Here is a 144,179-nt window from a genome sequence, read left to right as displayed (position 1 = left end):
CGGTCGCATCTAAAATCACCTGCATCCGATAGTGCCGTTTTGGCAGCGTACATTGTAATTCTTTTGTTGTTATTGCTATTGTTTTGCCCGCGATGACTCGGATATTTCGTTCCATAATCGATATTCCTAGATAAGCCTTATTGAGAGGTACGTTTATTATTATAATTCTCAAGACGTGAGTCATCAATAGATTTAGCATTGTGGAAGTATAGGATACTATCATTAGCAGTATCGTAATTTATAACCTGTACACCTAACACCTACGTATTTCATTGCTAAAATAATGGATTACTTTACTGTTCTTATAATTAAAATGCAAATATATTATCATTACAGTTCAGGGTTACTAGAAATATTTAACAGATACGAAATTAGATTCTATAACAAGTTTTAGATATGGTCAAAATTACTGATTAACAAAAAATAAATAACATTTGACTAAAAATGTTTTATTTTGTTGTGCTACAAATAAATCCCGAGTGTTCTTAGTTTATCATGGACTTTTAATAATTAACGCGTGCTTCTCTCCAAACTTATGGGTCACGCACAAGTCCCTTCTTATAAATTGAAAATATTTTAAAAGCTCATGATTGGACCGTGATCGATCGATCACCTTGATGCCAATTAAACCTTAAATTACCTACTCTGCGCAGTCCGCAGTTTAATTTCGTTTATGAATAGCTTGTTATAAATTGTTCGTCTGCTATATAAACATCTGCAAGGTAATTATATTTTTCCACTAATCGATATCAAATAACAAACAGCCTAAAACAAAAATGACATGTTCTCATTTGGTTTCCGATCGTTAATCGTGAACCGCTTTGTAGTCGCCGAAGCGACCGGGCAGGATCGCGATGCAAAGGGCGACGTTGAAAAATTCTGTGCTCGTGATTTTCGTTCGTGTACTTCATTTATTTGCCGGGACCGTGAATATTGTTTACGGGAGATATTAGACACAGTTTCCTGCTATCCGCTGAACTGACGTTATACAAACTGCTATTAATATTTTGCAAAATAACGGGCTAAGTTTGCTCCATTCTGTTTGACAAGATCTTAGTGTAATGTATGTTATACGCTTTGTCTTGGTAGCATTAAAGATTAAACTAAAACAAGATAACTTTAAAAACCCTTGAGGTATTGTCATTTGAACTGTACATTATAAGGTACATCAGAATGAGTGTTATTGGTGTTATTGGTATCTACCTGTATGAATCTTTTTCGTAAGGTTATTTTTTATTCGTTTATTTCATGAATTTTACGAATATAACTAACTAGCTGTTGCCCGCGACTTCGCCTCCGTTTGATTTTGTTTTTAAAGAATTTAGTATCGCTAAGCCTTAAATGAGGGGTTTGCTACTGTCCGGTGATGAGTTCTGACCTGTCTCTCCAACCACATTCATCAGATCTACACAAAGTTTGGGCAAAATTAAACACATATTATAACCTCTATAGTACAAAAATAATTATTTAAATCGGTTATAATTTGTCGGAGTTATGGTATAAAATCGTCAAACACTTTCATCCCCTCTTCCAAAGGAACCGTAACCGTAATGTCGGAATAAAAAGTATCCTATATTACTTCTAACGCTTCCAAGAATATGTGTACAAAGTTTCATGAGGATCGGTTTAGTAGTTTCTGCGTGAAAGCGTAACAAACAAACTTACATTGGCATTTATAATATTAGTGGAGATAGGGTTATACAATATGTCAATGATAATAACTTATAAACTATATCAAAATAGAACTCAACTACAATTAATGCCCGTACGGAATTATGCCAAGAATGCATGCTGCATTTAAAAGTTTAATTTCCTCGATTAACAAATTAAGCTTGTTTTTCGAGCAGCGAGGTTACGTTTCCTAAAATATCACAAACATTTAAGACATTCTCGAAAATTTGTACAATACTCGTGGTTATAGCAAAATTATACTATCGATCAAACAGTAATACGAAGATAATGCCCTCGGGATGCGAATTTAGGAGAAATTGAGGGTCCTTGCGTGCCTACCTCGGGGGCATGATGTTTACATGCATACTGATAAACATTATTATATCCTGAGTCATATACCACAGGAAGGACAGTTTCGACCGAAGGAAAATGTAATAAAATTACATGTATTGAGATAAATATCGTTATGTGGACCACAGTTTTGATGGTCGGTTGAATTATGAATACATTATGATGGGAAAGGTAATTTGGAGATTTTTAAAACGTTTGCAAGTGCGTTACTTACCTTATTTTTATCTTTTTTAACTTTACTTGAACAGAGAAAAGGATGAAAGAAAACACAATGGTCCATAGTCTTAAGGGAAAAAAAAATTCCTAAGTTTAAAAAATATTTTCCGGTTTTCTGGGCAGTCTTTGAAATTATTGACACATTAAATATTTATTTTAATAATAACATCAGATCAGTTTTAAATGATGTGCTTACCATCAAAGCACATCTTTTAAAAATGCAGCATTTTTTTCAGATTCATTGTTGGTGATATATTCATACTTTTTAAATTTATCTAATATAATATAATCTAATATAACAGTCTTAAATAGTGAATATTTAGGTACATAATATAGTATAGGTACATAATAAAGTATATATATATCTTATAAAAATATTTATATACAACTTTTCGTAATTTTCGAGCAATCTGCGAAGTGATGTCGCGTTCCCGAGTTTTTGGTTATAGGGCCAAACGACCGATAAATGCGCTCAAGGCGATGCAAATTGCGTCGCCTCTTATCGATGCACTTTATCCGGGACTTTTGTGCATATTTTACATATATTTGTGGGGATACCGATAGACTGTGTGGGCGGACTCCGCGCCGGCATACTAATGCATGCGAGCCATTGCACGCGGATACGCAGTTTGGTGAAATTAAAGGGTGCAGTTTTACAAAAATGCAGGTTTTCTTGTTCGTGTACTGGTTATAATATTATGTCACTTGAAAATACGTGATACATTATAATGTACCTGTCTACTTATCGTGGTTATTTATAAGAGGTAATTATTTATATTAACAAAATCTTTAATTTCTGCATAAATTACATATTTGTATAGTAAAACTATTGATCATCATAGGGCAGTTTTCAAAATTAGTCATCATGCAGATTCCTCCACGATTTCTTCGGATTTTTTAAAATTAAATCAATACTCACATTGGGAAATTCAGCCACTTGTTGATTGGTATCAGCTCATCGTAAAGCAATGTAATCAGTTTTACTTGCATTCAACATCTGCCGTGTATCCTTAGCTAAAAACTCATGTGCCACAGAATTAACTCCAATAAGTTTCCAAAACAAACAGTCTTGAGACTTTGAGAAGAGATAACAATGGTATAGAGTTCCTAAATATCCTAACTAGTAGGTACTTTAATTTTTTTGGTTAGCTTTCCTTCCTTTACGCCCTAACTAAAGAATCAATCTATTTGTTTTTTTGGCGTAGAGTTAGTTGAAACGACAGAGAGTAGGACAAAGGCTATCTCAGACAAAAAAATTCTTTGACTGGATTTGAAAAACCCGTAATAAACTTGGGCGGAGACCACGGGCAACGGCTAGTATATATCATCTGCTTCGAGTCTTTAACAATTTCATAGTAAGGCAGATGTGGAAGAAGTAAATGACGTGTCTGGTTTGTTATAAACTTTGAGAAGGTAACATAATTGTGTTTAGTCCTGAGGGTATAGCGGTAGGTCTGCGGTCACGACGCGCTCTAACCATAGAGGCTAACCCTAAACGATGCCACCATATCTGTAGGCTGCTCACGGCCATATGCCTGTCGACAGATACATATTGCAGTCTGGGGGCTAACCTTTACTAAGAATAACTAACAATAATATTAAGTACATACGCAATGAGATTCGATTATACAAGAGGTTAAAAAAGTTACACATGAAATATTGCGCTTTAAAAAAACATATTTTTTATTGATTTAGGTGATGTTCTCTATTGCCCTCCTCAAGCTATAAACTCGTGAACCAACATTTGGCCAAATCTGATATTTTAACGCTATCTTTCTTAGATTTTTTTTTCTATCCATCAATCTAACCGGTATTTTCCTATTTGCTGTAGTTTTCGATAAAGCAGAACGTCTTTACATAATTACCTATTTATATGACAACAATACTGAAACGTCTGAAATGCCCCAAAGCCGCGTTAATTTTCATTGCTACAAGGTTACTTTCTTCAATTCCTTAACTATAATGTCGTTTCTAGATTTTACTTAACTTTAATGTGTTTAAAGTAACTTTGTTCATCTTTAAAGAAAGGCATTTGTTATTATTATTCTTGGCCAAAGTGTACCAAATTAGTCGCATGTGATCCAACGCAACAATCAATTTTGGCAAATGATAAATTGCTTTACGATCACCGTAGTATCTAAAAATATTCCCTTTTGAAAGAGGTGCAAGGTGAAATTATATAAAAATGGGAAGAGGCAATCAAGGCGTGACGTCAAAAATTTGGAGGTAAATGAGTAGAATGATTGATGTTGTGAATTTACATTGCGTTGTGCCAAAACGACAAAATTGTAAGGTCATTTTTTAACTTCAAAGCGATCGCCAGCAGCTTGATCAGTAACAAGCAATAAAACAAAATAAAAGGACTCACAACACGGTGTACGTCATTAAGAATTTTTAATTATAAGGACAGTCAGATTAAGGGTTAGGTACGATGAATATTGTGCTAATCTTCAATCCAGGAAATCCAGGCAAATTTGCACAGTGCATAATTGTACAGTGCAGAATTGCACATAAGTTTTTACAACTAAAATTTGTAATGAGTGAAAAGGGAGAAACCCGAAAATATTTAATAAAATTAAATACAACCGAAAACCTGAAAATATTTAGAAATTTTTATAATGTGTTAATATATGATTTACATTAATATAAAATTACATTTACATTTATAATATTTAGATTAAATAGCTGATTATTCATAAAGATATATACTTGCGAACCCGCCATCCTCACCATAAACACATAGTTTCTAAGGGGATGGCTAATTATGTTGGAAAATGTTTGTTACAATTTATTTTGAACAATAAATAAATAAAATAATAAAATATCAACCAGAAAATATTATTATGGATAAGTTATAGAAGAGCGGATTTAGCAGTGTTTTAAAAAATAGAACCTCTACTCAGGAATATAATAAAAATACGCTATTTTGTTTATTCTTGTGTTTCTTCTTATTATTAGTAACGTATTTAGAATAGCATTTTCAAAACTGAGCTACTTGCAACAGTTCTGCCAACTTATCTGAAAACTACTGCTAATGCATACAGCGTTAACTCCTTGTACAAAATCATTCGATATTGAACTTTGGATAATATAAAAGTTGGATAAATTACTTATTTGCCTGTATTGTTTGTCTTGAAACATCAATCTTAGCAATGACCATTAGCTTAAGTTGATTTTTAGCATGCAAGTATTGTTAGTTTCGAATAAATGGATAATTTATTAAATCGTGAACAACAAACTCACGATATTTTGTATTAATCTAGTAGCGAACCTCTATCAATTATCGAAACTTGATTAATTGATGTTCCGGCTAAACCAACGTCTTGTCATTTCTCTTCCCTTAATCGATTATTTCAAACATGAACTCTAGGGGGTCCAACATGTAAGCATTTTTCATAATAAATCTTTTGAGTTTTTTTACAAGCATATTCTAACCGACTGAACTTTTCCCCTTACAAACGTTGGTTCCCTTACCTTTAACAATACACGATTCGTTAATACAATTAGTGTAACATCATTTCCGTATTCTATTACCGTTCACAAATTAATACATGCGCTGAGAATTTGTACAGTAATACCAATAAAGCGCCTTATGTTTACAATCGGTCTCAAATTCTCTCAAGCTTTCTCATTTCTTGAACAATAAATTTTATTAACACATTTCAATTTATTTCCTTGACTGACATGGTCGTGCAATCAACGTTAATTGCTGCTTCTCTTACGTAAAATATTGTAGGCGTTAGGAGAGGTTTTTCTACGCGCGGTTAACTCGGCACCCTCGATCCCAACACAAAGAAAAGATTGAGTCATCATAACAAATGCACAGCTTCTCCTCGTGGAGGGCAGAGAACTCTTGACAATCGGCCTCTTCTTATCTGTGACGGCTCCGATCATTGTGCCCCGAATTCTTCGTGCTTCAGCATTCGAATGACGAAACTATGGTGGTTTAAGTCTTTCGCTCCCCCGTGCCTTTGTTGACTTGTCGAGTTTTGTTCGGACGGCTTTTTGTTAACGTCCACCGGCTGCATTTGTAAAGCTCGCCTCTGACTTCATAAATCTTATCTAATACATCTCATCAAGCGAGAATTAAACTGTATGCCGTTGCTTAAGGTCAACGATTATTATTAGTCTCTGACAGAATTAGCGTGAACTTATTTTTTGATATTGTGATATTTTTTTATGCATAAATAAATCAGAACCGTTGGGATTTTAATATATAAAAATCATTTAAAGATAATATTTTTGATATTTCCTTGAAGTGTTGCTTCTAAAACTTTAATCAAGATATGAAGTTATAATATATAGTGCATTGATAAACTAGAAACCTTATTGTACTTGTACCAAAATTCCTTATAACAAAGTGAATTTCACCTAATCACAAAATAAAATGGAATAATTTCTATTCACACAATTCGTTTTAGTTAGACGACATTGTTAAAACTTGTACTTATAAACCTTTAACTAACAGACACCTAGGTACTATTTGAAGTATTAATCCGTCACACGAAACACACAGCATATTTTATCGTGTTGTCAGTCAGAAGAGGCACATTTGTCGAGGGAACCGCTCGCAGGCTGCATTTTTAGAATTATTAATTTTGTTCGTGTTCTTATACTTTGTTAAAGTGGCCGATTTTCTGCCGGTGTTATAAATAAAACATCAGCCGTCCGACTCGAGACTGTTTTGCCAAAGTCGATGTCTGCTTAAATACGTTACTGTTGCAATAGTTTCCTTTGTTTTGCTCTTGAAAACTTGTTTGACAAATAATTATATTTGCTGAAATGTAATCTTTACTTATATCGCAAGTTTCACAGGCTTTATTTTCTTGCAGGTCGAAGTCGTGATTCTCGACAAAAACGACAGTCCGCCTGAATTCAAAAATATTCCGACGGCGTATTTTGCATCAGAAGATTTAGCGCCAGGTCAGCTCATCGCCACGATTACTGCAGAGGATCCTGATACTATAGGAACGATAACCTACAGCATAGAGACAGAGGAAGCGACGCCCTTTGTGTTAAATGGACAAAGCGGACAGTTAACATTGAAAGAACCACTTGACCGGGAAACGATATCAGAATACCAGGTGGTAATACGAGCCAACGATGGAATGCAGTTTACAGATGCTACATTCGTTATTCAGGTTAGTTACAGAACATAATATAAATTATTATTAAATCTATGAAATCATTTTCTGCTTAAGTGATATGTTATTCTTATTCTTAATCATATTTATATACATAGTTATTCTCTGTCAACGATTAAGTATAATTTGACTAAAAGAAAAAAATATAAGTTACCTCTAACGCGAATTTGTAAAAAAATGGGTTAAAATCAAAGGCACAATATATTATGTAGGGATAACTGGTAACTTATATTTTGTCATACTTAATTTAAAAATAACTTAAATCATTACTGCCGTTGTTTCTATCTAATTTGTCACAAAGCCTTGTTTGCAAACGTTGTTCGTCGAGGTATTTCAAATTTACTTAACTGTTTAGCCTTGCAGCGCTAACTTGGTGCTTTTTCTCGTAAGAGGTTTGACACCCTACTCCAATTATAGCCTTCGATATGAAAGAAATAAAGTCAAAACATTCCAATACAGCTGCGTGGGAATGCCATAAGTAGTGTCAGATAAATTTAACATCTCATACATACAACGGAAAATATAAGTCTATAGAATCTAAAGTGTAAAGAAATAGTTGAATCTCATTCGGGACTACTATTACAGAGACGTTTGAAAGTCATTTTGTCACTATATTAGGTTTGAAATTATCTTATATGACATGTGGTAACGCACAAAAATTAAAACATTTATTATAATTACTAATGAAATCAAGACGCTTTTGTAGTGGGATAATAGATCAGACTAATTTATTTATGGTTTTTGTTTCACGAAGTTGTTTACCCCCAACCCTTTCGAACCGCACCATGCAAACTTGAATCTACGGAATTTTGTATCAATGATCTCATACTCTTGATTGATTGTAAACAGCTTGTGCAGAATAGTTTTTCGGCAGTGACGTTTTAATTCTTATAATGAATAAATAGCGCGGTTTTTGCTCGATTTTAAAGGCTGATTCAGTTTAAACGGTTGTGGTTTTTGGTATGAAAAGTAACGATTAAAGTAATTTTATTAACTATCAGCTGTGTGCAGGATGTAGCAATGACGCCTAGTAACTTTCATGGGACAGCACAACTCGTAACCTGCTGAGTGCGAGATTTTTTATTTATTCGATCGCGAAAAAGTTAACTACGAATTGTATGGCGTCTAAAGAGTGCCATCTCTGGTCCCTAGATGGCGTTCTTTGGCGATGTAGACGGAATGTATGCACCGTATCGTATTCGTAGTTCGCAAAAATTTGTAACACGTGACTCGATTCCCGTGTTAAACGCCTTATCTGGACAAGTTCTAAGGCCATTTATAATTTTATGTCATGACTGTTAATTTTTCAAATATTTTTCAAGGTTACCGATACAAACGACAACCCACCGATCTTCAAAGAGAGTGCCTACTCCTTTGACATACCAGAGAACGCGGCAAGAGGTTCCGTAGTAGGAACCGTGGCGGCCATTGACCTCGACTCCGGACCTAACGCTCAGCTCACCTATACTGTCATATCGGATTGGGCTAACGACGTCTTCACACTCAACCCGCAGACTGGCATCTTCACATTGACAGCAAGACTCGACTATGAGGAGGTAAGGACATTTTGAATGTATTACTGAACTTATTATAAAAAAAACAACAAAACATATTATACGAGTAACTTTTACTTTTTTTTTACGAAGTGTGAAATTACCGATTTTGTTGCTGATAACAAAACACGTTCAATAGAAATGGCTGATATTTTGTTACTGCCTAGTTTTTTTAATATTCATGTACGGACCTGGAGGTCCTGAGTTCGATTCCCGCCGCGGTCAAAACCAGCCTGGAATTAGGAAATTGACGAACCCGTCGCTGCCGATTGTTATAACTAACATTTGATAATAGCAAACTACCAGTATACATGAGTAAAATGAATTAAAAACTGTGTCATAAAAATAGCGCAGAATATATTACCGCTCATTATACTATAAACTATTACTCTAGTTAACTGAAACCCCAATCAATAAGATTAAGATTATAAGAATATATTCAACAATAGGTACAACATAGGTACTAGGTATAAAAAGCTACTCAATGTAGAGTTTCAACCAGAACATAAAAATAAAGTTGTACCCTTGTTGCTGTAGTATACTTTACGATGTGCGTATTCCATCTGTACACACAAATAAAAACACGAGAAAAGGTTAAGTGATTAAAATCATTCGTATAAATATTCTGAGGGGTAAAATAATAGCCAATTATTGTCGCGCTCTCGACAAAGTAATTTGTATAATGAGGGGCCCTTTTGCTAATCGTCATGCGTTATGATACTAAATTTTGAGTTTATCCTAGGAGTATTGATTTACCTCTGATAAGAGAGCTAGTGACATCACGTCATTTCAATATTTTGATTTTGACGATGTAATAAGCTAATTATTTCCTAAAAACAACGCTGCGTTTTTTCGATTGTTTTTATTTTAATAGAGCAAGCGGTTGACGTATTTTTTGTTTTGCTATCCCCTGATTTATGTATTAAGCTATTTCTTCGCACCATATGGTGCTTATATCTCAAAAAAGTAGTAGGTAAGTATATATTATTAGGTATAAATGCGAATGGGAGTTTGTTAGTTTTCCCTCTTTCACGGGCAGTTATATTTACATTTAGATACAACTCTACTATTAGAATTGTATCTTAATGTACACTGTTTCTTAAACTATACTTTACCGAGCTTAGCAAAGTATTGTTTAAGTAAAATGCCTCAAATAGGTATATCGAATCTCTCTAAAAGCCAGATCAAGTTTCGTAACTCACTAAGTTACGGGCACAACGGATCAATAAGTACCTACTAAGGTTTATTTATTGGTTAACGTCAGGCGCTAGTATAGCTAGATTTATTAATATAATAGATTATATGGCTCTACAGTAACGGAATATTTTTATAGTTTATAAAACTTTTATAATTATGACTGTATGTAGTTTCTAGAATAAGTAAGAACAAGTCACTTTATAACACACTTTAATATAAATTAACGTGCCGGTTAATACGGGAATATTAAATAATAATAATAATGTTATTTCGGATAAAATTCCAAAGCTTGTCATCGCTGCAAGATTATAAAACCATTTATTGTTAATAACAATCATATAATGAACAATTTTACTACTTAAAATTGGCCAAAGATCTCCTAATTAAACTAAGTAACCTCTTGAGCACTTGGTGTGTACCAACGCAGTTCTCCATAAATGGATTATCCCATTTATTGCTTAATGCTTTCAAAATACTGTTGGAGCTTCCAAGCATCCTGCTCATTGTTGGTGCAGATATTTTTTTCATGATTGCGTAAAAGTAATCAACGTGATTCTCCGCAAACATTTTTGACGCACCCCAGAAGCGCGGCAGCCCCATCAATACTCTGAAGCCACTATTGTACTGTATACGTAGGTCGTTATAGGCCCTCTGCGTATATGAAACCCACAAGCTGTACTTATAAAATGTTTGGAAATATGCTCTGAGCAAGCTTCACTTACCTAAATACTTGTCGAAACTAAAACTGAATGCGTTTAACTACATGCGTGTATCCATATGTAGAAACGAGAAATTCAACTTCTTTTGTTTGTTTGTATTGTATATAAAACTCAGAGTCAATGGTTGCTTCGGGGCCAGGTTAGGAATGGTGGTTTGCTTTAGATGTTTTCCTCTACATTTTTTTTCTAGATATCACTGTTCTTTGATATCACATTCAAAGCGTTATATTCTGAATTTACATACAACTTCGTAAAAATTTAAAATATATGTATGTATTTTTTTAGGAATACACTTACAAGAAATAAGCATTACGGTGAAAACCCTATAGATAATAAAAGAACTATGAGTGGGAAGAAATAGGTATTCCGTAAGAGGCCGTAAATGAAATAAAGTCATGTCTTAACATCTGAAAGTATCTTTAAGATACAAATACCTGCAGCTATCAGATACCTATTACAGAAATTCATTCAAAATAAATAATAAATATGTAACCACCATACAAAAACTAAACAAAAAGACTCCATCCAGTTAATGTATTCATAAATCAAATAGCTCAGGTTTTAGGGATATTTATCATGGCATAGTCCGCATAGTTTTTTTTGTAAAAATCTTGTAGATATATAGAAAACATATACAGTAAAACTCTTCTAATTAAAACGCTCTAAAGACAAAAGCACCTATTACAGCGTACCCACTGCTTGAATAATTATATTAGTATTCTTGTTCAAATCTTAAAATTTCAACACATTATTGTAAATCTTATTGTGTTCACTAAGATCGATTAATTATTTTTAACATTTAATGGTATCGTATCTGGTACTCGTTTTTTATTGATGCCAGTTCTCTGTAATTAAACACTTCAGTCAGCGAGTTGTTATCAGATCTAAAAATAGCGAAAATGTTAATTGAAACATAAAACTGCTAGCAGAGGCCTTTTTCTCATGGCTTTAGGAAAAACATAATACTACTGCTATACAAAACGTTTAACTTTTTCTACACCTACTGGATGGAGCATTAAAAATCCAATCAGATAAGTTAAACCGCATGTAGTTATGTTAGTTGATCAATAATTAATTGGAAAAGGTTAGCATAAAACATATACTTTAACAAACTTACCGTCGTGTTTTCTTTTAACGTACTTGAATGTTTGATGATCAAATCAGAATGTATACCCTTTGTTCAGGAATCTTCTCGTGCCACTTTTCGCGGGAGAAACGTGCATCTAACGTTATTATGGTGCGCCTAGAGGTTATGAATTTTCCGCCACAAAATTCATGTCAGGGCATTGACCAGTGTACGAATCATTTGTATTTGTTCATATAAGGCTTTAAGCATTTGTTTCCCATATTGTCCATTAAATTTAAAATTACCTGGTTGCTCTAGACCATAAATAATAACTTTAAACTTCACTAGACTTGATATCTGTGTGTATTATTACTGGTCTAGTAATATACATCTATAATTAAAAAAATATATAAATAATTATGCTACGCCAATGCACACACCCATCTAGCCCCATAGTAAGCGTAGCCTGTGTTTGGGTACTAAGATGACTGTTGAATATTTTTAGGAATAATATACATACAAATTTATAATATACACATAAAGACCCAGCCACTGAAGAACTATCATGTTCATCACACAAACATTTCCAGTTTCCAGTTGTGGGAATCGAACCCACGGCCTTGGACTCAGAAAGCAGAGTCGCTGCCCACTGCGCCATTCGGCCGTCAATTAGGCCGTCGGCAGTAAGCAGTATGTCATGGGGTAAATTATATAAATATACAAATAAAAAAAAAATTGGAATTGCGTTAATTAAGTAACTGTTAGATTTTTTTTAATTAATATAAATATAAAGTTTAAAAACTACAGAACCGATTGTTTTGCGTCGCCGTTACAAAAGATGTACTTTTCTTTACCGTAATTAATAATCGCTGATTAAAGTTACAAGCTAATTGTTCTTTGGTGCCTTCGGAGAACCATGGGCCAGTTGATGGCACTTCGTGTACTTGTACTCGGTTGATACAATTATCTTAGCATAGATCTAAAGGGGCGTTGACCGTTCAAGTGGTTCTATTGCACGACGAAGTTACGTAGGTACCTACCCACCAAAAGTTGTTTGGATTTGAACACAAATATTTGCTTTCGATGTTTATAAAAAATGTAGTGAACCTCCATTTGAGAGTTCATTACAAACTTCTAAAGAATAATTAACTTGCTATTTTTATTGAGATACCTATACCAAACTGTGAATTCGATCAAAAACATGATCGTTAAATATTTCTGCTATTTCAGGGATCTTGATAAGTTGCGTGATCGTTTGCTATGCTTATTTTATTTTGTTAAAGGGACACAAAAAAATACTCGTCTATTATAATTATGTTTACTCAGAAATCATTGATAAGAGATATTCTTTATATGATTCTTACGGCCTCAATTTTGAAAATGACAGTTTTGCTCTTAGTGTATTTTAGTGAACTGATAACATCCTCTCGAAGAAAACAATATATATAATAATATGTTGTATATTTATATAACGATTATTTTAGCTGACAAACATATTTGATAGTGTTGTTTAGGATTGAATATATCACGTAGGTATATCATATGTCAAATTCATACTTGTTACATGTTATCCATTTATTTTAATTAAGTATTAATACAAATGGATACTATAAAACACCCTTGTTTGTACCTATGAAACACGACAAACGCAGATCTCATGCTGACGGTAAGCTGGTGGATATGCCATACGCATCTGTGTTAGTAGTGTCTTCCCCTTTTATAACACTTGCAACTTCACTGTACACTTGCACAGTTATTTATAGTATCAAACTATGAAAAGTTAACTGTAATTTGTAACAACAAAACAGATTATACTAATTTACAAAGATGTTAAGGACATCAAATTTACCGCTCTTATAAAACATTTTGAGTCACTTACCTGAATGCCTTTTGGGCATAAAAATAAGATACGGATAAGTAAAATTTATTACGAACCGTGTAAAATATTGCATGTTGTAGGTAAGATGTGCAATTCAGCGACCAAGGGCGATGATGCCCTTGAGCGGGTTTTTAATACAAGCCCGGTAAAACGACCGCTGCGTAAGAGCTTGCTTTTTATATACTACTCGATATGAAGGTCGGTTCATCTATTAAAAAGTGAAATGTTAAAAAAGCTATTATAGTGTCGCTGAACTTGGTTGGTACCGTACAAAATAACAAAAAATCTACCTACCCTAGCTTTTATGATATTTTGTAGCTTAGATTTTAGGGTAACAATATATAAGCTCTACGGTTATTCAACACAACAAAGAAAGCAATTCACATCTATGAATAAGCATACCTTTAAGAAAGCCTTTATGATTTTTAATTCTCATTAGAGTGGCACTGGAAAGTAAATAAAATAGTTAATTGATTCAAACAACAAACATAAAATTACTTGTTACAAATATTTGTTATATTTTGATTAGATGTCGACGATTTTCTTTAGGGACAATAACCTAATTAAAAAACGGCTTGATCCGTCTGTAAATCGGCCCTCTACCATAAAATAGAGCCACCTACGGTATAGACAAAAAGTAGATACAGTAAAGGCGTCAAGAGGACACAAAGTATCCAACTTGTTTTTGCTACGATATTTATCATAAGATGCAATATCTATGAAGTACATGGCAAGTACGCAATAAAGTAAGATAGGCGAGTACTTACCTACATGTTGTTACTTTTTTATACTCATAAATCATCCAGTCAATATAGTACTAAGATTTTTACCGTGGTGTCCAAAGTTCGAATGTCTATGAAACTTCTATCATATAGACATTCTATTTTTTACTGATACTTCAATTCTCAAACGGTCAATATTATTGACAATATGCATATTGTAAATAATATTGACGCGTGTGCGCGCAGCCCAAGACATTGGCGTCAATTATATACTGAAAACCTTATTATTTAATATTTCCCATGAAATTAAGGTCATTTCACAATATAATAATGTGTAATCCTACTAAGTTCTATTCCTTTACTCCTGAATCTTGAACCTATAAACGTCTAGAACAGGCTAAACATCTGAAAATATCCACATTTTGTCTGTCCACATCAGTTTGAAAGGAGATTTTTCTGCATTTTTTTCCAGTTACCTTAGTACCCATAACATAAGCTACGCTTACTTTGGGGCTAGATGGCGATGGGTGTATTGTGATTATATATTTACTCGTATTTATTTTATTTATTCATTATAAGTGTTGTTTGGGCTCAAAGTATGCAAATATACATTTAACTTACTTTTTAAGTCTAAAACATGAGTATTACTTCATTACTACAGAATACAATATAGTATATACGCTACGGTATCCTGTTATTAGTAGGTCTATGTGAGGTATTATTTGATCCCGCTATTCATGCAAACCACTCTGCCCGGGACTTAGAGCGTGGTAAACATCGCTAAACTTCGTTGTTAAGAAAATACTTTTATTTCAATATTAAACCCATAAAGCACTGACGACATGAACCGTTAAACCTATAATCTTTCATAATTATTTTTTTATTCAGTCCCTAAAAAGTCTTAAAATAAACAAAAAGAGGTTCTATTATTAAACTAACTAAAAAAAAAAAAATCTTCATTTTGTTTATCAGTTTTTTGCGAAAAGTAATAGATTTTTTAGCGATTACAATAACATACGCCATTTTTAAGTTAATTAGCTTAAAATAATTGCACATCTCTACCATAGTTCCTCTATGATAAATGGTGAAAACTACCGAGTATCCAAACGCTAAACCATTTCTCATCAAGACAACCGGTCCGCTAATTAGTAAAAACAACAATTCGCTGTACATTCGTTTTCTCGACCGCCCGCCATTTCCTCGTACCCCACTAGAGAGCTGCTAATTTCATCCCGGTACAGTTTTTTCGCGTCGCGCATCATATTCGGCATTTGCCCACTCGATCCGCCATCGAAATTAAGGTCCGAACAATGTCTGACAAAGCGACCGTCGGCAAAACATTCAAGAGCCGGATTCCGAGACCGCTGCCTGTTTTTTTAAATCGCCATCTCGCTTCACGATCCGAGAACGGAGGAGCTTGTCATAGTTGGGAAGCTTTGCTGACCTATTATATGGAAAATCTGAATGCCAGGGCCGATTCCTTAAATATTGCTTTTATAATTTGCACTCCAAAAATACCTAATGGTACAATGTAGAAACCCATTTAATATTAATTTAACACTCGCGAGAAAAATAAATGAAGGTAATGTACAACAGAAATGTAAATTATACTTACGAGGTAAAATGCTGAGTGGTGGCAAACGGTTCCTAGAAGTAAACACATTCTCTTCTATGGCCTGACAAAAAACGTGGTATATATATATATATAATAACAAAACACAGTTCTGACGTTATGCCACCTCTATTTGTAATTCCTCAAGCTACACTTAGTAAGAGATAGGTCAATCAAAACAATCTTATCAAGACAATCTTATTTTCGATTACAAGTATCGTAACAGTTGAGCGTAAGGATAAAAAATTATTTCACCCTTCTCGTTTTAAAGCTTAAATTCGTTCTTCGTTCTATAGCTAGTACTTTTGGCGGCACTTTTGTTAAATTGAAATCAGTAGTAGAGAATCTGTGAATCACCGCAAATCTTATACTTATGCCCGTTTTCAGTAAACCTAAGAATCGCCTGATTATTTAGGCGAAGTCTTCGGTGATAACTATTGTTGATTTATGCCTAGGAATCTTCTTAGATTAAACGTTGCTTATTTAGAAATTGCTTTTTTCGTCCTCAATGAAAACGTTAGGCTACATTAATTATTCATAAATTGGCACCGGCTTGACGTAAAACTGAAAGCAGACTCAAAGTTATTGATTATGAAGTACTCGTATTACAAGCGCGAAACGAACAAACGAACGAAATAATAATTAAATGTTAATAGAAATTATTTTCACTTTTCAGACGCAACACTACATACTGGTGGCCCAAGCACAAGACAACGGGCATCCGTCTTTGTCCGGAACTGTTACAGTGTATATCAATGTCATTGATCTGAATGACAACGCACCAATTTTCGATCCTATGAGTTTCTCTAACGAGATTTTAGAAGATGTTCCTATCGGATCTTCAGTTGTCACTGTTAGCGCCACTGACATGGATTCAGGTATTTATAACAAAATACCTAAAATTTATGATAAACCTAATCTAGCACAAAAAGGATACATTGAACATAAAGGCAATTTCAATACAAAAACCAATGACATTATTGCCGCCGGGGAGTTCGGTCCTTTAACACTAAAGGTTTTTATTAGATCCTCATAAAAACTGAATGAGAACAACGGAATAGTATTTTTTTTTTAAATAAAAGTAAATTTTTAAATCAGTTGATGGAGATACGGATTAGCATCACAATAAAAAAAAAATTGGGAAAAAGAGGGACGTTTTCGATGTTGATAACTATGATCTTATAAAAAACGCAAAAACGTCAAACTTTTAATTTCTCTTACAGGACTTAACGGCAAATTAACGTACAGCATAACATCTGGAGACGAAAGCAAAGATTTGATAATGAGTGCAAACGGGACAATTATGACTGCAAAAATACTGGACAGAGAAACGTTACAGATTTATAATTTAATTGTCACAGCCAGAGATTTGGCTAAGCCACCTGAACCACAATTATCGGCCACTGTACAGGTAAAAGTCAAATTGACTTCACAAAATTTGTTCCCTAATCTTGGAAACCATAATATTTTTAGTTCTTTAGTTTGTCGATTGTGTTTACTTTCACATACTAGTGTCACTTTTCACAACATCATACAAGTTACGGCAAGGTATTGATTTTGGTACGCTGAGGTTATTTACTGTTTTGTCACATCTTTACAGGAATGAATATTTTATAAAAATACTTTCTTTAAATTCCAGGTTACAATTCAATTAAAAGATGTTAATGACATGTCTCCTGAGTTTGTTTCTACTAATACGACTGCAATTTTTGAAAATATTCCTCTCAACACTGTCGTAATGACTGTAAAAGCTATTGATAAAGATGAAGGTCGGAATGGATATGTTGAGTATTTTATGTCACCAAATCCAGAAAGTAATGGTTACTTTACTTTGGGCAATGTTGATGGGATCCTACGAGCAACTGGAAAATTGGATAGAGAACAGAAATCAAATTTTACTATATTTTTAACTGCAAAGGATAGAGGTGATCCTCCGAATATGACGAAAACTAAAATACATATCAAAATATTAGATGAAAACGATAATAGTCCTGTTTTCGACCCAAAGCAATACAGCGCTTCTGTTCCTGAGAATGCTAGCATAGGTGCTAGCGTACTACAAGTAAGTATTCTGTAGCTGGTTTAAATATTTAATATTCCATAAGTCACTCTTTCGCTCTCGTTCCAAAAAAAAAAAATCGTAATTGTATCAAGACAATGGCAATGGTTAGGATGTTAATGGTTACTAAGGTAGACCAGTAGAAGTGAATTCTGCTATTGTAATGAAGAAGAACAATGTTGCTTTGAAGTGATCCTTTTTATCTGACCTCCCTATACTTTCCGAATAACTAAAATCACCCAATAAAAATTATTAAAGTTATCATCAACATTTCAAGGTTTTACTTCTGCATATTTTAGTAAAAAAAATTAATCAATATATTTGATATATTTTTTTAGGTTTCTGCAACAGATGTTGATGAGAGTGCTAATGGAAGAGTAAGATATTCAATAGCATCTGGAGATGAAAATCGAGACTTTAGTATAAGCGAAGATACTGGAATTGTTAGAGTTGCAAAAAATCTTAATTTTGAAAGAAAGTCTCGTTACATATTATCAGTAAGAGCAGAAGATTGTGCTAAAGATGACGTCAGATTTGATACAGCTGAACTATCGATTTCAATTCAAGATATAAATGATAATCCTCCAACTTTCTTGGACTCACCATACCTTGCATACGTTATGGAAAATGTAATTCCCCCTAATGGTGGATACATATTAACAGTGCACGCCTATGATGCAGACTCGCCTCCATTCAACAACCAAGTCCGGTATTTTATCAAAGAAGGTGATGCAGATCTTTTTAAAATTAATGCTTCGTCTGGTCAAATTTCTTTGTTAAGGACATTAGATCGTGAAGCTCAAGATGAATATACGCTCTCGCTTGTTGCCATGGATACAGGTAAAGATATATATTAATTTATATTATAACAATTATTGTTTCCATAGAAGCCTACTTATTATTAGAAGTATACTTATTATTGGCAAAATTCGTTTTAATGACTAAAAGTTCAATATTTTCTGTTTGGGAAACCATAGTTTGCCATTAAAGTTTGTCTAGGGACAGGGGTCCAACATATATAATTTGTAACAAAATTCATCTAAACATTGTTATGGATGAAACATCACCAACATATCATCGCATTAACCCATTACCTTCCCACTACAGGGCATGGGTCTTCCTCCACAATGGGGTTCGAAAATTTTTCGGGGTTAAGGCCGTTGTCTACAAAGCTGGCCCAGTGCAGATTGGTTGGTCTCCGCACACCTTTGAAAATATCATAGAGAACTCTGAGGTTTCCTCACGATGTTTTCTTTCACTTCGAAGCAAGTGATAATTTAATTGATTAAAACGCCCATAACTTAGAACATGAAAATGTTAGTGTTTATTCCTTGTACAAGTAATGTTTTCATTGGATCATCATAATCATTAATTGCAGCTAATTGATGTAACTACCAAAGGATAAATCCAGTGGTTGCTTCCCATATTCACTTCATGTTCTAAGTATATATTAACTTGTTAAACTTTTTTAACCATATCTATATTGTTTTAAAGGTTCTCCGCCATTGACGGGATCTGGAACCGTAAAAATTATAGTTCAAGATGTTAATGACAACAGTCCGGATTTCCAACGACAAAGTTATAAAACGATTGTTAAGGAAAACTTACCACTGGAAACATTTATATTGCATCCCAAAGCAATAGATAAAGATATCGGAAATAATGCAAAAATAAAGTACAGTCTTCTTGGAGACAAAGCAGAGCGTTTTCAAATAGATTCTGTTACAGGTATAATTTTAACTAATGCTACTTTGGATAGAGAAGAATGGGATAGATATTATTTAATTATTATGGCTCAAGATTCCTCGACTACAGATCCACGCACTGTTACTGCAAATCTTACTATAATAGTAGAAGACGAAAATGATAACACGCCAACGTTTGCACAAACCGTATATGAAGTCTATATTTCCGAGCGTACTGTTCCAGAAGATTTTATTTTTGGAGTGAAAGCAACTGATAATGACGTCGGACTGAATAAGAAAATTTTTTATGATTTAAAAGGTGAACATTCAAATCTTTTTACTGTAAATAGAGATTCTGGAGTTATAAAGGCAAAAGAAAATTTGGTGAAATATAAAGACAAGCAAAAATCTATATTTAATCTCATTATATTAGCAACTGATGGCGGAAAAATTCCGAGACAAAGTTCTGCTGAATTGATACTTATACCTAAATCAGGAAAAAACTTTCCAAAATTTACAGTTAATAATAAACTTACATTTACCTTTTCGGAAGATACGCCTGAAGGAGTTATTGTTACTAGATTATCTGCAACTTCGCCAAAGAATGGACCAATTAGATTATTACAATATTCCGTAGCAGGGGGTAATGTTGGTGATGCATTGAGGGTAGAACCAATGACTGGTGAAATTTTTATAACTGGCAAAGGTTTGGATTATGAAACTATGCCCCTTTATGAAGTTTGGTTTGAAGTTAAGGATTCTGATAATCCACCCCTAAAATCTTTTATTGAAATCGAAATTAAAGTAACCGACGCAAATGACAATGCACCAGTAATTGAAAATGCTTTGTATAATGCAACAGTGTCAGAAGAGGAGTCTCCACCACAAATGGTAATAAAAATTGAAGCTCATGATGACGACTCTAATGAAAATGGAAGAATTGATTTTAGACTTATCAACGATTATGATGAAACATTTGTAATCGATTCTGAAAGTGGAGAAATTTACACCAATATTGCTTTAGATAGGGAATCAATTCCTTTTTATGAAATATTAGTAGAAGCTGTTGATCATGGTATACCACAACTAATAGGAACTTCGACAGTCCTTGTATCTGTTTTAGATAAAAACGATAACCCTCCCAGATTTACTCGCCTATTTAGCGTAAATGTAACCGAAAATGCGGAAATTGGATCATTTGTTATAAGAGTAACTAGTTCTGACTTAGATATAGGTGCAAACGCTAACGCCTCATATAGTTTTGTTGACAATCCTGGTGAAAAATTTATAATAGATCCTATAAGTGGAAATGTTACAGTCGCTCGATCACTGGATCGAGAATTGCAAGATGAATATGTTTTAAAGGTAGCAGCAATTGATGGTGCCTGGCGATCAGAAACTCCATTGACAATTACTATACAAGATCAAAACGACAACGCTCCTGAATTTGAATATTCATATTACAGTTTTAACTTTCCCGAATTGCAGAATAAAAATAGTTTTGTCGGACAAGTCATAGCTACAGATAAGGATAAACAAGGACCAAATTCTATAATTTCATATTCTTTACAACAAACATCCGATCTGTTCACTATTGATCCTGCTACAGGTGAAATATTAAGCAAGTTTAAAATGAATTATAAAAGAACATCAGTTAACACATCTCCAGAAAATACATATTCTGTTATTGTTGTAGCAACCGATAATGGTAAACCGCCAATGTCATCAGAATGTTTGGTTACAATAAACGTTGTAGATGCTAATAACAACAAACCAATATTTAAAGGTCACGAAAATTTAGTTCCGGTTCCACATGATGCTACAATTGGAGAAAAAATTATAAAAGTCATCGCTGAGGATGCTTTTGACTTTGGTATAAATGCTCAGATAGAATACATGGTTTCTGGAGGTAATGGGACGACGTACTTTACCATTGATAAAGTCTCAGGTTGGATTATTGTAAGCAAACAATTTTATTATACAGGACAATACTATGAATTAAAAGTTAAAGCAGTTGATCGTGGTGTTCCACCGCAAATGGACGAAACAAGAATAACATTTGTGGTTACAGGAGAAAATATTTATAGCCCTAGATTTACCGCCCTGAGTTATCAAGTTATAGTACCAGAAAATGAACCAGTGGGCTCATCTATTCTTTCTTTAAACGCTAATGATGAAGACGAAGGCCCTAATGGTATTGTAAGATATACCATAAGTTCTGGAAATGAAGATAAAGAGTTTCAAGTAGATTCTATATCTGGTACAATCAGTATATCACGCCCACTGGACTACGATGAAATTCAAGAATATCGGTTAAATATAACTGCGAAAGATCTAGGCTTCAAACCGAAAGAAGCTACTGCAACTGTGACTATAATTTTAACAGATATTAATGATAATGCACCGCTATTCAATCAATCAAAGTATATTGCATACTTACCAGAAAATTCTCCGGTTAATAGTTTTATATTCAAAGTACAAGCTATTGACATTGACTCACCTAAGAATTCAATTGTTAAATATCGTATAAACAATGAAATGGCGTCAATGTTTTACATAGATGAAAATACAGGAAAAGTTTTTTCCAAGGAAATATTCGACTATGAAGATAAAACAATTTATCACTTAGAAATACTAGCTGAAAATCCGGATTCAATAATGAGAAGTACCACTGAAGTCGTTGTTCATATCACGGGGGCTAACGAATACTATCCAAAGTTCACTCAACCAGTTTTTCACTTTGATGTTTCTGAGTCTGCTGAAGTTGGAGCTCATGTTGGTGTTATACAAGCAACTGATCAAGATAGCGGTGACGATGGAATAATATACTATTACTTTGTTGGTTCTAGTAATGATAAGGGTTTTGGTATCAATTCACAAACGGGTGTTATAAGAGTTGCCAGATATTTAGATAGAGAGACTCAAAATAGGGTTGTCTTGACAGTATTGGCAAAAAACTCAGGTGGCATACATGGTAATGATACTGACGAAGCTCAAGTTATTATATCAATTCAAGACGGAAATGATCCTCCAGAATTTTTAAGGCATTACTATGAATCCACAATTTCAGAAGGAGCAAGTATTGGCGAAGAAGTCATTAAAGTTAAAGCCATTGATAAAGACGTGCGACCACAAAATAATCAATTTAGTTTCTCCATTATAGATGGTAACACGAATCAAAATTTCAAAATTGATCCTCAAAATGGTGAAATTGAAGTAGCACGAAATCTTGACCGAGAAACCATTCCAACTTATTCATTAATAATAGGAGCAATTGATACAGGTACACCTCCACAAACAGGCACAACTACAGTTAAAATAACTTTGACTGATATAAATGACAACGGTCCAGTTTTTGATGTTAACAATTTTGATGGCTCTGTTTATGAAAACGAACCACCTAATACAAGTATAACTACGCTTTCCGCTAAAGATCCAGATTTGCCGCCGAACGGAGCTCCATTTTCATATGCTATTATTGGTGGTAGACATCAAAGCTATGTAAAAGTACAAAAACATACGGGTATTTTATTAACTACCAAAAAAATTGACAGAGAAGTCACGCCATATTTAGATGTTACTATACAAATTGAAGATAGTGGTACACCGGTGATGCATTCTAATTATACGATAAAGATAAGAATATTAGATAGAAATGATAATTCACCCAGTCCAAGATCAGCTCATGTTTTAGTACACGCATTCAATAATAAAATACCTCCTGGAAAAATAGCCGATGTTAAACCTAATGACCCTGATATAGTCGGAGACTATAAATGCAAAATTGTTAAAGACTCTACATCTGAGAACTCACTATCTCTATTTAGTATAAGAAAAGGTTGTGATCTCTATACGAATACTGTGATGCCAGGTCAAGGTTATTCGTTTTCTGTATCGGGCAATGATGGAATTCATAAAGATGTTATATCATCCATAAGTGTAGAATATTTTACTTTTAATAATAACACAGTGGAACAATCCGTAACTATAAGAATAATGAATATGACTGCATCTGACTTTTTAACACATTATTATAGAATATTATTAGAAATAATAAAAATTGGTTTAAAAAATACGGAAAGCATATATTTATACAGCTTAAATGAAGAAAAAGAAAATATAGATTTAACTTTAGCAATTAAAGATCACAATTCTTTTTTGAAAAAAGATAAAAGTGAAAAGCATTTAAAAACAAAAGAATCCGAAATACGAAAAGTTTTGAAGAGACAAGTCATTGTTCCATATTATCCCTGTTCTACTCATAGATGCCAAAATGATGGAATATGTACAGATGAAATAAAAGTAATGGATGTGACAAAAATTACTGAAAGTTCAACTTTGATACTCACTTCTCCTTTAGTACGCCATGATTATGTTTGCCACTGCTCTGACAGATTTATGGGAAGTAATTGTGAAAAACGACAAGATCCTTGTTCCCCCAATCCTTGTAAATTTGGAGGACAATGTCGTAAGCAAGGGCATGATTACATCTGCACTTGCCCACTAAGACGCGAAGGCAAATCTTGTGAATTGGAGAGAGATGATGTTTGTAGCAGCAATCCGTGTAAAAATGGCGGGTCTTGTAAAGAAAGTACTGATCGAAACTCTTTCTTCTGCTTATGCCGTCCTGGATATCGGGGTAATCAATGTGAGGCTCTCGTGGATTCTTGTAGACCAAACCCATGTATGCATGGAGGAATTTGCATTAGTCTTAAACCTGGATATAGATGCAGCTGTACGAATGGTCGTTATGGTATTCATTGTGAAAGTTCCACGTTTGGTTTTAATGAATTATCTTATATACAGTTTCCTGCCCTAGATGCCTCAACAAATGATATAACAATTATATTTGCAACAACGAAATCAGATGCATTGTTATTATACAATTATGGTGCTCAAACTGGTGGTCGATCTGACTTTATTGCGATAGAAATACTAGGAGGGAAACCAGTTTTCTCGTTTGGCGGTGCTAGAACTTCAATTACTTCTGTAGCTCTAATAAACACTGATAAAAATCTGGCTGATGGAAAATGGTACAAGTTAACAGCTACACGAAATGGTAGAGTAATATCACTAAGTATTGCTACATGTACCGATCACGGTGATATTTGTACCGAATGTGAACCTGGCGATGATTCATGTTATGATGACGATACTGGACAAGCAGGGTAAGTAAACACTTTGATAATATACGAACGTTCCGTAATATTATTAATGGTATAGTAAAAGGCTATTCGGACCGATCACGAACGTTTTATCTTCTGGCTTGGTTTTCCGAAACCAGTGTTTTAGACGGAAATCTTATTTTCAATCAATTGAAATATAGCCACCGTTACTTTTGAAGTTTGATCCAACATCAAAAGAAGAGTTACAAATACAGAAACTTTATAATATTTCCCAGGACACAATCTTTCTCATTGCTTTATATAGAAGAATGATAGTGTTTTTACTTGCAAGGGTAACGCAGAATTACTTTCTTATTTATTAACGGAAGGAAGTTATTGTTGAATACTATGAACCCATTACTGGACCACTTCAGGGCACAAGTCTCCTTTCAGAATGAGAAAGGGTTTGGCCATAAATGTAATCCATCACGCTAGCCAATTGTGGATTAACAGACTTAATACGCCATTGACAACATTACGATGAACTCTCAGGCGTGTAGATTTCCTCACAATGTTTTTATTTACTGTTAAAGCCATTGATACGAAATTGCTACAACGACTAATAAATCCGAAAAGTGAGATTTTACGTGCTATCGATCGAACTCGATTCACTGGAAGAGTGAGCCCAAGTTTACTAATCTATCACCACGTTATAATAACTTTTAATTTTTTTTTCTTACAGAACTTTGAACTTCAATAATGAACCTCTTCTTATTGGTGGATTACACAAAGCTGATCCAGTTTTAGAACGTCCTGGACAAATTCATTCTGATGACTTTGTTGGATGTATGCACAGCATTACCATAAATGGGCGTGTATTAAATTTAACAAAACCGTTGCAAGCTCGCGGAGTCGAACCAAATTGTGAAAGAAAAGAAAATGGAGCCTGTTACAAAGAAGATATCTGTGGAATGGGAGAATGCTTTGATACGTGGAGAACACACTATTGTAAATGTGATGGTAATTTTATTTCGCCGGACTGCTTGAATTCTCTGCAAAGTATTTCAATTGGTGAAAATGGTTTTATAACATATGTAATATCAGAAAAGCATAGAAGAATGCAATTACTTGAAACATTTTACGGAGGTAATACAATATGGGAAAGAAAAAATGGTAAAAACGCTGGGAAAAATGGTGTAAAAGTAAATATGCCTGCAAAGTATTTGTCATTTTTCTTTAGAACTCACAGAAAAGATGGTGTGCTATTTTACTCTGCTACCGATAAATACTACACTCTCATAGAATTATTGGGAGGTAAAATTTGTTATACTTCAAAACAAAATAGTATTGTTAGCATGAACCAAACTGAGCAGCACGATGTGTCTGATGGAAATTGGCACAATATTACCCTATCATCTCACGGACGAAGTATAAGATTAATTGTAGACAATAAAAATATAGGAGAAGAGCTAGACGCTGCTGGTGTTCATGATTTTTTGGATCCATACTTAACTACTATTTCACTAGGAGGAACTAAGGCTGACTGGGTATCAACTTATAATAAGTTTGAAGGTTGTCTGGCTAACTTTACAATAAATAATGAAGTGCAACCATTTACTGGAAACGGTAGTATTTTTAATGATGTTACCAGAACAGGAAAGATTCTTAATGGATGTCACAATGCATTTGGCATAGGATTAGCACAAAATCCAGATCCGCTAAGTATAGGGTTGACACTGGTAATAGTATTTTTTATAATCCTAATAGTCGCCATATTTGCTTCATTCATAGTATTTCGTCTTCGTAAACAAAAAAAAGAAAAAGGGAGTGTACCGGCGGGTAAAAGTAATATTGTTCATACTAAGCAAAATGGAGGCCCTGCTATGCTTAATGCACCTAATCTTATAGCTGGTACAAATGATAGTCTTATGAACAGGAATATGCATAATAATGAAACTAGTCTCAATAGTTATATGTCTGACAATGCAGATATTATGCGAAATGTTGGCCACATTGTTGGACCAGAACTATTATCGAAAAAATATAAAGATCGTGAGATAATGAATTTGGATGCCCCAAGGCCACAGCGTCCTGATATAATAGAACGTGAAGTAGTTGGCAAAAGCCCAGCACTTCGAGAAGATCATCATCCACCACCACCTCTTTCTACAAACACGTCGCATCACACTCATGATCATCCAAGTGGAATTGACATCAATTCCGAAATACCTGAACATTATGATCTTGAGAATGCAAGTTCAATAGCACCGTCTGATATAGATATAGTTTACCATTATAAAGGATTCCGCGAAGCTGCTGGCATACGCAAATACAAAGCAACACCACCACCGATAACAGGTTATCATCATAAACATCAAACTCCACAACACCGACATTCTCCACATCATCCTAGTGGATACCCACCAAGAGTACTTTCACAATCTTCACAACCACCGCCACAACCTAGACAACATCAGACTACTCCTCTTGCACGATTATCACCAAGCAGTGAACTAAGTCAGCAACCAAGAATACTTACTCTTCATGACATATCAGGAAAACCACTTCAAAGCGCGTTATTGGCTACCACTTCAAGTTCAGGAGGAGTTGGCAAAGATGCCTTACATAGCAATAGCGAACGAAGCTTAAATAGCCCCGTGATGTCTCAACTAAGTGGTCAAAGCTCTTCGGCTGGCAGAAAAACTCCAAGCGCTACGGCTCAAGTCTCTCAAGTTGTCTCAGTAGGCACTGGTGCAGTTGGCCTTACTGCAGAAGAAATAGAAAGAATGAATGCTAGGCAACGGACTTCAAGCCTAGTATCAACGCTTGATGCCGTATCTAGTTCTAGTGAAGCACCACGCAGTGGAGGTGTGGGTCACCATATCATGTCACATAGACATCATTCACAACCAGTAGACAATAGGAGCTCTACTGGCTCAGATGACGAAAGTGGAAATGACAGCTTTACTTGTTCTGAAATAGAATATGACAATAACAGCATAAGTGCTGATAAAACAGATGATGTACGAAGGCCAAATGTAAATAGTGGTAATAATAACAAAAAGCCAATCTTACCGCCCCCATATGAAAGTTTTGATTCTTCATTTCGAGGATCTTTGAGTACGTTGGTTGCATCAGATGATGACTTAGCTCCACACGTAGGTTCGGCTCTCTATAGACAAGCAAACGGTTCACCAGCACCAGCTACTCTCGGCTGGGATTATTTACTAAATTGGGGTCCTAATTTTGAAAGTATGATTGGCGTTTTTAAAGATATTGCTGAGCTGCCGGACTCAGTTAATGGCCGAATGTCTTCCTCATTAAGACTGCCAAATGGAACACCAAAACCGTCCGAGGAATATGTATGAATCTATAAAATCAATTAGGCTCATTTAAACTTTGTAAATATTATTTAAATGTAAGTAGGTTTACAAATTATTGTTGTACAAAATTGTTGGGATCTTGTATCAAGGTCTTTTAGTTTCATTTTTCTTGCCATATCTTGTTGAAATGTAAGTAATTAAATATAAATCTGTGTTAGATGAGTTAATATGATGAACCTCATTGTACATAAATAACAAATAATCTGTAGATATATTTTATAAAGTTTTAGAATATTGTTTTTGTATAAATAATGCGTTGAGGAAGACTTATTTTTCGAAATGATTATTTTGACTAAATTGAATGTAACTTGAATGACTGTGCTTTAATTAAGATCAGAAAAAATGTAGTACATGTGTATATGAAATTAAAGTCAAAAAGGAGTATCTATTCAAAAGCTTTAAATGTAGTTTTACATTTTTACCTAAACAGAGCTCTATTTTATTGTAGTTGCTATAATGCAGTTTTGTAATGAGCCATATTAATTAGTGAACAACGTGCCAAATGCGTCTTCTCATCAAACGAACTGACTGATTTACTTATACTTACTGAAACTTTGTGAATAATAAATAATTAATTAAATTTTATTGTGTTATTTATTTTATACATGATATTCCTAATTGAGTGCCACAAAACAAAGACATTTATTGGTATCTTTGTACTCAGCGAGCACGTGTACCTAAACCTTTGTAAAAGCCTTATATAAACATATAGGTTTATATTTATATTGATTTAAAAGATTACAGGATAGCTGTAAGGGCATATTATAAAGGACACGATAAGAAAGATAAATATTTAGTTACTTACTTACTTAGTTATTACAAGGAATAGTTCCGCGCTTGGCTTAAAATGACGGATAGTTATCAAAGCCACCTATCCAGGTAGAAAGATTATAATCGAAATCGGACCTGTACTTAAGATTTACTTAAATACTTTTAAGTTTTGACTGGCTCGTTGGTCTATTGGTTAGTATGTCAAACTACAGATTACAAGATCCCGGATCGAATTCGCTAGTTTAGATTTTTCAATTATGAAATTCTTAGTACCTAGGTAGTATTTTTGGTATGTTTTCATGCCTCCGAGATTACCGTCTCAGTAATTATCACTTTCGTGTAATAATAAAAACAATGAAGGACACAAACTCGCATCGGAACAAAGTGATGGGTTATCGTCTATAACTGTCCTCTGCCCTGAGAAAGGAGGCCCAGACAGATATAAGGCTATTAAGACCTTATAAAGTTTCGACTTAATCGGCGTTTATACTTTTTTGCGTGATACTCACAGAAAGGATTACATTTATCGGTCCCCCGCAACTTAATTCACGTATTATAAATTTTAATAAGATTCCCAAACACACTTTCCGTGGCTAGTAAGCATTTCCGAAAATAATAATAAAGTAATTTAAGTACTTTCTTCGGAAAGCGTATTAGTTCATTAAATTTCCATAGTGAACAATTGCTTTATCATCGATCTCGTAGTACTTAGTTCTATGGTTCTATGAATGTAGATCACGCGTTATATTCCCGGGTTGGGCCAAAGATCTCACTATCTATTGTGTTAAGGAAAAGGGGCCGTGATTCGAATTTCGAAGAGCAAATTAGGTGATCTACCCCAAGCCTATAACGTAATAATTGCCCAATCCCCGCAACCGCTATTTGAGCAGCGGTAAGAATATAAGCTCTAACTAAATCCATCTCGCTTAATACGTGAGAACCTTTACGAGGCAGTGTCATTAAAAGGCTGAAGTAATAACCGACTAATCAAGCAAATGGCTGACCTGAGATTGGAAAACGATCGCCTATAAACACAGCAACACATCGTAGAGCATGCAAAGAACACGTCTACAAAGTCCCGTCCTGTAGCCATCAATCCTAAGTTTTAAGCCTCATGCGCCTATAATTAAACCGGCAACCACGCTCTTTACACCGGAACACAACAATGCTTCTAGCCGGCAGAAATAAGCACCCAAGCAAGGGTGGGCTAACTAAAAACTTTACTACGAACACTAAAAAAGTTACAACTAGTAAAATTTGTGGATAACGGGACACCAGATTGGAGGTCGTCAAACTCCCTGGCGCACCGTTAAATAATAATAAATAAATAAATATACTACGATAATACATACATCGCCATCTAGTCCCAAAGTAAGCGTAGCTTGTGTTATGGATACTAAGATGACTGATGAATAATTTTTATGAATAATATACATAAATACTTATAATATATAGATAAACACCTAGACACTGAATAACATTCATGTTCATCACACAAATATTGTCCAGTTGTGGGAATCGAACCCACTGCCATGGACTCAGAAAGCAGGGTCGCTGCCCACTGCGCCAATCGGCCGTCGTCGTCGTCGAGCGCGGTAAATAATGATTTTATTTCCCTTTTAAATTTAAAATAACAGCTAAAATGAAAACAAAAAAATTGACTATTTTCTGTTTTCAGTTTGTAACAATTTTCTTATCAATTGAAGCCCTTATTAATATTCAAATTATGAGGCGATAAGCGCTCGGAAGTACGGCGATAAGGTCGCGAGGCAATAAAGAAATACCTGTAAGTTTGACAAATAATTGACATCGTTTACATATTTTAGAACAGTGAAACTGTAGAGCATGTTACATTTAAAAGTATATTTAAATATTTTATTGTTACTTATCTTATAATTTCTTAAAAAGTGTTCATTAACAACTGAAACAACGAAACCATAAGATATATGTTAATATTATATATATAAACAAGATAGCCTAAAATAAACTGTGTAAAAAAATAAAACCAAATCAAATCTAAGTCTTCGAAACCACCGCAGCTAGGTATAGTCCCTAAGATGATCGTAGCATTGCCCCTTTGAATGACATTCCCAAAACCCTTTTTGACAATTCTTTAAAGAGAGCTCGAGCCCCACGTCCCCATTGTCCAAATTTACTCAAAAGGCACCAAAATGAACCTGCTACCAGGGTTTCACATTTGCGCTTCTTGGCCTGCTCGGCACCGGTAGCAGCTGCACCAAGCATTGACTAGGTTACCTGGATGTGTGATGCAGCTAAGATAAAGACACACGTCCCACACAATCGACCTTCCCAGCCACTACGAAACGAGCGTAACACCGTCAGGTATCTCGCCATCACTCCGTGCCAAATCAATGGGTTCTAATATATCTGGCACGTCAGCGGTAGCAGGAGATCGTGGGATGATGTCGTTGATATGGCGAGAAAAGCGACCACCTACGGTCACCATGGTCTCTGCTGTCTCCTGCTGTCTCGGTAGTGGCATGGATTAGGCTGAAAATAGATGCGACAAACCCAAAACCAACTACCACAGAAAGAGTGTCTAACATAATTAGTTAGCCCAACCTGGGCAGAAGGGAGAGCATGTAGCCAGTAACCCTACAGCAGAAACAGCGGTCTTTTTTTTTTCTCAAAGGTTTTTTTACATGGAAAATTTACGTCCTAATGTCTCTGTGAAGTAAAATTAACTGGCAATTTTTTTTATATTTTTTGAGTTATTGAAAAAAAATGTAATGATATTAAAATAAATTTCAGTTTTTGGTCAAACAATGTAAATGTGTCCAGTTATGTCTTCCGAATTATCGCATATTGCTTATAACCAAACTTGTCAACAAAGAATGTCATACAGTAGGTAGTTGCATTAGTAAGGCAGTTAAAGATAGGATATTTTTTACTGATTTGAGCTGAAGTAATAAAACGCTTTTGTAAATTGAAATAAAAACTACAGACATATGGTACTTCCTTCAATGTGATCATTAATGATACGAACCGATATTCTAATGAATTCGCTACTCCAGTCACTCTAATTACTTGATACAAGAGACCATGTCATGGCTAAAACTACGGGTATCATACTTGGAAAATTATATTAATTGGTGTTATTAGAGCGTTAAGAATCATTAGTTTATCAACAGAATAAGATCAAAACTTCGAAATTTAGAACTTGTTAATTGTGAAGTTCAGTGCTCATCAGGTAGCGTGTCCTTACAATATTGGGCATTTCCAAAGAAACCAATAGTATTAATAAAGTTTTATTTTATTTCAATATTATTATTAGCCAATTCAACTTTAATGATGAAAGTGTGGATATTAATATTATTCTTCTTGAGTATATTTTGTAAGTCATATTTTTGTTGCTAAGATAATGTTTTAGGTGTGTAGTAACTAAATTTTATAATTTTAAACAAATAATTGATTTTCAGCAAAAGAAAATACAGCGTTTTTTTCTGAGTGCGTAATTCCACCTTTAGAATGTCCTAATAAAAATGTTACGTTTTGGTTATACACTCGGTGAGTAGATTTTGTATATTAAGACATTTCTGCATACTGTAGTGATTGCATTTTTATGCGACATAGCTATAGAATTTTATCATCATCATCATCAAACCATTGCTGGCCCAGTAGGTATAGTAGGCCAAATGCGGTAGATTTCGCACGCCTTTGGGTACGCAAAGGAGAACTCTCAGGCATGCAGGTTTCCAACGTCGAAGCAATAGATATTGAATAGTTAGAGGTGTTTGCCGGTTAAAAGGAAGTCGGTGACCTTACCACTAAGCTATAATCGCTATAACTGAAGAATTATGTTTTTAAATTGAATTATAGAGAATGAATGAAATCCATTATAGCGAATGACTAAACATTTACAATAATTTTCAAACAGGGCCAATGTGAATAAACCAGTTGAATTAAAAATATCTGACCCAAAATCTATTACTTCAGCACCATGGGTCAAAGATGCTCCAATAAAAATATTAATACACGGATATACCGGGTACAGGGACTTTTCACCAAATACGGAACTAAGGCCAGGTAGATAATAAATTATTACATAAAATACTCAATTTTCCAACGCTTTGAAACAGCAGGTTTCTGTTTGCAAAATGAAAGATTCAAATGTTTAGGACAATTAAACTAAGTTAATTCATTGATAATATTTTGAAATTGTTGAAAGTCTTTAGAATTAATGTACGTAATAAAGTTAACATTCCTGAAGTCGATCTGTAATCTCCGAATCTGTGATTTATGTCTTAGAAGATGCATAGAAGCGCCTGGTAGCAGTATTGTAATGTGCCTAATGTGCACACCTCGTCGTCACCTACGTCTCTATTTTATTTTCTCCGATATATATATCGGAGAAAATAAAATATATTATAAATATATACACAAAAAATATAATATTAAAAAATTCAATTTAGTGTAGCGTACATTGTAGTTATATTGTAAATTGCAGCTATATATCTAAAATTTAAAGTTTCTTAAGCGTTTTATGTTTTGGGTTATATTTCAGTATACATGGATTGTTGCAATTACAATGTTATAAGTGTTGATTATAACAATTTAGTATTAGAACCTTGCTATATGCAAGCAGCGAAGAATACTGAATTAACCGGATTGTGTACGGCGCAGCTCATTGACGAGTTGGTGCAGAAATATGGTTTCTCGCTTCCTGATTTCCACGTCATTGGATTTAGCCTTGGGGGACAAACAGCCGGCTTCATAGCTAACTATTTAAAGTCAGGAAAACTTGACAGAATAACAGGTAAAAGGTATTAATGTTTTAAAGAATTACTTTATCTGGCATACTATGAAAATAAAATAAGAGTGAATTTTTCCGCATTAAATCTCTAACAAACAAATGGTATAGAATAATCATTAAAACCGCATCAGGCCAACAATCATAACATGATATTATGAGTTTACAAAGAATATTTTGTAGTGTTTGTAAAACTCATAGTTAACGAACATATTCTTAATATACCAGTTTCTAGATCTAAGAGAGTCAAATGCACGTAATTTTAATATATAAGGGATTTGTTAATAATTACAGCGCTAGATCCAGCGCTACCTTTGTTCGCAACAGCGGATGCAAGGGAAAAAGTTGATTCCAGTGATGCACATTTTGTTGATATTTTACACACAAACGCCTTGCAGAAAGGAAAACTAGAGGATAGTGGGCACGTTGATTGCTATGCAAATGGTGGTGTGTTCCAACCTGGTTGTGTCGCAACAGAAAATAAAAGTAAGTGCAATATTAATGTTGTAAAGCGTGCAAATAATTACAACTTTTGATAACTAAAACTTGATATGTGCCAAAGGGTAGGGTATTAAATTTATAAGCATGTTTACAAAGGTGCTTATAATTTTTGTTAAATAATTAAAATTATATTTTATTCATCAATGTTAATTCCATTGAGTCTGTGGGTATTCTCATATACTTAAATATCTCACTGAAGATAGTCTTCAGTCAGTATTGAGACTGAGACAGTGCAAATATACCGTCTGATATCTTAGTCGTTATCATAAGCTTATGGAAAAACAACGACTATGGGAACAGATAATAAAGAACAGACAGCAAAGCGTCTTTTGTGCTGCTGGTATAATCAACTGAGATCACCAACCCGTCTGCCAGCGTGGTGTTATGGGCCCTCCCCTTGGCATTGGCCTTTATATTAACTGTTGTAGGCTATTTATGACGATGATGATGACTTTGTTTTCCTACTATTAAATTAAGTTAATATATTCAACTTTTGTAAGTAAAAGACCATAATTTGATATGATTAGAATATTCATGATCATCCTCATTTCAACTAATAGACGTCCACTGCTGGACATAGGTCATTTGTAGGTAGTTCCACAATCCACGGTCCTGGGCCGCTTGCCTCCAACGGCTCCCAGTGACTCTCCTGATGTCATCTGTCCACTGCGTTGGGGGCTGACCTACGCTGCGTTTACCGATTTTACCGGTGCGGGGTCGCCATTCCAGCATCTTAAGACCCCAACGTCCATCGGTTCTCCAAGATACATATCAAGTTCAAGTAGTTCAAGTCATATCAAGTTTTAGTACCCTAATCCGAGCTAATTAATAAGTCGGCTTAGAATATGCTAATTAACAGCTCGGATTAGACTAACCTATGAAAATAAACTAAAAGAAATTGAGTACAGTAATGTTATCAAGGTACAAGTTTATAAGCATGTATGGATGAGAGTTTATTCCAACCTAACTTTTAAACGCTCGTACATATTTTGAATTTATGTGGCAAAAATTCTTAAACGATAATAAAAACCTTTTTTTCAAAAATATAAATATGTCGGCTTCTTCTTGATCTTGGCGCTAATTTCAAATAAGACTTCGTGCAGTGTTGAGCTGTCGTGTATTGTAATTTCGCTATTACTTGTCTATAGTAAATACTATAAATTTCGTTTATAGCTAAATCTTCTTGTGAGCATGATAGAGCTGTACATTATTATGCTGAATCAATAACTACCACGAAAGGGTTCTACGCAACTAAGTGTCACTCCTGGATGGCATACATTTTAGGCTGGTGTGAAATGGTAAATTCACATGAAGATATTATCTGTGGCGAGCACGCTCCAAGAGAGTAAGTTATTACCAGACCTATCTTGTCTTAGACTTGAGAAATACTTAAAATTATTTTAAGTGCTCGGAGGTTATCATTTCTAAGAGCGGTAGGTAATGTCCTTTTCATAATGCTTCATGTGGAAAAGACAAAACTACTTTCAGACCTGTAAATTTAGTTTAGAGATTTGTGTACAACAGAATTGTCACAATTAACATTTACATTGCTAACTTCGGTCAACAAACAATTTGTTGACCGAAGTTAGCTACAATGGAATATCCGACACATATCCAATTCGAATAAATATTTCAAGAGAAGTCTTTATTCATAGATTCGAAACTCGTGACTGATATTAATAATATTGAAGTTTTTAACTCACGTAGATTTTACTACTATCTAACCCAGCTAGCTCCAAACCCGTTTGGGGGTTCTTTTTTATGAACTTCTTCGCGCGACACAAACTTCGACAAAAACTGTGTTCATTTAGGCGTTTATATATTATAATTCCTGTATAGATTGGTGCCAATTTTGTTGTACATAAATCTTGAAACTAAACTAAATTAAAAATTTAAAAAAGTACCTGCCTATTAGATCGAAGAAGGCTTTATTTTGTAAAATTCAATGATATACATAAAATTAACATGTAGCTTAATTTGCTGTAAACCTCAAAATGCAGGCAAATATTTGCGGTGCAATTTATTATTTCTTTAATATTTATACACCACACCACGCAGATATTCCAATATGCACTCGCTGATCCTAGGAAATTAAACTAAATTAAAGAGCTATCCTAGTTCAAGTTTTTTTAGGTAAGGCAATCATATCAATCATAAACAATCTACCATCTTCATTAAAAAAAAAAGCGACATTTATATACTTACCTAACGATTTTTAAATGTACATATAATATTTCGATTTTTATTTAAATTTCAGCGCATCGGGTTCGTATTTCTTTAAAACTAACTCCAAACCTCCATATGCTCTTGGTTCAAGAAATAATTTTAAAGGAAAAGAGTAATTCAAATCCACTCCACACAATCCACAAAGAGTAATTCAAAGGGTATATTTTTGGTATGGTCAGGCCATGCTCCGCCCTCTATATGTTTTAAATGTTGTTATTGTACTTTTGTATTGATTAGTCTCTATAGGTTAGATACTAGGGTATAACTTTAATGTAAGTTTGTCTGTCCATCCGTCCGTGTATCAAGACCCAGTTTGTCACAAAAAGTTTATAGTTGACTTAGGCTCACCGCACGCACACAATTTTAATGACAATAATTTTAATCTAAATATTGTCAATAATATTGCCTTTTTGCGGGCGTAAGGAAGGATTGTCACTGACAGTCGATCTGATCCACAAATTTAAAGTCGCGCAACGCGCTATGGAGCGAGCTATGTGTCTCTCTGGGAGTCTCTCTTCGGAATAGAATTCGTAACGACGAAATCCGTAGAAGAAACAAGGTCACCGACATAGCTCAAAGGATAAGCAAGTTGAAGTGGCAGAGGGCGGGTCATGTCTGTCGTAGGACCGATGGCCGTTGGGCAGACGTGTTCTGAATCGTGTGACCGCGAATCGGTAAGCGCAGTGTGGGACGACCTCCAGCCCGCTGGACAGGTGACCTTAAAAAGGTGGCTGGCAGCGGCTGGATGAGATAGGCGGAGGACCGTGTGTGGTAGCGCGCTCTTCGAAATGCCTATGTTCAGCAGTGGACGCTTGTGGGCTGTTGATGATGATGATAATGATGGAAGGATTGATGTATTGATAAAACTTACTGTCAATACTTTAAAAATAAATCTTGGCCTTACAAATACCATTAAGGTTAAATGCCTTTTATTGCTGTAATTATCTGTTATTTGTTATTTTATGTATATTTCCAAGTTGATAGTTAAATGCATCACATTTTCATACTAAAAGTTTAACTCTCTGACTGATATCTTAATCTTGAAATTACGGCACAAAGATAGGGTAGGTACAAGTAAAAAGAAAATAAATGTTTTTAAAAAAAAAAAAAAAATTGTGGGAAATAGCGTCCATAGTAGGTTAAAAGTTACAATATAATATTATATTTAAATACCTACTAAAGATTATGACGTTGAACATTGCTTTTGCTGTATAAATAAGTACAGGGAACAAAAAATAATTCGTTCGAATACATTAATATATTGCTTCCGCCATTCATTTAAAGTTAACCTTCACACAGCAAGAATTATGATGTAGGAGATTGAATTATTGGTGCAAATTATGTTGTACATGAATCGCTAAAATAGACTAAATGGACAGGCCTAAACAATTCTTTGAAAAGGACAGCACTATTTTTAGACCTGTCCATTTAGTTAGTTTAGTGTTTTGGTAACAAAGAAACCAACATTACGCCATCATGCAGAATTCTTGATCTTTCAATATAGCTGAGAATAACATTAAATAGTAGTTGATAGTAGTCCAACGTGTCGTGACAAAAGAAAAAAGGACCATCGTTAGCCTTTTAATGTCTCTCTAGGCTGTAGCCATAAGAGAGACTATAATATCCCACAATTTCCTAACTCCAGTCTGGTACTGTGACAGGAAACTCCAATACCTATAAAACGTTTGACTCGAGCCGGGAATTCAACAGCAACAATACCCGTTGGGTCGTCGTACCCGAGGGTTGACGTCCTCTAATTCCCCCCCGATGTCGTCTAACCCTGGGGCTCTTCTCATGGCGAGCTCTCGTGAACGCTCCGCTCCCCGGGTGACGCCGTAGCAACCCCGCAGTTGGTTATCGGCAAGTGTTCATCCTAAAAATGAAAAAAAAATGACCCAGGAATTAAAAGCAGATCTCATGCGTAGACGAACATGCTTATAAGAATCCATTATATCACACAAAGATAGTTAATAGAGCATCTTCGTCAACTTCAGACCTAAGATCATATAGGTGTAGATATTCCCATTGTTCCTGGTCCATGGCCTTTTCTTCTCCCTTAAATCCCAATCCTCTTAGTCCATTGATTCTTGGTCGGCCGAAATGAGAAGCAGATCATTTTCATTTAACAGACCAAACTTGTATGTAAGTTTGGTCTGTTAAATGAAAATGTGAAATATCAACCACAATAAAACAGCTACATACTTGTGAAATATCAACCACAATAAAACAGCTCCTTTTGGTAGTTATTAAGTTATAACGGTATTGGCGCAGTAGGTAGCGACCCTGCTATCTGAGTCCAAGGCTTTAGGTTCGATTCCCATAACTTTAAAACGTTTGTTTGATGAACATGAATGTTTTTCAGTGTCTGTGAGTTTATTTGTATATATAATATTCAGTTTTCATATATCTATATTTTTTATAAAAATATCCATCAGTCATCGAAGTACTCTTAATACAAGCTAAGTTTACTTTGGGGGCGAATGGTGATGTCCGTATTGTCGTAGTATATTTATTTATTAAAAGAAAAAGCTAAAATTAATTTAGTAACGCAATATATTAAGTAACAAGAAGGTAAAACCCTAGGTGTATTACACACAAACGGATATGACCGACGGTCACTGGTACTTTGTCAATATCCTTATGGCGATCCTCAATTTTGCTGCACTTGCAAAACGGTACTAATTTAAAGTCTTTAATTCCGTCGTAAATTGTGTAAGATGTGTTAGTTAGTGTTTAGCATAATAAGGTAAGTTCACGGCTGACTGGTATATATTACTATATTATGGGTATCTTGTGAAATTAAATTCCTTAGACTAATGTCACTTTCCAAGGATTTGTGTATTATTCGTTCGCGTTTAACCGTGGTTTCTTAAAAATCTTGCCACACAATATCATGTCTTATCTCATAGTTCAATTAAGACGAGAATGAGATGTAAATTAATGTAAAATTTATCAAGATTAATTTAGCTGTGTTTTTGTTTTTTAAAAACCAACGGGAAAGTTTGCCAGGTGTTTCAACGCCGTGAATAATCCTATATCCCCGTCCATTATTCAGGATGTAAGCTTTATATTGTGCCCTAAATATTTCAAGATCAATGGTGCGGTTGATACGATTATAGATAACAATCAAAGAACAGACAGACTTAAATACAAAATTTAAAATATTGAGTATGGATAATTTAAAAAGATACAGCTTATTATGAGAGTTACGAAAGCGTTTAACCTTGTTCCATTATAATTTATCAGTTTGAGTTTAATGAGTTTAAGTATTGGTGTCTTCAACTTAAATAAACTTAAATTCCTTTATCCTTGATCAAAATCCTTCCAGAGTTCGGGTATCGAATTACTGCATCTTTGGTCTAGAAGCTATCTATGTTTTAAGTCATTGTTTGACTAACGCTTCTGCGTTTGATTTCCAAAATTACTGTCAAGTATTTGTAGTTTCACAAAAAGTCTCTACACTAGGTCGGAAATTATCTTGATTTACATGTCTCTTATAGGTTGAATAATTGAGAGAGCTAGGCTAGATAGCTAAAAAGATGTGACAATCTAAGTAAACTGCATATTATGGAAAAAAAACTAAGGAGGAAAACCCACGATCCGAAAAGGATTCCTGTACTATAATAATCCCAGTAGCACGTAGTGGTCAGGGGTGATTCGGATAAAAATCATTCTAGCTTTAACCCTAAGTTTTTGTTATAATAAGTCCCTGTATCACAATAAAACAATCTGGAGATAAACCCACGCAATAACTAATCATGCGTTACGTAATGCCTATGTCACAGTTTTATAAAAGATTTCATATTATAAAATAAACGTGTTATTTCTACTGGTTCGTTTTACAGCAGGTAAACTATAAGCGGGTAAACATGAGTTTGCATGTGAAAAAGTAAGATTAAAAAGAAACAGCTGCAAAAAGTGATATAATATTTAAAGCCTTAAAATGGAATATATAAAGGCGTTTACCTTGACGTAGGGGCACTTAGTCTTACCCAGTTCTGTAGTGAGTGTTACGTAAAATCAACTTGCTTGTAGTAAGAGGATTAAACCCATACTAAATATAATGAATACTGAAGTGCGAATGTTTTTTTGTTTGTTTGTAACCTATGTAAGACTCGACCAATGTACTGATTTTGATGAAATTTGGCACAGAAATAGCCTGCATCCTGGAGTAGGATATAGAAATTGAAATCCCGGAGAACACCCGGGTGAAGCTTTCTAAGATTTATATTATTAATTTATTTACTCATTTATTTATATTTTGTGGAAACATGCAAAACTACAATTAAATAATAGGTCATAATTATTTATAATACTTACACCTATTTGTTTATGTCAGTTTGATAACATTATTATAAACCTACAAACGAGATATAAAAAAAAATGTCTTTCTTACTTACAAAAAACTTCACTGCTAAAGCGATCTTTGCGACATTTTTCACATATTAGGTACTTGCGTACTGGACAGATCCCGTATGTGTCCAGTACGCAAGATACACAAAGAATCCCGGAGCATTTTTTAAAAACAAAACAAATTCAAATCGGTCTCGTAAAAGAAGAGCTATCGAGGCAATATTTGAATTTGACAAAGTGGATATGATGTATCATCGATAGGTGATCGTAGCAAATGGTAGTAGTGGCACAGAAGATGCTGCTGCCCGTACTCTGTTACATTAACTTAGTCGCTTTGTGCGACACTTGCGGGCAGAAGCAGGATGGTGGCAACCGTTTTCTGATCTGCCGTCACCACCTACATAAAAATAACATCGATACTGCCCTATAAATACTATAGCGATATTAAATTGTGTGTATTGAGGGTATAGTCTTATAAAAGTGCCGATACAATAATAATTATAAAAAATACTTAATATAAGTTAACTATTAGCGATTATGACAATTTTGTTTGGTAATGTCATGAAGCGGATCAGTTTATTGTTTGTTTTTATGAATGCACTATTGTAAAACATCTCAGAAACTACTATTAGTGTGATAAGAAAAACAATCTTTTTGCGTCACTTATGACTCGATTGCCTAAAGATATCGCGGATGAAACCGCACGGGGGTAAATAATTTAAACATTCACTAACTTAGTAACAAGTACCTACTTTGTATTCTATAATGAATTAATGACAAGAATCTAATTATCATTAGGTAATGAGCTTGGATCATGTTAAATTTTTCATTATTACCTAATTTTAAATTTAGTTAGTCGCATTATGGACATCACATGGATGACTCTACATACAGGCATACATACAGCCAATCTCTATAATCTCATAACCCTATCGAAGTCTGGTAATCACAGTAATTGATGGTATGATTAAAGTTTTATTTAGCAATTCGTTAAATTAATATCATTGTTTTGCAAAAGGAACCAAACAGCAAGGTTCCTTACATTTACTTTCGCTGTCAGTGACTTAACAAACAACGTACATGGTAGACGTATATGGGTTCCGTAATATATCGAACCTCACGTGCATTCGACTTTATTCCTAAATTAAATAGTTTTTTCCATACACGATCACTATTCAGATTTTTTAATATAAACTTTATGTTAACTGTATCTGTGACAATTGTGTGATATATTCTGTGTTATCTTTATAAACTCTGACACAAAATTTGTGAAAAAAGTGAAAAATAAAAATGGTGACAAATGCACAGTGGCTGTTAGTTTTCGGAATAACCGCCATACAATTTTCTGGTAATTAAATAATTTATGTGTTACTTTATCATCAGACTAAGTATATTTTATTATCACTTCTGAATGTTATTATAAGTTAGTTTTATGTAAGTATGTTCATTAATATGACTTATTTATTTTATTTATTACAAAAAATATTACAAATACATTGTAGCGTAATGTAAAGCATATGATAATTTTATATATAAAAATCACTCCATGAAAGGCGTTACATTTGATTTATCACCCTTTTCTTATACTATTTTAAACGAAGTAATATTTTCCGCATACATTAATTAGTCCTTATGTGTATTAATCAACCTTGTTACGGTCATTGTTACAGACATATCGATCGATTTTAATCAAATAATCTAACTACCATCGCTTAAAGCAGTATTACCTTAATATTGTTTCCATTTTCGTTTAGAAATCCCTATTTTGTCATCAAAAGGTAATTTTAAAATAATACTGCTATAGGCGATGGTAGTTAGACTGTAGAAATTTTATTCTTGCTTATAAAACCATTTGTCTTGTATATTAACGGATGCAGGTTTCTCTGATATAAATGTGTAAGCAACGTGCTTTGTGAATAGCGTATAAAATGTTTTTTACTGCAAACAAATAATAAAACCTTTAAAAATAAATATTCATGGTAAAACAAACAATACATAATGTATTATAACATCTTAAGTAGGTATATTATATCCAGTAAAATAAGGATAAATTATTACGTACTAGTTTTCAGAAAACAAACTGTGATAAAGAATATTTTGGAAGAATTATCCGAGCAAAAATATTCACTATCCGAGATACAGGTTTATTAAAGAAATATTTACATAGTACCTTCATTTTATTAAATAAAAATAACGGTAGTCAGCCTTCGCCGATAAAGCGCAATAAAGCTGACTTTTGGCCAAATCTGTGTTAAACATTTAGTTCAAAAAAAAAATTTTGTTTTATTGAAAATGCCGTAAATCCATTGCTCTGTTGCTCTGCGGAATAAGGACAATCAAATAATTAAGCACAGTTTTTTATTAATAATCACGTTAATAAGCAAAGTTCTGTTGTACAAACTGGTAATACAATAAGCCATACTAATTGAACTACGCGTAACAATTATATTAATTGCTAAGTAAGTTTATAGTTAATTAAAATCTGCAGTTTTTGCTATTATGCTTAGCGCGAGTTTAATAGTGAGATAATATAGAGTAACAAAAACTGATCTACCTATCTGGTGACTACTAGGAAGCCTCAAAGTCATTGGAACATTTGGCATACGTAAATTTAGATTTTTGTTTATATTAGATTTTTCTTTTTTGTCAATAAAGTAATAATTTTTTGCATCATAATACTGTATTATACTGATTCTGTAGCTGGAGATAAAATAAAACTTAAAAAGTAATAAAAACCAGATCATAGATCTTACATTTACTTTTTGTCCCAAAATCCCCAATAACCTATATTTTAAATACCAAAGTGAGTTTGATTTTCACTTCTTTCACGCATAAACATTTACGTTTATCACCTGATTAGAGAAGAGATACGGTAGGCTATGCCAAAAGTACACGCGGGTGAAGTTGCCGGAAGGTCTAGTAAATTATAAATATATAGGATTTTTTTTTGTATAATAAAGTGAATCATAATTCTCATATTACCTACCTACTTTTTTTCGATGCGTTCAACGATTAAACGCAGAACACAGTTAAATAATTTTATAAGAAAATGAAATGAAGCATGTAGAACGCAGCCGCGTTGCGCACGCGCTACTTCCGAGTAGGTTACGTTACAAAAGTGAGTCGACATCGCTCGTTGCATAATACTTTGCTCTCACAGCGGATAAGATGGCACCAGTGCCTTAGTAAGAGATATGCACGCTCACAATCATGGAGTCGCTTTCGAATATCGAATCACAATAATAACAATATAAAATGCATCCAAGGTCCTTGTTTCCAATATTCCTATATTTGCATATTACCTTTCCAACAATATATTATTATTTCTTTATGGTGTTTTTATTAGTTTATAATATGATTCGCCATTGTTTTATTTATTTTTTCTCTAATAAGGCGAAATAAAATTAACGTTTAATATCAAATGAAATTAATATATATTTGATAAAATATACACAGGTCACAAAGCAATCATAGTCAAATGTTCAAAAACGTAGCATTCAGGAGCGAAAACATGGTCAATTAGGTATATTTTATTTAACGCTACACCGTTTCGATTCCAAACTAAGGGGTAACTGTACCGGATTTTTTCTCTTTTGTAACAGATAGTTTTGAGAAGTAACATAATATTGTTATTAATATTCTAACAAAATATAGGTCTCCTTTACATATATATAGGAGCTTATGTGTTGCTTAGATCCAAGAGCTGTAATGCTGGTTAAATGAGTTTTGAGTTAGGTGAATTTTAAGTAATTAAAACATCACTTGCTTCAACGTTGAAGGAAAACATTGTGAGGAAACCTGCATGCCTGAGAGTTCTACATAATGTTCTCAAATGTGTGAAGTCCACCATTCCGCACTGGGCCAGCGTGGTGGAAGGCCTTACCTCTTCTCATTGTGGGAGGAGATATGTGCTCTTTAGTGGCTGGTTATGGGTTGAGGTGATGATGATGATGATGATGAAAGATACTTGGCATTTTAATCTATATCTAAGAAATGACTTACGCCACTTCGTGCTTTGCTAGTATGATAATTTGTAATATATTACGTTTTGAATACTCTAAATCTTCTTCCATACTGAAATAGGGAAATCCAAAAAGTATCTAGATATTTAATAGTTACACATTTATTCGACCTCAGCATTCGTTAGGCGAATGGTCTACCATTGACCGAAGTTGCTTCCTCCATTATACATTCTGTTTATAACTAAGCATTTATAAATATTACGATTTACATGTTGATAGCAGGTGCATACAATACACATTAGTTATGCAATGCGACTCAAGATGCGTTAACACGAGTGAAAATGAACACAAAAATAATTTCTAGGTCGACGGCCTCAATTGTTATACAGATAAGGAGGTGCACAATGTTTCGAAAATATTCTAAAGTTGCGCGTGACTCAGTCCACAATTTTTTAGGTTCCATCCCACGGGAACCCGGGACTCTCCCGGGATACAAATAATCCTTAGTCCTTCCGTCTCCAGAATGCTTTCCCTATGCAAAAGTTTGCAAAGATACGTTTAACTACTAAGCCGTGTGGATAACGACGTTATTTTTCTCCTGGGAACGTTATCCTAGTGATTTTTCGAGATGGATATCTCGAAAATCACTAGGATAACTGATCCATGCCAGGGTGCAAGCTATATATGTATATGTGCCTTATTTTATTAAGATCTTTGTAGTGGCAGAACGGCAAAAAGGTAACATATAAACAGACAAACTTTTGCATTTATATCATTAGGTTTTAGGGACTAACCTCCTTTTTTTATTTTCTTCTCGGACATCTGACTGTCTAAAAACATTGTACTATAAGTACATACTGGTTCAACATATTTAATCGAAATCTTTTTATTAATCGCAATCTTTGTATTAAGTCAAATTCTGTCCATCCATAAAGAATGGACAGAATTTGTCTGTTGAACGCGATCATTTAAGGTATCCTAAAATTAAAAAGTTTTAACACCCGTTAGTATATCAGGCGCTACCAGTCCGATGCTATAAAAATAATTTTGCGTTTGATAGACAATTTGTTGTAAAAGCCATTATATTTTTACCTATAAAGAACACGCTCGGTAGAGCCTGACCCTCGCAGACTTCAAGGGGCACATAGGTTACAAGTGAGATACCAGTTCTTACTTTGGTATTTTAAACGCTTTGTTTAACTTTATAACTGTCAGACTGAAACAAGTGACTTAATGCGGATTATTGTTATACCCATGTTATACCTACTTGAACAATAGAATTAAGTAACTAATAACATTATTTTTATACAATTATTAATACCGTGACAACATTAATCTATTCAGCTGTAAGGTCGAAAATTCTCCTTGAAATGCGGTGAGGTAATCAAATTAACTCTAGTCATGTATGTATCACTCTTTTGCAATTGGCGACATTAAAAATTCTATTGATTTTGTTATTGCGATAGCTTATGAATATTCATTTTTTTATTTGGTACTACACTCTACCATGGGTCGGGCACATAGCTCGGAGAACTGATAAACTCTTGTTAGTAAACGCAGCGTTGGTAAAGATCCCCACAAGTCAAACGCGTCGCCGAAAACAGGGATGAGAACGTGGAATTAGAAAATCCCTACAAAACACGGACGGCACTGACGGACAGTTGACAGATCAGATCAGATGATCCATCACAATGCACCATGTATATTTAATACTTAGCGAGATCGTAACCGTGAACATAATTATTTAAAGTCCCACATGCCCACAATTCAGGTAGCTATATAAAGCTTTAAACCATTACGTTTAATTTATATCATAACTGTGAGAACATTAAATGAAATCTTAAGAAAATAACGACAAATGATTTTATTTTTATTACATAAAAAATGTATTTTATTTTTAATAATATATTTAGATTTCAACTGAGAGATCGTTCCCCTATGAGGTTTTGGCCTTGATTTGAAAATATGATTTTCCTATTAAGTAGCGTAAAGCATTAAGTAGAAAATTTGTAATAATATCTATTTTACAACTAGGTACGTAATTAAACAATTGAAAAACGATTGTCACATGGAAATGATTAAGCAGAAAGTGAAAGTTCCCTGACCTGCCGCACTTTGAATTATAATCATTTAGACATCCAGTGATATCAGATACTTCATTTAAAGATGACTGCACTGATAGGAAGATCTTAAAATATTGGACAAATGTGGGAACCTGATACGCTATTGCATAAACTTCTCATGCCGCTGTTCTCTTCATTGTAACAATTTTTATGAGATTTTTTGCGTAACCTGTCTGAGTATTGTTTACATTTTGTTTTATGCCGAATCCGTGGCTTCGTTTATTAAATAATAGTTATCTTTGTTAGTATCAGAACGTACTGATCCAACAAAGGCTTGCTAAATACTATGAACAATGGTTTTACCTAATTATTAGCATAACAGAATAACGTTTATAAGTTCTATGCTGTGGGATGAAATTTTAAATGACAGATTTTATTATTATTTTTTTATAGTTTATTATTTTATATTTATTTATTATAATTTTGTTTATGTATTTGGCTATTTGAATGGAGGTTTATAATAGTTTTACACCACCTGTCCGCTCTCGCTCATCTTGTCCTAATCCAAAGGTTGGCAGAGATCGCTACTGAGTGATAAGGCCGTCTTGTGTATACGATATTTCTAAAACGCTTGCGAATCATAAGCCTATAGGTAACAATCCACAGCTGGACTCAAGGCCTCTCCCAACGTGAGGGTTTGCTCAGTATCATCACGCTGGGCTGACGAGTTGGTAAACGCATACGTTCTCCGCTGTATTCCCTTGGTAGCCTCATACGTCACCTGCGCGATGAGGAAGGGGGTTGACAACTATATCCTAATCTGCCGTCACCACACAGCACGTTTACGCTGTATACCTTTTAAACGATTCGTAGTTACAGTACTCATTTAATAATGCTAGTTACGCGGTATAGGACAATATTTTTTTTTTCGGATTGTGTGTAGCTGCTTATCCCTAATGAATTTAAGCGTACGAGGGATTGTTGGCGTGTCAATCGATGTCAACAGTTACCTACAAACTAATTTCAACCAAATTATGAACTGTCCAGAAATATTTAGAATTTCAAAGAAACACGCAAGTATCGACGTGCTCTATTTATTATTTCAGCAACACGACCAGTTTGACCGCGACTTTTAATTAACACATTCTTCAACTTTTCTATTCAATAATATAATTAACCGGAATTAAGCAGGTAATGACAAATCTTTTCCCATCATAATCATCATCATTTTTATCGGGCATAAGTGTTAAATATAAATAAATCTTCGCAACGCTCGAATGCAAGTGGGTGGGCTGTAATGATTTAATTTTTTCATTTTTTTTTATTGTCATAAGTTATGTGCTGTAGGATGTCAACGTCAAATAAATAATTATTTATTCAAATAGGCCCACTGTCTACTGATGACACTTTTGATGCGTACCAACATCACGAAAATAATCGGCCCCCACCCGCTTTGCAATGTATAAATGAAAAAAAACATATATTTTTAAGGACATTTTTTAGCTAATAGTTCAAAAAAAATGCCACTGTTCGATTAAGATTGTCTAATGATTTACATTAAGATTAAGTTACATTTACATTTAGATTAAGAAGTTGAATATTTTTAAAGATATATACTTGCGAACCCGCCATCCCCACCATAAACGCTTCTAAGGGGATGGATAATTATGTTGGAGAATATTTGTTACATTTATTTTGAACAATAAATTTAAAAAAAAACATGTGTACATGGTAGTGAGACGGTATTCGGCGATAACTTCATTCGTTAATTTAAAACTAAAGCACTCCGAGGAACCGATATGGCAAATTGAGTGTGTAAGTATTGAGACGTTTCTACCAGAAAAACTGAATACCTAAAACTTTTTGGTCTGACCCGGGAATCGAACCCAGGGCCTCGCGACCCAAAGTCAAACATGCTAATTTCAAGACCATAGAAAAATATATGACAGATTTTATTATAAATACCGTGAATGTGTATTATTAAGTTACTTTAGGATTGCTTATTATTGCAAAAACATGCTACCGGTTTTATAAAGCTGAAATGTATACCCGAAATATTTATCTCATTGACTTAATTTATATGTATAAAACGTTGGAATTTACATCTTTCTTAAGAGGTAAATTCCGTTATTATGCAATTTATCAACAAACTCTAGTATTCTGAGTTAATTGCAAGTAAGTAAGTAAGTATATAAAAATCAATACAACCTTTATATTTGTGCTACTTAAGAAATAATTGAACTCTGTTCATCTTCCAATTTTTTCTTATGACCACCGAACTTGGATACCAATATTTACTGATTTCAATCCCGGGTCTTAATTTTTATGTGCATATTAATCAATTAAACATCAGCTCATTTAGAGCAGCAAACTAGTTCGACAAAAACGAATTTACAAAAAATACTACATAACAGTTAAATATATCAGAACAAAATTTAAAAACATTTTACTTATAATCCGTGTACTAAGCTGTAAATCTCACGAGAGTAAATACTCAGGAGAGTATATAGGCCTCTTTCATAGGAAACTCTCCCGTGAAAGAGGCCTGAGCCGAGGAGCCAACGACATACTAATAGGCAGACGATAAAGCTGTTTTTCTTTTCTGACTCATTTTCTTTCAACTTAGTTTTCTCACATACTCGTATTGTGGATGTAAAGTGCTAGCAAATTTTCATAAACCGCTTTAAGGACAGCAACGTTTTGTTTCTTAACTTTAACCTTTTATTTTATAACAGTTACTTTTTTGTATCTATTACAGTTAATTTTCTTTTGCAGTTAAGTTGTTAAGGATAATCAGGTGCTTATTTTAAAATCAGTAAATTGACCTGTAAAAAGTAGACCTTGTAAGCTTATGATAAACAACAATTGAGGCCAGGCTTAATAACTTCCAGTACATCGTAAAATTAAAACTTGATATTATTACCACTATTTCCAAAATACCGCGTAAAATTGTTTAGTAAAACCAAGTACTTAAGAACTTAAGCTCCGCTTTCGATCCCCTGAAAGCTAGCTTTCCGTGTGCTTTAAGCAATTGAATTCATTTAACTGTAAAGGAAATTATCGTGAGGTAACCTGCAGGTTTGAGAAAGCTCCATAATGTTCTTTTAAAGGCGTGTTGGCGGGCTATAGTCTTCTCATTGTATTAGAAGGTCCATACTTTGTCTGTAATGGGTTGCTGATGGGCGGGATAATAATGAGGATGATGAACTGTAAACCTGAACTTGTTTACTGGTTGTTAATATAAATGTCATGCGCATGGGTCGGTATCATCATTATTATCTAACTTTTAGGCCATCATGGATTATAGACATCTTTTATATTCATCTCAACTCGATACGGTTTGTGCCGAGTTGCAGGAACACGTTTTATATCGACTGTCAACCTAAAGTCTACCAACACTGCGCTGTCCAGAGAGGGTCGCCACTCCAGCACCTTGGCACTCCAACATCCATCTCCGAACTATATGCGCCCTATAAAATAGTAATATAATCATGAAAGGCAATAACTATGTACTTATTTGAGTATTCGTACCATCACAATATGTCTTCTTCTTAACTTAAGGATTTAAAATAAAGTTACCATTTGAATTGGAATATTGGAGAAGATAAAATATAAAGAAGACCTACGTTAATATCGAGAAACATTGAAAATATTTTAATTTCAGATTCTCATGTGTGAGCTAGCGTCAGTCAAATTATAACAAGTACGAATTGTCGGAATGTGGCCACGAATAAAGCAATTCGGTCTTTACGGTCTGTTAAGGACTGTTAAAACATGAAACAATGCAACATGTTTACTTAAATACCCTTCACTCATGCTTCCGTCAACCGTTGAACAATGTGTTAAGTTTTTGAAATAGTTTCGCAAGTCCTAATCCAAAGGTTGGCAGAGATCGCTACTGAGTGATAAGGCCGTCTTGTGTATACGATATTTCTAAAACGCTTGCGAATCATAAGCCTATAGGTAACAATCCACAGCTGGACTCAAGGCCTCTCCCAACGTGAGGGTTTGCTCAGTATCATCACGCTGGGCTGACGAGTTGGTAAACGCATACGTTCTCCGCTGTATTCCCTTGGTAGCCTCATACGTCACCTGCGCGATGAGGAAGGGGGTTGACAACTATATCCTAATCTGCCGTCACCACACAGCACGTTTACGCTGTATACCTTTTAAACGATTCGTAGTTACAGTACTCATTTAATAATGCTAGTTACGCGGTATAGGACAATATTTTTTTTTTCGGATTGTGTGTAGCTGCTTATCCCTAATGAATTTAAGCGTACGAGGGATTGTTGGCGTGTCAATCGATGTCAACAGTTACCTACAAACTAATTTCAACCAAATTATGAACTGTCCAGAAATATTTAGAATTTCAAAGAAACACGCAAGTATCGACGTGCTCTATTTATTATTTCAGCAACACGACCAGTTTGACCGCGACTTTTAATTAACACATTCTTCAACTTTTCTATTCAATAATATAATTAACCGGAATTAAGCAGGTAATGACAAATCTTTTCCCATCATAATCATCATCATTTTTATCGGGCATAAGTGTTAAATATAAATAAATCTTCGCAACGCTCGAATGCAAGTGGGTGGGCTGTAATGATTTAATTTTTTCATTTTTTTTTATTGTCATAAGTTATGTGCTGTAGGATGTCAACGTCAAATAAATAATTATTTATTCAAATAGGCCCACTGTCTACTGATGACACTTTTGATGCGTACCAACATCACGAAAATAATCGGCCCCCACCCGCTTTGCAATGTATAAATGAAAAAAAACATATATTTTTAAGGACATTTTTTAGCTAATAGTTCAAAAAAAATGCCACTGTTCGATTAAGATTGTCTAATGATTTACATTAAGATTAAGTTACATTTACATTTAGATTAAGAAGTTGAATATTTTTAAAGATATATACTTGCGAACCCGCCATCCCCACCATAAACGCTTCTAAGGGGATGGATAATTATGTTGGAGAATATTTGTTACATTTATTTTGAACAATAAATTTAAAAAAAAACATGTGTACATGGTAGTGAGACGGTATTCGGCGATAACTTCATTCGTTAATTTAAAACTAAAGCACTCCGAGGAACCGATATGGCAAATTGAGTGTGTAAGTATTGAGACGTTTCTACCAGAAAAACTGAATACCTAAAACTTTTTGGTCTGACCCGGGAATCGAACCCAGGGCCTCGCGACCCAAAGTCAAACATGCTAATTTCAAGACCATAGAAAAATATATGACAGATTTTATTATAAATACCGTGAATGTGTATTATTAAGTTACTTTAGGATTGCTTATTATTGCAAAAACATGCTACCGGTTTTATAAAGCTGAAATGTATACCCGAAATATTTATCTCATTGACTTAATTTATATGTATAAAACGTTGGAATTTACATCTTTCTTAAGAGGTAAATTCCGTTATTATGCAATTTATCAACAAACTCTAGTATTCTGAGTTAATTGCAAGTAAGTAAGTAAGTATATAAAAATCAATACAACCTTTATATTTGTGCTACTTAAGAAATAATTGAACTCTGTTCATCTTCCAATTTTTTCTTATGACCACCGAACTTGGATACCAATATTTACTGATTTCAATCCCGGGTCTTAATTTTTATGTGCATATTAATCAATTAAACATCAGCTCATTTAGAGCAGCAAACTAGTTCGACAAAAACGAATTTACAAAAAATACTACATAACAGTTAAATATATCAGAACAAAATTTAAAAACATTTTACTTATAATCCGTGTACTAAGCTGTAAATCTCACGAGAGTAAATACTCAGGAGAGTATATAGGCCTCTTTCATAGGAAACTCTCCCGTGAAAGAGGCCTGAGCCGAGGAGCCAACGACATACTAATAGGCAGACGATAAAGCTGTTTTTCTTTTCTGACTCATTTTCTTTCAACTTAGTTTTCTCACATACTCGTATTGTGGATGTAAAGTGCTAGCAAATTTTCATAAACCGCTTTAAGGACAGCAACGTTTTGTTTCTTAACTTTAACCTTTTATTTTATAACAGTTACTTTTTTGTATCTATTACAGTTAATTTTCTTTTGCAGTTAAGTTGTTAAGGATAATCAGGTGCTTATTTTAAAATCAGTAAATTGACCTGTAAAAAGTAGACCTTGTAAGCTTATGATAAACAACAATTGAGGCCAGGCTTAATAACTTCCAGTACATCGTAAAATTAAAACTTGATATTATTACCACTATTTCCAAAATACCGCGTAAAATTGTTTAGTAAAACCAAGTACTTAAGAACTTAAGCTCCGCTTTCGATCCCCTGAAAGCTAGCTTTCCGTGTGCTTTAAGCAATTGAATTCATTTAACTGTAAAGGAAATTATCGTGAGGTAACCTGCAGGTTTGAGAAAGCTCCATAATGTTCTTTTAAAGGCGTGTTGGCGGGCTATAGTCTTCTCATTGTATTAGAAGGTCCATACTTTGTCTGTAATGGGTTGCTGATGGGCGGGATAATAATGAGGATGATGAACTGTAAACCTGAACTTGTTTACTGGTTGTTAATATAAATGTCATGCGCATGGGTCGGTATCATCATTATTATCTAACTTTTAGGCCATCATGGATTATAGACATCTTTTATATTCATCTCAACTCGATACGGTTTGTGCCGAGTTGCAGGAACACGTTTTATATCGACTGTCAACCTAAAGTCTACCAACACTGCGCTGTCCAGAGAGGGTCGCCACTCCAGCACCTTGGCACTCCAACATCCATCTCCGAACTATATGCGCCCTATAAAATAGTAATATAATCATGAAAGGCAATAACTATGTACTTATTTGAGTATTCGTACCATCACAATATGTCTTCTTCTTAACTTAAGGATTTAAAATAAAGTTACCATTTGAATTGGAATATTGGAGAAGATAAAATATAAAGAAGACCTACGTTAATATCGAGAAACATTGAAAATATTTTAATTTCAGATTCTCATGTGTGAGCTAGCGTCAGTCAAATTATAACAAGTACGAATTGTCGGAATGTGGCCACGAATAAAGCAATTCGGTCTTTACGGTCTGTTAAGGACTGTTAAAACATGAAACAATGCAACATGTTTACTTAAATACCCTTCACTCATGCTTCCGTCAACCGTTGAACAATGTGTTAAGTTTTTGAAATAGTTTCGCAAGTTTTAGGATTATATTAAAAATGTTATACCTAAGTATAGAGAATGAAACTTTATATTCAGGCTGTTAAGCTTTGGAATACCTTGTCTCTTAAAATCTGAGAGGCTGTCTATTACCTGTAAATTATATTATATTTTAAAAAAAAACTTGTTAAAGATCATTTTTAGTCTTCTGAATCTTCGGAACTTTAACATGCCCTTCTGTTTTGACAATGTTGTATATATTTATGTATTATTGATATTAAATCTATATGTATATATTAATTACCAGTATCTATATATTATTGTGTAAGTTTATTATATGTATATATAGGTATATATGCAAATATATATGTTTATTTATATGCACCACCGACCTCTTTTCTTGAGCTGTGTTTTACGCTTTGGTTGCCTGTAAGAGATCGCTATGTAGCGAAAAGGCTACTTATTTATAATTAATTTTTATTTATAATTTTTCTGTATCTTTATGTGGTGTACAATAAAAGTGTACCTATTCATTCATTCATTCATTCATGAAAAATCTTTTCTAGTATTTCTGACGCTAAATTCCCAGGCTAGCAAAGACTTGCAGGCTCTAAGTCTAAAGATGCATCATGCATGCAGCATAAATAAATACAGACTGTGACCTGTGTATACGATTCGCGATACGATCCTTATTTCACTATAGTCTGACCACGCCATATATAATCTGCAGCATTAAACAAAGTGTCAATTTAAAAGTTTGTTGTTAAAAAAGATGGACTCGATTGATTGATTGGCCATTTTACATACTTTTATAGGTTCCCAAAAACGGCATATTAAAGTGGCATTTTACTTAATAACAACAGTATAGTAGCAGGTCAAATTCTGTACATTAAAGATATTCAATAAATTTTTTTGGAGGGCACTCTATGACCGATTCTGATCCCAAAACTGTAATTTCTTACATTCTCGTCTGTCTGTCTGTACCTAGGCCGTGCACCACGCTGAAACTACTGAGATCATACTACGAGGTAGGACATAGGATACTCTTTATCCTGAAATTCAGCTCAGTTCCTTTGGGAGAGACAATGAATATGTTAAATGTAAACCGATGTTATTAATTATTTTTGTACTAGATAGGTGATACTATCAGTTTAGTTTTGCTTAAATTTCGTCTAGATCTGATGAATATGATTGGAGATAGCGGACTCCTCCGCAGATAGCAGCAACTCGCTCATATTCTGCTATAAACTATACTGAATACATATAGCGTTGTCACATTTATGAAGACTTTAGTGCTAGGACTGATTAAAAAATGTTAGAAATTGTCTTGGTTAACCTGTAGGTTACGAATACGAAACCGAATATTTACAAATCAACTAACAATGCTATTCTAATCTTCCTTAAACGATTACTATTCTTCGTTAGCGATAGGAGATAAGACTGATTGGTATCAAATTATCTTTCATATTTCCGAAGACGGGCACCCATCCATTTACTGACTTGGGTCGCTATCGATTAATATGTAGTGATATTAACAATATTTTAAAGAGGCCAAACGTGAATAAGTTCGCAGAGGTTCGCAGGCCGATCATTTGCGTTTGGCTAGGTTTACGTGATTGAAGCTTTCAAATAGTGGGTGTTTAAAGCAAAAACAAGTTTATCATTCCCCCAGACTTCAGTCGTTTGTTTAAATTTGTTGAAATATCTGTACTTAATATCATATATTATATAGGCTGTTGTTGTCCGTAGCTTGAAACGTGTGGATTTAAGATTTTTTTTTTTAATTCCATAAAAATTCATATTACTTTTTGAGAACAACTTTGGACTTCTCTAATTAAATCCTTGCCCGAATTCATCAAGACTAGCTGAGAGACATAGGAAGGTGTACTTAACACATAAAATAAAAAAAAATTTGCTTGGAACCTAGTGATGTTTGGATCAATAGATTAACATCAATATCACACAATTAATAACATGCAGAACCCTCTTTCAGCCATTATTGAATGCGGTGTATTGTGTCCAAAAACAGTAAAAACTCCCCGCATATGTCTCACTACACACCCGAGGTAAAATAATTTCTGTCAACTGCTAAATAAAATGAAGTGACTAACCGCGAGTTCGACAAACACAAACACTCTTAAGTGAAGTGGTTTGGTTTGAAGTTTTAATGCTTCAATATTAGCCGTGTGTAGTTCTTTTTGCTACCATAAGTAGACCAAATGGGTGTTTTTTAATCATCATAATTATAATCAACCTTGTCATTGCAAAACCGCTTCCCAAAGTGAGAAGGGTTTAGGTAGAAGAACCAAATCACTGACCTGGTAAGAAACGGTAGACTTTACAGCCTTTGAGTAGGTACACTATAGAGAACTCTCAGCCCTCAGGCAGCATATCTCCATAGTTCCCCATAGTTTCTGTGAGTCTCCTCATAATGTTAACTTTCGAGGACCAAACTCCGACGGGCGACAGAATCCCCGTATCTATCACCCGGAGGCCCTTCTCAAGGGGGCAGACGTCGGTTGTGCGCCAGCTGTCTACGCCCGACTCTTCTGCGGCGGAGCGGATTAGAGTCTACATCGTCCTCTCTCAACCGCTCGGCCAACTCCTTCTGCACCATCACATCCTCACAGAAGGAGACCACTGCTTCCCACGACCTGTCACTTTCTACCATGGCCCTAACCACGGTTGGTAGCGAGAGGTCCTGCCCAACCGTAGCTACGAGTGCCTTGCGAACCTAACCTAAAATTTGTCCATAAGTGCTCGTATAGACATTTTTTTAACACTTTGTTACACTAACAGTTCACAACCGAATTTATGAGAACACAATAAGTGCGTAAACAATTTCCTTGAAATTCAAATTTAAATTGTTGTTCAAATGACCTTGTTATGAATATAAACTATATATCCACTTAATTAAATTTAAGATCTTTTTTATGCCAAGAATATTTTGAGTTGGGTTTATTTAAGGAAATTGACAGATTGTAATCGCGGTTTATAGGTAAAGACAATGAATTACAGTATATAAATTAACCTTGACAATTTATACTTTCTTTCAGTATTAAAAACGCAAGAACAAAATGAAGTTAAAGAGGAACGCAAGAAGGCTCAATCAATAAGAGATCTTTTCAAAACGGGATCATGTATTCCACCGCCGTTCACATGCCCTCACCCAAACATGCTTTATTATTTATACACCAGGTAGGTGCGAGATTTAATTGTAGTTTGATGTTTATTTAAATAACCTTGTGAAAGTTATACTTAGTTATGTTTTTATTTATATAAACTTATCGAAGGCTAAGATAAAACGCTTAAACATGAACTAAATTAGACTTCCAGCATGTCAGATAACAAAGTCAAACTTGACATACCCGGTTCAATATAATATGACCACTGCCTTTGAATATCCCACTGTTGGGTACAGGCATCCTCATGAGAAAGAAGATTTTAGACTATAGAACCACCAAGTTTTTTTTGCGGGTTAGTGAGCTTTAACGATTATCATCACGTCATGCTCTAAGAAGCACGGGACACCGGCATTACCTAGCTGCTGGTAAGCTGGTACGAAGTATTTTATTTATTTATTTATACAACACAAAAAAGAAAAAGAGTACTAAAAAAGTACTATTTTACTTTTCAACCCAAAAAGACTAGGATACAAAAGGCGGCCTTATCGCTTCGTAGCGATCTCTTCTAGGAGTTCCAGGCAACCTTATTGAGTATGATTAAAAGATAAATCCAAAACAAACAAATCTTGGCATGACTCAAGATCGAAGCTAGGACTTCGTGAACCGTAGTGGAGCGTGCTTACCACGAGACGAACGACGCATTGACCATTGATACGTACGTTACAAACTGCATCTCTCTTAATATTCTTGTCGTTACTAGAATGACGAAATTGAAGTATACCCACTAACGATATTCTAATGAACATAACAATGGCACATTGTACATAACAATGTGCATAAGTATACTGACATAATACACCTGTATTATTAACTTTGAAGGTCTCTCACATAACTATCCTGTTTTTCCCCAGAACGACTCAAGAGAAAGGCGAGCTGCTGAACACACTTGATAATGACTCACTCACGTATTCAAAGTTCAATACGAAACATCCTACTAAAATTGTCGTCCACGGTTTTGGGGGTGGAAGGAATTTGTCCCCCAGCACAGATATGAGAGAGGCATACTTCAAAAGAGGCAATTATAATATAATAATCGTCGATTATGGCCCACTCGTTAAAGAACCTTGCCTCAGTCAGGTTAGTACATTAACTCATTTATTGTGAGTAGGTATACTAGGTTTAAGGTTGGCAGTTTTTATAATAAAAACCAGTGCACTAATCTTTTTTCTGCAATGCGTTTATAAAACTTTAAAAATAAGAAAGAACCAAAAATCACGCGTGTTGATCTCATAACGTGTTGTCAATGTGTTGGCATTCCCAAAACGTTTTGGTGAACTCTTATGTTTAACTTTTGCTCTACTTCAGTACGGTACCGCTGGCACTTAATTTATTTTGTCAAACCAAATACCCTACAAAAGTATTTATGAATGAGGAACTGGTGGGGATACATATCGACTGTGTTTTGCACCTTGGTGCACCTTAGTCACTGCACCAATCTTAATGTAATTTAGTAGAGAGATAGCTCGCATCTTGGAGGCTTATGGCTATATTATTAAAAATATATATATGTATTTAAAAAAACCAACAATAACTATTCTCTCCTTTCTAAAAATCATCGATAGGATTAAATCCTCAAGGTTTCACGCAAGCTGTGCTTATGTAACAAAGGCATTTTTTATTCCGCTGAAACGAATCCTACGTTGCTTTTCCGTGATGAAAGTAGTCTATCACCATATCTAGACCAAGGTAGATAGCTTTAGCGCTAGCTATCTCTAAGATCGGTTTAGTTATTCAGCTGAAGAACCCAACAAAAAAAAAATAATAATATTACAACGGACTACTTGGCCAGAAAGCGACGTGACGGCACCATATTTCCGCTTAATTTCGACATTTAAATGGGTGCGAGATTTCGAAGGTCACAAAAGCGCATAATCAAGGTTCTTAATAAACCGGTGCAACCTGTGCATTCTTAATACCTATAGGTACATTGTCCTGAAAACATAACAACGATTTGTTTGTATCACTGCAAGGAATCTCCAACAGGCAAGCAAGTCCAATGCCGTGATCCTAACACCCAATAACATACGAGTAGTAATATGATGGAAACAAACTAGGCGGTTTGTTTTTTTTTATTCTACTAAAAGTAAGTCCCTGGCCGCAATATCACCGGGTGGTAAGTAATGATGATGCCGTCTAGGATAGTACCAGACTACATATGGTATACCTTGTCAAACAGCTCATTCGAATTGACTAAACCTCGTATTAATGAAGCTAAGATAGATATAATTGTAATTCAGATATTTTTATTTGTATATTAGTAGTAGTATTATTTGTAGTTTTTTTTTATTTGTACAACAGATAACAACATATTACATAAAGATAGTTACTTACATTTAAATCAATGCATTGACCCATCATATACGTACGGTTTAAGTTCAAGTTAAGCTTTAATATTTATTATTCCCACTCTTGAAACGTAGCGTCAGCAATTATTTTTTATTTAGTCCGTTATTTTATTATAGGATACATTCGTTTTTCAGATAGAGTGGGCCCCGCGTTTCGCAAGCATGTGCATAACTCAACTGGTGGAGTATCTACAGTATCACCCCGTGAAGTCGGTTCGTCCTGAGAAAGTTCACACTATTGGCTATAGTGTTGGTGCCCATATACTTGGTCTCGTTGCCAATCATCTTGCCGAAGGAAAACTTGGGCGAATTACTGGTCAGTATGGTTTGTAGAACTGATTGACAAGTAACTTAATATTCAATGAAATGTCGTCTTGTTGCATTATTCCTAGAGATATATAAATAAAAAATATTGGGTACTATATTTCAGTTTTTAGAATAACGTGGCAGTAAAATGTGTTTTTAAAAGTTAGATAGGAGTTTCACAGTATTGTGAAAGATAGTTTTTATTTTATTTACAAAAAATCGTAAACTAATTTACAAGCGTTACGACTATATTTAAATACAGGAATATAAGTAAGTTCGTAAGTTACTTAATTGTTAATAAATATAGTCTGTAGGTTGAAACTTGAGAAACTGTAACATTATATTTTAACTACTATATTATCTGCCTCAATTACTGGTTCCAAAGTTGCTTAAACCGCAGTAGATATAATAATAATTATAACTTGGTATACTTTGTATATTGAGAAACGCTTGTCAAGGATTCAAACATTGACATAAAACCTTCTACGTAAGAATCGAGTAGATAGCACGGGAAATTTCGCATTATAGGGTCTTCGCATCAGGATCTTATAAATGTAACTGTTGGGACTCGGTTTTAGGATCTGAGCTAGTAAGATCTAGATATAGGTTTATTTTACTAGCGAATGCATTACTCAATCTTTCATAGCGTCATAACCCATAACTTTACTTATTAAAATACTAGCTTTTGCCCGCGACTTCGTCTGCGTGGACTTCAGATCTGGCTCTAAAGCTTTGCTCGTTAACAATTTTTAATACAACCATGGGAACTATACTAGAAAGTACATGCATGTCCTTTTCCATAGCATAGGTGACATGCATACCAAATTTCACAACAGTCTGCCCGCGGCTGAGCTGTAAAAAAAAAAAGCAATTCTCCCTCGGTAAATTCTTAAGGAATCGAGATAATAGGTAGCCTATGTTCTTTTCAATTGTCAAATGTTACATTAATGCCAAACTTCGTTAAAATCCGTTAAAAACTAATTCGTTGGCCAAGGTAACTGCCCGCTCTAGGATAGGCTCTGGTATCAACACAAGTTGCATCCCACAGAAGTGACCTTCCAAGCCTCCAAGGTATGAGCGTCATACCATCAGGTCTCTTGCCATCGGTCCGCGTCAAACCAATAGGTTCTAATACAGCTGGTACGTGAGTGGTAGCAAGAGATCGTCGGATGATGTCTTGATGGTGCTATGGCGAGAGAAGCGACCAGCGCTCCTTGAACAGGAGAGTCCATGGTGACCGTAGGTGTCAACCGCAGTGGCATCGATGAGGCTGAATTAAAGAGGCGCCAAGCCAATTAATTCAATTTAATACATATTTTTTATTGTTTAAAATACTTAAATTATATTGTAACTCTCATGTGTTTTTGTCTCGATGTCGATGTAACTGTGCTATTATAATATTTTATATGTCGATTTAGGATTAGATCCCACCATTTTCTTCTACATGGGCAACAATAGATCCAGGGATTTGGACTACACGGACGCCTTGTTCGTTGATATCGTGCACACGGGGGCTGGTATCCTCGGCCAATGGGGTCCAAACGGGCATGCTGACTTCTACGTCAACGGGGGCTCGAGTCAACCTGGATGCGCACATGATACGATTTTTCGTAAGGATTTTACATTATATTTTTTGTACTCAATTTTGCTGGGATGTTTCTTAGTTAAATAATGTGTATAGCTTAATTGCCATACTCTATTGTAAGTTGTAGTCACACTATTATTATAACATCATTGGTGGCGATTCTATTGTACACAAAAAATAAAACGCTATTTTTATACTGTGTTATTGTAGTTTAGTTTAAATATTTTTGTATAACAGAAATGGCCATTTGTACACCACCATTATGTAATGAAATAAAATGCAATTTAATTATGCTGCATGAATATTGTCAATAATATTAAGGTATATGAGGCTTTCCTCACATACCTTAATATTATTGACAATGATATTAAGGTATTATATTGTCTATGATATTGACCGTGTGTTGACAGCGTTCGGCTGCAGATATTTCAAATTTCAACACCACGACGTGTCATAGTTACTTTAACATTCAGTTTGCTACTACCTAGTTCAAGTTTTATACGATAGATGGCGGTAGCTGCGATTCATTAATTTGAATATAAATGGTGCCCGATCAAGAGATATAGTAAAAAGCTGTCGTTTGAAATAGCGCCATCTCTATGGCTGTGGACGTTTTATTGCGATGAAGTACTAATCTATTATAAGTTTTTTTATTTACTTCGCTGCTTCTTAGGTCACGTAACATACGCTAAGCTAGATGACCGCAGTACCTATACATGCGATTCATAAATTAGAATGCAAGTGGTACGCGATCGCGAAATATAGTGCAAGCTTCCATGTGAAAGAGCGCCATCTCTGTGGCTGTAGAGGTTTTAATACGCAGACGTACTAGTCTTAGCGCTTCTAGTTCACGCTATATACGCTAGATGGCTGTAGGTAATCGTGCGATTCATTATATGAAATTGTATCCGGACAAAAGATATAGAGCAAGCTGTTTGAAAGAGCGCCATCTGTATGGCTGAAGTTAATATTGCTATGTATAGGTACGGCTGGTATAAAGCAATGTGCTTGCAACTACTTAGTTCAAGTAATTTAACATAGATGGCGTTACGAAGGGTATTTTACTAAATGATGAAATATACAAGTAAAATTATTATCCTTCACCGAAACGAAACAAAATAATTAACTTCTTAAGTATTATTTCATAGTTTACAAATAGTTCAATAGACCTCCACCAAGTAATCAAAAATATTTGATTGCACATAATTACACAAAAATACAAAAATACATAGAAAAAGTAAATAACATGAATTTGTTACTACTAGGTGATAGCCTATATGCGATTCCAGGCTATAATCTATCTCGGTACCAAAATTTAGTGAAATTGCTTCAACTCTTGCGGCGTGATTGAGTAACAAACATCGACATTTTTACCTATCCCTATCCCTATTCCTATCCCTATCCCTATCCGTATCCCTACTAATATTATAAATGTCAATGTAAGTTTGTTTGTTACGCTTTCACGCAAAACATCTAAACCGATCCTTATGAAACTTTGTACACATATTCTTGATAGTGTTAGAAGTAATATAGGATACTTTTTATCCCGAGCTCGGTTCCTTTGGGAGAGGGGATGAAAGTGTTTGTCGATTTTACACCATAACTCCGACAAATTATAACCGATTTAAATTTTTTTTTGTTCTATAGAGGTTATAATATGCGTTTAATTTTGCCCAAACTTTGTGTAGATCTGATGAATGTGGTTGGAGATAGAGGACAGAACTCCTCAGCGGACAGCAGCTAAGCCCTCATTTAAGGCTTAGCGATACTGAATACTTTATTTTTTTTAGAACTAAAACTAAATTGAATACCACATCAAAAACAGCTGCTAGTATAATAAAAGTAGGAAGTAGGATAACAGCTAAGAGTGACTGACATGCAGCATAGATGGTAAAAATTTGTATACGAGAATATCTATTACAAGATTTTTACCAGGTACCCTAGGCATTGGGAGAGGAAAGAACAATAGTGTACCTACAACAATAATTAAAACAGGAACTTAGAACTTTCTAGTGCAGCATAAATATAGTTCTATGAATAAATCTAAACTTGAAATTAACATTCCCTACTTTCCATTTTAGAGACTCTATCTTGCGATCACACAAAAGTAACTCCATACTTCATCGAGTCCATAAACAGTCGAGTTGGTTTCTGGGCGGGGCCGTGTCCGAACCTCTTCTCTTACCTCATCGGCTGGTGCGAGCCCAAGGATACGGAGTACGTGCTTATGGGTGAACACGTTACACATAAGTAAGTACCTATAATAAATTCTTTAATAATCTAATCTGACGGCCGGCTGAATAATATTTTTATGAATAACATACATACAGTGGCGTGCACTTCATACATGCACAAAAGCACTGCATACCCAAAAATTGTTATATAACTGAAAACGGAGAAGGATTTTGTCATTTTATGCCATTTTACTTCTTTATGCTTACCCTGGTCCAAATTCCTGTGCACGCCACTGCATACATAAATACTTATAATATACATATAAACACCCAGACACTTAAAAACATTCAATTTCATCACACAAACATTTTCCAGTTGTGAGAATTGAACCCACGGCCTTGGACTTGGAAAGCAGGGTCGCTGCCCACTGCGCCATCGGCAGTCAAAAAGATTCGGCCGTCATGAAGATGATTGTTTTTCAGTGTCTGGGTATTTATCTTTATATTATAACTATTTATGTGTATTATATTCATAAAAACATTCATCAGCTATCTTAGTACCCATAACACAAGCTCCGCTTACTTTGGAGCTAGATGGCGATGTGTGTATTGTCGTAGTATATTTATTATTATTTATTTATTATTCGTCTTTGAGTCCCCTGAAAGTGGCGATAAATAAGGTGCATTATTGGTCAGTATCTGGGTGTTTATCTGTATATTATAACTATTTATGTGTATTATATTCATAAAAACATTCAACAGCTATCTTACTTTCGGGGAGTCGGATACGAATCCCAGGTCGCACTTCTAACTTTTATGAGTTATGCGCGTTTGAAATAATTTAAATATCACTTGCTTCAACGTTGAAGGAAAACATCGTGAGGAAACCTTCATGGCTGACAGTTCTCCATAATGATCTCACAGGTGTGTGGGTGGCGCCCACAAATCCGCAAAGGGCGAGTGCTGTGGCCTTAACACTTTCTCATTGCGGAGATCCATTCCAAGCACGGGTTGATATGATAATGATAACTAGGACACTGTGATGAATAGGTACTTAAAAAAGCTATTACCGTCGCGCTGAGCCTGTCTGCTCACGTAGACTGCGATAGGGACAGTTGTTGCTCAGACCGATTTTACCTAAAAAAAATTCTCATCCAAAACTGGACCTATTCAATTATTTTTGCCATAAACATTTAAAGATAGATTACCTACGTCTAGGTTCCACTTTCTTTCTGACATTTTTATCTTTCGAATTATCGGTCATTTTAGAGGGTCAGATCTTCTAAATTATTTAGTTTTTTAAGAAAAAGAAATGAAATTTAGTCAAAACTAGACTATGATTTTACGAAAAAAAAATTATTGCTCTAGAAGCATAACCCTAGGAGGAAATATGAAAATACATTTGTATGAAGAATCTCGCCTATACTTTCCTCTTAACACCCGCAATACGTTGAACTATTGTATAAAAATTACAAACGAATTGAGAACCTCCTCCTTTTTTGTAAGTCGGTTAAATAGTTAAATCATGGCGTTCGAAAATTCACACTCACACCATTCTCTAGTAAACAACTAGAGAAGTTAATCTTCAGGAATAGATTGTGTATTGTCACTTTAGGACAATTCTATACGGTTTATTAAGTTAATACGCTTTCCTTTCATTGTAGCGACACTGTTTTATAGTTAATATTTTTTTCAGAGCACGCGGAGTGTACTACGTTACCACAAATGCAAATCCGCCCTATGCTAGAGGTTTCCCTGGAAAAGCAAGGCGATTGAGATCAGTGTCACCGTACAGTTGATGGAAGAGTTATTTATTGAACACAACCTTTTCCGTGTCTTCATTATATTGCCAATAATAGTTTTAGTTCCTACCTCACGTAGATATATAATAAAAGTGATAATGATAATATTGTGATAAGGATAGGTATACCTAACGAATATATTTTTCTGATTTTCAAAACAAATACTCGAAACTTTTTTATTGAAGTAGGCTTACTATAGAAATTATAAATAAAATAAAAAAAAATATTATTTATTCAGACATAAATATTTTTTTTTTAGTTTTTAGTTTAATTGACTTTTCTGCTCTAATAATAATAATCTTTTACAGACATTTTTCTAAAAAGAAATATAAAATTAAAGGAATTTAAATGCAATAAAACAAAGAGCATAATGTTTATGATAATTAATAATTATTTATTTATTAATTACCTAAAACACGATTGAATACTGCCATTATTTCTCATAATATGAGATATTAATTAAGTTTACTATGGATGTTACCATAATTAAATAGCAATTTTTCTATGTATTGATATACATTTAGGAGTATGTTCGTGTAGATTTATTATAAGCTAAAAGGTTAATTTTCTAATTTACCTAATATCTAAATTTTCTTTAAAAGTACAATCAAATGATTATATAATTTGATCGATTCTTGTAATTCAACGCATTCATTTTGTAATTATAAATTAAAAATAATAATTTATTCTACGGCAAAGGTGTAATTTATTTATTTATAAAATAAATGGTTATTTTATTTACACAAACTTTGAAAGCCTTTCACTCAGTTCCTAATATGATATTTATAAAGAAACCTAATACAGATATTGGTATCTTGATTCATATGGTTGTTATAATGTTGATTGTATAGTAGTGAAGAACTACCTTAGCCCTTCTCATTGTGGGGGGAGACCCGTGCCTTGTAGTGGTCTGGAAAATGATGATGATAGTGAAGAGAAGAATGCTTCATCTCTTAAGCAGCGGCCAAAAAGGTGAAAACGAATGGTAAAATAAAACCAATTTAAAATTTTCAAACATATATTGGGAAGATAATGTCTTCATTCGATACGTAATATTTACAAAATTGGAACGAACAAATATTTCCAGCTTTTAATTATATTATCAGGTACACCAAAACAAACATTATATAAACACATACAAAGGTACGATAAAACCAACAATGGTTATTTTTTTTAATTTTTGCAAGCATTCTTTATTAAGTTAAGAAAAGTTTTTTTTTAATAGTAATAGTAGACGGACTACGCAGATGTCAAGTGGAAACCATACGCCAACAATAATGTACGGTTATAAAGAGAGCAAGTGGTACAAAGTGCGGCACTGTGTCGATCAATCTGAGATGTAGGTCGTAAGCTTTATGTACCCGTAATTATACCGGCAGCAACGCGCTTCACGCCGGAACGGCAATGCTATGCAATGCTGCTAGGCAGCAAGTCATGCATGGCGATACTGCCTCGAACTTGCATTTTCAAGAAAAAGAAAAAAAGCTCTACTATTCTCAAAATATTAATTAATAGCCAATAAGTTAGGAAATCAAAAATAAAACTTACGTTAAGTCAAGTTTATTGCTAAAATTGCCACAGCTATATTGATTATAGTATGATATACTTTGTACTATATTTTTTGAATATTAAAACATTTCAACGAAAAAGTTTTCAAAAACTAAAGTATTTTTTTTTGTAAGTTTAGTTTAAATAAATGTACTTAACATTCTAAATAACAATCTTATATTAAATTAAAATTGAATTGGCCATTCCCCTCTCGTTTTTAATATTCTAACTTAAAATGCAAACATTATTAAATCATAATATTTTTTTCTAATCTAAATTTAAATTATGTTTCATCTACAACCGATAATTATTTGACATACTTCAATAGATAGGTATTAAGATCGGAAATAAAACATCTACTAACCTACTTTTTAGTGTTATAACGTTAAAAACACAATAATTAATTAAATCATAATATTAATGTATTATATATACAAAATATATGAATCCATATCCATATACGGTATATTGTGTACAATGTTTGTATCTATTTGATACTCTTAAATATCTTACATTTTTCCTTTCTAAGGGTATTTTCAAGTTAACTATATTTTATAATTTTACAGTTTGTAGGCCTATTTGAAACAACACATTGCCAATTACGCTGGCAATGTTTAAAAAGATAAGGGATAAAATATATTAAACCAAATATTTATAAAATATTATTAGTTAGTGAATTTAACAGCACAAAATTATCAAATTGCTAATGCTTTAAAAAGCCTGGCTAGACTTTATCTTTTTTTTTTAATTATTGTTTATAGTGCTATAAACACTAAAGTATAACGTCATATTTAAAATAGTTTAAATTGAGGACAAATAATCGAATAGAAAAAATAGAGGGTTTATATAATACATGTTATACATTCATTACATTATTGGAATTCCTTAAAGTAGATATTATTACTAAAGATGTAATGATACAATTTAAATAAAATGGTTTATAAATAAAATGTTACTAAAGTATGAATTAATCTATCGATTATGCCAAAAAAATACTTTTCTTTACAGAACATGCAGGAAAAGCGATAAATATGTACAGCAATGACTGTCAAAGCAAATTCCTAAACATGAATCTAATCAGTAATTGACCAATCAGTGCTTTCTTGCAAGAGTTCTTACATACTAAGATATTTTATGCTAACTATACTAGCTTAACTATAGAAATTTATATGTAGATATATACACAAATATATAACAAATTACTCCTTTGTGAGCTAAGTGAACATTTATTTTGACAACAAAAAAATAAAAATATATTAAATTAATCAATAAATGAATTATCCTTTCCCGTTATGAAACGTTCTGCAAATAAATTATTTATTTTATTATATTATTTTCCTTTAATAGTATTTTTGTATTAGAAGAAACTCGTTTTATCTAATTTCGTGTTGTTGTCAGGTATTTTATTTATTTGATGACAATTTATCGTTGGACTGCAATCTCACCTAATGGAAAGTGATAATGGCTAACTGAGATAGAATTGCTTTTGGAAGGGGATACCTATTGCAGTTTATTAAACACACACACATCCCTATAAATATCAGTAAAATGATTTAATAAACTTATCTAATCAATTGAACAAACTTCCAATTTTTATTATTAAGCTGTTATCACTATTTTCAATTAATATTGACAAAGGAAATTGCTCTAGCTTCATAGCTTAAAATAAATTTACTGGAAGATGGTGATAACAAAAAAAAATGCCGACATGAATAAAGAAATTTTGAATTTGAATTTGAAATTAAATTTATTAAAAATAATAATAATTTCAATTAAAGTTGTTATTTTCCACACATTTAAGTTATACATATTTTATTTAAAAATACTATTTACAAATATGTACATTGCCTATTTACACATACTTTGCTTTCAAAGTTATCGTATCTTATATCCTAAAAATATGTACACACTACGGGCGCTCCATATAGGAGCTTTATTGTCATTCTCGTTTACATTATGTCTCATATTTACATTTCTTACGTGTTATAAATATTAATTCTTTATTTCTACAAATAAGAATAATTTCTACTTGCGATTCCCAATTATAATATTTAAATCTCTTCGTTCATAATAGCAACTAGTGAATTTCAAAGTGTTATTCTACCATCAGGGGAAATAAGTGCGTAAAGGTACTTCTGCTTGTATTCGGCTTAATCCTTTTAATAGCATTAGTTTCTTTTCTATTCGTTTGGCGATGATGTGCCATATTTGTGGCTTTTTGACTTTTGCACGAGATATAAAAAATCCGGCTAAGGAGATCGACGGAGCCCATTCAACGTAAAGAGAGCACAAGAAGAGAGAGAAAAGTTTGGCATGTTACATACACGGATGTAACATGCCAAACTTTTCATTATCTTTTATGTACACCTTATTGTTTTTTTAGGATTATTGATAATTTTAAACGCCTTCAATTACTAACTATACTTTAGAAGTTTAAGTTGTACGCGTAAAAAAATATTTAAGGTTTAGTTTAAGTTGTAAAATTTCCTACTGGGAAATAGAGAAGTATTTCTAGGCAGCAACATAATCAAACCGGATTTAAATTTGAGAGATAATAATTAGAAAGTTGGTTTAATAGTTTTCTGCAAGTACTTAAAACAAAATCTTCGTATGAAATAGACCTCATAATTTAGCCATGAAGCTCATGAAGATGATTTGCTTATGATTCTATCAATCGGTAAGGAGATTGTTTAATTTATAACATTGTGTACTGTAACACAATAAAATGATCTAGTTTTTATTGTAATGCAATATGAACAAACTTTTCATTACTTTTTAATATAAGTATTTTTTGTTAAAATAAGAAAAACATACATTTATGAAGAAACCCTCTTTTTGTATCTGATTTTCTTTTACTAATTTAAAGTCACGAGTTTATTTTTCTAGTTTCAAGGAAAACTCCACCCAAAATAAAAAATAGTTAGTTTACATTCCCTTTGAAAAACGAAAACTTTAACAGCTTTGAAATGAAAGGGATTTTTTAAGCCTTACATAATGTAGAAACTTGAAGATATTTGTGTAATGAAACTTATGCGGTCAAATGCACTGTGAGACCTTAAAATAATCGTTAGTAATAAAACCAATAGAGTATGAATAAGTACTACGAAGCAAGATTACCTAAGTAAGGTTTACATAATTACTATTCTAGATATTATTGGCTACTTTCTTTTTTTGTTTTTTTTTTATTTTTTTTTTAATAATTATATTTCATAATATAATTTTAAATATTATATTTCATACGTATTTACATGTTCGTAACAGTGCACACACAACGAGTGCTCAAAGGTTTTATACCCTTTCCGCCATAGTTTTGGACATCGTGAAAATTATCAAAGTAGTTATTACTTATTTTAAATTATTCCTATGATGCACAGATCCCGGCCCTAGAAAATAAATAAAGAGATCAATTACCTAAAAAAAGACTACATTACATTTCAGTTCAACTCGTTAAAGGCTATTGTTTGTTTTGTTCTAAAATGGTTACTAATATAACTATTGCGATGTGTGCTATCAGCCTACCAAGTACTGGAATAACCCAATATTTTCAACAAAAGCACAAGAAAATATGAAGGCGGCAAAAATAAAATTAGTTTTGTTTTTATATAATACAATAAATACATATATATAATAATAGAAAGTCGTATTAAATTACAGCAATCGCAAATAATACATAGAAAATTTAATTGCGAGCTACTGTTTTTTTTTAATTTGAGTTTTTTTTTAAATTTATATATAGAATCTAATTTGATTTCTAATTGATCCTAACATAAAATATATTGTTAAAATTTTTGATTATGAATATGAAGGATTTTTAATAAGGGTAAAATATTTTTATGATGATACTAATATTTACCTTATTTCAAATTTTCGTTTCATTTGTTTTTGTCTCGAATTGAGAAGTCCAAATGCCTAACTTTTTTACGGAGACACTATTAAAGTTCCTATTATCTCAGACTCCTTTTGGTCCATGGACTTTTTTTAACCTATAACATTACAACAATACATTATAAGTATAATTATGAAAATGAGAATTAACCAAATGAATATGAAATTGCTTTTAATGATATATAAACTTACATATTCAAGTAATATTTTATGAAATTTAATTCAATTATTTTTTTACAACACAGAATTGACGGCGTAGAGATTCATTAAAATAATATTTTACTCATTATTTTATTATTTATTCTAATAATCTAAAGATTTTAGTATTTAACCGAAATTTTTAATAGGTAAGTATATTACAAATATGAAGTTGAAAATGAGTAATGAAATTTACTTTTATGGAAAACGCGTGGATGTTTTGGGGATTAATTTAGGATATAAAAATTTAATAAAATATTTAATATTTATCTAAAATGTGTCCTGGACTGGAAAAATATAATTCGTAAGACAGCATACAGACAGTCATAATCATGATAATTCTCACCTATGTCCAAATAACACCTTTTATTTTACCACCTTTATTTTATACACAAATAGCACTTTGCAAACTATTTATTTGTTTAGTATTTATTTAATAATCACCTTAAACACCTATATTATTGCTATCACTATTTGATTATGAGACAGCCAGACGAGAGTTTTTCGATATTTATTATGACGATGATCTTCCTGCCTAATTAAGTACCTAGGCTTTTTCACATTTTAACATTAGAATTCCCAACATTCATTCTAGCTTTGTTTCAATGCAGCTCTAACACTTTGACCACTTAACCTTGACGTTGTCTTAATCGTAAAGGTAACACTGTTGTTTAAGTATTTAGGCCGATCTTCCACTTGAGAATGAACTGCATTTGTGAATATTTGAACAAAAAGAGTTGGCGATCGAATCACACAGTCTCCTGCCATTGGCATTATCGGCATTTCTGGTGGACATTTAATGACCTGACTAGAACAAAGATAATTTGATAATATCTATTGAAGAGTGGTTTTGGAAAAAACTAGTTAAAACCCAGATTGTTATAAGCTGCAAACTGTATGAGGCGTTTCTTTCTTTCATATTAAGTAAGTTTGTAAACTACTTTGGAGGTGAAATCCCACATACGATGTAGATACTTTTGGAATTTTCAATGGCAGTTTCAAGGTCTGAGTAAATTTAATGTCTTAATTATAAGCGGCTGTTGTTAGTGCATAAACCTGCATTCGTTTCATAGATTTTGTAGTTCAAAACTTGAATAAATTACAAATCTAGGAATACTACACAGGTAATTTTTTATATCCTGTAAAACTGTCTCAGAAATATTTTAATGTATTTTTTACAATATTAAACTAAGATATTATTGTCTATACAATGTGCTTAATTAGATTTTGTTACATCTAAATATATTTTTTATATGAATTTATTTTTAAATGTAGCTGCATAAAAGAAATATATATATATATTTTTTAACAAAAATATTATATAATACATATATAAATCATAGTTATTTCCGGCCTATACTTTTCTTAAACATCCTTGGCAGTACCTACTACCTATGTTTTTATTAGTTTTAAAACTACTTATTAAGTATTATTATTAAGTTTTAAAATTTATTAAGATTTAAATAAAGAAATAGGTATATAAAAATTAAAATTTGTAAAGATCTTAAATGTAGTGTTCTTCATAACGAGTGAGTTTTGTCTCAACGAATTTCAGTCACATGTTATTATTGTCACGTCACGAAACCAGTCAACAAACTTCGAATGAACAAACGTTGATGTTGCTAAGTGAATGCCGTAGTTCAAATTTTACTATTTTATGGAAATTAGAATTCAGTTTTTGTTATATGATACACGATGGTACAACAATGATGATAGAATTTATTGTAACTGTTTAAATTAGCTTTTGTTTTCGTCATCATCATTCTCAATATTTTGTTCTGGGCATAGGTCTCCCTCATAGTAGAGCTGAGAACTTTCGCTTGTCCAGTTCAGGTAGGAAACTACAGATACCTCGATATAATAGACCAATATTTTTAAAAGCTTTCCTAATGTAATTATTATGAGAAAGAGGCCACACTAACATTGTCAGCGAATATTTTACGGAAATTTCGAATAATCATGCTGACCCAAGCACGATCTTCGATGGTTCGTTGACCATACAGCAGTATACGTTTTTTTCCATCACCTGAACTTTGATTCTTTCTACGGTCTTTGGCAACCAGCCCCACTAGTTCCAATGTCACCCATAATCGTAATTTTATCTTACAGGTCTTTCGGGTTACATTTCTTTGTGTTTTTGATGAAACAGAAAGAAATGAAACGGTGAACGAAAACGTCGTAAGGCATCCTGCCAGAGCCTCTAGTAATTCGCACTCCGCTAGCGCATTAGACTACGGCCTCATGTTTGTAATGTTTTGATAATGATGATGAATACAAACTGAGTCAGCTCTTTCGTCCGACAGAGTATAAAGTAGTGCGTTGTGGAGGAGTACGAAGCACCCCCTGTCCCTGCGACAGCTAGCTGGCTCGTTTTTGCTTGCGTGCCGATCTCACTTTGAGTATACAATTACTTTGACTAACCATATACCTACTCATAACACTATATCCAAGAAAATCATCTAAGGTTATTTTATATAACACTGATAGAATAATTAAATATTAAACAAATCAATGTCTTAAGTAGGTACGTTTACTGCCACCCTTCCATAAAAAAACGGTAGTTTAATCCCTACTCTAACTAATAAGAAAGCAGGCGAATATAAAAATTTAAAATTATTTTCATTATTGTCCAAATGTCACCGAGTATTATATTTACAGTGTACCTATTGTATTTACAGTGATTTTATATAGTATATGTACAGTTAATATTATATCCTAATTAATATTTAGAAGCAGATATTTTACATGCCTATATTTACTTCCTAGCATAAATTTATTTACTTAAACGCTTAAACGTTTTCAACTTTACTTGTACTTTAGTACTAAATAAAATATATATATCAAGGTTAAAGATGTATATCAAGGTTTGTGTCAAAAATAAATTTAATTCCGTTATACTCGTACCTACATCGATTATTAAATGAAACTAAGTTGTACTTAGTTTCATCACATTTCATGGATCAAATAGTAGTGTTTGGCACTAACATGAAAGTCGGATTTAAATTACCAAATAAGTGGCATCAAAGACTAATTGCAAGCTTTGAACGTGAAATTATTGATGTCATGAGCTATTTCGTATCGTGAATCCTAGTTAATGAAATATTGCATACAAAAACAATTTAAAAAGTTACCGTGTAAACACTTCTACCTTTTTTCAGGATAGTCAGACAAACAATTGTCACAAAAAAGCAACAGCCGCATTTAACTCGTGGTTGGTAACCATTTTTTTCTGCTATAATAAATACACAAATTTTAAGGTTCACATTCCAGGACTTAGTTTTTTTACGAAGTCACTAACGTGGTTTTTGTTTGCGTCAGTATTTATCGATGTAAAAAACGCGGTATTGGACTAAATCTAAATCTAATGTGTATCTAAATTATACCAGTAATATTGCTAAAATATAACACATTATTAATGTTTACCTACTTAGTTACATATTTTGTTTTTGTCATTATTTTACATGTATATATATTCAATCTATTGGTATAATTATATATATAATATAATATACAGCAAATATTTTATACGAACAGAGTATAAGGAAATGGCCAATTTCACACTAATATAAAAAGAAAATAGAGTTACTCAAAAAGAGATACCTTGATTAACCTTCACATAATTGAAAAACATATAAATATAAATAAATAGTACCTACCTAAATTAAAGTTCATAATAAACCAATTAACTCATATCTATTATGTTTCATATTCTTTTTAACGGGTAGAATTATCTTATTTTTTGTAAAGTAGTACTTTTGTAACTGTTGGATACATGATAAACTAAAAGAGTACTTAGCAAAGAGTGGTTTAGTAGATACCTAAGTATGTGTGCTATGTGGAGATACGTACACTATTTCATCTAAACTCATAATCCCATAGCAAAAATAAAATAATATTTAAAAAAACCATCAAAAATATTAAGTTTAAGTGTTAGTATCCTCATTGTTAAAAAAAATGACGTATCAAATTACGTATTTCACGATGAACAAACTCAAAAAGAAATTGAAAACACTAAGCTTCATTGTTTCTTTGAATTCAAATTTTTATTAAGAAATCAATGTTTAAGTATATTTTTTCTATGAATGATCCGGGAAATTTATGCGTCAACACAATATAATTTACTCTTTTTGAATTTATACAAGCATTTTGAGATATGAGTCTAGATAAAGTATATTTATAACTGTTCAACGTAAAATTTAAAAAAAAAAAAACATGAACACATTACTTCCCATTTGTAAGTAACATTTTATTTAAAGTCCTACACCTATACATATACAGTATGTTTTTAATTTCGGGTACAATCCTAGGTTATTTAAATAATATCGTAAATATATTATAAACATTTTACAACAACAAGAGACAGTAACAAGGACGAGCAAATGTCTGTTCTAAAAAGTGTAAAATCCTTTGACAAAATTACCTTAGGTACCGTATGCTGAAATTCCTCATACGTTTCATTTTATGGTTTCTTCAAACGGCTGATTAACTAATACAATAATTGTAATAAAAATACTAGCTACACCAGCATACGGCAAACCCATTTTTGAAGCACCAATAAAACACAATGAAAGAAAAATATCATAACGATATAAACTAATAGGTGGAAAGTAAAACTAATTTAATTACTGATATGCCAATTTAAATATATATACATCTGTACAAATATATAAAGCAAATAAAACATCATTAGTATTCAACGCCAAGCATAATAAACCATTACTATCGATAAATAACAATTGAAATAGAAGTAACGAACGGATAGAATTTGTAGGTGTAAACAATACATTACAAATAGTTTTATGATAGAGACGCTATGAACGAATTTTATATAATGCTAACCACCGAGAGCAATTATTAAATGCTATATAATATATTCTATTTTAAATTATCGGTTAGAACCGACAAGCGTAGTAAGGTGAGCACACATATAGAGTAAGTCTGATAAGATTGCATCTAGGTGAACCGAAGTATACCGTAGTAGTTGCCATTTACAAACCGAAATGAGGCAGTACAAGTTCTTAGTTACATATTACTTTTTTTACTTTAAGTTACATACACGCTCGTATTAGATAATAATAAAGAATTTTAGTATCGCTACTGTTAGCTAAATTCCATATTGTAAATTCAAATTTTGAATAGTAGATTTTTTTTTCATTTATAGATCGGTTGCGATAGAATCTGCAAATATACCTATCACTATTATTAACTACATAGTGACTGCAGGAGCAAACCTTTTCAGACTTCCATTATATACCTCAAAATGTAGTACCTTATATACAGTGGCATACAATCTTAAGACTCCTGGCATCATTCAAGTCTATAAAATACATGTAGATGTCGCTATATCCACCTTAATGATTTCCAATGAGAAGTAAAATCATTTTAAAATTATTATTAGCTAAACAGTGATTTAGATCTCTCGCTGAATCGTTTCTCGTTTAACAAAAATCTCTGTGTACTTAACATAATTTGAGTGTTCTAAAGATTGACACAGGGAATATTGTGTTTTACGACGTCACTTGTTTGTGATCTGTCTATTAAGTTTTGTTTAGAGAACAACGAAGTGATTAGCGTTATTAGTTAACTGGATATTATTAGTTGCGATATACCAACATGTTTGATTTTATAGTAAATGACCCCGATGTCTCTACTATTTTGTTGTAATATGAAACCACTGGGATTATTTAATAGGATTTAATAAGTGCCGTCATCGGTGAGATCCTGGTAAGGCTCTGCGGGTGGCTGTATGGGCTCGGCCTGGTAGAGCGCCCCAGAGACGAAGGGGTTGTTGGGCACATGCTGTTGCTGAGGCGGCACAGCTGGGCGAGGCGGTGCGATGCTTCCATACGCTGGAGGCTCAGAACCAGTCAGAGCAGAGGATTTCTCCGACTAAAGGCACATTATTTCATAAGAACCTATATTTGTAAACGAAAAAGTGATACACAACAAAAGATGTGGGCATTGCAACAGTTATCTCTGTGAAACATCTCCATCTATTGAACCCTGGCAATGGGAGTAAATAGGTAACAACAATCAATCAGATCCAACTTTCAAGTAACTGAAGGACTGATCAAAATTATAGAATTCGTAAAAGCACCATGTCGTTGGGAACTGCTAACTAACTAACTAACTATAGGATAAAATACCATAATTATATTACACAAAAATGCCCTACAGGTACAACGGTTTTACCGTTTGCAAATTTTATTATCCTTGGTTTTAATAAACTACTCGTATGTATACTAGAAATAGCCCGTTCTCTTTGGTCGAGGAGATCTGGGCCGGTAATGTGTTTATGTGATAATGAGGATAATGACTAGAAATATTACTTACGAAGGTTGTCTCCTGGTCTAAAGGTTTGAGCGGAGTTTCATAAGGCGGTGTCGGTTCAGCCCAGGGTTGCAGTTCTCCGGAGGCGAAAATCCCGTATATTGTGATGCCAATGAAATGCACAGTGGCACCCATAAGGAATACAGCACGCCATTCCTTTATTGCCATATCTGGTTTGTCCTGGATTAAATAATACAAAATTAGTATTTACATTAATCGTTAACAATATTGCTTTACCCGACTGTGAATTCCATTATGACGAATAGAAATATCCTAGAAAAATAGAAATATCCATAGAAAAATCCTATTATAATATTAAGGATTATTTAAAGATAAAAAAGCTTGGGTGTGAATTGCTCTAGCTTCATAGCTTAATTTAAATTTACTGGAAGATGGTGATAACAAAAAAATAAATTTACCCGGCTAAGTTGGTTGTAAAAGCGTGGGTTTTTCGAACAATTCGAATACCTAGGCGGATGGGTAGCGTCTAGTTCTACGTGATAGTTAGAATGCCGACTGCTATTAAAAGGACCTATGTAGGTATTTCTACATACACGTTGTATTTTTTTAAACTCTCATCGTACCGATGTCAAAACAATACTGCGTAAAACATTAAAATAGCATAACCTTTATAAGATCACTGCATGGCATGTCTGTTTGTCTGTCTGTCTGCCTCACTCATGGCTTTTTATATGATGATATCATCATCATCATCATCATCACATCAACCGATAGACGTCCACTGCTGGACATAGGTCTTTTGTAGGGAGTTCCAAGTTCCACGATTCTGAGCCGCTTGGATCCAACGGCTACCTGCGACGCGCTTAATGTCGTCTGTCCACCTCGTTGGGGGTCGACCAACGCTGCGCTTACCAGTACGGGGCTGCCATTCCAGCACCTTGGGACCCCAACGTCCATCCTTTCTCCGAACTATGTGCCCGGCCCATTGCCACTTAAGCTTCGCGACTCGTTGAGCTATGTCGGTAACTTTGGTTCTTCTACGAATCTCCACATTTCTGATTCGATCGCGTAGAGATACTCCGAGCATAGCTCTCTCCATCGCCCGCTGAGTGACTCTAAGCCTTCTTATGAGGCCCATGATATGATGATATATTACTTATAAAACAAAACACAACAAACAAAACAGGGGTGAAAATTGGCAAAGAAATTATACAACTCTCGTTTATTTTGGCGAGGGAGAAACAATGAGGTTTAATATTTTGAATAGCGTTCAAATTCTTTGAAATGTATTCGTGCGTTGCTATCGAACTGGAGTGACGCTCCCCCGCGAAGCCCTAGGTTTTCTTGGTGCGAAACAAAAAGGACAGTGGGTCGTTGGTAATTTTAAAAAGGAAATCGAGCTGAGTTGAGCCGCCGCGTGAATTCGGAATGAGCGGGGTTTGGGTGCGCGACGATGCGTCACGGGTACATTAAGCGAGCACTTTATTATCGGTAGCCCTACGCTACAATGAATTTCACCAGTTATACCCACCTACTTGCATCTCAATAGATTCGTGAACACAATTTAAAGCTTTATGACGGAATACGAAAAGCCCTAAAAGTTTTATTTAGTTTCTTTAGCGATTAACAGTTTCTCTTTACAACTGCATTTTTAAAGTTCTTCTATTACTATTCTAAAAGTCAACATATAAATAAGAGATAAAAAACAGGCAACTTTTCTGAAAGATTTTGTATAAGACTGCATTATGAGACCAATTATTAGCAAAATTATTACTTGTTACCGTTTCTTGACGTAAAAAGTTATCTCTAGACTACAGATTTCAACATCATCGGGGATCACACAGTCTCACTGACGAAAACCCAAAACTGAGCAATTTCAAATAAATATTGTCTTTTTATACTTATTTATAAAAATTTAATTCAGTTTCTTCCGCTGTAAGATAACCTTTCTCTCATTATAACCTTTTCACATCACTGTTAGAATTTTGTAAGAAAAATGTACAGAAATATTTCTCACCTTATCTTGCGTGATGTAGTCGATAACAATGGGTACGAGAAAGCCAGCGATGGTGCCAATGCCGTTGGACAACCCCATGAGGATTGAAGCGTATCGGGGTGCGATGTCGAGGTGGTTGACGTTGTAACCAGAAATAGCGAATCCGCTGCATGCTACGCCGAGAGTCATTTCTATTGTAGCCACGTACTAAAAATACAAACCACTGTTTAAACAGTCAGTAAACTCTAAATAATTATTATGTAGCTCGAGCTCTACACGAAGCCTTAATCTCTACTATATTGAAGTAAAATCAAATGATATTTATGTAGTCAATTTGAAGACCTCTTCTTCTTGGTATTACATATTTGAGCATTCCATGTCACAGAAAGGGTTCTACTATTTCACACTTCTACTTGTGTTTCACTCCTCCAATGATGATAACCAAAAAGAGCAATTTATAAACACTTCCAGCAATATCTACAGTATAAATAGCAGACTGATTTTATTTTTAAATATCGATTTCATTCCACACATTGATTTAGTCAAAAATAAAATATCGTAAGTACCTTATTATCAGCATAGGCAATAAGAACGAAGAAGAATGCCTCAAAGCCAAAACCGCCGCAGTTAAACAGCTTGCGGACGTTCGTTGTAGACATAATGTTGTTCTTTCGCAAGTAATCCGCAAGCATACCGCCAATGGGCACCAGTGAGGTCATGATTAAATGAGGGATCGCTCCGACGAATCCAGACTGACATAAAGAGAAATATAGTTAAATTCTCATGTCACACATGAACGCTTCATACGATCGCTTAAGTAAGCGATCGTATGAAGCTTTCGATACCAAGTATTAGTAAGGAACGTTTAAATACAGATTTTTTTTTTCGTCTGGTGGTAGTATCGACAAGGACGTGCCGTCAAGCGATTTACGCGTGGAGACCGACCAACGGTCTAGCCCGCTACTATTTTAGATTGCATAATCACTTCCCACCACATGAAATTGCAGTCAAACTTTTACAGTGGATAAAAAAAAAACAAAAGTTCACTAAAAACATTCTGGTGTTCAAAATAGAAAGAGTTGTACAATAAAATACTATTATAGTAAATCAAAGTGGAGTGCATAGTTTACCTCTGTGATTTGCATATTGAACCTGGTGTTGAAATATGCAGACTGGAAAATGACCAACAAACAGAAGTTCCATGTTCTACAGAAATTTGCTACGATAATTGCATACACCTAAAACAAGGTTAAAATTGTAAATAACCAAATTGTAAGACATAAAAATCTTCTTAGTGATGAACAACTCTGTTATCACGTAACACAAATATGTAAAGGTTTACTCACGGGTGGTGAAGTAGCGAAGGCTTTCCAAGGCGTTGCCCAGAATCCCGGCATAGCAGCCTGTGTGGCTGTTCCTAGAGATTGTTCGATGTACGTAAGCTCTTTTCCCGATATGTGGGGATGCTTGCTTGGCCTCTCAAATACTAGCCACAACCAAAGAACGTACCTGTTAAAATCGAAAAGATTTAAATTATTCAGGTTATTGAACATATGTCCTTAATGCTTATAAAAAACCCGCTAAGTGCGACTTGGGGTTGCACACGAGGGTTCCGTATCAAGGCGTAATATGGAACACTAGATGGAATTAACATAATAACTATCGAGCAAAGAACGTGACAACACATTTCAATTATACAGCAATAGACTATTCTGTGAGAATTTCAACACTCTAGATATTACGGTTTATGAGATATATCCGGTGCTAGACTGATGGTCAGCGACTAGCCTACGGAACGAGGTATAGAACCTAAAAGATAACTACTTATAGATTAGATATTTGTACGACATTTAATGAATATTTTATATTTAAAGGTATAAATAAATTTACTAAGTCTCATGCCGTAATTTTCATTTAAAGCATTTCTTTAAATTTTATCAGAGGTAATGTTAACTAGATGTGCCTTACTTGAATAAGTAATAATAATGATTGTTTAAAAGAAAATCGTTGAAAATAAGATATAAAAGTTGGGCGGCCGCACGAAAACAATGATTAAAAATAAAACATAAATTAAAGGTTCTTCAGTAGAATCAATATATTTTTCTTATTATTTTAATTAATGTGATACAGAATACAATGACAAAATAAATAAATGTGCCTTGTCGTAAAGGCTTGACGGCGGAGAGAGTCATCCCTTTTTCGTGACGGCGCAAATGTTTCACAACAAAAAAATCCATATCATTATAAATATACTTACCATATCATACCCGAAACTCCATAAAAATAGAAGGGTGTTTGCCATGATATGTAGTCAGTGAGGAGACCAGAGAGGGGCATGCCGATGACAATTCCCGCATAAGTTCCACAGAAGGCAAGCGTTGCTAGTCGAGATCGTTCTAAAGGTGGAGCCCACATGCGCCAGATTCCGTGGCAAGAAGGATAGGTTACACCCTGAAAAACGTCTCAAATGAGTATCTAATTTTTTAATTGAATTTAAGTCTTTTTTTAATAGTAGGTACAGCTGGGATTCAAACCGTCCACCCCTAAGCCTTTAAGCCTTTTTTTAAAATGTATAACCAGTTATAGGTTTTAGGTAGCCAAAAATTAGGATAAATTAAGTAATTTTTATGAGTTTTGCACTTATTCCCTAAAAAGAAGTATGTACTTACTATCAATTAAGTTACCAAAATTTTAAATTTCAAGTGGTATACCACATTTATCATGGAAATATGTGACGTAAAATAAAGGTCAATTTACATAAAATGACCATTCCGTGCTACATCTTCCTTTGTAGAAAAAAAAAAAAGAACCAACTTAACAGTAGGTATGCATTTTACTACGCAGTTATTCATCGTCTTTTCACTCTATTACGTATATTATTTGTACTTGGAAGCAATTCCACTAATATGATTTATTCAATACCTTTATCGCGGATAATGTGACTTAGAAATCGAGATAAAATGTATTTTATACGACCGCTTCCATATCTCAATGTAAGATTTAATAGGATACCATGCTATTGACGACTCTGCTAAGCCGGGTACAGGAGAATAAATACGTCACCATGGCAACCGAGGGCCCAATAATCCTAAAGAGGCTTTGTACTACGGGAGACGAATCCAACTGTACTCAAGTACGATTGAAAATGGAAAGAATTGAAAAAAATATATTGAGTAAATATAGATTAATACTCAGATTCCGAGATACTTCTACAAACTTAAACTTTAAGCTGTTTCTTCATCTCTACTAAAACGGGAGTCTATGTATTGTAAATTGCTTATCAATATAACATAAATTTATTTTATTTCATTTGAACTTTAAGCTGTTTAAAGCGATTCATCGGAACCTTTGTTTTAATCAACATCTAATGCATAGTGTGTTAGATTAGTCAGTGTAGACGGAATGTAAATACTCTATTTCCAATTCAAAGTTTCGAAATAATCAAGGTTTATTAGCTTTGTTACGTTATATCCGATTAAAAGTGTAGTAATTTTATTTCTAAAAATTACACTTATTAAGTTTTCGTTCTACACTGACAATGTAAAACATACAAATTTTACATTTTAGAAACAGCCATGATCCTATTATCAACATCTAAAGTACTATTAAAAGGGGATAACACCAAACGTGACGCTCTACATTCGCTACGGGTTTGGGTTTCAAAATTTGAGCATCCATAATAAGCTTGATCATGCCTCGTCACGAACTGAATGCCAAATGCTCAGAATTAAAGCGTGTGACATGACGTTTGTTCTTGTTACATGTCTATTTTAGCCCCCTGAATCTGTATCTATCTGTTATAAAATGTTTCTATCTATTAACGTGTCACAAAATAAAATATAGATTTATAAAACATACAATATGTGTTAAGAAAACTCGAATTCTTATTATTTTTGTTTATACATTATGAATGAAATATAAACATATTACATTACACATGCTTTAAAATTGTCTCAAGGAATAATCGAGCGATTGGTAAACGATTACAAGCAATTTTTCTGGTAATAAGAGCAAAATTGCTTCAAATAGATTGCACACATAGGGACCTATTGCCATGCGATCTTTCTGCCAATAAATATTTAACAAAATAGTAAAATTGCCTCAGTTGACAGAAAGCCTAGCTCATTTTTTTGGCATAGTCATGTTCAGCGAGGAAATGGAATCAGTATTCTAAGCACACGGGCATTGACTATTTTTTAGACTACTTGAAACCATATAACATTAAAATATTTACTATAAAATAAATATGCTAGAAATAAAGGAAAATACCTCAACAAATCCCTGTGCGACTTTTAATAGCACAACGGCCACGGGTCCAACAGACATTGCCCCAGGTATCGCCATATTAAATATGGCTGAAGCAAAAATCGCAACGCCAAAGATTCTGTTCGCGGGATACATGGAAGCGAGGAAACCGCCCGGCACTTGAGTTATGAGGTAGCCGGCGAAATATGATGAGTCTATTGAAGACTCCACGCTGACGGTCCAGTTGAATGGTGTATCTTCTCTTACTCCAGATGAGGTCTGTTAAATATGTCATGTGTTATGTGCCTTGTCCTTTTAATCGAAAAAAACTTTTTAAAAATCAAGATAGGAAATTTCTTCATGGAACTGAAGTTCGTGAACCAATAAGCTCCCCAATATTAGATATACTATAACCTAAATTTTTCAAAGCCAGAAAAAGAGGCTGAAATTGGTTAGTTTTGAACCAAATGCACTCACAGAGGTTAATAATATTGTATTGTATTTGAGTAAAAAATTAATTTTTACTAAAATACGGATACAAAATATCCTTATTAAAAGTTCTAAATATAAATGTACTAAAATGTCTCACTCACATTATGTTTTTCAGTCATCTTAAGCTTGGCCATGCTCATATTACATCGCATCCCGAACATGATACTGAAGCCGAAGCAAGCCAGCAGTGCCACAGTGTAGCGAGCAGTCAAACATGGGCATTCCGCTCTGACGTATTTATCTAATTGAATAAATATTTTTTTTATACTATGTAACATAGGAATTGTTTAACACCAATTATTGTTGGTAGTAAAGCGTATATTCATCGATATTACTCAAAATAATAAGTTCACGTCTTCTTTTATGATTCTGTTCTTAATTACATAAAATCAAAATAAAGTTCTTAACTTCTTTAATCCTTTTTAACTTCGATTTTTTATTGAAAGAACATTAGTTATTTATTTCAAATAAATTTTATACATATATGCGTACCTATATGCCGCGGAGGTGGTCTCTCAGGAGACGGTGGTGTTTCGAGGTCTTCGCCATCGTACATTTGATCGTAGCCCTTCTGTTCCACGTGAAAGTTTTCATACTGGGTGTTTCTGTGACAAAAAAAAAAAGTATAACCTATAGCACGACATTAGACTAACGCAGAAATGTTGGAAGGGTTAAAATATTCATATAATATTATATAATATTGAAATTGTTTAATATGAAGATATCGTGTCCGGTTGATTTAAAAAATGGTTTGTAGCTGCTTTGAGGTTATTTCCTTTCTTTTATCGTTACTTTCTTGGAACTTTAATAAATGAACTAACTAAATGAAGACCAAGAAGCTCAATGCCTATTTATCGCTCAGAATACATCGTCTTTCGTCACGACACATTTGTGTCATAAATTTGTTGAAGTAAAAATGTGTGACAAAGGAGCTGGCTCATTACAGCACACTAAAAAGCGCAGTATTCGCCACTTAATATTTTATACCGATATCATAGACTAAACAGCTAAAAGAACAGTGTTTTGTCAAATTAAATACGAAACAAACATTTGTTCTTAACAAACCTAGGTGGTCCTAGTAAACGTTCAGATTCGAACCCGAGTCCTTCCTATAAACCGTTACGCTTTTAAAGCTTCATGCGGATATATATAAAAATGAAATTGAAAATTCTGTATACACCTATAATACTTGTTAAACTAATTGACTTTACCAAAGTGAGAATGGATCTTCATTATGGACCTATAGATATTTATGTAGTGATTGTTCAAGTGCATATTGTGTTACGCAACGTGGGGAGCGTAGTACTTGCCTCGCCTCTTCACGTCTTATACAGAGGCATCTACGAAAATTGCAGAAAACTAGACTGTTTTCACGCCATAACGATTTTACAACGCTTTCAATTCATTGCTTTAAGGTTCAAAATTTGTAATTATTTTTAAAGCACACGCTGGCAACCAGGGCAAAAAGTTTTTACAAATGGTTAGCCTGCCAACCAGAGTTGGAGTAGCGTGGTGGGTTTTAGCTTTAAATCTTTCTCTCCTATACGGGAGGAGGTCTATGCCTAGTTGTGGGATATTAATTAGCTTAAGACAATAATAATGATGTGACAGTGAAATAATATGTACCATATTATTCGTTGCTGTTATATTGTCCTCAACCTGTCATATTAAGGTTATTTAAATTTGATTTGACTATTATTATCTGTATGGAAATACATAATAAATATTTCTATACAGATACATTTTTAGCTTATTTAAATGTTTTTTTTTTGTGTAAGCAAATTATATTGGTACAACCATAACCATATGAGTAGAACTGCAAAATATACATGATAATCAGTTTTAAATACGAAACCGCAAATATTTTACAAATAATTATAGCCGTAAAAAATTAGTGTGACTTTGACTTTGACTTAGCAGTGCATCTAAAGTTTTTTATGACTAGTATTAAAGAAGAATTTACTGATACAACAAAAGACAACGGTGGTGGACAGACGACATCGAAAGAGTCGCTGGACATATCAGTATTTTCGAATTTGGATTTCCTTACAACAGACCTATGTCCACTGACAGCTGTTGGTAGCCTCATCATAAAATCGATGTGAATCAGATAATATCATAGTAAATCAATGATATCCATTTGATATCATGGTGACTTTTGAAGACCTCCCTGGTGCAATGGTGAGCGCTGTGGTTTTAAGTTCGAGGTCCCGGATTCGAATCCCGGCTGTGGCAATTTAGGAAATTATAACTTCTGAATTTTGATGGCTCTGGGAGGCTCCGGTCGTGGCTAGTTGCCAACCTACCGACAAAGACATTCCGCTAAGCTATTTAGCGTTCCGGTACGATGTTGCGTAGAAACCGGGTAGGGATATCTATGAGTTTAATATACTGCGTTATCACTTACTACCAGGTAAGCTTGCAGTTAAGTGCTACGAGTACCTTAAATCAAATCAAATCAAATCCTTTTATTTGCATAAAACATTGTAGGTATACATGTTTAGTCATAATATATGACATGCAAATCTTAATTTAAACAAATTCATTTATGTAATAATTAATAAAACATCAAAATAAATAAAATCAAAATAATCGGCTGAATATAATAAAATTTCATTAATTTTACTGTATGGAACAATAAACATGGGATGTCAAGTAGAAAATAACTAAACTAATAATTATATTTTATTATCCAAGAACTCTTTTACCGAGTAATAGCATACCTAGCCTTGTAGTGGAATAAAAAAATAAATAGAAAAACAAAAACCCTGTCTACGCGAATGTCTGCTACCAAATTGTAAATTAAATCCACTTCGACGCCAAAGTATAATGTGTTACTCACTGAAGAAACTTTTGTGCGGCCATGGTGTAGGGAAGGACAAAGTTAGTTACAAAAGTTGAAAGCTGAGCGAAAGTCGGTCAGCGCTAATTACTACCCAAAATTAACTGTCGTTGCTTCTGATGCATATTCACAATATAGTATTATATCTGATTAGTAAAGTTTAAAAGTAGATAGATAGATAGATAGATAAATTCTTTATTGCACACAATTTATAATATAAATTGAAAACATAAATATAAGACGAATAACAATGCGCAAAGGCGGTCTTATCGCTTTAAGCGATCTCCTCCAGACAACCCTTAATGAAAGAAGAACAGGAGTATGGAAACGGGATAGTGCAATTTTAAAAATAAATAACATAAACTACATCTACTATATATAACAATAATACAGAAATAAATACATACACATATAAACATATATATATATATATACATATATAAATATATATATAAATAAATATAAATATACACAAATACATACAGAGCAAATATATTAGTTTATGACTCCGTAGATAAATAATATTCTAAAGTAAATAGTAATAAAAAATAAAAAGTAAATTTTGTATTTCGTTTTCGTCATCTATTGAACAAAAACTATTTACGTGAATAAATCAGTCACGTAAATTAAAGATTTGCCTGTAAGATATTGCTTTCAGCAATAAAGCCGTCCTGCATGGCTATAATTTTCTTTATTTTTTGTTTTGCGTGCAATAAAGAAACTCTCCTCATTTTAAAACCTACTTTAAAGGCCTCTGGATACATCGGAGTATTGCCAATTTCGTAGTTATTTTGTCGTTTCAAAATTCAAATACGTACTTCTTCAAACACATTTTGCGGTCTTTATATTACAAAACACAGCGGTTAGTTACAAAAACTATAAATACCTTTAACAAATATTAAAAGATACAGCGGATTCTTCCTTCAAGTTCAAACAAGCAAATCCTTCACTGTATTGAGGCCGTTAAACTTTTGACTCCGCATCCTTGCCCCCGACAAGTAAAGGATTCAATGATTTAGGCATGAACAGGAAAAAAAGCAGAAATTGAAGTTTTCTGATGATATAAGATGTGATTTTAACAAAATAATAGAGATTCTTAATTTATATTTCGTAGAAACTCATTAAACAAATAAAATAATAATTAATTTTTAGTTGTATTTTTGTATCAATCTTAATTGTATTTGAACGTACCTATTTGTTTTTTAATATAAAAAATAATATTTTTCGCTCAGTGAGTACCGTTGAAAGTTAAATAAGCAGGTATTCGATAAATTTACAAAATTATACGTTTTAGGGTGTATTAGCCAGGACGAAACAGTAATTACAGCATTTAGTGTGACGTCACATAATTACAAGCAGCGTGTAGGGTGCATTAGCGACACAATGGCTAAACGATCAAAGGGGGAACCGGCTGATATCAGATAATCTCTGTTTTATTATGTCACCCTGCATGTATTATAATAATATCTACGTTTTATCGATAGTTCTTGAAATTTTTAAAGATAACACCAGCACTGACGCTTATTTTCACAGCTGTAATCAGTGATGATAATATGCTACTCGCAAGCTGTGTTTAAAATAAATTAAAGTCGCAATGTGACAAACATAAGTAATCGACGAACCAAATAACGACATGCTTATTCGCATCACCAATCAATATTCACTATTTTCTGAATTATCATGTGTTTATAAAGTCATTTCTTTCTAAACACATCATAATTCAAGAATGGGGGACGCCTTTGCCAACGTTGGGCAAACAGACTAAGTTGTCGGTGACTTTAGACTCACCAGCGTTGTAAATTGTAAAAAACAAAAAAAAACTGTGTCTGAACAAAGGCTTTATTATTATATAGAAAGTAATTTAGCTATGGCAACTTGTTATATATGACAGCAACTATGGTGATTTTGCATATATAAGCATTCTTATTTGTCATGTAAATTTATTCCGACTTAACATTCATTCTCTTCATAATAGTGACTCATAATTTACTTATGTGGCAGTATAGTATAATCATTTTATCATTATTATAATATGTAAAGTCGCAATGTGACTTCAGCAATATAATCACATAGATCGATGTAATCATCGCTACTACTGGCCTAACTGCTGACGTGTCATCTCGTCCAGTCAGAACTAAACGCATTATCGGGGATCGCGCGTCGGGGGTGCCGCGTCGCGCGTCGCTTCCACTTGGTTATGCCTTTTATCCAACGATTCATTACAGCAGGGGGAGCGAACAGATAGCCACATTTATTACTTTTGTCAGCGGAAAAATGAATTTACACGCCAGTAACCTTGATTTTATGAATATTTTAAATCCGCTGTGCATCGTGGCGATTTGATGTCTTTTTTTTTCAAATATGGAAACCGATAATGATCAGAGAATTAAGAACATACAGAATCCTCTTTCAGCCATTGTGTCCGTAAACAGTGAAAACACACACGCATGCACGCACGCTTCACTTCACGCCCGGGGAATAGCAACATTAGATTTACCATTACATAAGTTTAAAGAATGTATAAAAGCACATTTAATACATCGAGGTTACTAAACTATTGATGAATTTCTTAATGACAAGGTTGCCTGGAAGCAAGCCACTCCACTTTCATCTCACACAAGATTGTTAAATTGTAAAGCGATGTAGGAAAAGAGCAACTGCTGAGTTTCTTGCTGGCTTCTTCTCGGTAGAATCTGACTGCCGAACCGGTGGTAGAGTCAATACAAACAAACAAACTTGACGTTTCAAAAGTGCTTATATTAGGCCTACTTGAAATAAATGAATTTTGAATTTTGAATTTGGACCAGGAGAAGCATAAAGAAGTAAAATGTCATAAAAATCCTCCTCCATTGCCAGTTGCATGAAAATGTTAGGCTATGCAGTGCTTTTGTGCATGTATGAAGTGCACGCCACTACTCTACTATCTATACATATGCAAACCTAAACATTTTTATATGTATATTTCTCGTGTGCGTGTGTATGTCACTGAACTCCTCCTAAACGGTTGGACCGATTTGAATGAATTTTTTGGTATGCGTTTGGATGGCACCCTGGATGGTTTAGATTCACAAACCAGCCCCACAGATGGCGCTGGGGTCTGCTAGTATTATATATATTTATGTTACAATTGAAAAAAAGGAGAAGAAGAGTTCTAATTGCTGTTTTTTTTCTCAAGTTAGCCCTTGACCATAATTTCACCAGGTAGATCATGCAGCCAAGATGGAGCAGGCTTAAATGTATTAAACTCTAATCAGTTTCTCTGGCATCCTAGCTGAACTTTGTAGGCCAAGTTGGCAGGGTGGTAGGTAACGTACGGCCGAAGCCTCCCACCGTACAAAATCCAACATAAATCGCTTCGCCATCTGTCATAGTTTACGTCCTAAGGCACAGGCTTTTTCCCTTGTCGAAAGATTAGGAGTAGAGGTTTAATTTCCTAACTCAAGACTGGTACCGAGAATTTCTCGACAGAAAAACTGAATACCTAACGACTATTGCCTGATCTGTGAATCAAACTCAGAACCTCGGGATCCGTAGCCCCGTAGCCGAAGAATGCTAACCACACACCAAAGCGGCCGTCCTTTACTATTATAACACGACTTAACGATTATTCATTGTAAAGTCAACATCTCCTGAGGATGCTCCGGTGTCGGAGCAAAACGGGCGTAGTAACTCTATTACGCACGTTTTGCTCTCACTCGCCGAATGCCAAAGATCTATTTGGAGTGAAGTATAAAGATTGAAGTAATTATAAATTACACCATACAGATTATCTTGCTTTTCGCGGAGTATAGCAAACTAAGCTTAATTTTCATATTATAACATGAGATAAATAAGTTTTTAGTCAATAAAGCAAAATCTTGCTCCTTTATGTGAGCCATGGTGCAGAATTTTTTGGTACAGTGCCCTCGCCGTTTATTAAATTGGCAACTACAGAGCCATTATTACGTCTAATATGTCAAAGTTGCTTACTGGTACACAATGAACAGTGATAGGAGGGAGAGCGCACTAATTAAATCACGATTCTTAATGGCTCCCTATTTATTGAAAATATAGACTTGTTTAAATATATAGTGCTAGATGCATAGTCTATTAAACATAATTCATCATCATCCTCCCATAGTAAGAAGGGTGGCCGTAGTCCACACACGCCTTTGAGAACATTATGGAGACCTCACAGGCATGTAGGTTTCCTCACGATGTTTTCCTTCACCGTTGAAGCAAGTGATATTTTAATTTATTAAAACGCAAAAAAATAGAGATGCGAACTGTAGTAGTATTCACTAGGCTATCAGCGCTACAAATTACTTAAAGAATATAATTACTTAACTTACAAATATGTTTACTTAAATAATGTTATATTATATTCAGTTTTCCTGATCGATTTCGGCCGCGGTTGTCAATCTCCAGAGAGACTTTCCACATACGCGGGAGATATTATATTGCTCCGGTTAAAGGCGATGGTTAAACACTTACCATCAGATAGGCCATCTGCTCGGTCCGTCTGTTACTATCATAAAAAACTTTAAATATTTCTGACAGCACCCGGGAATAGAATCCAAGTCCTTGTGATCAATAATCTAGGACGCTAACCTACCAACGTGCAGTTTTACTGCAATATATTGTTGGAATTATTTATAAAATCAGAAAGTTTTAAGTAGGGATATCGATGGCAGGCGTTATAGAATTATCGCCATAATATGCAGTTCGGATGCAGGCTCACACCTGTACGTCTCCTATTTTCCGTCGGCGCATTTTAATTCCATTTCCTTGCCAAGTACGTTCGAGCGAGCGTTTTAATTATCGGAGAATAAACGCGAAATATCACGCCTCTGCTGCCTACGATACAGAATTCCGCACTAATTACCTTGTTTATATCCTGTAAGACTGACCTCGTTGTTCTAGTTTATTCGATAAAGCATCACTAGATCGTGGGTACGATTCCCAGGTAATGCCAAAGTGTTTTGGTTATTAGGGTTTTATGTCAAGCAATCAGTGGGTAGGACTTCGACTTCACTTTTGAGGGACCGAGTTCGAATCCCAGGACGAACTTCTAACTTTTCGATCTTATGTTCGATTTTATTTTAATTAATTAATTAAAATATTACTTGCTTTAACGTTGAATGAAAACATCAGTGTTTTCACAACGTTCTAAAAGGATTGTAAAGTCTACGAATCCGCACGTGGCCAGTGTGGTAGACACCAGCCTTAATCCTTCTTTGAACCCGTGCCCTGTCGTGGGCCATTATTGGGTTGATATTGATAAAGAAACAATTAATTAATTAATTCCAATACTATATTTTTTTTCTTTTGATGTTGTGGTTCAGAATAGTTTTTATCTTTCAATATTTTCCTATGAATCATTATCCTTTTGCACGAAATGATTGATTAAGACAAATAATTTAACTAATAGCGGTAGATTTTCTTTAATTCGGGAAGATATTCTGGGCAGGACGTTAAGAGCGAGAGGGGGCACTTTACGTATCACAATATGCACTTGAATACTCTCTATGAATACCTTAAAACAGGGAGGCACTCTGATGGAAGTTCAAATTACTTATAATAAAGTTCATTTTATTTATATAGTAGCTAATTAATTCCTCAAAAACCCTACAATATATAAATTTCTTAAATAACTATTTTATTATATTTAATTCGCAGATAATTCCTAAACCTTTTTGTTATAAAAATTTGTCTCCACATCGGTTAAAACGATAAACTTAAATTTTCTGGTCAACTATGCAATACAAGCATTCATTCTACGCAATATACCTCGTATTACTACATTCATTTGGGTCCTATTGGTCGTAGCGTAATGTTAAATATCCTATAAAAACTGGCTTCAATCGAAAAAAAAACTCTAAAGCGTTTTGCGATTAGTATACTAAACTACATAGACATTTGGCACCGCCAATTTTGCTCAGCGGTGAGTACTGCGGCCCGTAAGTAGGAAGTTTTGGATTTGACGGTTATATTAGATATAATCTAGGGCAAAGCTTAGTAAAATCTATTCCCATATTACATGTATACAAATAGAAAATATATTGATATAATAAGCCTACAGATATATAGATACATAGTACATCCTACAGATAGATAGTACAGTGGTTGATATTTTCAAATAAGTTCAATTCCCGGGTAAGTCCATTTTTACTGGTAATACTAATATAATGTGATAATAATCATACAGCGCCGCCAACTCACATAATAACAGCGTGGAGAACTGAATCGTCGAACCTCGCTATGATAATGTAGAAGAAAATGGTCTAGTATAATCCACGTAGCTTTAGGTTTAAGTTGACGAACTTATTTATCACAATAAATCACCACACAAGTATGTATACACCACACAAGTATGTATATAGGCCTTCATGAATAAAGAGTTTTTGAATTTGATTTTGAATTTACTGGCTGGCTGAGACATTAATGTGTTTTAATAAATGCATTGCTATTCAATAATATTTTTCTACGATACAACGCCGATTTCGGCCCTGGTGAGTGCGTGGGAGGAGGGGTAGCTATTACACCCCAGGAGTCTACCCCTCTAATTGATTTACAATTGTCGGTTAAATTTGTTTCCCGACCACCCAGCGATCGGGGATCGTAAATGTATAACCATGGAACACTGTGGACAAAGTCAAAAAGTTAACCGATTTATTCAATTAAATTAAATATAACTTGCAAGAACTTTTTTTTCCCGAGTTGTGTTAATTAATGTTAACTTGAATAAAAAAAGCAAGGTGTCAGTTGTTGGTTGACGTATGAAGGATTTATTTCGAAATCAAATTTCTGTTTGTTCTCTTGGACACGTGGTAGAACTAAACAAGTACTTAGTGCAAACTAAAAAATAATTTAAATGGCAGACTCCACAGGGACTACAATTTCAGAATATTCAACACATTTCCTGTGAGAAATATATATCAATAGCTCATCAATTTTATTATACATATTAATATCACATTAATTTTATACTTTTGACCCGCAAAAAAGTTAAATAAAATCATAAATTTAACAATACAGAAGATCAGTAAAGAAAATTGTACAACACAATTCACATGAGTTTCAAGAAGTTAAAAAATAAAGGGAACTATTTTTCCCAGTACTTCATTTAAATATAAATGAGGCTTTATGTGGATTAGAATGAATAAGAACTTCAACTGAATTCATTACTTCGCTCTTTCCTTTAAAGTTTATTTCCATCACAGGAAGTTAGCGAAATACTTTCTAGAATTTTTTAAGAAGAATCCAAGTGGCCATTCTGTCCGTGGAAACTTGTTCATAAAACATGCGTGTCAACTTAGGAAAGCCGCTTCAAGTGAATAAAACATGTAATGAATGTAGAAGCCTTATTAAGAATCTACGGATGACTGGCTACTCACTATACCAAACACCTCACATATTATTAAAGACATACACTATAACAAACTATTGCATTTCAATCCAGGTATAAGATTTCTTTCTTATACTTATTCTCGACTGCACTAGAAGGATATTTGACACTGTATTCTATACCTTAGGCTATAGGCAAAACTTGTTGAAGGATTTCAATGAAGCCGACTTTTTTGGCTTAGTTGTGAAAGTTATATAATTAGTTAAATAGTTGGCAATAGTCGTCAATAATCTACAAATCAATAATGTTTTCTTCAGCTTAATTTCGTATAATTAATTAAACTATCACTTTAAAAGGCTTGCTAACCAAATTTGGTATTTTCAATTTCTTAATCACAAGGGATATAAGAAGGATATAAGTTCATCCGCTAGTAATTATATATCTATTAAATTCAATGTGAAATAGTACTACTTTCTCACTAATATTACAAATGAAAAATCTTTTGCTTGTTTATTAGTTTGTCCTTCACACATTTTGATGAGATTTGTCCCGAGCTCTTGGAACACAGGAAAATTTGTATCCAAAAAATACAAAAAACTCCCATCGCGCTCTTCACCGGAACATATGCAATTATATTTAAGTATTTGTGGTATATTAAGATATGTATTAGTATATTTATATTTTATATTTATCAATAGTACTTTCTTTTTTTTTATTTGTGTAGTCTGGTTTATGTATTAGTATGTAGATATTCGTATGTATGTACTAAATAGTGTACCCCACCTGTTTGTTTTCTTTTTAGTTTTCCTAATCCTAAGGTTGCCTGGCAGAGATCGCTACTTAGCGATAAGGCCGCCTTTTGTATCCTGTTTCATTCTTCATGTGTTTGTTCTTTTTTTGTCTCGTTTTTCTGAGTGGTGTACAAATAAAGAGTATAAATAAAATGCTGCTTGGCGGCAGAAATAAGCATGACGACAGCGTTTAAATATAATAAGAAATTAATTACAGCAGAAATAAAAATAGTTACTTATCAATGAATCAACGTAGGTTCTCACATTTCATCTGCGGACATAATAGAGTTATGACAAAAATGGGGAAGCTTCCGAAGAAATATCACTTGGCGAACCCGAGACGCTTGTTAGCGTCTCCGTTTTTATTTATGGCCAGATTTATTTTATGACCGGGGCTGAATACCAGCCGAATCGAACGAGGCGGAAATCTGTATCGAAAACAATATCCAACCGATTTGGGGCAAACAGAGATAAATAATAGTAAAAAAGCTGATACCTATGTTTCCGTTGTTTCAAAGTTCAACAGTCTATTGCAGTTTATTTATAGCGAGTGCATTCATATTCATAGTACTTTATGTAGTGCCCCTTTATATAAGTAATAATGGAAAGTATCCCTTAAATTATTTTTTTATGTTTCAAAACATTGTTTTTGGTTTTTATTGTTTTTATAGTGGGTAATTTACGGTATTTATATAGCTTCTCGTTTCTTCTCACTTAAGGCTCTAGCATTTTACATACATTTTACACTTGTGAAAAATACTATCACATAATTACAATTCCTGTGAGTGTTTAGAAATATATTATCTGTACTTATCCTACTTAAGTTTCTTTGTTTGTTTGCATGTTTGTGTGATGGCGCTAACTATAATAATAAATTCATGTTCTAAAGAAGGCTACTATTTTCTGTACTTTTTGGGAGTAAAACCATAAGGTACAGCTAAAAGCTAAGATAGATAAGAAACAACAAAGTTCTCACTAAGTAGATATTTATGCACGGGTTACCAAAGGTCAATCACTACGCTTTGTGCTATAGCAGTGCTCACATCCTTTTCATTAGAAGCGAAAAGCTTTCCCACATTATAAGTTATACTTTCGCTGAATTGAACTAACATTTATCTTAATAAAATAAGAAAGTAATAATATTTGAAAAGTGGGTAAACTAATTTTTATTTAAGTATTCCACTGATTAAATAATTGTTGACGAATTACGTAGAGCATCTCTGATTATTTCCGTGAAATCTTAACTAAAAAGCAGTGTAGTCCTTAAAATGTATTTAGGCTGCAAACAAATTAAACAATTAAAAAACACATTTGGAAATACTTTACTATTATTTATATATTTAATTACAAACAAACAAAGAAAACAAATTATTATTACATTAAATGATATATAATCCACTATTAAAGTAAGGAATAATGTGGAATGTAGAAAAATCTGTATTTTCAAAGTTAATTAAAAATAAGTAAGCTTTAATAAAATCAGAGGGATTTTTATGATAAACATTATAAGAATCTACTTAAATAAAATATTCAATATAACCATTAAAACTGTATTCGGTGGCACAAAATACAGTGAATAGCGAAATCAAACAAACGAAACGTGCTTTCAGCCACCTTTCAGCAGAACTGTATTTCAAATTTTAATTTTATTTTCTCGAACAAGGGTGTTCACCAAATAGAAATATCATAAAAATGGAAGGCAAACAACACAGCGCGTATTTGCAATGATATTTGGTTCGGATTCTTATTCTCTTTGTCGGTAATCTGACGGGAGGAGCGGCGCGCACGTTCCGGCTTGGCCTTTATTGTTTCTTGAATTTCTACGAACGGTAGACATCATTTCTATACAATACGTATACAAAACGTATCGTTTATATTTTGGGTGTAATACGTCATGTAATAATGCTTTATTTTTATTGAATGATAATATCCATACTTATATTATAAATGTTGTGTTTGTTTTTCTAAACTTTACGCCCTAACTGAGCAAGCAATCGACTTGATTTTTGGCAATTCCGTTCTATATCGTAATAACCGTGAACCAAGAACGTGGGTAGCTGCTAGTTTTCGTATAAAGTTGTGTTTTTTTCTATTGTAATACAAGTTCAACAATGGACCACTAGGTGTGTTCGATTTTTGAGTTGATCAAATATTAGATTTTTTATAATGAAATTCTTCCCTGGAAAAGAAAGGCCATAAGTTAGGAAGCAGGCACTGTCACACCCACGTGCCTGCGGGTATTAACACCTACACATCGTATAATCGTTAAACCCGCAGTAGAGTAGCGTAGAGGTATTAAGCTTCAAGTCCCTCTCTCCTATAAGAGGGATTTAGGGCTTTGTATATCGTGCGTTAGAAGATATGCCCAGTAGTGATATAAAGGCTCTGCATGAGGATTATGTTTTACTCATACTTTAAAATGTATAACATATTATTAATTATTAAATTCAAAGATTTTCAATAATTTTGTAGTTATTTATGCTTAATTATAGGGAACATTCTGTGTTTCATATACCAGTTGTGCATTTGCTTACCTTTTTAAATTCATACAAACTTATTTAATACGTAAGTTTTGTAAATGAAATATTACGAAGTATGGATTAAGATGTTTACAACACAATTTAAAATGCAACAAAAAAGAATTTTATGGAGTTGTCGTTGGTTTTAAGGCTTATGTTACCAAAGTGCCAACAAAGAATCTCTTATTGTGCAACTAACTGTCCGTCTATCACAATCTCATAAAGAGACCATAAATGCTATCAACTTTTTTTTTGTTTGAAATTTCTTTTATTTTGTCACAAACACCCTCCCCCTCTTACCCCCCCAAATAAACGTAATACGAAAAGAGTCACTGAAATAGTAATACCTACTTTGGTTTATTCTACCTACAAAAGATTTTCATTGCTTATAGCCGAAGGTAAAAGTAATCAGTTGTTATACGGTACACTGTAAATAAATTGCAGAGAACTCTCGAAGAAGGAAGGTTCGTACAAATCCCCGCTTAATCCCGAAAAGCGTTTTGAAATCCAGGTTAGTTGTAAATATCAATTACGCAAATACCCTGGCTTAGGGTGTAAATGGTTTACACGGTACGAACGAATTGTGTACACTCAAGGGGTGAGAGTAATGACCGATTCTGTAGCATTCCGTAGCAGATCTTTACATTTCGTAGCAATTCAATTGGAGTGTTTCATAAAGCATCTATTAATTATGCACTTAATGTGATATTTATTGTTTACATTATATCTGAATATTAAGTTTTTGTAATGGGTCCGAAGGAAGGTTGCAACACTCGTAGCACTTGTGCTACGTACGTAAGGTAACTTGTTACCTTAGTGCAAGTTGTAGTGCACAAATTAATAGTAGGTATTACTGTGACTAGTCCATAAGGAGTTTCCTTCTGTACACTTTTTCGATGTGAAATAAATAAATTATTATAAGTTGGCTAGGACAGATGATTGTTACTTAATCACGCCAGAACGGCCGAACGGTTCTGTATGAAATTTAGCACATAGATACGATTAGATTATAGTTTGGAATAGCATTGCTATTGTCATCTCAAGTGGGATAGATTTGTTTTGTTCTATTACAGAGCAAGAGATTGGCATGGTTTTTTGGACAGTGACAATTCAGATGTCAGAAAATAATATAGGAATACACATCACCATTTCCACGTGAATGAAGTCGCGAGCAACAACAAGTTCACTAATAAATGGTGTGTAATGGTTCAAAGTCCCAGCAGGGGCTGCTAATTAAATGGTGGAGGCTTCCGTAATACTCCATTTATGCGATATTAATTAGTGTGAAGCCGTAGCACAATAACGTCTCCAGACGTTATCAAGTCATAAATGTAATGGACTTCGGAAATAAATTGAGGGGTTGTTTTAAAATAGAACTATTAATAAATTCCTACTAGCAGCCGTAAGATTTTTGATTTCCCTTGAGATAAAGAAAATTTCTCGTGGTACAAACTATGTCTCCAGAAAGTAAGCTGCAGTCAAATGGCAAAATGTCTATAAGTAATACATGATTCATTAGAGAATTTAGTAGTTTCTATGAATAACAACACGTAAAAGTTTTCTGATACAAACCTTTATCCCCCTATTAAACGACGTTTTTTTTTCATATAAGGCAATAAAGGATTTTTGACTAATAACTATTACTTTATCTGCAGATTTTTATATCATTTACTTTAAAACCAGCATTTTCCAACTTTTCTACCAATATATCACACTTTTGATTTTCGTTGCGCAGTTTTAAGACAAAGTAAAAACATGATTGTTGATGTGATTTTATTGTAAATATAAATTATTTTTAAACGCCAAAGAAACCTTAATATTATTTCTATATTCTTAATCGACGTGGTCCCGTTTCAAAAAGGGTAGCTATTAGTTTTCGACGCTCACTTTTCAAGTTCGAAAAGTAGTAGCTTGAATAGTTTCTGGATTCAAATTCACATTTCTTATCTCTTTTAAAGAACCGTACAGTGTTTTTTTTTTGTCTTAGCCCTTAGCTAAAGTCTTAAAATAGACATTTTTAAAGAGCCTAAATATTGGAATGAAAATGAGCAACGGAAATAAAGAAAAAATGGCAATAAGTACAAGACTCAGGCAATTGGATATATGTCCCATGGGTATATTCCCAATGATTTACCTATAGGCTGAAATCGTTTCGTACAGACGATTTTAATGCTCGTAATTTGTGTCACAAGGTAGCGGTATCGATTTTCATCACCAATTTGATACACGGCAAAATTATTTTCAGTATAATTTATCGTAGTGGCATTTATTTACCGATGTCTGTGCAATATATTACCTCATATTTTACTCACTAAGTATGGATCGTAATTTTCTTGAACAGTCCCCTAAGACCTAAAACTTGACACACTAAAGTAGTAGTAGTATACACAATATATTAATTCAGGCAGATATAATAAATAATAAATAAATAAATATACTACGACAATATACACATCGCCATCTAGCCCCAAAGTAAGCATAGCTTGTGTTATGGGTACTAAGATGACTGATGAATATTTTTATGAATAACATACATAAATACTTATAATATACATATAAACACCCAGACACTGAAAAACATTCATGTTGATCACACAAACATTTTCCAGTTGTGGGAATCGAACCCACGGTGCCCACTGCACCAATCGTCCGTCGTATGTAATTAATTCTTCAAGGGTTTTTTGGCTTTAACAATAATTATTATCGCATTTATGTAAGTTGATCTTTGAATCACGGTACATCACAGATTTCACACTCTACGCTGGTACTGAAAATTTCATGCCAGACCCGGGAACCGAATCTGGGACCTCGATCTGTCGTCGAACATGCTAAGACCAACAAGGCAGTTATAACAAAATAATCGAATTTAATATCGAACAGAAAGTATTCATATCACACGATAAAAGCGGACTTCATAATGTGATAAAGTAAAAGCCTGAATTTCCGGTATGTTGATAAAATATTTTATTAGAAAATGAGGCACCACGAGAACATCGCTTTTACAAAGATTAAATATTTTTTTTATTAATTTGCTATGATATGATTATTCTGCGCTAATAATAAATAGGAGCTTTTTTGTTTTTTTTTTTTCTCTGGGGCTAAAAGTAACTAACGACACATAACTCTTGACTGATATTTAACATTATGCTAAAGCCCTTTGGAGTCGAACAAAGGACGGATCTACGGACGGCGTAGAATTAAAGTTTGTATGGGATTAATTTATCGGAAGTTTTACGCAGACGAAGTCGCTGAGAACCTTCTTTCCTTTTCTTTTACCAAAGGATTGGCAACAATGTCATATGATTTCCCAAATAGGTAAGTTCCAAACCCACAAATACCTACTTGAGCGATTGTAAGCGATGCGTGATGACAAGTTTTCCATGAAGATACGAAGAGCAGGTCCAACTTAATATGGCTAACGCCTGACCATGTTTTTATTTTTTAAATTAAGAATTGCAATACATCACCTAAATCTGCACTGGACTATCGTGTTGAGTCGTGTGTCTAGCTAGAGAAAATACGTGGCAGTGATAAACCCTCAAATTAGGCAGTTATAAATATAATGGGTAAATTGTTCCCCATCTGACTATTAAACATCAAACAAAAGATGAAAGCAAGTTTTCTATATTGATGGTGTTTAATAGACGCACGCAAATCATTTATTTATTTAGCACCAAAAGAAGTGGCATACTCATAAACAGCAAAACACTTATCTCTACCAATCATGCAATATAAACAGAAGGAACTCATTGAAATAATATAACAATAGTAATACAACTAAGATAAATCTCACAAAACAAGTTGCCAACTTTTCTCCCTGCTAGTTCAATCATAAAAACAAATTGGCAGGGTTGTCAATGTAATTCCGTCTCTGAGGACGGCCCCGTAGGGCAGACTACGACTATGATCACACACTGTGATCGCGAAGGCATAAAACTTAACTATGACTTGATATACCGTAACAAGGGTCGGAAAATTGCTTGACAATTGAAGAGCTTATTGTGATCCTTATTGCAAGAGTACTCAAAATCAGAAATCGTATGTAGCCGCACACCTAATTAATTAGGATCAACAATAATTCTAAAAATAGACTCATTTCCAATGAAATCAATTGATGGGTAGATAGAGTAATTTATATATACCTAATCCTGAGGGCATGAAAATAACTTCCTGTCAGACTCAACTACCTATCAAATACTATCTTGATTTAAACTACTAAAACGTCACTTTTGATTTGACCTTGTTCTAAAACTACACACATTAATGGGATGGTATTCTTATAGGTTTATACCTATAAATATGTATGCCTAAATTGGAAAAATTAATTACTGTATAGTGACATCATTCTACGTTTATAAAAATATAAGTAATTTCAGCTCCCTAGTAATATTGCATAGCATTTATTTTCCATATAAATAAAAAACCTTGCTATAATAACGTTTTTTCTCCTAAAAACATATTTACAGAATACTTACAGTAGTCTACGCCAAAACATGTTCCCAGCGGACTTCTTCGCGTTGAATCAACAGGTTATACTAGAAATCACACCCTTCAGATTCCTTAACAATTCACCACCTTATTCCCTTCGCGTAGAGTATCTATTTCAATTACAAATCCCAGGGGTAAAGCAAAACAACCTGTAGAATTACTTAAGTGCATTAAAGATAATGCTTTTCAAAAGGGAACCTCGATGGTTTTCTATTACATTTTCAGAAAAAACTGTGCTATATGAAATTCTATGTTAGTTAAGGTGTTCTTGCTTATATTACTTGTAAGAAAACCGTTTTAAACACTATAACTGCTTTAACCACTGTTACTAAAGTAATACGTTGAGAAGACACTTATTAATGGTTGAGTAATTTATCGTGTTAGATCGCGAGCGATAAAACCGTAGTGACGTCACGGGAGCTGATAACCAACTAGCCAGAAATGCGTGCCACGCTCCCTCTGTCCTCACTCGCAGTGATATTCTGCAATAATTTCATTTTCTCCATTATCTTAAGTATATTATTTTTTAATGAGTAGAATCATGATATGTTACTTTTGTGTTTATGTTCAAGTACACTTAAATTCGTTTATTCGTATTCGTTTAGACTGAACAATAAAAATTCAAACATAATAAAAACTTCTAAGCAATTAATCACCCACAGATTCAGACAGAAACAGACAAAAATCTTTAATTACAATTATTTTATTTCACATTAAGATTGTTATGATATAATACTAATTAATTATTTCAATAAACTCATATGTTTATTGTCTACTTGAATTTCACTTTCTGTTAAATTCAATTAATAAATAATTTTTACAAGGCAAAAACTTGCTGAATCGCTCAGCCGATTGATCTTATATTCCGACGGCAGGGAGTTTATCACGTAAGCGTCGCGAGTAGGAAAGAAACGACAATAGGCACAGAAAGGGAAAACAAAGAGATTTCATTTGAGATCAGCAATCTTATTAAGGAAAGGTTTATGTAAAGGTTTAATAGTCATTTTCTATCAGATGTTATCTTCTTTTATGGTAATCCTATTCGATTGACTTTTCCGGTGTTAGGACTGTTAAATGCTTTATTGTTTTCTGATCAATGTTTTAGAGATAAAAGTAGATGATGAAACAACTATGAATTACCAACTAAGTATATAAACTTTAAGAAACTTTTACTATGAAATTGCATTTTCGAAGTCTTAGAACTTCAAATGCCGAGAATGTAGTAACTCCAAATTATCAATTATTTTTCTTATTCTATGATCTGAGTCAAAAATCAAAGTATTGTTATAAGTTGTCATCAAAATATGGTTACAAGTCACTTGCAGTACTATGCTTAAATATATTTTATGCTCTATCAAAAAAATATCTCTATTAAAAAGAATGTATTATTAAACAAATTCATTAAAAATACACGAAAATTTTCGTAAAATTAAAATAACTCAAAATCCAGGAATAGTTAGTGATCAAACTTTTCGCAATATTTTGCAGAATGGCGTTGAAAGTCTTGCGAGTGCTCCAGATTCACAGACAATGCCCCAATTTATATCCAACTAGAGTCAGGCGAGACGTGATAGTGGGCGAAAGGGATGAAGGACTATTTTATACTTTCCTAGTAAGCTTTATCTAAGAGCTTGTATTAAAGGAACTAGTATTTATATACTTATCGGTATTTTAATCTAAATCTAATCATGTTTTCAGTGATTTTTATAAATTTGCCTCTTTTTAAACTCAGATTTTTAACATTACTTAACATAGAATTATACAATTTTTTCCCATTTGTCTATTTGGGTAAGCGACCGAGTCGATTTTAATGGAACATTGATAGAAAACTTTACAAGGAATAATCTAAGCTGCTTTTAACGGTGGAATAGATTGAAAATAGTACTAATTTATTTAGTTAGATAGAAAGCAGACTAGCTATGTATTGTCTAGCCTTAAAATTAAAGGCTCAACGCTGAAAGGAATACAAGGATACATTGAATTATGCAGGGATTATAACGCAAATATAAAATCTCAAAAAGTCTAATCTATTTCATTATAATAAAGGGATATTTACAGTCAAAAATAAGCTATCTTCAAAGCTGTAGAGTGGGCTGCTTTACTCCGCATTTTTTTTAAATCCAGCAATAAAATAAAATAAACAATAGGCACACAAAATGATACAATTAAGTAAACAGGCTTGCATATACGCCCAATATATAGGAAGAAAGTTAAAAAACGTCACAAAGCCAATTACATTAAAACGTTCGGTCCGGACAAAGAGCAAGAGAACAATGGATCCTGGAAGGAACCCGCGATATGTCTTTCAATGCTTTTAACTTTCCACTGATGGCGTAGCGAGGGAAAAATGGTGACGGGCCGCGACAAATACCCGTGACATAGTGACGTGCGGCAGTTTATCGACTGTTATGAATATAAAGACAATAGCAATATGCAGAAATATTAATAAGTAAATATGAATAGTAAGCAACGTCGTGGCAATTTTTTTTCTACCTAATTAATTCTTATTCAAGGCGTCACGTTTCGGTTTACTTAATAACAGCTTATTTATTACTTACGTCTGCTTTAAATCTTATTTGCTTATCACTCTTTTTTTTCAAAGAAACTTATAGGCAGTTATACTTACCAATAATTTACCAAGTTTAGTGTGTAGTAGCTAAGTAATAAAAATATCGATTCTAGATACATTTGAAGTCGTAGTGAAATAGGGTGCATTTTAATAAAGGGAAATATGTAATATGAAACAACTTCTATTACTATTATTTCAATACCTCATTTAGATAAAATCAATGAAGAATTTCCAAATATCCTTTAGTTTACATCTCTTACAAATTAAAACTTCAAAGATCCATTGGTTTGCGAGGTACGGTTATTAATAAGTCAGTCAATGACTTTTACATTTTATTCATATAGATTAATGTATATGACCGTACTAATATTATAAATGCGAATGAGATTGTTAGTGTATTTATTTGTAATCTGTACTTGTGCACGAATACATCCAAACCAATCTTGAAATTTTAACATATACGAGTACTTGTAGACAGCTTACATCCTCAAGAACGGCATACAATACTTTTAGCGTTTCTCCTCTAGGAGTTATAAACAGTAACACACGCGGACAACAGCTAGTGTTAAAATATAAATTTAAGGTATATCGATGAAGATGTCAAATAATGGTACACTCGTCGCACCCCTAATAAAGAAGTGAGACGTAACCAATGGGGTATCACGGGTTGGTTGCACCGCAAACTCATTTTATAAATCGTCCGTTCGTTCGCCCGGAACCATGCGTTAAGTCACCCTTCTTCGATAATACATCCCCTGCACTAAATATAATCTTTAAAAACTAAACGAAAAGCTATGCTTTTAGTCAATAACTGAATTTCAAATAAAAAAAAATGAATAACAGTAGTTATTCATTTTATCTAAAAATATCAATCATGTAATTTGCGCTTTAATACAAAGTCCACAACGTGCAGGTATTTTTTTTTGTCATCACTCCTATAGATTATCATTTTTTGGTGTATTTATTTCTGCCAATTCACCATAGCATAACGTGACACCACCATAACGTCATTATTTTTATAACGATGCCATACGATCTCAGTACGATTTAGATCTTTGATAAGCAGAAACCTAGAATAATCATTGACAAAAACGTCTACGAAAGTAGTTATCGCCATTATCTCACTACCATGTTTGTTTATCTTTTTTAATACTTTATTGCACAGTTAAAAAGTAATGTGTACATCGGCGAAACTTAATGTGACACCAAAAAATCTTTTTTTATGTGTACGCCTTAAAGTGCGTGCCATCTTCGTGCCTAATTGAATAAAAAATATTAGAGTTTGATTTTAACTTTAATAAAAGTAATTGCAGACAAAGAAACATTAATAAATACATTTCTAAAGCTAATAAATGCTTTACCCACATTTCACTAATTATAAAAGATAAAACATAGTATAAAGGATTTGCGATTTATCTCATTTAAAGAGACAGTACAGAGTGATCCTTTTATTTAAGGGCACACTTAGCAACGCGGGGCAACACAACGTATTATTCTTTTATATAAACGACGGTCCTCGCGAACCACTCGCTTAATAGACAGTATCAAGCCAAAGATCTTAAGTAAATCAAATCGCCCCATGAATGGGGAATGAACCCGAGGCTTTTCACGGAGTTTTCTTCAGATGACTATCACAATGGCCGGGGATCAGGGCAACTTATCTCCGGAGAGGCCAAAATGTGTCTTAATGCTTATTTAAGTTGCTCCCATTTTGTGATATGAAGCCCGTATATACGTTTTAGGAACGACCGATCATCAAACTAAACTGTCTAGACTGTAATAATCCATATAGAAAAACTTTGAATGCTTTAAGCTACTTAAGTTTTCTTGTGATATATTCTCTACTTTATAAGATTAAACAAATATAAAAGTACGAGCTCTGAGCCCCGCTGTGTTAACCGCGTTTAATAAGTCTGTACACGTATTTTTTTCTATGCAATTAAGTTTACAGACTTGTTCATTGCGAGGAACACTGTAGGGTGCACGAATATAAATCTGTAAGGGACCTCCGGTAATATGCTCAAACGTAACCCTAGGAAGATCTTCCTTCAATCGGGTTCAATACTTCACCTTCGAATATATGGTCCTGGGAAATGAAAACTTCGCTAGCGTGATTAAAGATTTTTATGGCGCCATCTAGTTAGTAATGTGGAGACCACCACAAATGTAATTTCGAGGAAGTTTGGTTTGGATCATTATACTTAGCTATAGCTCATCGATGTAACCGTGACTAGTTACTACTAACATCGACAGAGCTATTTAACGTACCGGTACGATAATGCGTGGGGACCGATTAGGGTTTCCGGGGATGAATTTCTTATAACTGCCATACCCCTAATAGTTTAGCCACCTACACCAAAATCCTTAACTGCAGTATCACTTACTAGAAGGTAAGATTTCACAATGGCTTTTGCATTCAAGTGTAAAAAACACGTTAACCAGTGTAAACCACCTTAAACAGTTTAACCCTGGAAATCCTATGCTGAAATTTCGATACATAATTTTACCAGCCTAAACTAGATAAACTACTAAAACAAAGCAGAGAGCAGATAGCATTAATAAGATATCAAGAAATTCCCTCCCAGTTGAAACATTATGAAATAAAAGACATTTGGGATATTAAACTCTAAAATCGCAACATTATTGATAATTCGCGCAAACTCATCACAATAAAAAGTGTTGCCATTCAACCGGGAATTCGAAGAGATCAAATTTACATTTTTATGGTTCCTAAACACTCAACAAAACGGCCGCAAATATAAAACCAGCGAGATCTTACGAATCTGTAAACGCTGAGTGAAGTGAGTGAAACCATACGAAACCCCTTTCAGTTGGGCGAAACATTTTACCGCTACTATGGAGCTTTGAAAAACAACAATGGCCCACGCCATACGTATGTATGAGGATACGCAATATACTTTAAAAGTACGGCGATCATAGAGTAAGGAATAGTCCAGAAATGTCTTTAAAAAATATATTACTATATTAATAGGTACTTTGCTTTCAGTTATATAAGTCATAATACATACAAAGTGCCGTGCCATGTCGTGACGGCAAATCAGAAAACAATAATTTTTGGGTGTCGAACCAGGTGACAAAGAGAATATAACGAAGAACGTACAGCAGCGTCGTCCGTGCTAATACTAACATTCCGTGCTACTGCATCAGGTCTTAGTTCCAACAGTGAACTGTAATAGGCCGGATATAATTGAATAGATGTATGTGTATATTTGGCATATAAATTTATCTCATCATCATCAGGCATCATATATATTTTTTCAATTCATGTCACTAAGTTTATTCACTTAGCTCACTCTAAATGGCTGTACCTTCTTCCTTGAAATTTTTGTGTTTGAGTCTCCCGATAACTAGATTATATTCACAATTTGACCCAGTAGACGGAACTCTAAATTCAATCAGTTGATATTAAAAAATATAAAATTGTATTTATTATATGCTCAAAACATATATATCATATAAGTTGCCGAGCATTCAATCTCGGGCTTAATCTAAAAAAGTATGAATAATTTTACTTGTGCAATAAATCTTTTTGCGTCGCCATTTATAGCACTTTATCAAGTCTACGCAGAACCCCTCTCTGTTTAAGAGCCACGCTATTTTCATGTTTCGAGACTACAAATGGAAATCCATTTAAATAGTGAATCAAAGTTTTTAGTACAGCATCCTATAATATATGCTAAAATGTAATTTATTATACATACTTAAAATCTCCGACACATTAATTTGCATTATAGGGTTACGTACATAAAAATCACGGGGACTTAATTTTCTTACTCTAGCTGGAAATTAATTATAAAGCACAATGATACTAGCGGATTGTTGTTGTAAAAAAAAATTGAGTGTAATTTTTTACGCGTTTAACTTCTACATCAAATATTCGATTGGAATAAATTAAAAAGAATTTTACTGCTATATAAAAATATACCCTTGATGATAAAACTATTTCTTTGAATAAGAATGAATACTGCGATACTAATGTAAGCCACTTTTGTTTCTACCGGCGATCTAATAAAAGTTAAGAACACAAAAAAAGGTATAAACATACAAAAAAATATTTCCTCTTTATAATATAAGTATATATATAGATTTAAACGAAGATGATACAAAATGAAGAAAATCTCCAGTAGGAGTTATAAAAAACTTAAGGATGGGCATAGTAAGAGTTATAAAAAGCCTACCCTTAAGAATTTAAAACTCGTACTGGAGATTTTCTTCATTTTGTATCATCTTCGTTTAAATCTATATATATACTTATATTATAAAGAGGAAATATTTTTTTGTATGTTTATACCTTTTTTTGTGTTCTTAACTTTTATCAGTTTTTGTGTTCTTAACTTTTATTAAATCGCCGTGTAAGTCAGACAGAATACTTTTTATTCCTAGAAAACTAAGTAATTAAATGACAAATTAAAAACTATTACTGTTAGATGTAAGCCCACTGGTACTTCAAATTTTTTTGTGATAGTTATAACATTACTGTCGGACTACGTTTTGCCTGAAACGATTCTATGCCGATATTAAGAAAGTAAACGTTTTGCTTTTCCAGATTATTTAAATAACTATTTTCTCCAAAACATAATAAGAAAGCACTTTTAATAATAAGAGTAATCATCAAATAAATATTCACGTTCATTAAAAAGCTCTAAATTATTTTGCAGATGTATAGATTCCGTCTGCAAGCTTAGATGTAAAGCAGCACAAAGGAACCTTGTTAGCTCCAGTTGCAAACGCCTCATATAAAGCTTGTCGCAAAGCACTCCGTCTGATCTTCAGGCTTCGCTTTGAGCAACTCAGTTGAGGGGCTTACATGAAATAGATTCGATTGTGCCAGCGATATACTTATTTGTTTGCCGTTGATCGACTACGTCTGGAGGGTGCAATACGCGTATCGAAATGTAATTTAAATGGGGTGCGCATCTAGGAATACGAAGTCCGTGACAATTTTATTTAATAATTTACTAAGGATGCTAGCTTCAGTGGCGTGCATAGAGGGTATGCACAGGGTATGCAGATGATATAAAATAAAGAAAATCTCCAGTTCGAGTTACAAAAACTTAACGGTAGGATTTTTGTAACTCTTACAATGCCTATGGAGATTTTATTCATTTTATATCATCAGTCAACTTAGTGCATACCCTGTGCATACCCTATATGCACGCCACTGGCTGGCTTCTATTAAATTCATATAAATCAGTATACATTTTGAAGTGATTGTAGAGTCACTACTGACAGACTTGTCGTGTAATAAGTAAAGAAACAAAATCTTATTTCTGTCTTAGCAATCATACAATTTTATATTGTTTTATAATTAAGAATACTAGGGGTACACCCTATACGTAAATATAGCAGCTGTCTAGCCTAGTAATAACATACTATGTTTAACTACTGATCATGAGGACCCGAATTACGTTACGGCAATACCGCAATACTTAACATTAATTGTTAAGTACTCTGTAAGAAATTACAGTACCAGCCTGGAAATTGACGTTTTTCAGCCCTATGTTTTGGCGATGTTAAGAAGTCAGTTTTCTTAGACAACCGATTGGAGCAGTGGGCGACCCTGCTTTCCGGGTCTATGGCTATGGGGTCAATTCGCACTACTTGCACATTGCCGAGGATCTGTTTGGTGTGGAGTATTTAGATTGAAGAAATTTTAAATTACACCATACAGATTCTCCTGCTGTATGCGGAGTATAAAATTCAAAATTCCTTTATTTCAAGTAGGTCTAATATAAGCACTTTTGAATGGTCAAGTCTGTCTGTGTGTAGTGAATCTACCACCGGTTCGGAAGGCAGATTCTACCGAGAAAAAGCCGGCAAGAAACTCAGCAGTTGCTCTTTTCCATGATTTTACAATTTAAAAGAAAAGAAAAGAGTGTTAGTGAATCAAATAAATAAATAAAAACTCTTAAGGCCGCCAGTCCGCATTGAAGGAGTGGTGGTGGGTCTTAACTTTATAGCTACCTCTCCGATGTTGCCAGTAGTGGAAAATTAATTAAGTTAAGAATGAGGATAACTAAATAATCAATCATCTCATCGACCCATTACCGGCCAACTACAGAGCACAGAGCACGGTCTCCTCCCACAAAGAGAAAGGTTTAATGCCGAAGTCCACCACGCTGGCCAAGTGCGGATTGGTGGATTCCACACAACTTTGAGAATATTATGTATAACTCTCAGGCGTGCAGGTTTCCTCACGATGTTTTCCTTCACCGTTGAAGCAAGTGATATTTTAATTACTTAAAACGCACACTACTTAGAAAACTTAGAGGGGCTGGGACTCGAATTCCGCCCCCCGAAAGTTAAGTTGAGCTCCTACCCCATGCGCTGTGAAATTATCAATAATCAAAAGTATCTGCTATGTATGAGTATGAGAGAAGATCTTTGCCCTAACGTGTAAAGATATGATTACATAATCATGCCTAAATGGCTAAACGGATATAAAATATTTTTTAAAATATTATTTATGACGATGACAGCTGAAACAAACTCTGCAAAATTTTGGCATGAAGGATTCAAGATATAGATAACATATGTTATTAAAGAAAACGAACGAACTCTACGGGATTTTTAAGAAATCGAATAAAACGCAGAGTTAGTGATTGGCAACAAAATACTTTTAATGACTCGTCAAAATCCTGACACTGTCAACCGTACAAAGTAGCTTATGTTGTCGCGCTATTCTCCGCTAGCAACAAAGGGTTGTGCTGATTGCTTAATGGACAGTGAAGGCTGATATGGGAGTGATAAATCACCACCGTGATTACCCACCCATTATCTCAAATCCAATCTCAGGGGCGACAAGTTGCCGAAAGTAAACTTGATGATGTAATTAAGACGTAAGCAAAGAAGCTTTTGGAACTTTAGCAGAATAGAAATTTATAATTTAATGTTAATAGTTTTAAGTACATTTCACTGAGAAAAAAAAAATACTTCAAAGGAAACCGTTTAACGAAAGTAAAAGAATAAAGTAGAAATTAAAATTCATAGAACTATCCCTACTAATAATATAAATGTCAATGTAAGTTTGTTTGTTACGCTTTCAAGCAAAAACTACTAAACCGATCCTCATGAAACTTTGTACACATATTCTTGGAAGTGTTAGAAGAAATATAGGATTATTTTTATCCCGACATTAAGCTCGATTCCTTTGGGAGAGGGGATAAGTGTTTGACGATTTTACACCATAACTCCGACAAATTATAACCGATTTAAATAATTATTTTTGTACTACAGAGGTATTAGTAGTCTAGTCTCTAATTCTACTATTTAGTAGCAGTAGAGGTCGTCCGGGGAACTACTGCCGCTATGATTATTTCTACCACATAGGACGTTGATGTTTTTAACCAGTAGCGCTATGTTCCTGTCTGAAGGGTGTAGCCCAGTTGCCAGTATAACTACAGGCACATGGACTCGACACCTACACCTCAGATTGATGGACGCTGGGCAGTACTTTTCAGAAGGTGTCCCGCGCCTACTCTACGAAGTGTGCATCTGTTTATAGGCGATGCGTTTCCACCCAACATTAGGTAGGCCATCTGCTCGGTCCGTCAACTATTAGTTGTAATGATATTAATATTTTTTTGTATCTATTAATACAATTTTATAAAAAAAAGTATAAAATGTAGCCTTAAAAAGGCCATAGCTTTCCGTAATAATCTATGCTCTACCTTAATTTTTTTTTGGTTTGTAAAATTATCTCAATTACTAATAACACTCCTGGCATAAACATGAGAGCATCGTTGAGGGTCTTGCGCTATACTCCACTTTCAGAGAGGTGGCTAGTACCCAGCAACAGAGCATTAATTAAAATGACTAATTATTCAGTACTCGTAAGTCAAATTACTAAATCCCTACTAATATTATAAATGTCAATTTAAGTTTTTTTGTTACAATTTCACGCAAAAACTACTTAACCGATCCTCATAAAACTTTGTACACTTATTCTTGAAAGTTTTAGAAGTAATATAGGATACTTTTTATCACGACATTAAGCTCGGTTCTTTTGGGAGAGGGGATAAAAGTGTTTGACGATTTTACACCATAACTCCGACAAATTATAACCGATTTAAATAATTATTTTTGCACTATAGAGGTTGTAATATGTGTTTAATTTGCTTAATCTTTGTGTAGATCTGATGAATGTGGTTGGAGATAAAGGACAGAACTCCTGAGCGGACAGCAGCAAACCCCTCATTTAAGGCTTAGCGATACTGAATACCTAAATTTTTTTTAGAACTACAACTAAATTAAATGCCACATCAAAAAACAAAATCAAACGCAGGCAACAGCTAGTAATAGAAAAAGCGTCATTTAGTAAGTAAAATAAACATACCAAAAATATGAAATGCTTTATTATGATATAAAGATTCATATAATGGTTAATTTAATGAGCTTCAGATAGATCTAATAATAAAACCGATAACGACTGTGTCTCTATTGGCTACGGCAAGATGGATGTCTGGCGCCAAACCGGTAGACTCGATGGCGTCTATTCATTTCGGAATCGGCTCCTCCGAATTATCACAGAGTAGCTCGCTCGTAATCTACTCAAAACGTCTTTTTTGATATTTTTCCGCATGGAAATAGTTTATGGGTACAAAATATAGCACATATCTAAAGCATGATTTTGTTTTCTGATGATTATACGTTATCATTGTTAGGGTAAGAGTTTACACGAATACACGACGACTTTTTGGATATAACAGTAAAATCAATTGAGTTACCATATTGAGAAGCAAAAAGTTTGTTGAAATTATAACCTTTTTTTTTTTGGACTTAACCTTATAATATAGTTTATAAGTTGTGTTTAGTGAAAAAAAAACACGTAGTATGACTTGGAATATCATTCAATTTTGTTAATATTATTTTGCTGGTTTATGTAATGGTAAATAACCCTACATATGAAGGATCTAGACTGTATTAAGACATCCGGTCAGTTAATGGTTAGCTATTGAATTTTCTTAAAGCTTTGAAAGCGATATGTTTATTTATTACTTTGATAGACAGTTCTTGAAAAAAAGAAAAAAAAGACCACATGAAACGCTTTTTTTTAGTAATAAATGAAGCACTTAAATAAGTTATGACTTAACATCTACGTCCCAGGTGATGGACACAAATTGTAGGACGTGTTCATTGCATGCAGTGTGTTACTTTAAAACTCGATACCTAATCCTCAAAATTAGACAAACTAAGCGATTAATTATGCTGTGGTAAATGTGACTAAAAGGTTCTTAGGATAAACTTATTTTAAATACCATTTTATATTAAAAATTCACTGAATTAGCCCCTCACAGTATAATTATGCCGAGAAGAAACACTAATGCAAACTACAGAATCCAGGGAGTTGCATTACAAATAAGCTTTAAAACAGGCACCCCAATCGTTGGAGGGTCATTATGTTTGGGGCATCCATTATTGCATTCTTTAAACTCTTATTATGCAATGTTTCGTATTTCTACAACTGATAGCGCTTTTAATATCAGAGCGTGAACACTACATAACAATTCTGACGGTATGTTGCGTTTATTAGCCCTTATACAAATTCATAACTCACGCTCTAACATTAATGAAAGGTTCAGTCAGTTGAATAAGGACAAAACAATAGATACCAATTCCAACTTTATGCTACGTCTATTTATAACAAATCATAATAATTTTCTTTATTTTGGTAACTACGACCCAATTTCAGTTTCGACACTAATGTTAAAAAAATTAGTAAGGGGGTAAAAGTTAGTCTCTTGGCAACTGAAATGGCATATTAGGTGCACTACCCAAACCTATTAACCTTCACATCACACTAAAGTCGACTTTTTAAGTTATAAGAAGCCAGCTTAAAATGACTAAGTAAGAATAAAGTATTTGTGAGTCACCTATAAGAAGCCCCCGAGGGATTACAAAATCATTTAAAAAATAAGTGTTTCCGTTACCTATATATCCTTATATATATCCGTATACCTTTTTATATCTTTAATCTCTAATAAGATTATAAATGTGATTGTAAGTTTGTTTGTTACGCTTTTACGCAAAAACTACCGAACCGATCATCATGAAACTTTGTACACATATTCCTGAAGGTATTAGAAGTAATATAGGATGCTTTTTATACCGAAATTAAGCTCATTTCTTTTGGGAGAGCGGGCGACATAACGCCGTCCAATGATAACAGATTTAAATAATTACTTACTTACTTTTCTTAAATAAGAATACACAACTTAAAAATTTCAGTAGAATTACACCTAAATTGAATGCCACATGTCTTTCTAAAAACAAAAACAAACGCAGACGAAGTCGCGGTCAACCGCTAGTAATATTATATATTAATACTGAGATCCCACTCTTAATTAGTAATAAAAATGGGAAATTTTGTCCTACTTTTACGCAGAGACACAGAACGGATAGACGTGCCTTTTTGAATAGAAATAGCTAATGGCTCGCAGAGTGCCATAGACATTTACATCCCGCGAAGTTTGAGAACCTCTCTGGCGTAGTGGTTAGCGGTGTATGTATAATTTGGGAGTTTATAATTTCTGCATTTTCTCTGTTCTGATCTTCTGCGGCTTTGGCCGTATCACCGTAATGTTTAAGGCAAAAAATATATATATATATATAATGATATAAACAAATATAATAATAATAATAATAAATATGCTCCAACAATACGCAAATCGCAATCTAACTCCAAAATAAACGTAGCTTGTGTTATTGGTACCAAGTTAACTGATGAATATTTTTATAATTAATATACATAAATAGAACACCAAGACACTGATATATATTCATGTTCCTCACACAAACAGTTTCCAGTTGTGGGAATCGAACCTCAGGACTCCGAAAAAAGAGTCGCTGTCCACTGCGCCAATTGCCGTCAAATGGTCAATTACTAGGCTAGGCTAGGCTATATTACGGCTCATAAGAGAGGTGTTTACGTGTATGAGTTTTGCGAACGATAAAACGAACGTTCTGCGGGCAAAGTAATCTATGGTTCCTACACAGCAGCCCTTCGTAATACCGCGCCGTCGCCACTAATGTTCTCCGTGTGCAAATATTTAACTTCGGCAAGACTTATTGATCAGGACTCCGGAGTGAGATCATGACGGCTCGCACTCTATGGCACTTCCGTCACGTATGGAGTGGTTGTAAGCACCTCGTGTGTGCAATTTTCCTGTCTTTTACAACTCAATGAGGGGTGGATAAGCACACTTCTTTCTTAAATTTTTATTCAGTATCAACGGTATTTTCTAACGACCACAATAAAATTGGTATTGAATACTATATATTTGAACAACAAATGTTTGACTTTTTAGAGCATCATTTGCTACCAAGAAATTAATCTAATATTGGACTTTGACTGCTATTAGGTGCACAGTGTTACATCTTCGACTGATATTCTCATTAGGTAAGATTACAAACAAAGCACAATCACAAATATAAATTTCTTAATGATTCCTTCATTGCGATTAAAATGCCTCTTTCTAGAGCCATGAAAACTCTATTCCATAACAGTCCATAGTAGATTCGTGAGTTATGAGTTTTTTGGAAACGTGCCAGAATGGGTACTTAAAAACTTGAAGAGTAAGTTAACGATATTAAGTGCCTAATGTATCGAATACCACGTATGGCAGTAGCTAAATCCAGAACCAACTACTAAATATAAATTTTAAAGTTGGTACTAGGTTCACCTAGTGACATCTAGTGATAAAATATAAGTGATATTTTACATTTGAATTAAAAAACCAATTTAGGTCAAGCGTCGACATTCGATCTGGAGAGACGCGACACTCGATTGAATTTCCGGGCGGTAACGACGTTCCGCCTAAACGCCAGGAAATACCGCTAATGCATGTCAATTGTGCCCCGTAACTTTATTACTAAAATATTCACGGGGAGTGTTGTTATACTTAAATGCTTTATTTGATTGAGTAAGCACGATAAAGTTACTGTATTATTACACTCAACCTGTTACTATACCACTTTTGGGCCCCATATCCCGTTGAAAAGCTAATTGTAACTAACTCTAACCCTATTAAATATCTATCCGTAAGGTTTCATAATTTCTCAAATAATACTGGCACATGATCGTCCAGAGGCTAAGACCCCAACCTTGTGTTGTTCCATAATAACCCAAGACTTTTAGAGCGTCAAAAGTAACGAGTTCACAAGACCAGATTTTCCTTAAAGGGCATAAAAATAGGATCTAGATAACCACTAGATCCTATAATCAACATAATGTCTCCTCCAACTCTCCCTACATCAGGCATTCATATCTCCGTTTAACGGCACAGTGGCTTCACTATGTATTAAAAGAAGAAATCTTTTATGGTACCATTCATTATCTCTTATTAAAATAATGGTAGTTACGAGCTTCAACACACACAGCGCAACGGCAGACTCCTACCCGAGAGCGACTCCTACTCCTACTCGGACTAGAAACAAGATCAAGATAGATTGTGAGTGCAATTTTCAGCCATCTTCCTACATCATCATCATCATTGTCAACCCATTGCAGGCCCACTTCGCAGCACGGGTCTCAAAATGAGACGACTCGACAAGAACTCAAAGACTCCTACTTCAAACCTTAAAAAAAAAAAAACTTGCATACTGAAATCGACTCCAGCCATTCCACGCTCTTAAACAAAAAAAATTGAAACCTGAACTACCCTATAGTTATATGGGCTATATACTCCTGTTTAATCTCCCGCGGGTGAAATATGCCACATATAAAATTCTCATTAGATTGTAAAGTCATCAATAGGTCTCTGTTAATGAGAGAGTGTAATTCCAGTATCTCCTTTGAAGTTGAAATTAATCCGGCAGTGGGCACCGCCCTCTCTGCATCCCATCGGCCACCGCAAATTAAATCCTGTCCTTTTAGAGGATTCCCATTATACCTAACAATTAGCGCCGAGCTTTGCCGTCGAACATAAATAAACAAAAGTAATTAAAAAAAATGATTTATTACCATGACTCTACCTACTTTTGGTTGAAATATAGCGACAAGATTAATTATTTTTTATAAAGATGGCTTGAGAAATGTGTGGACATTGTTTTTTTATTTTGTAAGTTTAGTAATCAAATTAAAATATTTAAAGTTGTTCAATTTCTTAAATGAAATCAGTAAATATAACTTATATCTGTTTTTAATGTTAGTATAATGCTTTTTAGTAAATGCATATGAAAATATATTTGGTACTTAAAAGAAAAATCATTTCTTATAATTCATGTAATTGTAAAATTTAATATATCTTATGTTTGTGAGCAACAAAATAGTTAAGGCGGACAGGGATGGTTTAAATTCATAGTTTTTTAAAGTTGAATGGAATGTATTATTTCATATTTTTTAATTAGCTGAGATGATGATGAAGCTTCTGTACGGAAATCATTCGGCTTGATGTAACAAATCCATCGTTTGTAGTCCGTTTTAGGTTCCGGCCTAGTGAGTACAAGCACAGGAGAAGAAGAAGAAAAAGAAACACTAGGCTATCATCGTGTAAAAAAATATTTGAAAATAATTGCCGTGTTATCCATAGGCATTTTTATCCCAATCGGCTTGTTTATAAGATCAGCGAGCGTCCCCCAGGCGCCCGTCGTGGCGCCTCGCCGTCCCGACGGACAGACAAACCGGCTCCCGCTCTATCGATCTCCCCGGATAATAATAGATACGGTTGCCAACGCCGTCCCACTAGCATAATTTCAAGGGTACATTTGTGGCAAGTTCTTGTAACACTTTGACTACACACTTACACGCTTTTATTGTCGGGTTTCATAATTGTAATGGACAAAAACATAACAGGTTTTAGTAAATTTCTATATTGACTCGTAATACTTACGCATCTGTTAATGCTATTAATTAACTTTGGTAAATAGAAATAGCAGATTTATTTTATAAGAAATAGTAAAAAACCATCAAGTAAAAAATTCAGTTCTTACATTGTTATCAGAAAAAATTACTTCTACTAAAAATTGTTTAAGATTATTGATTAAACAATACAGAAGCTCCGAACCACGATTTAACTTGCTTGAGTGTAGTCCGTTTTGATAATACGCTGTTTTGCTTTTGATATCATGTATAGAGTAGGTACACTATCTTATAACATAACTATATTATAATTTAATCAAACTTATACACCCGTAAGTGTAACGGGTGCGCCGTTTTCTCGTCTTATCTCATTTTCAATTTGTTTGCTCGATAACTTATTTCACTAAGCGTGAGATCGTAATAAACCAATAAAAATACACATTTACCATTCCGTTTCAGCTAAACATCCTTTTAACAGCAAATCAGTGCGCCAGCCGTGTCTAATTGGCCGTCATGCCGCAATGGGACCACAAAAGGACTGCTCATTAAATTTAATCAAGCCTACGGGCTGTAGTCTACAGTCAATGATCAGAAATACAACACCAGCTGTCTATCAAAGGGCTGCGAATAGAATCAGCCTGAATAGAGCTGATGTTTCACGTATAACATAGATATAAATAATATTGGTGATTTTGTAAAAACTCCCAACACAAATGGCAGCTTATATAAGTTTTACGTGTTTATTTGTGTATGTCTGTGTCAGTTCTTTAAAGAATGGACCAATTTTATTGTTTTTTTATAAGCAGACATGTTAACCAAGCTCATTTATACTGTGAAAAAATGGTTTACTGACTTTATGTTTATGTAGTGTGTAGATAAATTATTAATTTATTTTCGGCTTAATAAGATGACCTGAATAGAGGGTGGTCAGGCATCAACACCAAAAGTAAAAAAGTCAAAAGTCAAATATTTCTTTATTCAAATAGGCACATAGATGGCACTTTTCATGCGTTATTATATACAAAATGTGTACATAGCAGTGAGTAGTGATGGCGATAACTACAATCGTAAACTTAAAACTAAAGCTACGAGGGTTCCAATCGCGCCCTGGTCTAAGAAGAAGCCCACAACAAACTTAGCCGGGTGTTCTTTTTGTTATCACCATCTCACATTGTCATTAGAAAATATTTAAGAAGCAACCTGGTTAGAGCAATTGTTTACACCCAAGCTTTTTTATCGTTTACGTAATCCTTTATACTATAATAGGACTTTTCTATAAGCTTTCGCTTAATACAAACTTTGAACTTCTTTAGTGACATCCCCAAGATATCAACCGGTAATTTATTGTAAAATTGTATACAATTTCCTTTAAATGAATTGCTTATTTTGTGTAGTCTAGTGTACTGAACTGCAAGTTTATTTTTTCTTCTAATGTTCAAATTAATGCAGTCACATTTTCTTTTAAATTTTGATATATTTTTGTGAACATACATTAAATTTTCAAATATGTATTGGCTATAGAGTGTCATTATTTTAACATCTTTAAATTTATCTTTCAATGACCTACCTATATTATTATAAACATAAATAAATTATAAAAATGTTAATATACAGTCCAACAAACAACGCTCTTAAAGTTGTTGTTTCGGCTAAGTGTAAGCGGACAAAAACTGCATTTTATGCTCTCGTGCATAAATGAATTTAGTTCACACTATCGTATAATATATGTATGAAACCTTAGACCTCGAATAAATTTCCTCTGTGGAGTGTGCAACTCGGTCCTCGACTTGAATATAAACCCTGGCCTTCGGCTCTAGGTATAAACATCTCGGTTGAAATGGATTTTATGATTTACTAAATTAGGGTGAAAATAAACTAATCGCCTATGCCATGCGACAACCTTTTTCTTTCAAAATTAATATTAACAATATTGCGAAGTTAACTTTAATTCACAAAAGCCGTTTGTTTTGTGACGCTATAGGTTTTGTGCAGGACGGAATAAAACAAAGTGGCAGAGCGCAATTAATTTAGGGGCTCCTGCAGCTGCCTGAGGCTATGGACCAATCCGGTAATTGTCGTCGGCAATATTCAAATGGCGGAAACAATTAGCCTGAGTGCTGTATACATTTAGCTGACTACCCTAACACCCAGGACAAAAATGAATTTTACGTGATTAATCGTTGGGATGGTGATAATTATTTGGTATGTTTATGCCAAGGTGTATATACAATAGGAATCTAATGGTGCTTTTTTAATCGCTTAACTCAACCAATATGATGAGTCTAGAAATGGTACTCTCCTTTTCCCCAAAGGGAAAATCAATGTCAATTAATTTGAGTGGAAATTGAAGTGCAGAATAAGAATTGGCACAAGTAACTGCTTCTTAGTTAAATAACAAAAATACAGCAACATACATTCAATTTAATCTTAAATTTTACACTTATCAAGATAGAGAACACTAATACAATATGCAAGGATGTGAATATAATTTGTAAGGCTAATAAAGTCAAACATATTATTTTTAGGATTTATTAGGCAACAGTTACGAATTATAAATCAATCTGATTTATAACTAATCATTTAATACCATCAAGGAGCTAATATCCTAAAAAATATTATCCTAAGAAATACATCTTTCAAGAAATCAACATACCTTCTCCGAAAGGCAGATTGGTTTATGTAGTTGTAAAAACTTCGATAAATACATTAAATTATAATATTAGCAAACTTATAATCAATCGGTATAAAGAAGACAGAAGAAATAAGTATCGTTCATTTTATATTAATTTATGCTTAATGAGTAATTTTCGAGAAATAATAGAGCTTATTGCATTCATAACACAGCACATGATTTAAATGGAACGGCAATTCGTTTGCATCGAGCGCATAATCCTCGATAGCATGTTATATCTATACTATGATATTAAGTCTCATAATTGACGGGAAGCTCCCCCTGTCAGCTCGTCGAAAATCTCTTTTGTGTACTGCGATAACGCTACAAAGCCTACTAATGTCTTTTAAGGACTTAGTGATTTAAACGGACTAAATAATGAACCAGCTACCCTTTCTCTCGCAACGCAATTTATGAGCTTAAAACGTTAGGGATGTCTCGTATAGAAGCAAATAGAGCACTACCTTGTTAAATTGAATTGTTACGGCCATAGGGGCCGAGATTCTACACATTAGTTTTGAACGGTCATATCTCACCTTGAAATTAAACATTCCAATCTTCAAAAACATTAATATCAGATGCAAATAAGTTGAAATTTCAATTAAATATTAGATCCTATTCTGTTTTGTAAATTACATTCTGTTTTTTTGTCCTGTATATCCTTAAACAACAATCGCTGTTTAAAATGTAATTAAGATCTATTTGTTAAATGTCATCTTTTGCTGTCGTGTTTTCTATATTTTAGAAAAGGGTTTTATTGTTTATGTTCTGTTATATTGAACCCTTGTTCTGTTACCTAGTGAGATTACGTCTGTTAGTGGTGAAGATGATTTGTGGTTTCTAAGTAAGATGAGCACTGGTTAGGAATAAATGAAAAAACTGTATGTTCATAATTCCTATTATAATTTACTAGCTGTTGCCCGCGACTTAATCCTCGATGCAATTTTGACTTACCCTGAAATTAGAAGAAAACCCAGGACTGCCTAGGCCTATTTTTTTTTTCATTTCAACAACGTAACGGTGCAGATTCTTTCGGTACCTGGAAGTTCGATGGTAGAATGGAGACGGTTTAACCAAATCGTATAGCTCCCGAGCGCACTCTCCGAAATGTATCTTGTAGAATATAGCTAGACAGGCAAAAGTCTTGAACACTGGCGCAAGCCAGTGTTCAAGACTTTGAAGTCTACTGACTACAAGGTCGTTGCCAATGAGTCTCTTAGCACGACGATACACCGAATCCAAAGCATCGAGCTGGTACTTGGCATAGCCATCCCATAAATGGCTGCAGTACTCCATGCACGACCGAACTTGAGCTTAAGCAGATCCTCAGAATCAGCTCAATCAGTTTCAATGATTTATACGTTATCAGGTCACATTCAGACAAATATAAATACTCTGAAGGTTATACTGTTATCTAAATTTGATTTATAAGAACAAATTTTTAAAAATACTCTTCAAAAATCCTCAAAAAGGATACGATTATTGCGTACCTCAGGGTGCCATAAGCGATTATCCGTCAACGTAGAATTCCGGACTTCCCGTTAGCTAAAGAAAATCCCGTCCTATGCTGTTCGCAAAAAGAAAGCTACCTACTAATTTCTTTAAGATCAGTTGTGTATGTATACATTACCTATTTTACCACCGCTAAAAGGTCATATGCAAAAAACGTTGATACATGTATTTTTTTTTATAATTACTAACCTTAATGCGAATTACAGTGTGCCTAACATAAAAAATATAGGACTGTCATACAAATTTTCAACCTCATATTATACCCCTTTAGGGGTTGATTCGGATGATAAAAAATTTTAACTGATCCTTATTTCTTAAAAGCAACCTATTTTTACTTTTAAAGAATAGTCATCTAATATTTTTTTTATCATCCTTCATCGTATTTAGATTTAAAGAAATCAGCAAAAACTTTCATCCCCTACTTTACCACCCTTAAGGAAATTTCCTAAAAAGAATTGTATTTTTATTATTTATTCATATTAATATTATAAATTTGAAAGTGTGTGTGTTTATCGATCGATAACACAGCAACAGAACAATGGATTGATTTGAATTTTTGCATATAGATAGTGAATGAGCTACACGGGCTACTTTATATCCCGGAAAAATAATTGATTTTAAATCAGTCGCTGAGTATCAGTACCAGGCACCTTTACCTAATAAAAGTGTGTATATTAATCGTCATAAAACCTTGTCACAAGACGTTCATTCATCCATACCGTCTCTTCTCAGAATGAGAAAGGCCGTAGTCCACCATAGTGGCCCAGTGTGAATGGTGAATCATTATGGAGAACTCTGACTTGCAGGTTTGGTCAGGATATTTTCATTTATCGTTACAGGAAATGACAATTAATTCCTTAAAACGCACATAACTCCGAAATGCTGTCAAGGTGCGTGCCGGGGATCGAACTCGGTCCACAAAAGGGAGGCTAACCACGTGCTTGTCACCACTTATACGTATTTTATAACATTGGTCACCTAAGGATCAAATTTTTGTGTCCTATTTGCTTCAAATGCTTAAGAACACTAAAAAATTGAAGTGAAGAGTGTGGCCCACCGCGTATATAGAGAAACATATTATCTAGCACATCAAAAGTAAAATCTTCACCTACATTTTTATATTTGTAAATTTAAGCAAGAAAAGTTGATCCACCCATATATACACAGTGTATATCAATAAATCACTATTTTTTTTGGTCTGGTCAATCAATCACAATATTGTTCGATTCATTTTTCCCGTAGAGAGAATTTTGTCTACCAAACCGTGGCAGCTACAAACAGCAGCTCCCTGTTCGCATGACGACACAAATCCGGATCTGTCTGTTTGTTATCAGCGCAAAGCAGCCACTGGCAGCTAGGGCTGCGATCCGAATAATCGCATTATTTGTGACGCTCACTCCATTGGGTACCGAAATACTCCATTTGGTTTTTAGTTCGTTCATAATATAACAACTAGATTAACTATGGACCATTACGCGACGTTGTGTAGACTTAGAAAGGTGCTTAAACAAACTAAACAACTGTCAAAATTTAATATAATTATTCCGAATGTAGAAACAAACTCTGCAGCTATAATATATAACTAGCGGTTCCCTGCGGATTTACCAACAATAACTAATATTATAAATAGATCTTGGTATTATGTTTTGTACACCAAAATCTGACGCAAAAATATACATTCAATAAAAGTATATTCATTCATTCATTCATTCAACTGCTCTGTTGATATTAGGCCATTCAAAAATTACTAATGAGCTCATTAGTAATTTATTATTAGCTCACTAATAATTATTATATATTAATATGTGCCTTATAATATTAATATGTTTTAAGTAACGAGTGGTATATTGCAGTTATGAGTCTTTCGCCACAATTATACATTTTTATACTTTGTTTATCGCACTTGGTTTAATATGCGATCATTTAATAAACTCATTGCAAAGAAGATTGACCTAAAATATAATTTCCGTAGAGTTACTTCTTCTCTAAATAACTTTAACATATTAACCTATAAAAAAATATTGTGAAGACAAAACCGATGCGTCTAAAACGATGAAGTTATTAATTTTTATTGCCCCCTTTCAACTTCATCTTTACACCAGCTCCATTTATCAAATAATTAAGCGTCAATACTAGTGAAAGCTGAATAAAAAACTACTGCTGTTTTCTAATGCTGTTTTTTGAACGAAACACATACAATCGAAGTAAGTTTAACATCTTGTAAAAATAAGAAAATATATGAAAAGTGCAAGCCCTGCAAAGTATTCACCGAAGACAAGTTCGCGATTCCGCCTTATACTTTATTTCTATTGCATCACGTATTATCCGCTGTCTTCAATATTATTGACGATCGACTTGCAGCCTCTCAACTAAATTGTTTCGTTTTCCAATTTTTCGATTGTTCTCCCTCTTTTGTTTGTCTCTTTTAATTCTTTATTGTACATTTAAAAAGTAATGTGTACATTAAAGCCTAGAGGCATTTTCTACTAGTCTAACCTCTGGTAAAGTGGACAGGGTTTTAATTATTGTGCGTAGATAGGGAAGACATAAAAGTCTTTTATTAGGAATAATGTTTCAAAACGTTTCAAACTTTATGCAATTTTCGTTGGTGGTAAGAATTTATTTTATTATTCGGTAATTTTCGTAATATATAAAAACTTGCTTCCATCGTTTTAGTGTTAAACAAGCTCCTTAACTTTCGTTAAGCGTCGGTTTTCAAAAGTAACATATATGTGTTGGAATTCCTTCGGAGATAAGACTGAAGCTCTATAAACCGCACGAGTAGTAAACTTACTATCAGCTTTCTTCAATGTACTCAGAAAAGAATTTTCAAGAAAGTTGCCTTTAAAAATTTGGGTTACGCAAAATTATATAATTATTAATCAATTAGTAACAGAACGAAACAGATGGACGCTACTTATGATGATGGAAAGCAAAAAAGAAGAGAATGTGTTTATCGATCACATACTATATCCTACTTGTCCAAAAAATAAATTCAAATGGTCAAATCGATATAATTATGAATAAAGCAAAATGTGTATATTGTCTTTATAATTATGTTGATTTACCAAGGAAACATAAAAAATATAGAGCGTACCAGTGGCGGTTCCGGTTATAGGTCACCTAACTATGCTAAATTGACGTTTCACAAGTTAATATTAGTAATCAATACTCTTGGCACTATCCCGTTCTCTTGCTGTAAGTCCTATCTACAAAGGTTGCCTGTAAGAGATTGCTTGCAGCAATAAGGCCGCCTTTGCATGTCTACATTGTGTACTGTATACTCCTTACTGTTTCTTTTCCTGTATGTTATACGTGCAATAAAGTGTTTCTTCTTCTTCTTCAATTGTTTTATTTACTTATTGGTTACTTTTAAACATTCTTGGCATCTCCATTCATCAAGCAATAAGATAATTAGAGATTAGAGATCGTAGTAAATTAGCAATAAAATAAATATATACTATATACTATGACAATACACTCATCGCCATCTAGCCCCAAAGTAAGCGTAGCTTGTGTTATGGGTACTAAGTTGAGTGATGAATATTTTTTTGAATAATATACATAAATACTTATAATACACATATAAACACTCAGACACTGAAAAACAGTCATGTACATCGCACAAACATTTTCCAGTTGTGGGACTCGAACCCACGGCCTTGACTCAGAAAACAGGTTCGCTGCCCACTGCGCCAATCAGCCGTTTAAATAGAAAGCATTCGAAAATGCTATTTTTGTTCATTGTTTCAAAATCCAACCTATGCAGAAACATAGATAAATTTAACCTGTGTTCTTCATATTCAACTCAGAAGTTTGAAATCATGGCAAAAAAGGTAATATGAGCTAAATATAAATAAGCCACTTACCTGAGCAAAAGGGGTTTGTTAGCGAAGAGGCCGGAGGCCTTCTCTTTCGCGGCTTGGAGCCCCTGCATTGTGGACTGCCGGTCTTCCTCATGTAACCCCACTCACACTTTGCTAACGCCTGTAAAACATCATAAGCTATATTATTTGCTCCCATAAAATAATCAAACGTTCAATGACATTGAATTTAATTCGATTTTTTATTTGAAATTTTGTAACTTGAACACAATATTTTATAAAATAGTTTAATTTGGACTGAAAATACTAACTAACCTACTTGAAATCGCAATAAGTTTTATTCTTTATAGTCAATAATAGATTTTGGGTTAGTGAAATGTCTGCTGTAATAGCATACCAAATCACACAACACGCATGGGTCAAGACTCTTTTTATTATAAAAGAGAGACAGACCTGTGACAAGCACTTAAATATTAAAATGACGGTAATGATAATTTTTTTTTTACATAACGCGCTGGATTTAGAATTTAGTCAATCACATCACAGACAGTAAAAGGCCATGTGAAACGAAGTTCAGGAACCAAGCTATTTAGCTATTTAGGATAAAAAATCCTATTGCAGGTTTTTGATAAAAACACTTCAAAACAGTCCGTTCAAAACAGCATACCGAATCAATAATTTCATAGATTTTTTTGTTCTAGGGATGTTTTTAAGAAACGAAACTGACAAATGGTTTGAATCAGGCCTAATTATAAATGTACTTGTATTTACTGAGTTACAAAAAATATTAAAATAAATGAAACAAAGGATTCTATACTTTCCTAAGCATGAGACTTGACGAAGGATTCTATACTTTCCTAAGCATGAGACTTGACGCATCGATTATAGAAATGTAGCAATGGGTAGAAACTTAAAAAATCGATTTATTGAAACAGAATCAAATACTATTGAATTACTCTCAACAAAAATTTACAATTTTACATAGGTAATTTATTTATTTCGGAGTATTACACTATTTTTTATTTCGAACACTATTATATTTGTAACTAAATTCCATTTCCATGAAAGCAAAAAACCAAAACTATTGACTGTGACTAGCGGAACACTTGGACGAAGCTGACGTCTTTATTTATTAAATCTAATGAGTAATTAGTTATTAGAAGTAGTTATTATGAGAGAACAGATAAATTTTACAAATAACCTCAATTATATTTTACAATTAACGGCCTACCGTACACTATTAAATAGGAACATCAGTTAAATTGACTTGAAACCTGACATATCAAATATAAAAAAAAAAACTGATACTCTGGATAAGTTATAAATGGCTAAATGAAAGATATAATCGTTAACGCAGTACAACAGTTATTCCCATGCTGAAACTCAAATAATATTAATAAGAAAGTATAATATGAAAAAGTAGTTACATAATCAGACGCATTGAAATGCTATACGTACATCTATCTATATGTATGTACCCACGTAACTAGGTCAACCAGCTCGAAATCCTTACTGCAATCGCAACAAAAATCAAATAACATAAAATAAAAGATATTAAGCGAATTGATTAGTTAAAATACATGAATTTACTTACATTTTTTCTGTTCCTAGGCGTAGCAGGACCGTCGTAGCGTCTGTCGATCGTGTAGCACCCCGCACGGCTCTACCAGCGATCTACGGCTGCGCGTAGCCTCACCTCCCATTGGCCGATACTGCTACGGAACTAGACGAACATCCTCCAATAACAGCCTTAACTGTAAAAGGGGCGGGGTTTTGTAACATTTCAGAAAATTTTCAGGAGGTCCAAAAGTACATAGAGCTCGTATCGACCCCATCAATGTTTCCACTAGGATTTGCACGGAACGCAGACACAGAATGCAATGCTAACTCCATTAGAATACAGTGCTACCATCCTTTTTGGATTAATTAAATTTTTCACTGATTTAATGTTTGCACTTACTTCACATCACCCATTATATTAATGTATCAATACTGGGAACAGAATGCCTGTATCAGAAGAGAGATGGTTCTAGACTTTGGGTTTTTAAAAGTATTATCACATGTCGGGGATAATAACTAGGATCACTGACTTAACCTGATTTCAAGGCACAAAAGGGAAAAGCACTAATTTTCTCTCTCCACGCTGGTTTAACCATTTTTGGCCCCACTTAGGAATCGAAGACTCCGTGATCCTCAGTCGAACTACTACATCAACGAGGCAGTTACTCCAGAATAGATTGCAATTCTAGAAATAAATACAGATATTGCGTCGTATTCATGATGATGCAGTAATTGCGAATCAATTGTGAGAATTATTGCTCTCACCAGGATTCTTTTAATAAGAGTAGTTTTACCTAAGTGACCATATGAGATAGTGATAACATAAAGGGAACACCCGGCTAAATTTGTTGTGGGCTACTTTTTAAAACAAGGCAAGTTTGGAACCCTCGCAGTTTTAGTTTTAAGTATACGAATGTAATTATCGCCATCGTTCAGTGCATTAAACTTCAAAGTGCCATCTATGTGCCTATTTAAATAAAGAAATATTTGACTTTGAATTTGACTATTGTCTCAATACGTGTGTCCGAATTAACACCCCTTCATCTTCTTTTCCAATTCTCAATTTAATTTGCATCCAGCTCATGTGGAAAGTAAAGAAGCACACAATACAGAATATTGTCTATACATAAAATGCAAGGTAACTCTCTCTTGGAGTTTTTTACGTTGGGATCAATCAATGGATCTTTAGTCATCAGTCACATATCCAGTCACTGAGTTTAGATTCAAGGCATGTCCATAATTTAGCGTATTTCTTCTTTTGCATGCTACACGCATGCATCATAGTAATATGAATTTGAAAAATAAAAGTATACAAATTTGGATAAAACCATCTTTAAGATTCAAGGGAATAACAAAACTAAAATTCAAAGTTACCAAGAAAAATACTTAAAAAGTAGTACGGGTATACAACAATCATGCTCGCAGATACACAGATTGAAAAAAGAATATGTACATCTATTTATATTTATTTATTAACTAATTTGGATTTGTGGAGACTATGCCACGAAGATATAATTGAAATGCAAATACGTCGCCGCAAATGGACTGGATTGTTCACACCCCGCGAAAGAACCAGGGCTACGTTCCCAGACAGGCTCTTGACTGGGAACCCACAGGGGAAGCGTAACAACAATCCTGGCGGCGAACTGCCATACCGGGTGCGCAGAGGATTGGCCTTACCTGGACCAAGATTAAACGCGTGGCCACAGACAGATCGCAATGGAGAAATATTGTTTCTGCCCTTTGCCCCAAAGAGGGGACGTAGTACGCAAAGAGAGATATTTATTTATTATTTATTTAATGTAATTTTCTTCTAAAAACACTAATTTCCTTAGGATTTAATTAAAAGATTTAGATTAAGTACTCGGTTAGCTTTATATCATAAATGCGAAAGTCTTTCAATCACGCAACAATAAAACTTGTTGTCAAAACAATCAAACAATTCTTCACGCGACAACTTTCTAATTTATATAATCAGCAGTGGCGTACATAGAGGTAGGTACACAGGGTATGCAGATTATATAAAATGATACAAATCTCAGTACCAGTTATAAAAACCTTAAGTATAGGCTTTGTATGAGTTATAAAAATAATTTACGACCCATGAAAACTAGAGAACTTAAAAAGGAACAAAATACCGTTTTAGAATATGCAAATGAAGTCCTTTTATACTACGGTTCAAGTTGTAACAACTAGTAAACTTATTTATAAATTTTTAATCCTTTACTGCGATATTGAAATCAGTAATATAACGTTTTCCTTTTTAGTTTTCCCTTACCAAAGTGGTTTTATGGATTGCAAAAGTAGAATTTTTAGTATATTAACATGCTTCGAACATTGGCACTTGAAACAGTAGTGAAAGTTTAAATACCAAAGAAAAGAAATAAACAGCGCCTAGGTCAAATTCAGAATGAATATTCTCTTTTTAAAAGTCAATTAAAAAAAATGTGCACACGAAAGCTGAAACAAAAAAGAATCGTTTATAAAGAAATAAATTTATGCTGAGCGCAGATAAACGACCCCGCGACCGTTTGCTGACTCCGCCGAAATCGGCCTGACTTCATTTCACGGATAGAGGGTTTCGCAAATGAAGTTTCCCCGGTCCACCGATCGCAAATCTGAATAATATTGTACCTATAATCATATCGCTATAGTAATGGATGCGGCAATATGAAAAGAAAAATATTTTGGGCCTTAGCTACCCGCTTTTTATAATACCGCGTAACTAATATTGCTAAACATGCACTGATAATTATAATATTATAAACGAGAGCCGTGAAATAATATATACGAGTAAGTGAATAATATGATACTGTCGGGTTTTTAATTACTTAATTAGTACTTTAGATGAAGAAAAACAAAAAGGTTTTTGAAATAAAGAAGTTTGTAACATTAGCAAAAAAGTACCTACTTGCTATATTTAGTTTTACTGACAGTATCAGAAGCATCTATATTAACATTCATATTTCTTTCTACTTCATTCAACATTCGTAGCTCCTCGTCTTATGATTCATATTGCGAAGCTCAGAAGATTTATCGGTCTGAGTTATCTACCTATTGACTACACTTTTTATTTCAACTCTATATGCTCAAAGATTACCGTTATATTACTACTTAAGCCCCTAGAAAAAACCTAAGAAATATGTTACATATTTTCTGTCAACATACTTGTCATTGGGAGTACCGAAGTGGAAAAAACCAAGCGAACTATTATGACTGCATAGTTGCTTGCGCGCCGGTACTCTCAATGATTATACTCAGATTGTTCTACTTACTTCTATATTTGTGGACGGTGAAATAGGTTGAATAGGGCACCTTTGTGTCTGTCTGTCTGTTCGTTCTTCAGTGTGTCTACGCTTTTAAAAAAAGTACTAATTTATAATCCCTCTCTCATGATTCTATTTTCAAGAATCTTGAAATTTGGAACCAACGCAGTTGGTGAAAATAATCCAAACCAATTACTTATTTCTTGTTTTGTATTATGGCCAAAAATGCGATCCAAAATTCAAAGCTACGGTCTAGGTCAGATGATTCTTAGCATAAGTGCAGTAAATGAATTTACAAACAAATAAAGTTTCTGATACAAAACAAAAGGAACATTACATTTTTTTTATTTAATTTCAATAAATAATAACAATTACATTAAAGGTATGCTCAGTTAGAGTCTAAGTAGCACTGGCCTGGTTAAAAAAGTTTTTTTAACGCAGCGTGCGGTTTGAGTATACTGGTAAAAATCGTCACATTAGGAAAAATCGTTGTGTCGTTCAGTTCTGTCCGGTATAGTTCAGATGATATTATCAAACGCTGGCCACCGTAAATATTTGTGTTATGTGTTAGGAAACCCACATTTAATCTCATCTAATCCTACAATAAAGAACTTCATTCTTGACCGGGGTCCCCAGATCGCACTCGTTTTCTTACCGTAGATCAAATTGTTCACGTAAGCACAACCGAAATCTACTACCTCATGTCACACAAACATCTTCACGCTAGCATTGCTTGACAGACTGCGGCAACCCTTTCTTCCCTGATTAAAGCATTCTTATATAGTTTGAAAACGTTTGCGGGGGGGAAAACGCAATCTAGTTAAATGTTTCTAATAATATTTTGTAATCCACCGCTATAAAATTATGTAGCTATGTAATAAATTACAAACTATTGTTCGTTTTAGACTAAAGTATCAGCAATAGAAAAGCAATACAAAAATTCTACGGAACAATGAAGTTTGAATTATCACGACACAGAATTTTCTCGGTTTTTATCCGAAGTAGGTTTTTCTTAGGAAACTTATAGGAAGTAGCCTTAGGAAACTTATTTTGATGAAGTGTATTTATAACATAAACATATAATTTATTTTTAAACCAGCTATGTATTTACGATTTTACCTTTATTCATTAGTAAAGAATACAATATTATCTTCTTATATCTTAATCCATGTTTAATACATGGAACGAGATAAGATAAACATTAAATGATCAGCTATTTAGGTGTTACAGTAACGTTCCCTATATAAAAAGTTAAAAATATAGACTTTTTTTCATAATTATAATTTTTTTTTTATATTTTTTTATTTTATACATTTGTATCTATCATTATCTACTATTTGACGGCCGAGTGGCGCAGTGGGCAGCGACCCTGCTTTCTGAGCCCAAGGTCGTGGGTTCGATTCCCACAACTGGAAAGTATTTGTGTGATGAACATGAATGTTTTTCAGTGTCTGGGTGTTTATCTGTATATTATAAGTATTTATGTGTATTATATTCATAAAAAAATATTCATCAGCTATCTCAGTACCCATAACACAAGCTACGCTTACTTTGGGGCTAGATGGCGATGTGTGTATTGTCGTAGTATATTTATTCATTTATTTATTCATTATCCTGTCAAAAGGTTATGCTGGGACATGGTTTCTTTCTCATAGGACAGAGTAGTTGTTGAGAATAAACCCACTAAGTTTCTCAATGCTGATTGACGGGTTTTAACGACTTTCATTACAGCTTAACGTAGTCTCCAAGGTACGGGGGTGGACACCTTATTTCTTAACCTTGGGCTGGTACTAAGAAGTTGACCCTAGAACCTCATGATAGACTGTGCCAACCAGGCAGTTGGGCATGTGAATACTGTCTATTTTTAGAAAAAAGGCATTTAACCTTTCTACCTTTTTATAATAGAAACATTTAGTATGCCACGATATTTATACATGTTTAAGTGGCGTCCTTTTGCCTCAGGAAAAGTGGCATCGAACGAGCACTTAACAGCGTTCGACCACTTCGAAAAAGCGCACTCAGCGTTTATCGCCTTTCAACGTTACCACTTTACAAGCTAAGGGGTATTGTCGGAAAGGAATCTTTACCCAAAAATATTTTTAAACTCAGATACAAAGATAAAAGTTTTAAAGTTATTCAGTAAATTAATTAGTGTTACATGCCTTTATTTTTACGGCAAATTAGATCCATAGATCCGCATGACATTGTCTTTATAATAAAATGACTGTTATACCTAATAATGACGATAGAAAATCATGTTTTGATTACATTATTACATATTATCGACATAATAGTTCTAACTGTGCTACTTATAGTAAGAGATAGCTATATCGCATAGCGGACTTTTATTAGATGTACTTAAGTTTTATTTTGGCTTGCTTTACAAATACCAATTTGTTTGGCGGAAATCCGATTTTTACATATAAAAAATAAAACCAATTTTACTCGCTGATCAATTAGCTTTCTTTAATCGAAAGACTTTTTAAAATCAATTTAGTAATGTGTGAGAGTTCAGTAATTTAATACACCCAAACATAAAAAATAACAAATCTTTTATAAACTCTTTATAATCTTTTCAAAGTATAGTTTTTTAGCAATTTGTCTCAAACGTAAGATGTTCTATCATAGTTTAAGAAGCATAGCAACAGAAGTTTTCGTAATAGAAATAATCACCTGTCTGGTGACACCTCACGACTTTTGCAGAAGCACCTTTTTCCACTCGATTGAATACTACCACCTCTAACGGGGGGTTACTTACATCTCTTTCTGACGTGAGCCAAATCCCCTCTACCTGTCCCCTTCTCGCTTCTATTTATGACTTATTAACTGCTCTAAGGTATCATGGCAACCCGCCCGCTCTCAAACGCTCCACGGATTTAATATAGGAAATTGTGAACTCAGCCGAAAGTCAGGAGCAGTTTATTGAATATGAAGTTACAATACACCCTCTTTAATATTCATCATTAACTCTATAATTTAAATTGACAGATCCTTTAAATTGTAACATTTTATTTTTTTAGTAGATGTAGGTATTTATTTTAAGTTAAGTTTTTCGACAATTTTCATCATCATTTTTCCTACGAAAACCTTGGTTTAACGCCTTTGCATACCAATGTTTGTGTCAACAATAATTTGCTGTAGGTATATGTGTTATTTTAATGTATTTATTTACAATAAAGTGTAACTATCTATGTTTCAATATTGACGAAATTTAATACCTACTCGTAGCTTGCAAAAACCATCAGAGTAAGGATCCTAACATATTGAAAACAAAGCATGTGCAATCAATGCGGCTCCTACGAGATTTAATAAAAAAACAAAAGAAACGCGCATGAAATACCGGAAAATGGCTAGTTTTTAATAAATCAAACAAAACAAAGGGCAGGCAGACATGAATTTAATGAAAATTTGCTTGTAAGTAAGCATTATTGTATAGCATTATTGTATTTATCTCTTAATCGAAACAACCATTTTATTTTTCTATCAAAAATACGAGCTACGTGGCCGTAGCAATTCAGCGACGGATCGCGGTGTTTGCTAACAGATCGCTCCTTGGGGACGCGACTCGAACGGTTTTGCTCACGATGCAATAAAAATCAAGATACCTCTGAAATACAAACCCAATACGAAGATAAAATCTTTAAAGCATAATCCTTTCATAGATACTTTTTAATGTGAAAGTGTGTCAATTTGTTGATTGTTACCTATATTCGGCTTAGTCACTGCACTACTCTTGATGATAGGCGGATATATAACTAACCAGAGATGGAATCAGGATAGACTTTTTATTTCGGAATAGTACATTCCATACTTGGACCCATCGATAACACACAGAGTTATTAGTGGACGGAAGCTCCTCATGACCACTCTGTTTCCGCCGAAGGAATGGTATGTGTTAGGCATTTTCTCTGTATAGAAAAAAGAAGTATTCGAACTGAGCAGATAAATAGCTCATTTGATAATAGCCTGCTAATACTTGTACTTACTACTACTTGTACTTAAGTGTCCACAGCAAATTAGATTTTAGTGCCTTTGTACTTATGAGAAAAATACAGTCTAATATTGAAAAGCTGCAAAAGGCTCTCCTAAGATACTCGTACACATAGTCATTTTTACTGTCTTATCTTTGTCAATATTTGCTGTATATAGGCTCCCTAAGATTCAACAAGTCTTGAAAATTTGTAAAAGGAATTAAGGTCAACTGAAACTATTATTCTATTAAAAAAAAACAAAGGCAAATTCAAGTACTGAGAATTAATTGACTGAAAAACTTAATACCCAAAATTAGAGTTGTTCAAGGGGCTTGTGAATCGTAATCGAGCATGATGACCACTAAGCCAACGAGTCAATTTATAAAACAGTGTCAGTAGATCTACTAAATATTTTTGTAGCTGCAGAGACTCAAAATATGTATAATGAATAAATACTTTTTCATATTCCTTAACGTACCTACTCTTAATTCGGTTTTCAAAGAATTTTATTACTAACCTCGTTGGCAGAAGCACTATTATATCTAATAGAACAACACAGTTGTAGCAATCCCACTTTTTGGAACGATTTTTTATCAATGTGCTATAAAAAGGATTACACGCGCAAAATAAATCCGTGATCGAGGATATATACACTACGACGGGTTTATGAATCCTCGATCACGGATTTCGTTTTTTTATTACATTCTAATTTAGTTTAAACAAAATAAGCTCAAACTATGAGATAAACAAAAATAAATGAATTCTAAATTTACAAACATGAATAAATACCTACAACAAAATTTAAAACTTCTTCGTACCGCATTTAAACAGATTACAGTATTTGCTAACCTATGGTTCCTTAGGGACGCAAACGATTTTACTCGCGGCGCAATAAAGGTAGCACCAGGGATACATTTTATATGATACATATAAAATGAGTATATATATGTGAGTACATTTTATAAGCAAGTTTTCAAATAATTTATAATTATTCCTATTTTTATCGAGGATTTATCTAGGTCATATCTGTTAATTGTTAAAAAAAAGAATCAAGCACATCCGTGCGGGAAATTTAGAGCCAGCTAATTTGCAGACTAGAGTAACACAATAAGGTAAATAAATACTACTTAAATAAATACGTTTAGAAAAACCGATATAAGTATAAAAAAAATTGGTAACTTAATTCTAATCTAACAGAGTCTTCCGAAAAAAATAAATTGAAACAAATGCGGGTCATTTAAAGATGGATGTGTATAATAGGTACAAATCCATCATAAAATTAAAAATAGTCCAAGTGCATTTAAAGCAGATAACGTCAAAATATCGTCATTTTTCTTTTTTAACTTTAATACACAAACATAACTTAATTCGCGACTCAAAACATATACCTATACTAGAATATTTGCTCTCAGATGAGGCTCTAAGCCCATGAAGATAAGTTCATACATATGTGTAGAAATAGAACGAGGGATTACGTAAATAAGGTTTACCATGTTCAAATGTTACTTATCAGGACACGAAGTAACAAGAACTTAAAGGATTATTTGAAATATTTTTCTTCTCTGTATTAACTTACTAAGAGTTTTTACATCAATACACATCACCCTTATAAGTTACTAGATGTGCACTGCGGCTTCGCCTGCGTAAATTGTGCGACTCAGCGTACTGCTACATAATCTATCTCAGAAAATCAGATATCAAATGTAAAGTTTTTTCAATCGTACTGGAAGTGCCAAATATACAAACTTATGTTATTGAGTACAGATAGTATTCCATTAATTATTTAAACAAACTGGGGTGAACTAAGCTGTGAACTAAGGTGTGGGCGAATAGTATAGTTGTTCTTGTTCTTGGAGCTTTCATCATCCACTACTTGAAACCTTCAATTACGTTAAAATTGACAATCACACATGCCCATCCGTAGGACCTGCTCCTGTTTTTCCTTTTTTTTAAATAACTCTAGAATTCCCTAAAAACTTACGACAGAATTAATAATGTGTGGCTTAACAGCAGCACTACATGTTAGTCAGTCAGTAAATGTATAGGTTCCCATCTTTGAAAGTTTGAAAGATAATTTGGTATACATCAGTCTTAGCTCCTATCACTATAAAATAATAGTAATCGTTAAAGGAACAATCGAAATAGCATTGTTAGTTTATTCGTATGCTAAAGGTTAAGCAAGAAAATTTCTAACATTTTTTACTCCAAATTTAACTTTTCAATACTTGCTGTTGTTCTTACTGTGCACTTCACATTTCGCATGCTTAATAGTAGAATATGGCGGAATGTTATATTATAATAAGACCCTATTTAAGCTCACATTCAGCGAATAAAAAAAAATCAAACTCAGTCCTAGCATTGAAGTCCTCATAAATATGACAACCTATATGTATTCCGCTGAGGATTTCTGTTCTTTATCTCCAATTATATTCATCAGATCTACATGCAATATGAGCAGAACTAAATTGTTTGTCCTATTCAGTAAAAAAAATATTTACAATATATAATATATTTAAAATATATTTAAATAATATGTTGTTAAATCATCGTTAAACACTTTCATCCTCTTTCCCAAAGGAATTGAGTTGAATTTTGGGGTTAAATGTATCCAATGTTCGTAGTGTGGACTCAAATCGTGAAAAGTTGCATTTAAATTCATTTAGCAGTTTCAGCGTGATGCGCGGCCATGATACAGATAATACACAGTTTTCCATTTAAAGTATTAGTATGAATAAAACTTAGTACGGTTGCATAAAAGATGAAGTTCAAATCCCTAATAATAATCAGTTTTTCAATCATTTATGACGGCATAATATAAAACATTCAGCAACATAGATTTGCTTTAAGGATGTTTATTTCAAGAGTGCAACAAATGAACAAACATACGTAAAACTAAAACGTATTCAAGTAAATTTGGAAGTGTACCACGCCACCACTTATAAAAAGTATCTCTCAAGTATAGCAACATACATAAACCAATATTATTTATTCTGTTATCCCAACATTTTATTATTAGCTAAGAAAGTAAGAACTTGTACTTCAAGTTTTTAAAGGATCTTAAAGAAAATTTGATAGTGATCTCCCGAGAAAACATAACAAAATTGTGTAAAGCAGATAACAATTTACCCAGATATATTGTGGAGAATATATTTTTGTTGCTGTGAAGAACTACATAGTTTATTAATAGTCTTAGTATTCAGCAACTTAAGTGCTAGGAATTAGCCTAGAAGTACAGGAATACTGGCGTCCCTAGTCTATGCTAAATACGTTTGTGCAGGTGAGCGGGCGGGCGGGCTGATTTTGGCTCCGCCCCGCTTCCATTGTTTCACCGCTATCTCGATAGAAATTGAATAAATTAAAGGGAAATTTAATAACTCTATTAAGTTCCTGCCGACACAAACAACTCTTGACGTATGCTGGCGCGGACGTTATCAGGGGCGATTTTATTCAATTAGTTTCGGATGCTTAGCGTGGGGTTGTTGAAAGCTTTTTATACTGATTACATCATCTATGCTTTTTTATTAGATTTTATATTGTTTTGAATTTTTAAAGGCTGACTGAATCGACTTTTTTAGAAACATATTAAAACCAGATTAAACAACAAACGAGTCGCTGGGAGCCGCTGGAAACAAGCAGCCCAGGACCGTGGACTTTGGAACTCCCTACAAAAGACCTTTGTCCAGCAGTGGACTTCAATAGATTGAAGTGATGATGATGAAATAACAAACATTAAAGTAGGTGTTTGATTATTAATAATGGTATAGAAATAATATCATTAGGTTTATTCCAATTTCTTTTATGATTCAACAAACCATTAAAGAAATTGGAATTTTAATTGATGATAAATCTTATTAATACATTCCGACGGCCGAAGCTTAACACTAGGCGTTGAGGTTGTTTTTTATGTTTATTTCTTAAACTACGTCGATCAAATCAGGTAACAAAACAAAAAAAAGTTAACAAAATCGGTCCATTTGTAAAATAGCAACGATGCAACAGCGACAAATAGAGACAAAGAGTCACGAGTAAGACCCTGCATTTTTTGTCGGGCATAAAAAAACGTTATTAGTTATTGAACTTCTCTGTTAAACTTTTTGAACTAGCCCGGAATTACAAAACTGTTAATATCCACCCCAACACTCTAAGCTATCGGTCCCGCATATCACCAAAATGTGATAATTATCGTCAAAACCTACTAATCCGCATTCTAATGGCGTGGTACTTTCCTCTAAAACCATATCTTCGGTGCCTAGTAATGGGACGTAGTTATATTGATTTTCCTGTCTGTCTAGCTTCAAAAGCATAGAAAATTCTAAAAAAACTTTTTAAGTCATTTCTCCCTTAAGAGTTGAATTCAGAAAATACCTTTCCAATTGTCATAGAAGGACATAGGCTACTTTTTAGATAGAAACCCAAAATTTCTTCACGGACAAAATCGCGGACATGCATAAAATTATATTTGGAAAACTTATAGATCATAACTAGTCCAGACGTCATTACATGCATACAAAGCCAGTGGACGACTTTAAAGTGAAAGCGCAATAAAAAGTTCAGGATAGGTTCCAGATGTGGGAATCGAACCCACGGCCTTGGTCTCAGAAAGCAGGGTCGCTGCCCACTGCGCCAATCGGCCGTCAAAGCTATCAATTTAAGCGGTCAAGTCTATATATATATATATATATATATATATATACATACGCATTAATAATATTAGTTTGGATTTGATAAATATTTCTCTAGCCTACCCACCTTCCAAAAAGGCTTTGCCACCTGTCTGACAGACAACCTAGAGCCCAAACGGCTGAACCTAGAAATTAGGAACCACAAAGGTTTTTTTTTTTTTAATTTACATTGAGGGTACTTAAAGAGGTGAAGAAAGTTTCTCGTTGTCTATGAACCTTAAAATTATGACTTTGAGGTTGTTGAAAATATAAATTTTTAGAAAATCTATTTCACCCAAATAAGTGAAATAGATTAATGAAAGTTTGTAAATAATAATAACCGTAATTTTTTTATCTTCTTTTCAATTCAGATTCTAGATTGGCCTGTAGCTAATTTTCTGGAGGCGAGAATAGGCAACGCGAGAAAGGTGACGGCAGGTCAGAATACAAGAAGTCGTACGAAGTGGCTAAGGAAATATAACGGGGAATGGGCAGCAGCGTCTTTTGTGCTGCAATCACCAACCCGTTTGCCCAGCGTGGTACATGGTTCGGAGTAGTATTTAGTCCTTCAGTGGACTATTACAGGCTAATTATTAGCCTGTTGTATTCGAAATTTTACGCAGACGAAATTGCTGGCATCCTCAAGGTTTTTTATATAATTTCTAACGCTTGCATCTGTTCTTGTCAGTTAAATGGTTCACCATAGATATTTGTACGAGATAGCTTTAGCAAGGCAATCTGCCTTTACCTAGTTATTCAGGTTTTTATGTGTAATGTATTATACCCCTGTATGAACAGCCTGGCGGGCTCACTTTAGCGTTTTAAAATTTTAAATACATTTTCATACTAATTTTTCTTGTGAGAGATGAGAGCGGAGCCGGCTGCCAATCAATCTTGTCATTAAGACATTAATAAATTTTAGTACTACTTAAATTCACTGTATAATATATTTATATGAAAGTTAGATTTGGAAAAGCAAACTCAACAGCTAAATTATGTATATAATTTCATTGTTAGGTGTACAATAAAGCGTATTTTCATTTTCATTTCCGTTATTATTTAGCAAACGCCTACAAAATTATTCCCATCTATGAAGCTACTTAAAAAATTATTAAACAGAAGTTGTTTAAAATCTTTTCATCTAAAAATCTATCATTTATAGCATAGGTATATTAAAATGTCGACGTTCTAAGATTTTGTGTCATGGAAGAAAATTTCAAAAATACTTTAAATAATCATTCGAAACACCGAACCGTATTTGCGTTCAACAAGTAGGTAATTATTATTATATTAGAGATCCTTGACAAAATTTATTTTCGTACTTTGTTAGCTCCAATTAGCAATCAAAATAAATCAAATATTTATTGAAAGTTTTATTTTAATTTACTTATGAATACTTATACTTCTCACTTATTTCTTTATTAAATCATATACTCGTTTATAATTTAAAAAAACATAGGCGAAACACTGCAATCTTAATTTTTTTGTCAAAAAGTGCAGTGGTAACAAAAATAATATCATGCAACAATGCAATCATAATGCCACACGATAACTTCTAAAATAAAACAACAAAAAATAATCTATCAATAAAATGTCCAAAAAATAAGTTTTTGTTTCTAGTTTACCATAATTTCGACATAAAAGAATGTGCAATAGACAGGTTAGACATGCAATTTGAGTTTAATACATATTTACATTCCAATTTGTTTAACCAAAAAAGAAACTCACCAAAGTTGCAAGTATTATGATACACGAAGAGGCAATATTTATCACTAATAGACTAATATTTCCCTTAATTAAATTTACCCTATAATATGTGCTAGATATGCTAATTTAAATTTGATATGTTCGATACTGATATTCTTTAGATTGGTTGTTGTATTCGATACAATTACTCAAGGATGTTATTGTTTATCAGTATTATCATAATGCCAAACGACTAATTATTTTTTATATACCTACATTGATATACAGGTCTAACCGGAGGACATCACTCTTAAGGATTTTATGCACTTTAAGGAACTCGTAACGTGTAGTTATGTTGTGTGTAGTTTCATGTTAACACTTTCACTAGATCTTTTTAAATGCTGATAATGTTTTGCACTATTATGAGTTGCTCCTTGCAGCGATACCACCCTTAAGAGTGATGCGCCCCCGGCGAACGCGCCACGTGACTGCCGGCTTTGCACAACCTTTGTGTTTACATCCACCCTCAACCCCCGCCCCGTTCCTCTACTTCTCCAACCCCTCTCGCTGCGACTACATTTTCCCGATAGCTAAAACATATTTTCCTTTACAATAAATATTTTTAATTAAAACTATGTGGTATTCAGACCTATTTCTCTGTTTAGGAGTATCACTTTAAAACATTTTCCCGGTTTGGCAATTACTTTAAAACTTAATATTCGTTACGGTCTAATAATGTATATATATACAGAGTTTTGGAATAAAATGTGACTATTAATCTAATTGCAACTATTATAGTAATACATTTATAATACCTAAAAAATAATGGTGAGGATTCCGGTGGACTGGAAACTGAGATAAGAAGCTTTGCGTCATAAAGCTGTATACGGGGGACAAATGGGCTCCCGGACTGGTAATTCTGGAGCGGTTTAATAATATATAAATATGTATACAATTTGCTTCTATCGAAAATTGCTATATTATTTTATTTTAATTTTAATACGGGTATTAATCACTAGCGACTCGCCGCGGATCACATGGGTAGATAAATTTGAAAATGATGTTTTAATATAAAAAAACTACTTTTTGTTACTTAAATATAAAAGTTACACAAATGCTGTAGCTGACTTTGTCATAGGCATTAAGACTCAACTACTTTTCTCCATAACAAAACATAAATTTCTCATCATGGCAGCGTTCGTGAGAGAAACGTTTTCGTTCGACCGTTTTTTCGCTGACTTACTTTGCAAGTCCGCCGGCACGAACATTTTTTTTCATTTTTCGGGCGTATATATGCACTCACCAATAATGTAGATTTCTATTAATAAAAGAGTTTTCAAAATCGGTTCTGTAGACCCAGAGATTACCCGCTACAACCCCACAAACTTTACCATCATAATGTAATGAACGACCACTGCTGAACTAAGTTATTTTCAAGGGATTTCCAAATAACATAGTTTCGTGCCGCTTATACCCAGTGGTAGGGTAACCAAGGCCTTCAGATTAAGGCTGATGTGTTTCGTGATCATTATATGTAAATTTTTCTTCAGAATCTCATGTAAACTTCTCTGACATTGTTTAACGTAACATTTCTAGGCTAAATAAAATTACGTATTCTTTAAATTTAAGGAAATTGTATCTTACTTTGCAACTAACTATCGGTTAACATCTTAGAGATGCGTTTTAAGGAATTAAAGTTTAACTTGCTTTAACGGGTATGGAAAACATCCTGAGGAAACCTGCATGCCTGAGATTTACTAGACTACATAATGTTCTCAAAGGTGTGTGGATTCCACCAATCCGCACTGGGCCAGCGTGGTGGACTACGGCCTTAACCCCTTCTCCAACGTGCGAGGAGACCCGTACCCTGTAGTGGGCCGTTAGTGTCTTGATATGATGATGCACAGCTCGAAGCTTTAGATTCGGTGGGTCGTCGCGCCAGTAGAATTGTAGGTGACAAAACGATAACGCAGGCGAAATTACATAGTCTACATCACCGACGCAATGTTGCCTGTTTATCGGTTTTTTACCGCATATTCTTGTTCCTCCGTTCCCGTTCTACCACATAACAGCGAGACGCCGCGCCGTGAGCGATGGCATCCTTATGTGGTTGATATTCCATCAAAACGCACGAAACGTTTTTATCCACGTTTCTGATACGTACCGCTAGAATGTGGAACGCCTTCCCGGCAACTGTGTTTTTGCCACGTATAACTTGAGTACCTTCAAGGCAAGAGTGAATAGGCTTTTTCCAGGCAAGCGTGCTCTAACCTAGATCCTAGACCTCATCATTGCTTTTTTACAGGCATGACGTTGGCCTATCGTTAATAAAAAAGATGAATAAAGAGGTAGGTACCTACAATCTACATATGTATATTATAGTTGGGTTTTCATATTTTTTTATGTTTTTAATGTTACTTTCCCGTTTCCCTGTACGATGAAATGATAACGTTCAGCATGCATCACTAATGGA

At 33.8% G+C, this 144,179-nt stretch overlaps 4 protein-coding genes across 6 annotated transcripts; 3 read left to right on the top strand and 1 right to left on the bottom strand.

The window, feature by feature from the left end:
- Window positions 1–7,203: 7,203 nt before the first annotated feature.
- On the top strand, window positions 7,204–28,354 carry LOC120627683 (cadherin-related tumor suppressor-like). Its single transcript, XM_039895708.1, has 8 exons — window positions 7,204–7,379; window positions 8,705–8,938; window positions 16,807–17,008; window positions 17,354–17,541; window positions 17,770–18,192; window positions 18,528–19,029; window positions 19,684–25,042; window positions 25,722–28,354. The coding sequence occupies exons 1-8, from the start codon at window positions 7,347–7,349 to the stop codon at window positions 28,345–28,347; spliced, it is 9,567 nt and encodes a 3,188-aa protein (XP_039751642.1). The 5' UTR covers window positions 7,204–7,346; the 3' UTR covers window positions 28,348–28,354.
- A 3,151-nt stretch (window positions 28,355–31,505) lies between these two features.
- LOC120627407 (pancreatic lipase-related protein 3-like) lies at window positions 31,506–36,747 on the top strand. Its single transcript, XM_039895409.1, has 7 exons — window positions 31,506–31,626; window positions 32,574–32,661; window positions 33,032–33,180; window positions 33,659–33,910; window positions 34,199–34,390; window positions 35,579–35,750; window positions 36,663–36,747. The coding sequence occupies exons 1-7, from the start codon at window positions 31,506–31,508 to the stop codon at window positions 36,745–36,747; spliced, it is 1,059 nt and encodes a 352-aa protein (XP_039751343.1).
- A 5,527-nt stretch (window positions 36,748–42,274) lies between these two features.
- LOC120627633 (pancreatic lipase-related protein 2-like) lies at window positions 42,275–65,542 on the top strand. The gene is made up of 7 exons (XM_039895646.1): window positions 42,275–42,332; window positions 57,205–57,346; window positions 58,185–58,410; window positions 59,814–59,994; window positions 61,403–61,594; window positions 63,651–63,819; window positions 65,440–65,542. Exons 1-7 carry the CDS (start codon window positions 42,275–42,277, stop codon window positions 65,540–65,542), a joined length of 1,071 nt encoding a protein of 356 aa, XP_039751580.1.
- An 11,240-nt stretch (window positions 65,543–76,782) lies between these two features.
- LOC120627432 (vesicular glutamate transporter 1) lies at window positions 76,783–142,053 on the bottom strand. Of its 3 annotated transcripts, none has more exons than XM_039895435.1 (13): window positions 141,983–142,053; window positions 128,157–128,316; window positions 126,608–126,725; window positions 84,693–84,805; window positions 84,302–84,441; window positions 83,733–83,987; window positions 81,721–81,914; window positions 80,810–80,972; window positions 80,594–80,701; window positions 80,030–80,215; window positions 79,485–79,670; window positions 77,510–77,686; window positions 76,783–77,065 (listed from the first exon to the last, which is right to left on the bottom strand). In XM_039895435.1, exons 3-13 carry the CDS (start codon window positions 126,673–126,675, stop codon window positions 76,871–76,873), a joined length of 1,785 nt encoding a protein of 594 aa, XP_039751369.1. In that variant the 5' UTR covers window positions 126,676–126,725; window positions 128,157–128,316; window positions 141,983–142,053; the 3' UTR covers window positions 76,783–76,870. The 3 variants fall into 3 exon arrangements, with proteins under 3 accessions (XP_039751369.1, XP_039751368.1, XP_039751367.1); XM_039895434.1 differs by having other exon boundaries at window positions 141,979–142,040; XM_039895433.1 differs by having other exon boundaries at window positions 141,749–142,026.
- Between the last annotated feature and the right edge of the window lie 2,126 nt (window positions 142,054–144,179).

The sequence above is a fragment of the Pararge aegeria genome, chromosome 11 (genome assembly GCF_905163445.1).
Source record: "Pararge aegeria chromosome 11, ilParAegt1.1, whole genome shotgun sequence".
NCBI lineage: Eukaryota > Metazoa > Arthropoda > Insecta > Lepidoptera > Nymphalidae > Pararge > Pararge aegeria.
This window is presented reverse-complemented; position numbering and strand designations above follow the sequence as displayed.

Excerpts from the sequence above, each read along its gene's own strand:
- LOC120627432 (XM_039895435.1), bottom strand. The coding sequence starts at position 126,675 with ATGCAGGGGCTCCAAGCCGCGAAAGAGAAGGCCTCCGGCCTCTTCGCT. Across the intron at positions 80,216-80,593 it reads TCAATATGCAAATCACAGAG|TCTGGATTCGTCGGAGCGAT; the intron begins GTAAACTATGCA and ends TCTTTATGTCAG. Across the intron at positions 79,671-80,029 it reads TTGCCTATGCTGATAATAAG|TACGTGGCTACAATAGAAAT; the intron begins GTACTTACGATA and ends TTGTATTTTTAG.
- LOC120627633 (XM_039895646.1), top strand. The coding sequence starts at position 42,275 with ATGGTGACAAATGCACAGTGGCTGTTAGTTTTCGGAATAACCGCCATA. Across the intron at positions 61,595-63,650 it reads CGCACATGATACGATTTTTC|AGACTCTATCTTGCGATCAC; the intron begins GTAAGGATTTTA and ends TTTCCATTTTAG. Across the intron at positions 63,820-65,439 it reads GGTGAACACGTTACACATAA|AGCACGCGGAGTGTACTACG; the intron begins GTAAGTACCTAT and ends TATTTTTTTCAG.
- LOC120627407 (XM_039895409.1), top strand. The coding sequence starts at position 31,506 with ATGGGTTCTAATATATCTGGCACGTCAGCGGTAGCAGGAGATCGTGGG. Across the intron at positions 33,911-34,198 it reads AAAACTTGACAGAATAACAG|CGCTAGATCCAGCGCTACCT; the intron begins GTAAAAGGTATT and ends TAATAATTACAG. Across the intron at positions 34,391-35,578 it reads TGTCGCAACAGAAAATAAAA|CTAAATCTTCTTGTGAGCAT; the intron begins GTAAGTGCAATA and ends TTTCGTTTATAG.
- LOC120627683 (XM_039895708.1), top strand. The coding sequence starts at position 7,347 with ATGCAGTTTACAGATGCTACATTCGTTATTCAG. Across the intron at positions 7,380-8,704 it reads ATGCTACATTCGTTATTCAG|GTTACCGATACAAACGACAA; the intron begins GTTAGTTACAGA and ends ATATTTTTCAAG. Across the intron at positions 17,009-17,353 it reads CGCCACTGACATGGATTCAG|GACTTAACGGCAAATTAACG; the intron begins GTATTTATAACA and ends TTTCTCTTACAG.